Source organism: Lagenorhynchus albirostris, chromosome 3 (genome assembly GCF_949774975.1).
Source record: "Lagenorhynchus albirostris chromosome 3, mLagAlb1.1, whole genome shotgun sequence".
NCBI classification, from domain to species: Eukaryota; Metazoa; Chordata; class Mammalia; order Artiodactyla; family Delphinidae; genus Lagenorhynchus; species Lagenorhynchus albirostris.
Window position 1 is genome coordinate 166,310,160 of NC_083097.1, and position 121,896 is coordinate 166,432,055.

Sequence of the window (121,896 nt, forward strand, 5' to 3'; positions counted from 1 at the left end):
TGCTTGGGGTCTAGATGTGTGGCTGGCATATACCAGGGCCGCCCCCCCCATTCCCCGGTGGGCAGAGCTAGTGACCAAAACCTCCTCACTGGGGAGGAGAGGCCAGGCTGGGATACTAGCTTTGCCCTCCCAGCCCAGTAAGGGAGCTGGGGACTGTGGGAGGCTGGGTTCCAGCTGCCTGGCTCCACTAAACTTCAGTGGGTGACAGGATGACAGGGTCAAGACAGTGGAGGGAGGCCTGGGTGTAGGCTTTGAGGATGAGTGGGCCAGACAGAGAGCCTGGCACCTGCTGGAGACAAGCCCCTTGGTCTGTCTGAATTCAGGATGGCAGTGTCAGGTGAGGGGCCCTGGACACTGCTCACACACAACTTTGCCACCAGTATCTCCCCTCCCAGCTCAATCAGCCACAGAGCCATGGATATAGACGTGAACACATACACAAATCCCAGATACAAGCACACACATACACCAACACAACACACACATCCATGGACACAATGCATAATCACTCTCTCTCGCTCTCTCTCACACACACACACACACACACACGCACACACACACACACATTGCAGAGAGGAGCACACACACACAGACATGTACCCATGTGTACCACAGACACCTATTCACACCACATATGCATGTCATAGACATAGATACCCATCAACACACACACACACATTCACACACAGACACGCAGAGCCACAATCATACACACATACATCAGGACACACACACATACAGAAAGAGCGAGCCCTTCCACACTTATCCCCTCCTTATATTAACCCCTCACCCATCTCATTCACAGGACTCCACCAGTGAATGGGTCCCTGGGGCTCTGGCCTCCTCTGGCCTCCTGGCCATACTGTGCTCTCTGCGCATGTCCCCATGTCCAGCCTGTGGAGATGCCGGGAGGACAGACTGGCCGGAAGGCCTAAGAAGGGTAAACCTCAGTTGACCCATCCATGAGTCGGGTCATCTCCACCCCCTGCAGTCAGTCTCCCCATCGTGCTGAATGAGACCGGTTTGCTGGTACCCCACATCCAGGGCTTCTTTTGCAATGACACCACCATCCAATACCCCCGAGTGGCCCATTACAGCATCGAAGACTCGGCACTCATAAAGATGGGCTTCTTCATCTCCATCTTCACGGTAAGAGGGTGGCCACTTTCACCTCAGGCCAAGGTGACACAACATGGGAAAGTTCACCTGTTTTTCTGGCAAAGTGGAAACCCCCACCCATTATAGATCTAAGGCAGGAGGAAGTACCACCTCTTTTCCTACTGAAATGGGAAATCTCACTGCTCGATGGCATAAAACTTCTTTCCTTGAGGAAAATGTTAGCCCCCCACTTTTGACATAATATAGAGGAAACACCCACCTCTCTGCCTTAGGTATGGAACAAGAAGTTCAGCCCCTGCCCCCCAGTGGACAGGGAAGCCCCATTCCTTATATGCAGAAGGCAGGAAGCAGTCCTGCCCCTTTTCTGGGGATCTGGGAAATCTCCCCCTTTCAAACATGGAACATCCTGCCTCTTTCTCCCAGTGACAAGGGAAGTTCCATCATTTTCAGGCATTTGGGAGGAAGTCTATCCCTTTTTCCTGGTATAACAGGAAGCCCCACCCCTTTCATATATGAGATGGGAAATCCTGCCTATGTCTGACATAAACTAGGGAGATGACCCACCTCTTTTCCTGGTATAACAGGAAGTCCCGCCCCTTTCAGATATGGGACAGGAAATCCTACCTATGTCTGACATAAACTAGGGAGATGCCCCGCCTCTTTTCCTGGTATAACAGGAAGTCCCGCCCCTTTCAGTTATGGGACACCCCCCCCTCCCTTTTCTTGATGATATGGGAAGCCTTATTGGCTTAGGAAGTCCTGACCATTTCAGGCACAAGGGTGGGAGAAGTCACCCATCTGTGTGCGTGTGTGGGATGGAATGAGAAGCCCCACCCTTTTGCCTGGTTTACTGGGAAAGAACAGCCTCCCTTCCATATGAACCTGTCTGAGACAAAGGGTTGGGGTTTTCCCACTCTTGTTGCGCCCTCGGCCCTCAGCAGTGACCCCTCACCCCTCTCACACGGCCCCACAGATCAGCCTGGGAGAGTTGATTCGTGTCAAGCTCTTGCAGCTGAGCTCGTCAGCCTTCATGAGCGGCACTTACACGGCCATGATCTACAAGCAGCTGGGCACCTTCATTTTTGGCGGCCTGGCCAGCTGCTCCCCGACCAGCATTGCCAAGATGACCACAGGTCACCTGCGGCCCCACTTCCTGGCCACGTGCCTGCCCGACCCAGCCTCCTTTGACCTCGAGAGCGGCTACGTCACCAACTACACCTGCACAGGGCACCCCAAAGACGTCCTCGATGTCAGGCGAGTGGGCGGTCAAGGAGGGGAACCCAGGAGGCATCCCCACCCCACCCCAGCCCCAGCTGATGTCCACCCTGCCCCTGCCCGTCCCCCAGGAAATCCTTCTATTCTGTGGACGCCTCCATCGGGATGTACTCCATGGTGTATTTGGTGGTGAGTGTTGGCCCGAGGTGGGCTGCACACCCGGCAAGGCCAGAAAATACTCCATTGTCCCCCCGCCCGCCCCCACCCCATGCTTGGTGCCTGCAGTGCCAGACACAGCTTCCATAGAGCTTGTGTGTTCCCCCAGAGTCAGGAGGGCGAGAACGGGGAGGGCCCATCTTCTCTTAAGACTCATTCAGCATCCCTGTCCCAGAACAGCAACTTCCAGAACCCTCTGTCTCCCCCTCCCTGCAGCTGGAGAGGACCCATGCCAGGCTGGGTCCATGCCCAGGGCTGGGCTCCACCAAGGGCAGGGGGAAGGGAAATCAGACCCAGCTGAGGTGTAGCTCTAAGTTTTGGGTAATAAAGTGGCAGGAGGAGCAGGGCGGGGGGTGGGGGAACCCCTGGGAAGGAGCCGATGACCCACAGGCATAGACTCGGCTGGCAGAAGCGGATCGCACACGTCGGAGCCAGCCCAGAGCACCCGGGCACCGTGGTGGGCAGACACAACGACACAGAAGCCCTGGCCACAGTGCACGTGATGCTACACGGCTGCCGTCACACCAACAACGTTTTCTTCCTGAAAGGCAGCCCATTCGACTGCCAGCCGGCCCCCCTTTTTTTTAAAGACAAAGTAACAAAGTAACTACAGCCTCCTGTAGTGATAGCAGGGCTTTGGAGCTGGAATGTACATGCTCTATTCCCAGCCTCAACTGTGTGTGACATTGGGTGAGACACTCAATGTCCTTGGGCCTCCATTTCCTCATCTGTCAAATGGGTGTGGAAATAGCACTTGCCCCCTAGGGTTGTGGTTTCATGAGTTAACACATAAATGAGCTGACTCGCTCAAAGTATTTAGAACAGGATCTGCCCTAAAGGTCACTATTATCATTAATAGCAGGCAAAACAGACTCCCTCCGTCCCAGGGGAGCACGCCAACAATGCCAGGAGGTGCACAGACCGACCACACACAGCTAGGAGTCGGGCCTTCCCCTGATTTTATGGACCGAATGGTCAACTTTGTGAACAGAATGTTCTGGGTCTCGGGGAATTCCCCCACCTTTTTTTTTGTTGTTGTTTTCCATTTCAAAACCAAGAGCCCAAACTCTGCATTTTGAGGGCCCCCTGATGAGGCCAACCTGCTTCGATTAGAGATCTGACACTGGCAGAAAGTGGCAGTGCCGGGTCACAGTATGAGCGTATCCGGAGGGCCTCATCTGACTCTTGGGAAATCATTCACCATCTAACAATTCTCCCAATATTGATAGCATGAAGTTCTCTTACAATGATGGTTTCGGAGGCCACAGCCCCTACCCTCTTTAGAGGCTGAAATCCATTTCCATATAAAATTGACAGGCTCAGACAGGCCGGTGGGCACAAAAACGCAGCCGCCGGGTGGAGTCCCTCTGGATACCTGCTCCCAGGGTTTCAAGGCGCTGCCCACCCGCCTTCCAGCTCTAGGTACAGGCCAGTTCCTGGGGACAGAAAATCTGGCTCTTACGGCCCACCATCCAGCTCCTTTTCTTGTCCTTGGCTACATCCGGGTCTTGGACCACGGCACCAACCCTACGATGCCATCTTCGGATTCTTGCAGGGAGCTTTGATGGTTTTCTGGGTGGTGAGTGATGCCGTGGGGCACCTGGGTACCAGGGAGGCTCTGCTTGCCCGAGAGCCATTGGGTACACCTGGCACTCCTCATCTCCCAGGAAGGGAGCCCGGGAGAGGCCAGACTGAAGAGGGAGCGGCCTTGGGGTGTAGGTGACGTCAGCCCACCCCAACCCCTCCCCACTTCATCCCTGCGGGCTTTCTACATCTTGGGCGTTGTCAAGTCCCAGAAGCTCCAGGTGCTAGAAGACCACCCATCCCCTGCTCGCCACTTTCCTCCTCATTTCCCCTCTCTGTATTCCTCCCCTGAGGGCCCTCAGGGAACCCAAGGGATGCCCCGATTCAGAGAAAGATAGAGGGCGCCCATTGCTCACCAGAACCTGTGCTCTCCAGGGGGCTATCCCTACCAAGGTGGGCTAATCCAGGAAGCCCCACCTCCCTGGAGCTCAGCCCTGACCCCAAATCAGCCTTGCCCTGGTGGGGTGACACAGGAAGCCCCATTTTTCTGGGGCTGAACCCCAAATCAGCCCCTCCCAGCAGGGCCACTTCCACTTTTATGTTTTGATGATTCTTGATATATTAAATAATAAAATGCCAACACAGGGTTTATGAATTTTTGACAGATATTAACATGCGTTGATGGACTTCCTATTTCAATCCAGGAACCAGGTCTCGTGGATCAACCGTAAGAACATTTGATAACCTCAGAAGTCTCAATCAGGTTTCTCGACCTCGGCTATTGCCATTGGCATTTGGGGCCAGATTATCCTTTGCTGCAGAGGCCAGCCCTGTGCACTGTAGGACGCTGAGCAGCCTCCCTAGGCTCCACCCACTGGATGCCAATAACAGCCCCAAGTTGTAAAGATCAAAAATGACTCCAGACATTGTCAAGTTTCCCCTGTGTGTTGGTGGGGCGGGGGGTGGAGAATCACCGCCAGCTGAGAATTTCTGGCTTAGGGGATTCTGCTGACCCCCAGGAGACTGTGCTCCGTAATCATCTGACCTACTGAAGTCCCAGGATGCTGTACACGTTTAAATCACAGAGGGAGGAAGTCATTCACAGCTGCTGGGGGGAGGGGGAGGGGGATCACCCTCGTTTGTACTGTCTGATCCATCAGGAGTTTATTCTGGTGTCTAGTGTGAGCCTAAAGATCTAACTCAGTTGTTTTTTGTTTGTTTGTTTTTCTCAAATAACAGTGTTTCTCAACCTTGAGCACTATTGACATTTGGACCAGATAATTCTTTGGGGGGAGGGGGAGACTGTCCTGTGCACCCTAGAATGTTTAGCAACATCCACTCACTAGATGCCAGTAACACACACATACACCCATCCAGGCATAACAACCAAAAACATCTCCAGACATTGCCAAGTGTCCCTACGGGGCAGAATCGCTCCCTGTTGAGAACCACAAAATTGGAAGCCACTGGTGAGAGCGTGAGGTCCCAGCCCTTCAGCCGACCTGGCTAATCCCACCCCCACCCGGCAGTAGCCAGAAGCCGTGGAGGAGGAGGGAGAGGCTTCCAGGGATGGCAGAGCCGGAGGCTGCCAGCAGAAAGTGGCCCCAAGAAGTCTGGCCTTCGCTTGTGGGGCAGCACAGGAAGTCTTGCCCATGATTACAATAATAATTGTAATACTAATAGCTACAATTTATCGTTTACTCTGCGAGGGGAAACCGGGGCCATCTTGTTAACTGGGCCATCTTTGGACCCTCTCAACCACCTAGAGGGTTCCTGACAGCCCCATCTTGCAGGAAATTCAGCCAGAGGGAAGCCAAGTGGCCTGTGCAAGGTCATAATAGTAATAAATGCAAAGGCAGGACGATGGATTGGAATAAATTATAACAATGGAGCAGAGAGGTGCCGATCTGGGGGGAGTAAGGCAGCCCGCCGGAAGCCCTCTATCCCCGCAGTATGTAATCCAGCTATAAGTCTTAATCTTTGATGTTCGACCCCAGACAAGGCTGAGGGTGACCCCACCTGCGACAGACCCAAAGCCCAACCGAGGTGTCCAGGGGGAGCGAACAGTCCCCCCCAAACCTCCATCAGCTTCCAAAAGCATCCGCAGTCAAACATGGAAGGGAAATCGTGGTTTTACTTACTACCCAGCTTCAAGACAAGTCCTGCAGAAACCGACTGCCCCCTCCTCCCAAAACTGTCGGCTGCTCCGGAGCGGCCAGCTCGGCCCCACTAGCAGCCCTCTCGGTTAATGCGAGGGTCTGGCGAACGGCCCCACTAGGAGCCCTCTCGGTTAATGCGAGGGTCTGGCGAACGAGAACTAAACGGAATGGGGAGGGAGGCTTGGGACGGAGAAACTGAGGCAGGGTCGTTCGGGGCGAGAGCCGGGAGAGGCAGAATCTCCCGGCTGCTTGTTTACCGGGCGCTCTCCCTCCCCCCGCCCAATCCCTGCAAAACCCGGGTCGCCAGGCCTGGCTGGGGGCGGGAGGGGTGGGATGGAGGAAGATGGTACTGTTGGTGCCTGAGAGGCTTCACCCCCCGCCACGGCCCGGGGTGGGGGGCGCACGGAGCCCCGGCTCGCCCCAGCCCCTGCCCCCAGAGGTCTCCCGGCGGCAGGGGAGGGGTATCCGTCAATCCCCGCACCCTCCGTCCCGGGGCGGGACCGGGGGGCGGAGCGGGCCGGTGACCTGCAGTGACGCGAGCCCCGCCCGCTCATATAGAGGCGCCCCGGGAGCGCAGGGACCGTGCTTCGCCGCCGCCGCCGCGTCCACCACCCGCCTCGCTGCCGCAGTTCCCAGCATCAGCAACAGCGCCGCCGTGTCCACCATCAGCGCCGCCGCCATGCGGGAGATCGTGCACCTGCAGGCCGGCCAGTGCGGCAACCAGATCGGAGCCAAGGTACGCGAGGGACCGGGCCTGGGGAGGAGGTCGAGAGATGCGGAGCGCGGTCCACCGAGCTCCGCAGAGCTCCTTCACTATGGGCCTTTTGGGGAACGGGGCCCCCCAGGAGGCCAGCACCCCAGGGACGGTGGGGAAGGGCGCAGGGGGCAGGGCCAAGCTGGGAACAAAGAGGCCCATGGGGGTGGGGCCCAGGCTTCTGTCCGCTTGCCACAGCTGGCCTCACAGCTGGCCCACTGTCCCCTCCACACGCACAAAGAGACCCCGCCCCTCCCCACGGCAGCAGCCAGGGAGCGCTGACCCCAGCCCGCTGGGCTGCGGTGGTGAGTCTGCTCCACCCCGCCCCCACCGCTCCCTTCTTGCTGCCTCATCCTCGTCCGCCCACTCTGCCTCTAGGTTCCACACTCACCTTGCCTGGGGGACAGGTGGCAGCTAGGGAGGTGAGTGGGGGTCCTGAGCCCAGAAGATGGAGGTGGGGCAGACCTGGCCACCGGCTCCACCTTCTTGGTCCTTACCACCGCCCTCCCCCCCCAGTTTTGGGAGGTGATCAGTGATGAGCATGGCATCGATCCCACTGGCACATACCATGGGGATAGTGACCTGCAGCTGGAGAGAATCAACGTGTACTACAATGAGGCCACAGGTAAGGGGCAGGGGGCACCTGCCAGAGTGGGGGTGGCGAGGGCCTGGGAGGGGACAGGATACTGGCTCCTGGCGCTGACCAAGCTGCTCTCCATCTGCTTCTCTGCAGGAGGAAATTACGTCCCCAGAGCTGTGCTGGTGGACCTCGAGCCGGGCACCATGGACTCTGTCCGCTCAGGTCCCTTCGGCCAGATCTTTCGTCCTGACAACTTTGTGTTTGGTGAGTCACCATCATGAGACACAGGCAGGGAAGCCCCCACTCCCCAGATTCTTTCACTTCCACATGCTTGGTGAAAATTCTTCACCTAGCATCTAGACTCAGAAACCCAGAGGCCAGCGGGGAAAGCGGATACACAGGCCACTGTGGGAATCCAGGGGAGGCGCAGGGTAGGGAAGGCTTCCCGGAGAAGGTAGCATTTTAATTTAACAGTATGGACCTGAGCCAGACTGCGGTGTTCAAATCCCTGTTCTGCCACATCATGCAGTCGACAAACACTTATTAGCACCTACTGCATACCAGGCCCTACTGTACCCCCTGGGAATATAGCCAAGAATAAAACAGATAAAGCTCTCTGCCCCCACCCCCAAGCTGGTGGAGGGAGCTGGGAAGATAAGTAAATGGGAAGAGAAGAGAAATAAGTCAAACTCAGCCACTGATTGAGGCATCTTGGTGATTTTGGACAGGCCCTTCAATCTCTCTGTGCCTGTCTCCTCATCTTTCAAACAGGGATTATACAAAAACTTACTTTTCAGGATTGTGAGACTTAAAGCCACTAACACGTATAAAGAACTCAGAACAATGCCTAGCACAGAGGAAAAGATAACTAAGCATTTGATGTTCTGTTGTCATTTTTATTATCATTATTAATGTCTGCAGCCTAAAAGATGAATAGGACTAGGGTTGACCAAAAGGCAATGAAGGGAGGAAAGGTGTGTAAGACAGAGGGAACAGCATATGTGAAGACAGTGGGCACATTTGCAGCCCTCAGATTGAAGGGGCCTGCGCACTCTGAACAACCGTGTAGGAAACATTTCCTGGTACCTCTAGGTCAAGCTAACTGCACATCCCCACCTGACATCAGGCCCCAGGCTCCCCCTCCCCCAGGCCCCTCCTCCTAGTACACAGTAGTTTACTCTGGAGTCTAGGGATTGACGGGACAAGCTATGTGACCTTGGACGAGTGACTTCCCCTCTCTGGTCTGTGCAAAGATTCAGGAAGATAATGATGGTCATGTGTGGGTATGACGCACAATAGGTCCTCAGGAAGTGGCTGTGGAAAGACTAAATGAGGTTGACCAAGAGATGTGAGGGATTCTAGGATGATTATGGCTCCAGTCGGGCCAAAAAGATTCTGTGGCCTCTGGTAGGTGAGGCAGGGGAGGTGGTAGAAAAGTGTGGACTCAGGAGCCAGACCACCCAATTCAAATCCTATTCCCTCAGAGGAGGTGACATTGAACAGAGACCTGAAGAGTCAGTCAGGGGAGTACCTGGGGTTAGAGCATTCCAGGCAGAGGGCACAGCACATGCAAAGGCCCTGGGGCAGGACCAGGCCTGGTGTGTTGGAGGAACAGTGAGGAGGCCCATGTGGCTGGAGCAGGGTGAGGGAAGGGGAGAGAGGGAGGAGGGGAGGGCAGGGAGGGGATGGGGGCAGGTCGTGCAGGGCCTTGTAGGCTGTAGGGAAGATTTGGGCTTTTATCCCGGGGAGGTGGGAATCCTGGAGGGCTGTGGACAGAGAAGGAACAGGACCTGACTCAGGTGCTCACTGGTGCCCTCTGGCTGCTGCAAGGAGAACAGACTGGGGGGAGGCTGTGGGAGGACCAAGGCAGAAGCAACTCTCCTGATCCAGATGGGCAATGAGGGGGCCAGACCAGGATGGAAGCAGAGGAGGGGGCAAGAAGAAATGTTACCTGCTCACAAAAATACCAGCCAATATTCTAATCCTAATCCTTGTCCTCTGGAGCTTGCATTCCCCAGTGAAATTACAGACAATAAACATGACCAATTAAAAAAAACAGGTTTATCACTTCTGCGGAGGATAACGAAGTCCTAAAGAAGGGGAAAGAGGGAGCCATGTAGGTATCTGAGGGAACAGCATTCCAGGCAGAGGGAACAGCATATGCAAAGGCCCTGAGGCAGGACTGTGCCGGGTGTGTGGCAGGGACAGCAAGGAGGCCTGTGTGCTTGGGGCAGAGTGAGCAAGGGGGAGAGAGGGAGGAGGGGAGGGCAGGGAGGGGACGGGGCAGGTCATTCAGGGCCTTGTGGGCCGAAGGGAGGATTTAGGCTTTTACTGAAAGATGAAAGAACTGGGGTGATTTTGAGCTAAGGCAGAACATGATTTAGGTTTTATCAGAATCCTTCTGGCTGCTGGGTGAAGGGAAGCAAGGATGGAACCCGAGAGAACAAGTCATAATAATAACAGTAATAATAGTAATAATGATTTTGTTATTATTATTCAACTACTAGGATGGCTGGGAGCGGGGTGGAGGGTGGGCTTTCCCCATATCAGCCTGGGTGTCCCCTCCCCTTCCCTCTTCAGGCCAGTCTGGAGCTGGCAACAACTGGGCCAAGGGCCACTACACAGAGGGTGCCGAGCTGGTGGACGCGGTCCTGGACGTGGTCCGGAAGGAAGCCGAGAGCTGTGACTGCCTGCAGGGCTTCCAGCTGACCCACTCGCTGGGCGGGGGCACGGGGTCCGGGATGGGCACCCTCCTCATCAGCAAGATCCGCGAGGAGTTCCCGGACCGCATCATGAACACCTTCAGCGTGGTGCCCTCGCCCAAGGTGTCGGACACGGTGGTGGAGCCCTACAACGCCACCCTGTCCGTGCACCAGCTGGTGGAGAACACAGACGAGACTTACTGCATCGACAACGAGGCGCTGTACGACATCTGCTTCCGCACCCTGAAGCTGACCACGCCCACCTACGGGGACCTCAACCACCTGGTGTCGGCCACCATGAGCGGGGTCACCACGTGCCTGCGCTTCCCGGGCCAGCTCAACGCCGACCTGCGCAAGCTGGCCGTGAACATGGTGCCCTTCCCGCGCCTGCACTTCTTCATGCCCGGCTTCGCGCCGCTGACCAGCCGGGGCAGCCAGCAGTACCGGGCGCTGACGGTGCCCGAGCTCACCCAGCAGATGTTCGACGCCAAGAACATGATGGCCGCCTGCGACCCGCGCCACGGCCGCTACCTGACCGTGGCCGCTGTGTTCCGGGGCCGCATGTCCATGAAGGAGGTGGATGAGCAGATGCTGAGCGTGCAGAGCAAAAATAGCAGCTACTTCGTGGAGTGGATCCCCAACAACGTGAAGACGGCCGTGTGCGACATCCCGCCCCGCGGCCTGAAGATGGCCGCCACCTTCATCGGCAACAGCACGGCCATCCAGGAGCTGTTCAAGCGCATCTCGGAGCAGTTCACGGCCATGTTCCGGCGCAAGGCCTTCCTGCACTGGTACACGGGCGAGGGCATGGACGAGATGGAGTTCACCGAGGCCGAGAGCAACATGAACGACCTGGTGTCCGAGTACCAGCAGTACCAGGACGCCACGGCCGAGGAGGGGGAGTTTGAGGAGGAGGCCGAGGAGGAGGTGGCCTAGGGCCGCCTCCATCACTTCACATCAGCGCCCTGCTAGGATGCTGACCTTTGACCCCCCAAGAACCCCCTGCTTCACCTCCCAGCCTGACTCCCCTCTGACCCTACAACCTTGCACCTCTTCCCCGGCCAACCTTTGACCCTTGAGCCCCACTTTATCTCTGACCCCCCTTGAACTCTCCCACCTTGGACACCCCCATGAGCCCAGCTTCACTTCTGACCCTACAAGCCCCACCTTTAACTCCATGTTCCCTCCTTCACCCCTGACCTCTCCACCCTTGACCTCCCCACGAGCCCCATTGCACCCCCCAGACCTATAAGCCCTGGTTTACTTCAACTCCTCCTTCTGAGTCTCTCCCTTCATCTCTGAACTTGCCTCACCTTTGACCCCACAAGTCCCACCCGCCCTCTGAACTGACTACCTTTCTGGCTTCCATGACCCCCCATTTCCTTCCTGAATTCACTCCCGTCAGCTCCCGCCGACCTTGGTTTTCCAGGGGTGCTGCTGGGGGAGAAAGAAGCCCTGGAGCATGTGGGCAAGAGAGGCTGCTCCCCGACCCTCCCCCCGCCTCACCCTCAATAAATTAATTGTTGTCCTGCCGTGTTTCTGCCGAGTGTACTTTTCATCATCCTGTAGGAAGGTCACGTGAGGGCTCCTCCCTATGGGATGGAGGTGGGTGCTGAAGGAACTTCTAGTCTGGGGGTGGGGAGAGGGCAGAGATTTCAGAGTCAGACAGACCAGGCTACGCCACTAACTCAGCCTCTGGTGTTGAGCAAGATGCTGGCCCACTCTGAGCCTCGACTGGCTCACCTGTAAAATGGGCTCATATGTTTTCCCCCCATGCACCACCTCAAGGATGTTTGTAAGGACTCAAGGGCACAGTACCTGGCACTGGGTGGGTTCTTAGTGATGGAGATGCTGCCACTCTCTGTGGGGCATTTTGCAAGAATGGAAAGCTGGAGGGGGGAGTCTCTAGGGAAGGAAGCTGGGTAGTTGGCAGCTGGGGGTAGTGCCTGAGGGGCAGTCCTGCCAGAGTCACTGATATGTGTGAAGCACTTTGATGGCCTGGCACATGCCTTATCTCATAAACCTCACACCAACACTGTAAGATCTGAACTTTTAGAGAATTCCCTGGCGGTCCAGTGGTTAGGACTCCTCACTTTCACTGCAGAGGGCGCAGGTTCGATCCCCAGTCGGGGAACTAAGGTCCCACAATCTGCACAGCGCGGCCAAAAAACAAAGATCTGAGCTTTTAGAGAGACAAAGTATATAAGTTAGCTCTTGCTGAGTAACAAATTACCCACCCCCAAAAAAATATAGGGGCTTAAAACAACAGCAGTTATTTATTTTGCTCCCAACTCTGCAATTTGGGCAGGGCTTGGCAAGGCAGCTTATCGGTGCTCCCTGTGGCATCAGCTAGAGAATCCTGCTGGAGGCTGAGGGATCTCCTTTCAAGGTGGCTCACTCACATGACTGCCAAGTTGATGCCTCGGGGCTCAGCAGGGGCAGGTAGAAGGAGGGTGTCAGTACCCCTCCATAGTCTGCTTGGGCTTCCTCACAGCATGGTGGCTGGGTTCTCCAAGAACAAACATTCTGAGAGAGCAAGGCAGAATTCATTGCATGTTTCTGACTTAACTTTAGGGGTTGCTTGGTGTCCTGAGGACTCCTAATTGAGGTGTTCACAAAGCCCTGTTTAGGTTCAAGGGGATGGACTACAGACTGCACCTCTTGAGAGTAGAGTGGCAAGATTCTAGAAGAGCATGTGGGACGGAAGATACAGCTATGGCCAGCTATGGAAATTACAAAGTATCTTGTCCATGGTCCCAGGGCTATGAAGCAGTGACCTGGTATTCAAACGCTGGCCGTTTAAGTCTAGAACTCTGATGGCATTTTATCCGCCAGGGTTCAGTGCAGGGACCATTCTAGGCATATCAAGCAGAAAGGGATTGGATACAAGGATTTAGGAGCTTACAACATCGTTGGAGGGGCTGAGAGAGGGGGCTATAGGCCGGTGCTTAAACTTTAGTGTGCAAAAGCGTCACCAGGACGGCTTTGAAAGAACGCAGCTTCCTGAGTTCCATCGTATAGTTTCTGATTCAATGGTGGGGGGGAGGGGGGGAGACTTTGCATTTTTAACAAGCTCCCAGGTGATGCTGATTAACGCTGCCTGTGAGCCCACCTTTTGAGCAGCCCCGGAATAAGTTGGAACAGCACCCTGGGAGCTGCTTCTCTGCACAGTGGAGATCAGGAGGCTGCCACCGGAACCGTTGAGTTCAGAAACACCGCCCAACACCCACAAATCCACAGAGACAGGTCCGCTAGAGTGCTGAACAAAAATTAATTAAAGTGAATTTAAAATAATTTTAAATAATTAAACACACACACAGAGTTCTGCCTCACTTCTACCTTCCAAATCTCTCCTGAGCGTTTCTCATTGGTAGAACCTAATCTGCATCCAGAACCAGAGCTGCAAAGAAGTCTGGGAAATGTAGTTCCCCCCTCCCCCAGCTTCTGGTACAGAGAAAGGCCAACAAGAGGGATGCTGAGAGCCAATTAACTTTTTCCACCAGGCTCTTCGCTGGACCACCAGCCCCCTCCCTGGGTCCCATTTCAACCAGGAGGAAGGAGAAGCATGGGGAAGGCAACCTGCGAAATCCAGCCTGCAGCCACCGTCATCTCGGCAGGCCCAGCCCAGCACTGGGCGGTGGGGCAGAAAGACGACGAACTAGGCAGTGAGCTTGGCTGTCTTTATTATCCCAAACCTAATGTAGCCCCAGAAGAACTCCCTATTCTGCCCAACTAAATCCCCTTCGCCGAGAAACCGCACCTCCCGTGCGCTCAAATCCTGCGTCTGGAAGTCAGCCTGGACTCATTGTTTTCTGGGCCCGGCACATTCTTCTTATCTTTTGCTGAATCTGATACCGACCAGGGTTCTTGGCCTTCCCCAATCAACAGAAATTGACTGGAGCCCAGACAAGAAATTCAGGCAAGGCTTTATTGGGGCACCTGCAGCAGCAGGAGGGAGCGAGAACAAATGAGTTTCCTTTGCTTGTTCACTTGCTGAGCAGGGGTGCAGGGGGGCGAGCTGGTTCTCTATATGGGGTGAGGGTAGCAGGGTGTGTCCAGGGGGTCGGGCCGAAGCGATGGCTTAGGGGGCTTGCCCATCCCCTCTGGTGGTGTTGAGTGCACGGGGCATGCCCAGTACCTTGCTTTTGCTCCCAACACCCTGTTTTTGCTCCAGGCTTTTCAAAAGTGGCAATTGGGTTTTCTTGGTCTCTTTGCATATTTTGGGTCCAGAATTTGCCCCAACTGCACATGTACTGAGTTATTTTTAGTCCCATATAGTTTCCTTGTATTTTGTTGCTCAAAGAGAGGTGTATCCAGGGCCAAGCACTGCAGCAAAGGGTCCCAGGTCCCAGCCTGTCTCAAGTCGAGTTGTCTCTGTCTCCAAAATGTAACCTGGGGACTTCCCTGGTGGTCCGGTGGTAAAGAATCCGCCTTCCAATGCAGGGGACACGGGTTCAATCCCTCGTAAGAGAACTAAGATCCCACATACCACAGGGCAACTAAGCCCGCACGCCACAACAATTGAGCTCGCGCACCTCAACTAGAGACCCTGCGTGCCGCAAACTGCAGAGCCCACGTGCTCTGCAGCCTACGTGCCACAACTAGAGAGAAGCTCGTGTGCCACAAGGAAGAGCCTGTGCACCGCAACCAAAGATCCCGCGTGCCCGCAACTAAGACCCTATGCAGCCAAAAATAAATTAAATAAATAAATAAATAATAAAATAAATCTTAAAAAAAAAAATCTATCCTGAATTTGACCCCCTCCTCTCCAGCCGTCTATACTCTGGTCTAAGCCACCATTGTTGTTCACCCAGGCAATTCCCCCTCATCACTTCCCTGGGCTCCCTGCTGCCACCCCTGCCCTCTGCAGTGTGCAGCGTCCTCCTTCTACAGCAGCCAGAGAGGAACCTTTATATGAAAATCACAACCCTCCCTCCCGCAGTTCCCATGCTACTCAGACTGAAACCTAAACTTCTCACCTTGGTCTCCACTCGCTGATGACTGATGATGACAACCTCATCCCCCTCCCCTTCCCTCCCTAAGCTGAAACTACTGTGGCCTTTATGCGCTTGATCATATCCAGTTCAATCCAACCTCAGGGCCTTTGCACATGCCGTTCCTGCTCCTTCTTTCCCCCCCCCCCCCGAGGTGCACATGACCGGCCCCTTCTCGTCCACAGATTTCAGTTCAAAGGACACCGCCTCAGAGCAGCCTTCCCTGGCAACTCTAAATTGTATCCAGTCACTCTGCCTCTTTTATCTTGTTCCGTTTCCCTGAGAGCACCTACCAGTAACTCAAATTATCTCGTCTATTTGTAGATTTGTTTCTTTTATCTGTCCCCTGCCCTACCCACCGGAATGTAAGCTTCAAGGAAACTTAACTACCTTGCTCACCACGTGCGTAGAACAGTTTATACCACACAGATACTCAGTAATTCTTTGCTGAATGAACGAGCAAGTGAATCCACGTGTTGTGAGGTGTATTGTTTTCCTCTTTTTTTTTTTTTTTTTGCGGTATGCGGACCTCTCACTGTCGTGGCCTCTCCCGTTGCAGAGCACAGGCTCTGGATGCGCAGGCTCAGCGGCCATGGCTCACAGGCCCAGCTGCTCCGCGGCATGTGGGATCTTCCCGGACCGGGGCACGAACCCGTGTCCCCTGCATCGGCAGGTGGACTCTCAACCACTGCACCACCAGGGAAGCCCTTTTTTTTTTAATAAAGATGTATGAAGTTTATTTATTTATTTATTTATTTATTTACCGTCTGTGTGGTGAGGCTTGTGGGATCTTAGCTCCCTGACCAGGGATCGAACCCAGGCCCTTGGCAGTGAAAGCGTGGAGTCCCAACCACTGGATCGCCAGGGAAGTCCCTGTTTTCCTCCTCTTAAAGTGAGAAAATATGGGAATTCCCTGGCGGTCCAGTGATTAGGACTCCTAGTTTTCACTGCTGAGGGCCCGGGTTCAATCCTTGGTTGAGGAACTAAGATCCCACAAGCCATGCGGTGTGGCCAAAAAATTTAAAAAATAAAAAATAAAAATTTTTTAACTATAGCAAGAAAACAAAGACACAGGGAGGTGGAAGGTGGTTTCTAAGACGGCCCTCCATGATGCCCGTCTTCCCCCATTCATGTGCTTGTGTGATTCCCTCCCGTTGAGCGTGGGCTGGACCTGAAGGTTGCTTCTGACCAACAGATGTAATATGGCACCAATGTGGCGAAGGCGATGGGATGCTACTTCCAAGCCTGTGTTACAAAAACCTGTGACTTCTGTCTTGGTGAGCTCTCTATTGACTTCTCAACTTGCTTGCTAGGGGGAAGCAAGAAGCAGGTTGGTAAGGTCCACATGGCAAAAACTGAGGGTAACCTCTGACCAACAGCCAGCAAGGAGCTGAGGTCCTCTGTCCACAATAAAATGAATCCTGCCAACGGCCACATCGTGAGCTTGGAAGTAGATCCTTTTTCAGTTGAGCCGTCAGATGAGACCACAGCCCAATGGACACCTTATTACAGCTGAGAGACCCTGCAGCACAGGATCCGACTAAGCTGTGTCCAGAATCCCAGCCCCCGGGGAAACTGTCAGATAATAAATGTGTGTTCTTTTAAGCCACTAACTTTAGGGTGATAGGTCACACAGCAATAGATAACTAATACAGAGAGGTCAAATGACTTGCCTAAGGTCACACAGACATTAAAGAACTAAGTCAGGTCTTGAACCCAAGTCTCTCTGACTCCAAAATCATTCTCTAACCACTTCACTGATCCATCTCCCATAATCATACAGAGAACATATCAAAAGCTCCGTTCAGGCTTGACCACATACTAAATATTTCATGTGAATTCTCTCATTGAACCCTCACAGGATCTCTGAGGCAGGCACCATACTTACTTGTTACAGATGCAGAAACAGGGGGACTTCCCTGGTGGTCCAGTGGTTAAGACTCCACACTTGCACTGCAGAGGGCTCAGGTTCAATCCCTGGTTGGGGAACTAAGATCCCGCATGCTGCACAGTACAGCCAAAAAGAAAAAAAAAGATGCAGAAACAGGGACAGAGAGGGTCCCACTTTCACTCAGGGATGTGAACTCTTCCTTTATCCTCATCCCATGGGTTTGCCATTGGATTGAATTGGAGTAAATTTCAGAAATGAAGAAGGATTGGGGATATCTCCGCAAATGCTGTGCCTGACTTAGCCCATTCAGGCTGCTAACAGAATACCATAGACTGGGTGACTTATAAACAACAGACGTTTATTTCTCACAGCTCTGGAAGCTGGAATTTCAAGATCAAGGCACCAGAAGATTTGGTACCTGGTGAGAGCCTGCTTCCTGGTTCATAGATGGCCGTCTTCTTGCTGTGTCCTCACATGGTGGAAAGATGAGGGAATCTCTCTGACGTCTCCTTTATGAGGACACTAATCCCATTCATGGCCTTCACCCTCATGATGTAATGATGTTCCAAAGACCCCCACCTCCTAATACCATGACCTTGGGGGTTAAGATATAGCACCGGGAGTTCCCTGGTGGTCCAGTGGTTAGGACACTGCACTTGGACTGCCGTGGTCCCGGGTTCAATCACTGGTTGGGGAACTAAGATCCTGCAACCTCCTCAGTGCAGCTCAAAAAATAAAAAAATTTTAAAAAAGACTTAGCATGTAAATTCGGGGGTGGGGGAGGAACACAAACATTCATTCTATAGCAAGGCCCAAGAGTATGAGAAGGGGAGAAGGATGCCCCGGGTACTCTGCACCCCTGATCCCCAGCCCTGGCTGAGATCCAGCTCCCCTTGGAGAGAAAGGTGGCACCGAGCTGTGTTCAGCCTCGTGCACCTATGTCTTGGCTGGAGGGTTTGGAGGGGTGTGTGTGTGTGTGTGTGTGTGTGTGTGTGTGTTCACATGCTGGTGCATCTGCTCACCTCTTCCTCCTCAGCATGAAAATGCCCTCGCACCCACAGTCATGTGGACATGCACAGAATGAGAATCCCCAGTCATCCACATCTTCACTCAGCCTGATGGACTAGACACAAATTCCTAGGCACACAGACACGGCATTCACCCCCAGATACCCCAGGACTTGGCAGGCCACATGTGGACTCATGCAGATGCATGCCTATATCCACACAGATATTCTCAGTACCTTGCAGGAGCCCGAGGAGTCTTGCAGACTCCTCTGCATTTTGACTCTCTGAGTCTGTCTGTGGGATTTTACGTGTAGGTACAGGACCGTGAGTACCTGTGTTGCGTCCCGCCTTTGTGCCTGTGAGTGTGTCTACGTATCTTTGTTTTTCAACATGACATCTGTCTGCCTGGCTGTCTGTCTGTTTCTAGGTCTGCAACATTGCTTGGATTTGTCTGGCTGTGTACCTCTCTCTGTGTTGTGACTATGTCTGGCCGTGAATCTGACTTGTGGCTGGGCCCTGACTGCGTCTGTCCCTTTGTTACTGCTCTACGTCTGTGCTCTATGCGTCTCTGTCTGTTGTCTGGGTCTGCTTCTCTGTTATTCCGTTTGCATTGACAGCCGTGGTCCCTGCAAGTGTATCTGCTGTCTCTGTGCCTGTGTGTTATCTCCCCGCACCTATCATCTGGATGGACAAGGACTTCTTTATGCGTGTGCTGTCCCGCTGTACTTGTTGGTTTGTGTTTGTGACTTTGTGCTGCCTGTATAACTTGGTAGGTCTCCGTGTCTGTCCGCTCTCTGTGACTGTTCTGGCCTGTTTGTGTTGGTCACTCCCTGGCCCTGTGTGTGCTGTCTGTTTGTCTGTGCCTGTGTTCTGTCTGCTGTCTACCTTCCTCGTGCCTCCGTGTCCACTCTTCAGCCTGGCTCCCTCTGGTGGTACTGGGGGGAATGACCAGAGCAGAGGGATCAAAGGAAAAAGAGTTGAGGGAAGAGGAAGCATTTTAGGCAAACTGTGAGTCCTTGGCTGCCACGGAGAAGGGAAGGCTTGGGTGTGATGGCAGAAACCAGATGCAACCCTCCTGGCAGGATGGGGCTGGGGGCCTGGCCTCTGAGCTTGCACACCTCTTGCCCACCATCCTGTAGAAGTCTAGAAGGCGGGACGCCTGGGTCTCTCACAGTGGGTGGGGGCAGGGGCCTTCCTCTGGGGACGTCACCCGTTAAACTTCCTCTCTCAGCCACACAGGAAGCTGAGCCGGCTCAGGGCCCAGCCCTGAGAAAGCACAGGCCCCCCCCAGCGCCCCTGAGGAAAGGGCCCCGCCGGGCCAGCCCTGCAGGGACCATGGGATCCACAGCTGAGTAAGAGCTGCCCCCTCTCCCATCTTCTGGACCAAGATTCCCAGACCGGGCCTGGGCTGGGGCCAAGGAGAACGAGGCTGGGGCAGGCCCGGGAGGGACCGCGAGCCACAGGGGCAGGTGGCTGGAATTAGGGGAGGACACTCAGCTGGCCTACAGTATGGACCCTGCTCTCAGGCACACTCGGGCCACTCTGGGACCTTCCAATCTCTCTCTCTCTCTCTCTTTCTCTCTCTCTCTCCCCTGCTCTCCGCTGGCTCTGTATGACTAAGTTTGTAACTCCTGAGCCTGTGCCTTTTGATGTATCTCAGGGATGGGGAGCCTGGCTTCCGGGGTCAGCGGGGGGGAGGGGCGTGCTCTGTGTGTCCATGTGCAGGAGGGATTGATTGTGTGGGACTTGTGTCAGCGTGAGGATGAAGCTCAGTGTGAGGGGGGTCCCAATCTCAGGGACAATGTGTGTGCACTCCTCTGTCTCTCTCCCTGAGCCCAAGTCCCGACATCCTCTGCAAGATGGATAGAGGGTTGGGGGCCAGGGCAGGAAGGCAGAGATTGCAGGGTTCCCGGAAGGACCAGGGCACGCTGCCCTCTTTCCTCTGATAAAAACTCTGAGGGCTCCAGGGCCCCATGAAGTCGCGTACACAGAGACACTTGGGCAGGGCCTCGCACATATACCCAGGGACCCTCAGGGCCACCCAAGAAAATGGGGATGTCATTCAGCCTCACACTGGCTCAACCACACATATGCACAGTCCTACCTGACATGCCCTGGACAGTCTCATCCTTTCAGGCAGACACAGAATAGAATTGCAGACACACACACACACATACACACACACACAAATCACAGAATTGCAGACACACACACAGAAGCAAATCCCTGGACACACTGAACCCTTTCCTGCCCTGCAGAAGGGGTCTCCCTGCCCTGTTTGACTGGTTCTTCGAAGCGGCCTACCCTCCCTCCCTGCAAGAGGGTGAGTCAGGGGCATCATTGGGGATGGGGGTCGAGATGGAGGGTGGGCCCGGGACCCTGAACTTAGGAGCCTGCTCTCTGTGCAGATCCCCCCATCCTGCGGCAGTTCCCCCCAGACTTCCGGGACCAGGTATGCAGGCTGGCTCCTTGCTCCCCAGGGGCCAGGGCCTGTCCCCCTGGGGGAGGGGACCCTATGTCTCAGACCACTGGGAGCTTAGGGGTGAAGCCCAACCTGAGTGGCCAAGCAGTGTGTGCTTCTCTCCACCCCCAGGAGGCTATGCAGATGGTGCCCAAATTCTGCTTCCCTTTTGATGTGGAAAGGTATGGAAGGAAGCAGACACCCAAGGACCCAGGGACCCAGACCTCTCACGGACCCCCAGGATTCAAACACCCAGAGACTCAGACAACAGAGGTCATATACCCAGGGCCCCTGAGATTCAGAGACCCAGGGACTCAGAAACCGGGGGACCCTGACAAATAGCGACCTATACACAAAGGGACTCATTTACCCAGGGTCTCAGGGACCCAGGGCCTCAGAGAACCGGAGACGCTGACAACTAGGGACCTATACACCCAGGGCCCCAGACTGGTGGATGCAGTACTAGGAGCACTGTCAGGGGCATGAAGGGGAGGGGGCTTCACGGGGGCGGGATGCCCAGGTCTCTGAGAGCTTTTCCTGCCCCCAGGGAGCCCCCCAGCACCGCCGTACAGCACTTCACCTTTGCCCTCACGGACCTGACCGGCACCCGCAGATTTGGTTTCTCCCGCCTCCGGGCTGGTGCCCACAGCTGTCTCTGCATCCTCAGGTGTGGGATATGGGGGTCTGCGCCGGGGGAAGGGCCTCTGCCTACAGGCACTGCATGAAAACTGTGTCCACTCTCCGCAGCCACCTGCCTTGGTTTGAAGTGTTCTACAAACTGCTGAACACAGTGGGGGACCTCCTGGCACAGGATCAAGTGAGACCAGCTCTCCCTGTCCTTCCCCGTCCCACCCCCACCAAGGCCCCAGCCTGGCTCTGAATTCCCAGGCCTGACCGAGCCCCTTTGGCTCCAGACCACCCAGCCTGAGTCAAGACCCTCAGAGTCCCCAACCCGCATTCTGGCTCAGGCATCCCACCCCTACCCAGGTCTCAGAGGTCAACGAACTTCTTCTACATCTGCTGCAGCAGCCCCTTCCCGGGACCCAGGACTCAGTGGGGCTGGAGCTGGTGAGTACCCCCTCCCCCCTGGGCGTTGGACCTCAGGTGGCTGGAGAGGCTGCACCCCGGCCCTGAGGACCACACACCACATCTCCCCCAGGGCAGCGGAGTGATGATCTCCAGTGCGCAAGGCATCCCGTCCCCTGGCCCCGGGAAGAGCATGCCGGTGAGCAGAGCTGGAGACGCTGGAAGGTCGGGCACCCACGTGAGGCTAACCCCTTGACTGATCAGTCCCCCTATTAATCCCCCGCCAGCTTTCCTGCTTCGTGGCCCCCGACTCCGGCCGCCTGCCGTCCATTCCTGAGAACGTGAGTGGAGACCTGAGAGGGCGCTCTGGGAGGGGGGAAGAGGTCCGGAAACCCGGAGAGGGCTCTCAGATCCTGTGGCCCCTCGCGCCCAGCGTTCCTCTCTGTTCTTCAGAGGAACCTAACGGAGCTGGTGGTGGCGGTGACCGACGACAACATCGTGGGGCTATTCGCTGCGCTCCTGGCAGAGCGAAGGGTCCTGCTCACCTCCAGAAAGCTGAGCACCGTGAGGCGGGACCGCCGGGCCGGGGAGGGGCCGAGGCCTGGCTTGGCCCCTGGGGGCGGGACCATCGGGACGGATTCCTAGCTCTAACCCCACTGGGCGAGACCCGAGGGCAAAGTCCTGGCTCAGCCCCTTTGAAGGTCAGGGTTGAGTTGAAACCTGGCTCCACCTTTCTGGGGGAAATCAGAGCGGGCTGCGCTGTACCCCCTCCCCCGGCTTCAGGAGCGCGGAGTCCAGGCTCCACCCACTATGGGCCAGAACAAGACTGGCTCCGCCCCTCTGGAGGGTGAGATCAGAGAGGGCTAAATTCTAGCTCCGCCCCTAGGGGAGAAGGACGGGAGGATAGAGAAGCCTCTAGGATAGAGAAGCCTCTATCCCTAGGGGTGAGACTTGGGGTGGGGGAACTGAATTCTAGCTCCGCCTCTCTAGGGGTGGGGTCAGTGGGCTGAGTCTCGGTCCTACCCCTAAGGAGAGAGATTCTGGAGGGTTGAATATTAGCTTCCACCCCTAGAGAGAGGGACTGGCACGTGCTGAGTCCTGGCACCACCAGTTCCAAGCACTGTAATTTGTGGAATTCTTGGTCTAACAAGAAAGGGGTTTGAGTTTTCACCTCTTACCCAGTAGCGGGTGGGGAAGGGAGGTGGAGGGAGACACGAGACTGGGGACACGGGATATGAAGCCGGGAGAGCCACCGTCCAGAGAGGGTCCTTGAAGCTGGGGGTCCAGGCCCTGACTCCACGGTCCCCCACCCGTCCCCAGCTGACTTCATGCGTCCACGCGTCCTGCGCTCTCCTGTACCCCATGCGCTGGGAGCACGTGCTGATCCCCACGCTGCCGCCGCATCTGCTGGACTACTGCTGGTGAGGGGCAGGGGCTGGAGAGGGGCAGGGCTTCGGGAAGGGGCCTAGGGTCCTGGGCACCCGGGGGCGGCGCCTGCATGACCGGCGCCCTCGGTCTTCCGCAGCGCGCCCATGCCCTACCTCATCGGAGTGCACGCCAGTCTCGCCGAGGTAAGTGGGAACGGACCTGGATGGCAGGGTTGGGTGGAGTGCCCCCCTGCACCCCCAGGTATCCTCCCCTGTCGGGGATCCTCGGGCTCTGAGCGGCCATCGCCACTCCAACTCCCTAACACAGAGAGTGCGGGAGAAAGCTCTGGAGGACGTCGTGATGATGAACGTGGACTCCAATACCTTGGAGACGCCCTTCGACGACGTGCAGGCACTGCCCCCAGATGTGGTCAGTGACACCCCCTTCCACCCTCCTGCCGCATCCGGGAGACGAGGCTCCGCACCCGCCTGCTCAGCGCTGCCCTCTTGTCCTCCAGGTGTCTCTGCTGAGGCTGCGGCTAAGGAAGGTCGCGCTGGCCCCCGGGGAAGGGGTGTCCCGTCTCTTCCTCAAAGCCCAGGCCCTGCTCTTCGGGGGGTACCGCGATGCGCTAGTCTGCGGCCCGGTGAGCTTCGGGGACGCAGAGGGAGGGACCCCGTGGGTCCCTGAAGGATTCAGAATAAGAATACCTAGTGTTTACGGAGTGCTTACTCTGTGCCTCTGTTTGCTCATCTGTAAAATGGGATCCCAACAGTACCCACCCAAAACGGTCGCGTGAGTCTGTAAATGGACATAAGCAAAATGCTCGGTTACTGCCTGGCACATCACAATGGATAAATGATAGGTTTTACCGCTGCGATTATCATTTCACTTAATGCTCACAACAGTATTATGAGACGGATACTCTTATGGTCCCATTCTACATATGAGGAAACCAAGGCTTGGAAGCCCCACAGCGGATGAGTGTTGAAGCCAGGACTCTGATCTGCTGACTTTCAACCCTGACATCCCCTCCTCCCCAGTTTTTCACAACTTTCTATAAAAACATGGTCAGGGAGTTCTATTATCTGAGAATCTGATGTTGCTTTCGACTCTGCCCTGAACACAGCCGGAAGCTGTCCATTTCTCCCCCTCCTCTGTCTCCACCACGGCCTGGTCCCCATTGTTGTTTGCCTGGATCAGCGCGCTCGCCCGTCACCACGAGTCCCCTCTCGCGGGCTCCCACCCTCCGCGCTCCGCAGTCTGACCTCCGTGCAGCCGCCAGAGGTCACCTGGGAGCGTCTGAGTCAGGCCCCGCCCCCTCCTCTGCCCACCGCCTTCCCAGGGCTCCCACCTCCCTCGGGGTAAAAGCCCAAGTCCTCCCTGCAGCCCACGAGGCCCTGCACGACATCAGGCACACAGAGGCGCTCCATCAATGTTTGCTACACAGATGTAAGGTAGAATATGGGAAGCAGAATAAGGGATCCTGGAGAGCCGCGGGGAGCTTAGAATCCGAGTCCTTCTTCCAGGGCCAGCCTGTAACCTTCAGTGAAGAAGCCTTCCTGGCCCAGAAACCCGGGGCGCCGCTGCAGGCCTTCCACCGGCGGGCTGTGCACCTGCAGCTGTTCAAACAGGTGCGCCAGAATCCGGAGGGCGGGGCTGGGGCCGGAGGGGCGAGGCTAGGGGCGCAGACGCCCGGATCCCGGAGGCCGAAGCCGGGGCTGGAGGGGCGGACGCCTGGACCCAGTGGGCGGGGCGAGAGTTGGCCCGGCCGGATCCCCCACTCCAGGGTCTCCGGGGTGGGAGAGACAGGACTGAACTCTTGAGTCCATAAAAATGGGAGCCCCTGACCTGAGTTCCCAGGGATAAGATCTACCTCTAGGTCCATGAGGAGGTTGGGATGGAACGAAATTATTGAGTCCCTAAGGCGGGAACCTCCTGGGTCGAGGGTGGAGGGAGAGGAGGCTGGACTCTTGGATTCTAGGGACGTAGCGGGGGAGGTGGAACCGGACTCCTGGGTTCTTGGAAGAACGTGGGATGAACTTCAGGGGACTTCAGTGCGGGCTGGCTTCCAGGGTCCCTGGAGGTGGGGTCGACCTCCTCCAAGGTCACTGAGAGGAGGGGGGCCTGTCTGGAGTGGCAGAGTCCTACTCCTCCGACCCTGAGAGGAGCAGGGTCTGGTCCCTGAAGACAGATCTTGACTTGGGGTGGGGACGGGCTGGGAGACGGTGGACCTCTGGCTTCCTGAGGTGGGCTCCAGACTCCTGGGACCTAAGGTTGGGTTTCTGGAGGGGCCGGGGATGGCTTCTACGTCTCGAGGGCGAGCGGATCCCCAGTCCTCGCATTCAGATGTTTGGGGTAGCCTGATTCTCTGACCCTTTGCCCCACCCCCAGTTCATCGAAGGCCGACTGGAGAAGCTGAACACGGGAGAAGGCTTCTCAGACCTCTTTGAGCAGGAGATCACCTGTAGCGGGGCTTCCTCAGGTGAGCTCTGCACCTGGCACCCCCCCACACACACACCTGTGGCCCAGTCTGAGCCTGCCCACCCCGGCAATGCTCTCTCCTCTCTCCTCTCTCCAGGGACCCTTCGCTCCTACCAGCTCTGGGCAGACAACCTAAAGGTAGTAACACCGAACACTTTAGTGTTTATTGTGGGATTAAATCAAACCTACCACCGTCCCTACTATGCTCATTTATAGACAGAGGTGAAGAAATCAAGACTCAGAGAGGGAGAGGGGATTCTCCAGTGACACACAGCCCGGGTGGGCAGGTGGGGTCTGGGATAACCCCACGTGCCCAAGCCTCTCTTCCTCGGCTTTCTCTCCCCAGAAAGGTGGTGGTGCCCTCCTGCATTCCGTCAAGGCCAAGACCCAACCAGCCGTCAGAAACATGTACCGCTCGGTGAGGCTGGGCTGGAACAGGCCACTTACCAGGGTGACAAAGGCAGAGGACGGTTTAACCCCACGTTTAGAGCACACACAATTTATCAGAACTAAACCAGCAGTTAAATCATTTACCATGTTTCCTAGTTTTATTTTCCATTGACTGTGTTCATTCATTTTTGTCGCATCAGGTCTTTCCTATTTAAAAATGACAACCAAGCTTCTTTGGCAAACATCTTTTGTCCTGAGACACCACAATCCCAGCTTCTGCCCTTGTGGTTGGTTTTTCTCCCAAGCCCCAGATTTTCCTGGGACCAACTTCCGCAGCTCGCAATCGTCTGCTGGATTTTATTCTTTGCTCGGCTTTTGAACGCTGACTCACTTTTACGACGTTCTGGCTTTGCCATTCCCTGTTTCATTTGGGGGTTATCTCCTCCAGTGACATTCCTTCTGTGTTAGTCAAAGGGGCAAGTTGGTATTGGCTTCTTAGGGGGTACCGGGGGAACCTGAGTATATTTTGAGACACACATGAGCAGATGGCAAGACAAAAGTGTCTTCGCGGATGGAGGGCTGAGTTCTCAAATGTCCAGGGTCAGATAGCTCTGGATTCTCAGTCTCTTTCCGCTCCTCCGTAGGCGAAGAGTGGCTTGAAGGGTGTGCAGAGCCTTCTGACGTACAAGGTAAAGCCGGTAGCCAACGCCGCGGGGCAGCGGGGGGAGGGGCTCCTGGCTCACCCACCCTCTTCCTAGGATGGGGACTCTGGCCTGCAGAGGGGGGGCTCCCTGAGGGCCCCTTCCCTCACCAGCCGCTCAGATTGCCTGCAGCAGCGCTTGCCTATCACCCAGCACTTTGGACAGGTAAGAGCCCCGCCCCCGCGCCCACGCATGTACCTGGACTTATCACCAAGTCCTTCTCCCATCCCGTCTCCAGCCAGACATCTCGACTACCCCCAAAATGGGGCGCCCACTCCCCCTTCACAGAACCCCCTGATTCTGTAGCTCCTGAAGCCCCAGCCCCCAAATCTATCCTTTGCAGAACCGGCCCCTTCGCCCCAGCAGGAGACTCCAGCGGGAAGAGAGACCTTCTGAGTCCCTGGGGGAGGAGTAAGACTCCAAGGCAGAGGGAGGGAGCAATGTTGGAAGTGGGGGGCCGGGACTCCTGGGGAAGTGGGCCCCAAAACTCCAGGCCCTTCAGAGCAGCTGGTCTGGGGCAGATATCTGAGGCTGCCCATCCTCACCCAGGACACCCTCTCTGAGCCCTGAGGATGCCCAGGGACCGTTGGCAGAGGAAGCTCTGGATGGCAGCTTCCTTGGGTCCGGAGAAGAACTGGATTTGCTGAGCGAGATTCTGGATAGTCTGAGCGTGACGGCCACCCGGAACAGCAGCCTGCGGCCAAGCCAGAGTTTGGATTGCTGCCACAGCCTGGTGAGAGCCCCCCCAGCCCTCCCCCATTTGCTCATCCAACCTGCCGGCCCCTCCTTCATTTAAAGGCCAGCAACGCGCCCATCTCCCCATCCCCACCCAGCCCGACATACCAGGGAGATGGAGATGGCAAGCAGATGACGAGAAACCACCAGGGCCCCAGCCCCTGTCCCTTTCTGTCGGCCTGCCGCCTCTGCACACCCCCCAGCCTTCAGATGCCACGAGCGCCTCGGAGCACCCCACTTCCCAGCTGCCCTCAGAGGCCAGCCCAGAAATCATTTCTCCGTCCCAGTCTTCGACAGCTTCTGCAGACCCAAGCAGCAAAGGGGACCCCAGCTCCTCTCTCACAGAGCCCCAGCCTCTACGCCTCTCCCCTCCCCACGAGGCAACCCAGGATCCCACAGCCCAGGAGAGTCCCTGCTCCCAGCTCTCCACAGCACCCAGCCCTCGAGAAAGCCCCCCACTTCTGACCCCCACAAAGCCCAACTCGGATATTACCTGGACATCCCAAGTCCTTGATTCTTTCTCGGATCCCGGTTCCCCAGAGAACCCCAGAGCCCAGCCTTCGGAAGTCCTGCTCCCAGAGCGCACGCACCTCCAGCCCCACGAGGAGCCGGGAGCGCCCAGGTCCCCTGATCCTCCTGCTGGGAACTGGCGGGGGCTCCAGGCCAGGAGCCGGCCCAGGGTTGCTGAGCTTAAAAAGTGTTTTGAAGGTTAAGCATCAGGGGTCTGGAGGAGACTCTGGCCCCTCAATAAAGCTGCAAGAGCCCAAAGCTTGCTTTTCCTGGTGGGTTTACCTGGGAGCCCTGTTTCTGCTCAGACACCCACCCCGCTCCCCACCTTCCCTCCCAAACCAGCCTCCGGCTGGCTCTTAGGTGCAGCTAAAAGCCTTTCCCTTCCAGGAAGCCCTCCCAGCCCCTAGGACCCTAGAGACCTTACAATTCATCTCTCAACAGCCTATGTGTCTCCTCCATCTAGGCTAACTCCTGCCCCCACCAGCTCACAAAAAGGTTTTATTACACCGCTCTACCCATTGTATACATATATATAAAGTAAGCAGCCTCAGTCTCCCTTTTCTTCAAAGGCAGAGTCTTTGAAGCACCTTCTTCCCTTCTATTCTTAAGCGCTGGGTGTGTCTGATTGCCCAGAGAGGTCTCTGCCTTCCCCCAAGGTCACACAGCCAGGAAGGGTGATGGGTAGAGGAAGGGGACCTAGATGGGCAGGCAGCCCCGCACCGTCTCCTTGGAGTCCTGGGGAGCCTGGGCCTCGGCTGCATGGGAGAACTGAAAGGAAAGGAGAGGGGGGGTGTCGGGCCTGTGTGGCAGGCAGACAGATGGCTGATGGTGCGGCAAGCGGGGAGGCAGGTCCGCAGCCCCGGCACCCCAACTGCAGGCAGAGTCAAGCAGAGGCGGCATGCTTCGCAGAGCCCGCCCGGCAGGTGCCCCGCGGCCCCCCCGAGTCCTCCGGAGCCGTCAGAGGCTGGTGCGTCGATGGCAGCTGCTGTGTGCAGCTGAGCGCCGGGCAGTCCTGAGCCGTGCAGGCAGCGGCGGCCAGCCCCGGCATTCAGATGAGCCGCTCCTCAGGCGGCAGCTTGAGGTTGGGAGGCGGTGGAGCTCGGGCACCCACCTGCTCCTCGCTGCTGGGCCGGTAGGTGCCCTCCGTCTGCCGCTTCTCCCGAAGCTTCCGCACCAAAAGTACCAGGCCCACGGCCAGGAGCAGGGCGGCCAGGAGGGAGAAGACCACGATGATAGCAATGGTGGCCTCCTGCGACTGTTGGCGGGGGATGGGGGGGACACAGGTGTGACCCACCTGAACTTGGGCATCCCGTCCACCCCCGCCTGAGAATTATCTGGAAACGCTAATCCCCTCCCCCCGCACCCGCCACTTTTGGTGACTGGCTTCCTCCACTCAGGGTTCCTGACCCCCATCATATCACATCTGGGGTTCCCAGGCTCCCCCACCTGCCATGTCTGGGGTCCTTCTCCCAAGCGCCTGCCGCATCTAGGCTCCTAGATCCCTCCTCCCCCTGCCTGTGAGGCATGGGGGCTCCTGGACCCCCTTGCCAAGCATGGTATTGTGTGTGTGTGTGTGTGTGTGTGTGTGTGTGTCTGTGTGTGTGTGTGTGTGTGTGTGTGTGTCTTAGTTCCCCAACCAGGGATCCAACCTGTGCCCCCTGCATTGGAAGCGCGGAGTCTTAACCACTAGACCACCAGGGAACTCCCGCCAGGCATGGTGTTCTTGCCCATCCCCTTCCTGGGGTTCTCGGCCTCCCCATTTGCCATGTTGATATTCTGGTCTCTCCCACTTAGGGTTCTCCAATGCCTCCCCCACTGTGCAGCCTGCCGCCTCTGGGCATCTAGGCCCTCCCACCTGCTACACGGGGGCCTCCCGCATAAAATCCCTGCCGCTCTTCTCCCACATATACCCCAACTCACCAGGGCCCCATTGGAGCCAGGGCTGGGGCCAGAGGGTGTAATTGTGCTGTTCTCACTTACAGTGGGCTCCGGTGCTGCAGGGCGGTGGTAGAGAAGATAAATGAATCCCCATCTATCCCTTCCCATCTGGAAGCATGTGCATCTTCCTGGGCCATTTCCCCTCGTTAGAACTCTGCCCTTTTGAGCCTTTCATTCTGTGAGCGGCCTCCACACAGGGGCTGGCCCCGCCGATTTGGCCCCACAGGGCACCCCTTACCCAGAGGAGCCCAGCGCTGAGTAATCAGCCAACAGCGGTCTGCAGTTTGCGCAGAGTTGGGGGCTATTATAATGGATGGTGTGGGGAAGCCCAACCCTCCCCCCAACCCCAGCCTCACCTCTCAGGCCCTCCCTCTGCCCTTCAGGATCTGGGCGGATCCTGCATTTTCCCTGGAGTGTCTGACTCACACCTCCCCCCAGGCTCCCGAAACAGGGCTGAAAGGCAGCGTCCCCACGTCTGGTCAACCTGCTCCACCTGGGCTTGGAGCCCCAGGCAGGCCTCCTCCTGGCTTCCATTTCCCCCAAACTGCTCAACCCTACTGAGGCTCCGGACCGCAGGCCTCTTCTCCCGGCAGCTCACAATTCCGCCCAACTCAGGAATTCTCCTAGACCAACTCCAACCGTCCAAGGAAGGACACAGAAATTCTACGCCCCCAACCCTACCCCAGGCCTAGGCATCGCATGCCCGCTCCTGGGTTCTTGCCCTCTCAGCGTCCCAGGCACCCAGCGCTTCTAAGCCCGGACCCCCAGTGCCCCCGACCGGTACCTACTTTGCCCCCAGACCCGGCCCCAGCGGGTCAGCAGCAGCGGCAGGCCGAGTGCCAAGAGCAGCCCCAGGCCGGGGCTCGCCATGGGCCGGGTGACGGGCTGGTGGCACAGGGGACAGGGCTTTTCGCGCGCGCCGCTCCTACCGCATCTCGGGCGGTGGGGGGGGTACCTTCGACCCCGCACCTGGGGGCTGGAAAGGAGAAAGGCCGGAGCGTGGGGGAGGGGGCCGGACCCGAGCGCAGGCCCCTGGGAGGGGCGACCCGCGCCGGCCACCCAGGAGTCCTGCCCCGCCCCCCGTCGCCAGAGGTCAGAGATTAAAGATTAACTCGGGGCGGCGCGTTCCTGGGCTGGGGAAAGGGGAAGGGAAGGGAAGGGGGGAGGGGTGGCAGGCCCAGCCGCGTGACCTGCCTCCCTACCTGGCCCGGGCGTCTTCGACCCCGCTCAGGGTCCCGATCCCGGTCCCTCGCTCGAACCCTCGATCCGTCGGTCAGTGGCTCGGTCGGACTCTTCCAGCTCCGCCGGCTCACGTGACCCGGAAAGTTTAGTCACTCACCTTGGAGGTGAGCGCACTTCCGGCTTGTGCACCTGAGCCTAGATGAAAGGGCGGGGCCAAGCGGGGGCGGGTCCGCGCCGTGGACGCACCTGTAACGGGAACTCAATCTCATAATCGGGAGGAGTGAAAAGGAGCGGAAGCGCGCCAGGTGTAAAAGGGGCCTCTCACCTGCACTGCAGGTACATCTGTAGAATCGTCCAGGTGTGGAGACACACGGGGCATGGAGTCACCGATGTGTGAGGCACTCCTGTCTGGGGCAGACCGGGATGGGGAGCCTCTAATGAAAAAACACTGGTGTGGGACACACCTGCATGGGAACAAACGTGTAAAGAAATCTGCACGGATGTGTAAGAACACCCATGGGAGACATCTGCTTTGAATCACATCTCTTTGGAGTACAGCTGAATGGAAGCCTACCTGTGTGGAAAACAGCTGTATAGAACACACCTGCATGGTTACAAACACCTGGCTGAGGCACTTTGGCGCGGGGTACATCTGTTTGGGGAATGCATCTGCATGGCTCACCTATGAAATGAACAAGACTTGCAGAAGGAATTCCTGTGTGTAAAGGTATTGGAAACACCTGTACGAGACATACCTGCATTTAAGTACACTTGTAGGGGACCCAGTTATATGGAAAGAGCCCCGTACGGGTGAATGATTAAATGGAACACACGTATGGCGGGGGAGGCTCTATGACGCATTCCTGGGTGGAGGAACACCTGTTGAGAAACATACCTGTGAGGTGAAGGAAACAGCTGCATTGAATTGAGTTCACACGAGAGGAAGACCTGAGCACGCCTGCATGGGGCACACTCACATTGAAGCACATCTTTGGTGGGGGGGCTCATGTGTTTTGAGGTCCACCTGTCAAGGATGCATCTGTGAGAAAACATTTGTTTGGGGCATCTCCGTGGGAAAATATCTGTACGGCACCTGCAAGGGCGACCTGTGAATGAAAACATCTGTGAGGGGACCCTCTACAAGAGGCTCGTTTGAGCACACCTGTCTGGGCAGAAGCTGAGTGGGAACCATGTGTGCCTTCACGATCGTCCTTTGGATAAAGGACGAAGATAATAAGACGACCCCCTCCTGGGGACTCTAGAGAGAAGAGTGATGGTTAAGGGAAAATTAATCCCTTCTAGGGCATAGAGCGATGTTGGGTAAGAATCCCAGGTCTAGTTAAATGTCTGCTTTGCCCCTTCCTGGGCATGTGGACTGCGGTGAGCGGCTTAACCTCCTGTTTCGTCACCTGTGAAGTGGGAAAGCCAGTCCCACTTACCTTATAGGGTTTTAGCGAGGACGACGCGAGGGGTGAGTAAAAGGCCAAGGCTTGTGCAAAGCAATGAATCAACGTTAGCTATTATTATTATTCGCTGTCAAAAGATCTGGGCGCCCCTCCCCCTAATGGCGAATCGAGAAACTGCGCCCTAAACTAGTGGGAGGGACATTTGGCAGGTGCAGCGAGCGCGACTGGCTGGGGCCCCACTTCCAGCAACGCTGTCCTTATCCCCAGCCGCTCCTGGGACTCTGAGATTCCCCCCCTAAGCCGGTCCGGAGAAAGCAGTCTGCTCGGCGTCTGGATCCGGCAGAGGCCCCTTTAAGACTGCTAGGCGAGCCGGGGGCCGCGGGGCCCAAGGCAGTGTGGGGTCATTGGGAAGGCCCCGCCTAGATGGGTGAGCAAGGCGGGACCGCAGGGCACAGCTCCTGAGGCTCTGGCCAATAGGAAACCGACTTTGCAGCCGCGCCACGCGTTGATCTTCTGTTTCCCAGTCTGAGTGGGACCGAGAAAGGAGGCGCGCGGGCAGGAGGAAAACACGGAGGGAGAGCAAGGCGGCTTGGTTTTCTGCTTCTGTGGCCGCTTAGGCAATGTGAAATGAGCGGGCGGGCTGTTGCAGGGCTAGATGGCACAGAGTTGGTTCTGAGTACGTCTAGGGAAACCGAGAACTTTAGTTCCTCAGGAGGATTAGTAGAGGAGGGAGGTCAAGTGGAAAGGGATTATGTAACCCAATCCCTGACATCTCCCTACCTCGTCCCCTTGGGCAGAGGGTAAACTGAGGCACGCAGAAACGGAACTCTGAAACCAGACCTGAGATCATTGATCTCTCGAACCCCCCTTCCGAGAATGAACGTGGTTGCTCCCTAGATTGTGCTAATAAGAGAGCATCCCTGACACGCCCCCCCAGCTCCGCCCCCCTCCCCCTCCCCTCCAGTGCGGAGGAGACGCAAGTTCTGGCGCGGGCGGCGACGGCTAGCAGTCACCGCCTCCTACAAGTGCCAGAGCCGGGCAGACAGCGCGGAGGCTGCGGTGGCAGTGGCCACGGAGCTGGCCCTCCGGGGCCCCTGGGGGGAGGGGGAGCCGTCAAGCCCCCGCTGAGGCCGCCGCTACCGGGCCTCCCCTCCCCCCAGGGCGGGCGCCATGCGGGGGGGCCCGGGCGATGCGGAGCGGCGTGAGCGCTGGGGTCGCCTCTTCGAGGAGCTGGACACTAACAAGGATGGTCGCCTGGACGTCCACGAGTTGCGCCAGGGACTGGCCCGTATGGGCGGGGGCAGCCCGGACCGCGGAGCACAACAGGTACCCTTGCAGGGACCCCCTCCTGGCTCGTGGCGCTGGAGCCCAGCCCGCGCAGGGTAACCCGAGCCGCTGAATGGAGCGCCGGGAGCAGCCCGGGACTGCCTGTGGCTGGACACCAGGACCCGTTCCTAGCTTGGGCGTCCTTGTCCCCTTCCCCCTGACCGCCCGTGTCTGGGCCTAACGGGCTCGCTCAAGACAGGACCACCGAGGCCCCAGGCCTGCAGTTTCGGCTGCCAAACCCGTCCCCCTCCTCCGTCGGGGTGAGGGATGTCTGCCTGGGAATGGGGCCGCTTGCGCTTTCCTGCCCACTGCCCGGGACACACCCTTCTCTGAACTCTTTGCACAACCCGAGACACAAGGCCTGCACCCACCTCCAGGAGACACACCCTCCCCAGCCTCTGTGTTTACATTCCCTTCCCTGTCCTTTCCTGGGCTTGGCTCTATGCCCCAGGCTGTCCCAGCCAAGGACCCAATCCTATCCGAGGCCACCCTCAGCTGGGGATTCACCTATCAAAGCAGGAACTTGACCCCAAGCCTGTGCATGTGTCCCCCCACACCTGGAGGCCCAGATGCCACTGGACTGTCTCCATAGCACCCTGAGACCTCCAGTCAACCTCCCACTTTACAGATGGGAAAACAGAGGCCCTGCAGATGTTCAGTGTGGATGTCATTGCCCCCACATTGCCCAGTGCTGTCTCCAAGGAGAGCTCTTGAAACTGCCATGTGGACAAGTTCATATAAGAGACACCTGGAAGAACAGGCTTTCAGAGACAAGAGCCCAAGTCCACCTACTCACTTCTCAGCTCTGTAACCTTGAACAAGTGACTTGACCTTGGAGAGCCTCGTTTTGCTCACCAGGAAAACTGGACAACCACTGTCCACCTCACAGACCTACCTTGGCCTTGGGTATCTTATTGAGGAAAGAGATGATCAAGGGAAGGGGTGACTTCCCCGCCCTGGTCCTCTAGGTGCAGGGCTGGGGGAGGGGGACCTGGGTTCCTGGGGCATAAGCTTGTCTTGCCTCCTCCAGATTGGGGGAGCAGCTTCCCAGAACTCCTTCTGTCCCTTCCCCCCTGCCAGGGCATCTCCCCTGAGGGTGATGCTGACTCAGATGGCGGCCTTGACCTGGAGGAGTTTATCCTCTATCTGCAGGAGCGGGAACAGCGCCTGCTACTTCTGTTCCACAGTCTGGACCGGAATCAGGATGGTAAGGCCCAGGGATGGGGCTGTGGGGGCCCTGGAGATGCCAACGGGGTTAGAACTGGCAGTGCTAGGAGGAGGAGGGAGAGCCGCTTCTCCCTGATGACTCACAGGCTATTTTGGGAGCTCTCCTCACCCCCAGCTAGGTGATTCAGGACCCAGCCGGCCTATCCCACCTCCTTTTCCTTCTGGGGTGGGACACTATTATTTATTAGTCTTATTTTTCTGTGGGACAAAGATCCCCCCATATTGCTCCTGGATTCCCTATGAAACAGAGACACCCTCATCGCTTTTTCTGGGTGTCCAGTATTGCCTCTCAACCCCCTGTGGCATAGGGACCCCCATAATTATCCCTGGACTCAATCCTTCATTCATTCATCAAACAGAAGACCCCCTCTAATATGGCCCAGTTCTACCCCTCTGATCCCAGTGGGTCAAGGACCCCCCCCCCCAACCCTGCCACAAACCTCACCTTGGGTTCCTGGATCCGCTGGTCTTCTTCAGTATCCCCATTCCAAGCTGTCCTGGTCCTCCATCTTGGGGTCCCTACACACACACTTCCCCACCTTGGGCCCCCTCCCCAGGTCATATCGACGTCTCTGAGATCCAGCAGAGTTTCCGAGCTCTGGGCCTTTCCATCTCGCTGGAGCAGGCAGAGAAAATCCTGCACAGGTGAGTAGCAGGATGTCCGGAATCCCAGGTAACTCAGGTCCCCAAGACCCCTCAGCCACCTCGAGCCTCTGAGCCTCAGACCCAATCCCAAGGCAGTGGAGCTGAGATCTTGGCCCAGTTGCTTCCCCTCTCTGAACCTCAGTTTCCCCCTCTGTAAAATGGGGAGCTCCCAGTGCCAAGGAGCTCAGTCTACCCCCCAAATCCACAAGAACCTCACTCAACTCACCCCTGGACCCAGGCACTGATTCTGTCCCACCTGTACCCCTCCCCGCGCAGCATGGACCGTGATGACACCATGACCATTGACTGGCAGGAATGGCGTGACCACTTCCTGTTGCACTCGCTGGAGAACGTGGAAGATGTGCTGTATTTCTGGAAGCATTCCACGGTGAGGTGGGGGGCGGCTGTCCCAGCCTGGTGGTCGGGCCCTTTTCCCCAGGGCATGGGGGGAGGGGCTGGCTCAGGACTCTAGAAGGAGGAGCCACTGGGAGCAGCCGAGGGATGAGGCTCTGCTCTCCTCTTCCTCCATCTGGGGCTCCCGGGACCCATTTGGGGAGGTGTCTGCCAGCTGATGGGGACCCTTCAGACTTACTGTGGGGCCTCCGGGGGTTCAGGGAAGAAAGGGCTCACCAGATGGGGCATCTGGTCTCCCACCCTCAACCACATGGCTCTCTTTCTGCTGGTTTCTATTCCCCTCAATAAAGGATTCTGCTGCTGAAAAGACAAGTTAGGAAGCCACTGTCTTCAGAGGGTCTCACGGGATCTACTGGAACTTGGGAGGGAGGAAGCGCTCTGGATTGCCATTTCCAGGGTGGGAATCCTTGAGTGGTGCATCTGGTAGGATCTGATGGCATCTGGAGGGGTCCATCCATGCGATCTGCTGAGACCCTCTTGGGAGATCCAGAGATTCCCACCCTGGGGGACCCATGAGGGGCTTGGTTAAGAAGTCTGCAGGTGATGGATGCTAGAGGGGGGATGATCTCTGTGGGGGAGACCCCTGGGGATCTGGAGAGACCCCCAGGAGGGATCTGCTGGGCTCCATATATAGGGAGTCCCTGGTAGGACCTTGTGTGGCCCTGGAGGTATCTTCTGGAATTCTTACGTGGGAGACCCTTGGGTGCGATCCTTTGGAGGGATCTGATTGGCTCTGGAGGGATCTTTATGGGGCAGGGGCTTGTTTGTTTTGTCGTTGTTGTTTGGGTTTTTTTTGTTGTTTTGTTGGCCGTGCTGCACGGCATGCAGGATCTTAGTTCCCTGATCAGGGATCGAACCCGTGCCCCCTGCAGTGGAAGCGCAGAGCCCTCGCCACTGGACCGCCAGGGAATTCCCATAATATATATATTCTTAGATATTCTCTTTTGTTTATTTATTTTTGGCCACACCACGTGGCATGTGGGATCTTAGTTCCCCAACCAGGGATCGAACCCATGCCCCCTGCAGTGGAAGCGTGGAGTCTTAACCACTGGACCACCAGGGAAGTCCCCTGTGGGGTAGAGACTTGAATAGGATGCTTTGACGGGATTTGGTGGAGATCCCCAGGAAGGATGTTATTATCTTTTGTGGAGACTGCGGGGCTGGGGCTGGTAGGGGTCCAAGAGAGATCTCTTGGGCTCTCCAAGTGAGATTCACTGGTGGACTGGGATTCATTGCTGGGTACCCTGGGATTCATGGGGGAGACGCCCCAGTTTAGGGCAGAGTTGCATCCCCCCAGCCCCACTGGGGCATGACACCCCCAGCCTCTGCATCCCCAGGTCCTGGACATTGGCGAGTGCCTGACTGTCCCGGATGAGTTCTCGGAGCAGGAGAAGCTGACTGGCACGTGGTGGAAACAGCTGGTGGCGGGAGCGATGGCGGGTGCCGTGTCCCGGACGGGCACAGCCCCCCTGGACCGCCTCAAGGTCTTCATGCAGGTGAGGGGCCCTGGAGAGACCCACCCCCTTCCCTAGGCCTGGACCCCTGGAGGGGTTCCCAGAGCCACCTGGTCTTCCCACCCAGGTCCACGCCTCCAAGACCAACCGACTGAACATCCTGGGAGGCCTACGGAGCATGATCCAAGAGGGGGGCGTGCGCTCCCTGTGGCGCGGCAACGGGATTAACGTGCTCAAGATTGCACCTGAGTCGGCAATCAAGTTCATGGCCTATGAGCAGGTGGGGGCAGGCAGGGGGAGGCGTGGGCTACAGACAGGAGGCTTTGCAGGATTGGCCTGGGGGTGGGGGATGTCTGCAGGTCCCCAGGAGTGGGCATCTGCTCCCCTTCGGGATGCGCCCAGGAGGAGGACAGCAGAGGGAAGGTCCGAGTGCACGGAAGGCCCAACCCCTGAGGTCCCGCCACCTCTGTGTCCCTCTCAGATCAAGCGGGCCATCTGGGGGCAGCAGGAGACACTGCACGTGCAGGAGCGCTTTGTGGCTGGCTCCCTGGCTGGTGCCACAGCCCAAACCATCATTTACCCCATGGAGGTGAGAAGGAGGGGCCCTAGCAGAGGCTCCAATGCAGGGCTGGGGGCGGGCCTGCGATAACCCTTTCACTCCAAGGTGGGATAAGCGTTGGGATTATAACTTTGCTGCTTCTTGATTCAGACTGTAGCTCATCAGAGCAATGCTCTTTCATGTGTAGCTGGTCTGGGTATCACAGTAGTGTTGGTTTAGCTGTTTAAATAACAGTTGTGGGGTGCAGCCCTTTATGGATATGACTCATCTAAGGATACTGGTTTCCAGGATGCTCGTCCCCAAGGGAATCCTTTCTAGGTGAAACCGCTTTTGGAGAAGTCATTTCAAGTTTCAGATTGTGCCCGGCGTCACTTAGGATTCTGAGTGTCGGAAAACTCAAAGCACATAAACGAAGTCCGGAGGTGAGCAGTTCAGGGACGGTCTGGTGGCTTCAGAGTGTTAGAGACGCAGGTTCCTTCCCTCTCTCTTGTTCCACCACCTCAGCCTGTGGACCTCATGGACGAAAATGACTGCTTGTGCCCCAGTCACAGCATCCACGCTCCAGCTAAGAAGGAGGAACAGAGGAAGGAACACCTCCCTGCCTTTAAGGATGCTTTCCGACAGCCTTGCATACCTCTTCACCATCTGTTTCGTCAGCTAGGACTCAGTCACATGGCTACACGCCGAGGGAAACTGAGAAACGTAGTCTTTGTTTCTAGAGGCTGTATTCTTGCTGAAAAGAGCCGTTTCTGTTGATAAGGGAGAAAGTCACAAGATATTGGGAGACAACAGTGGGTGCCACGTGCAAGTCTGATAGGCGTAACCAGTTTGTAGGTATAGAGTTCGGGGGTAGAAGAAGGTTCTAGAGCAAGTGGTTTTTCTATTTATTTATATTTTTATTTATTTTTTTGGCCACACCAAGCAGCATGCAGGATCTTAATTCCCCGACCAGTGATCGAACCCATGCCCCCTGCAAGGGAAGTGCAGGGTCCCAGCTACTGGACCACCAGGGAAGTCCCACAAGTGGTTCTTTTAATTCAGTTATTCTCAGGGTATCTCCATCTAGGAGGTACAATTTCGAAGTGTCTTCATTCCTGGATGTAGTGATTCCGAAGGCAGCTTTTCCAGGGATAACCGGCTTCTCCCCAGGTACTGAAGACACGGCTGACCCTTCGCCGGACGGGCCAGTATAAGGGGCTGCTGGACTGTGCGTGGCGGATCCTGGAGCGAGAAGGGCCCCGAGCCTTCTACCGTGGCTACCTGCCCAACGTGCTGGGCATCATCCCCTACGCAGGCATCGACCTGGCCGTCTACGAGGTCTGTGGTCCTCCCTTCTCTGGGATCTGCCCTTCCTGTGGGGCTGGCTCAGTTGACCTCCATAGCTGGGGGTGGAGAAGCAAAGCACTGTGGGCCTTGGGATTCCGGGGAACTCCTTCAGGCATTGGACCTCCCCACCTGCCCCGCCACTCTTGCGCTTCCCACCGCAAGAACCTTCCACCTGTACTTTGGCCTTCCCGGGTCTCAGGACATGTGAAAGTCGGGGACCACTCTAGCTCACAGAAACGTGGGAGCAGGCGAAGATGAGCTTCAAAGATGCCCATCCCCCCCAAAACGTGGGTCAGACGCGCCTCCATCTCCAGGCCAATATCTTCTTCAAGGCCATTTCAGTCATTGCCGCCACCATAAAATCCCTACCCCACGACCAGCATCTCGGGGCCTTTATCAGGAGAAGCAGGAGCTGGGAGTTTTCGCTGTTTCTCTTCCAGGGACCTCATCCATTGCCTTTCCCTTCTCCTGGTGGGATCACCAGGTTCTCCCAGTTAGCACAGCCTCAGAAGTTCCCAGGCATCCCCCCACCCCCCCATCGTTGTATCCAGCCCAGCTTCATGGGTAGGCAACCTATAGAGTCACCAACTCAGAAGGGCTCCACACTTGGTTGCATGCTTTGCTGTCACCCTCTTGAAATTCTTAATAATCTTTGAACAAGGGACCTCACATATCTTTATTTCGCACTGGACCCCGCAAATGACGTAGCTGGTCCCGATCTAGGATCCCCGGTACCTGCCACCCGTACATGCCCTACCAGCACCCAGTGTCTACGGAGCCAAGTGAGACAAGGCTTCACTCATTCGTTCGTTCATTTATTCATGCATTCACTCATTCACCCGTTCACTTAGCAACTGGGTTCTGGGTACTGTGCTGGCTGCTGCGTTCAGGGAGCACAACATAATCCTTGTCCTCCCGGGACACCCCTCCAATGAACAAAGAAGTCAAGTCAACCAGCAAATAAGTAATTGCAGACCCTGAAGTGTTCTCAGAAGATAATAAACAAGACGTGCAATCAAAAGTAGCCATGGGCAGGAGGGGGGCGTGTCTAGGGGTGTCTCCGAGAGGTGGCACGAGTTGAATATATATCAGGAGGGAGTGTGAACAAGGGCACAGCCAATGCCAAGGTCCAGAAGCAGGAATGAATATGGCCTATGGGAGGAGTGGAAGTCTTTTCTTTTTTTTTTCATTATGGTTAATGACAAGACATTGAGTATAGTTCCTGTGCTATACAGTAGGACCTTGTTGTTTATCTATCTTATATATAGTGGTATATATCAGCTGATCCCAAACTCCCAATTTATCCCTCCCCACCCCGACCTTTCCCCTTTGGTAACCGTAAGTCTGTTCTCTATGTCTGTGAGTCTGTTTCTGTTTTGTAGATAAGTTCATTTGTACCATCTTTTAGAGTCCACAGATAAGTGCTATCTTACGGTATTTGTCTTTCTCTGACTTACTTCACTTAGTATGATAATTCTAGTTGCATCCATATTGCTGCAAGTGGCAATGTTTCATGCTTTTTTATGGCTGAGTAATATTCCACTGTATATATGTACCACATCTTCTTTATCCATTCATCTGGCAATGAACATTTAGGTTGTTTCCATGTCTTGTCTATTGTAAATAGTGCTGCTATGAACATAAGGGTGCACGTATCTTTTCGAATCATAGTTTTATCCAGATATGTGCCCAGGAATGGGATTGCTGGATCATATGGCAACTCTATTTTTAGTTTTTTAAGGAACCTCCATACTGTTTTCCATAGTGGCTGCACCAATTTACATTCCCACCAACAGTGTAGGGGGGTTCCCTTTTCTCCACACCCTCTCCAGCGTTTATTATTTGTAGACTTTTTAATGATGGCCATCCTGACCAGTGTGAGGTGATACCTCATTACAGTTTTGATTTACATTTCTCTAATAATTAGCGACACTGAGCACCTTTTTACATGCCTGTGGACCATCTTAAATGTCTTCTTTGGAGAAATGTCTGTTTAGGTCTTCTGCCCATTTTTTGATGAGGTTGTTTTGTTGTTGAGGAGTGGAAGTCTTGAGTGGCTGGAGGGAGCTGAAGAGTCAGCAAGGACTCAATTGATCATGAGTTTGGGTTTCTCCGAAATGTGATAGGGAGCCATTCAGAGTCATGAGCAGAAATAAGACCTTATTCTGCAGCCTTAGTTCATTCATTCTTCACCCCAAAAGGGATTTCAGAGGTCTAAGAAGTTTGAAAAGCCCTGTGCCCTCTTGGCCTTTCAAGATCTAAATTAGCCCCTTAAAGGCTCTGAGAAGTCCTGCAGAAAAGTGATTTACCCTTTTTTTTTTAAGCCCACTGTTAGCCATACTTTTCCAGTCATCAGAACCTCTTTTTAACAGAACTGCTCTTAAAAACACCTATTTGGCAAATGCAGCTCCAGCCCCAAAAGGCGGCTATTAAAATTGCAAAGGCAGTAATGGTAAACGATTCTCATTTTTGCCCATTCCATGCCCAGGCCAGACATCACCAATCCATCACAGCACTGAGTCCCTCTCAACACAGTTCCAGGCAGCCATTACCAATGCACGGGAATTGACTTAGGAAATGAAACCTATGAGCAATTCCAGTCCCAAGGCCAAAAAGAAGATCCTGGATTTACAGAGGCCTCACAGAAGGCTTCAGAAGGGATTGGCCAAGGGCACAGCTCTAGACTTGGGGGTGGCTCTGAATGATGATTGTCACCTTTATCTTGTGACTTTGGGCAAGTAAATTCTGTTGAGCCTCAGTTTCTCATCAATAAAATGGGGATTGTAGTGGTACTTGTCTTAGTTGGAGGTCTTCCAGAAGCAGGGATGGGACGGCAAGTGGTTTTGGGGGGAAGTAGTAAGACAGGGAAGGGAAGGCAACCAAAAAGTATCATGCTTTAGTATTAGTTTCCTAGGGCTGCCCTTACAAAGTGCCACAAGCTGGGTGACTTAAAACAACAGAAATTTATCGTCACAGTTCTGGAGGTTAGAAGTCCAAAATCAAGGTGTCAACAGGGCCATGCTTCCTCTGAAATCTGTAGGGGGTATCCTTCCTTGCCCCTTCCCAGCTTCTGGCCTTTGCCAGCAGTCCTTGGCATTCCTTGGCTTGTGGACGCATCACTCCAGTCTCTGCCTCTGTTGCCATGACTGTCTTCTCCCCTATGGGTCCTTTTTCTTCTTCTCCTCTTCTTCTACGGACCCCGATCATATTGGGTTAAGGGCCCACCCTACTCCAGTATGACCTCATCTTAATTCATTATGTCTGCAAAGACCCTATTTCCAAATAAGGTCATATTCTAAGGTTAAGACCCCAACACATCTTTTTTTTTTTTTTTTTTTTGGTGGGGGATTCATTTAAACCCATAACAGTGCATTATCAAGCAAGATACCACAGCAGACAGGTGGAGCTCAATCCTGGTGGGGACCTCCGGGAGAAAGTGTAGAACATGCCCCCATCAGAGAGGCAAGGGAGCTGGGGTATTGATACACCAAGTCAGTCATCCTTTGAAGGTTGCTTCTGGGGGTGCTAATTTCCCAGCACTGCCCACCTGTTCCTATGTGCTCAGAGCAGCCTTGCCTGGGACCAGATAAAATCCTCAGGCTGAGCCATGGGTGCTTGGCCATTGGGGTCGGCAGGTTTGAGCTGAAGTGGTAAGGGATAAGGGGCAGGGTGGCCACCTTGGAGACTGTATGAGTTTCCAATGGCTGCTGTAACAAATGAGCACAAACTGTGGTTTAAAACATCACAAACTTATTATCTCACAGTTATGAAGGTCAGAAATCCAAAATGCGTCTTACTGGGCTGAAATCAAGGTGTCAGCAGGTTGCTTTCCTTTTGCAGGCTCTATGGGAGAATCCGTTTCCTTACATTTTCCAGTTTCTAGCAGTGCCCATGTTCCTCGGCTAATGGCCCCTTCTCCATCTTCAAGGCCAACAGCATAGCATCTCCATCCCCCCTCCCCGAGATCTCTCTCTCTCTGTCTCTCTCTGATCTCTGTTTCTGTCATCACATCTCCTTCTCTGACTCTTACAAGGAGACTTGTGATGACATTGGACCCCCGTGGATATCCTGGGATAATCTACCATCTCCAGATCCTTAATCCCATCTGCAAAGTCCCTTTGGCCACGGAAGGTACCATCTTCACAGATTCCAGGGATTAAGGCAGGAACGGTAGGGGGGGCTGTTATTCCACATACCAGAGAGGGTTTAGGTGAGGTTTGAGTGAGAGCATGCAGGTAAAATGCTTGGCTAACACCAGCCATCACGGGATACCGAAGCCAGCCAGCAGGACCGCTGAAGCCAGGGTCCTGGTGTCACCCACCTCCAACCCACCCTCCTCCCTTTTCCACCCCTGCCAGACCCTGAAGAACCGGCGGCTCCAGCAGTATAGCCACGACTCGGCCGACCCGGGCATCCTCGTGCTCCTGGCCTGCGGCACCATTTCCAGCACGTGTGGCCAGATAGCCAGTTACCCCCTGGCCCTGGTCCGGACCCGCATGCAGGCCCAAGGTGAGGCCTGGGTGGGAGGAGGAGGTAGGGAAGGTCTCGCGACTTGGGTCCACCTTCCCATCCCCAGCTCCTTCCCGTGAGAAGGCAGGGTCCTGGGCTGGGATCCTCCTGGATTTCGATGGCCTTGACTAAAGTCCCTACTTTTCTCTGGGCCTCAGTTTACCCTTTTGTGACATTGGGATGGGAGCCCTTTACCCTAAGTAGGAGAACAGATACAGCCAGTGCCGGAAGAGCATCCTAGCCATCTCAGCGGGGAGGCAGCTTTCCGGGCTGGTAACTTGGGTTCTAATTTGCAAGGCTGGGATATAGTGAGGTCAAAAGGAGGAGCAGGGCCAGGCTACGATTGTTTTACTGTATTTCTCTGTATTGCTACTATCCCTGTCCCGCTACTATCCCTGAATCTTTTTTGAGAATTTCCTCGGGGATTTTAGCATTTGTGTTTTGTCGTTTTTGCCGGGGGTCATCCGTGCATAAGACAGATGTGGTCCTCCACCCTCAAAGAACTCCCAAGCTGGAGAGGAAGGAAGATGGTGAATAAATCATTCCACAATGAAGTATGGATTTAGGGTTGAATAAAGGGGAGAAGGAAAAGCTGGACTTAGACTGGGGTGCCAAGGAGGGCTCCCCTGAAGAGCTGGTTTGGAATGGAGGTTGGAAGGTTGAGTAAGAGTTAGCTGGGAAAAGGGAGAAGGAATTGAGTTCCAGGAAGAGGAAATTTCTGTGCCCTCTTCCACCTCCCCCTCCACACATAGCTGCTCTGTTTCTAGTCATCCCCAAACTTGGGGCCTCCAGATTGGGGTGAAGAGATGAGCAGCCAATTCCAAGGCCAGTAGAAGTCCCGACTCTTGAGTGGTAGGTCCCACTGTTAGTCTAACCTTCCTCCCTCCTGCTGCAGTTGCCACCTGGCCCAGCCCTGGGGGGGAGGGGGGAGGGGGAAGCGAGAGGGGGACCTTTGGCCTTACCTGGCCTCCCCACCCCCTACCAGCCTCCATCGAGGGAGCCCCCCAGCTGTCCATGCTGGGTCTGCTCCGTCACATCCTGTCCCAGGAGGGCGTGCGGGGCCTCTACCGGGGCATTGCCCCCAACTTCATGAAGGTTATCCCAGCCGTGAGCATCTCCTACGTGGTCTACGAGAACATGAAGCAGGCCCTGGGGGTCACGTCCAGGTGAGGGACCCAGAGCCCACCCCTCCCCCAGATCCCTCACCTCCATCGTGACATCCCCCACACCTCGGCCACTGGAGACCGAGGGCCCAGCCAGTGGATCCCAGGTCCCCCTCCCCACGCATTCAGACCACAGGATCCCCACACTTCATCCACCGGGTCCTGAATCCCCACATCCCAGCCCCTGGATCCCACGTTTCCCTCTCCCCCAACACGTACTGAGTCCTGGACCTCCACGTCGTAACCACTGGATCCCCCGCAACCCAGCTAACGGATCCTGATACCCCGACCACAGCAGCACATACCGTGTATCTAAACCCCCAGACCCCAGCTGCCCCAGGCACCAGATCCAGGGTCCTCAGGCAGTACTGGATCCTAGATCCACTGGCAGATCCTAGATCCCCATGCTTCAAGTCCTGGATCTCCAAGCTTGGCCACTGGATTCTGGATATCAAGAAACCTCAGTGCACCGGATCCTGACCGTGCAATGCCTAGGTCCCGGGGCCCCAACCACTGGATCTCAGACCCCCTCCATCCAGCCACTGGATTCCTGAATCCCTTTACCTCGATACTGGGTCCTGGATCCCTCTGCTTCGACTCCCGGATCCCCACGTTTCAACCATTATACCCTCCACCACCGGATCCCAGATTTCCAAGCCCTGACCCACCAGATCCTCACTCCTCAAACCACAGTCGCGAGAGCCCAATGGCAGAGGAGCGGGTGCTGGCGACTACAGCTGTTGGACCCCAAATCCCTTCACTGCAGGCACTGGGTACTACAACCTCATCCATGAGAGGCAGACCCTACCACCTCCAGGCACTGGATGCCAACCCCTTAACTCCTGGTTTCTGACCCAAGTCCTCCCAAGCACTAGATCTTGAACGCTCAGAACCCCCAGTCTAGCTCCCAATAGGCCAATCAGTGTCCTGGATCCCACGCGCCCCCGTCCCAGACACACACCAGAGCCCGGAGACCTCCCCCCATGGCACAAACCCCATAGTCTACGGAGCCTCCAGGAAACCCAGGTCCTGGCCTCCCAGCTTGAAAACCCACGGGACTTGTCCACTGTCCTGACACGTCTCATGCCGGCCGCAAGGGGAGGAGATGCCTCTCCCAGGCCCTGCACAGACACTGGACCCCCTACCTCCCCAGCAAAGCCTGGACTGCAGGGAAACTTCTCTCTCAAATACTCCCCCAGCAGGGCCATGTCTCACACCCCCTTCCCACTGTCTAGGCTGATAACAACCCCCAGAGCCTGGGTCCCTTTGGAGGATCCAGTCGCTCTTTCTTAGGGGCTGGCAAGGAGGCAATCCAAGGCTGGGGACACATTGAGGGGACCGCACACATCTCCCAGCACTGCCAGCCCCTCCCCAGACTTCAGAGTTGGAAGCCAGAAGCAGCTTCCCTAAACCCAGGATGCAAAACAAACCCCAAACTCCCCAGCCCCCCAAATTCATTCCAGGTCTATTTTTCTACCAGAGAGGAGCAGACATTCCATCCGCCCTAATTCCCAGTACCCCCACCCTGTATATTCTGCACTTTATATTTGGATTCTGAGCTTAGGCTTATTGGGGGACCCCTCTCTCCATTCCTTCCAAGTCCTTGGGGAACCCCATTAAAGGACTGTAAAAGAAGAACTTGGATTTGGGGGTGATGGGATGACCCCCCACAATGCTTCCACCTCCCCCACCTACACTCCTCCCCACCTCCCTGCCTGTGTGTGTGATTTCAAAGGAAAAGAACAAAGGAATACGTTTTCTAAGCTCTTTCATTGTGTTTTTTACTGAAAGGGGGTGGGTGGATGTGGGACCACCTCATACCGCCCACAGGGAAGGGACATGGGCCGACTTCCATCATACATTGTTGCGGGAGACCAGGAAATGACTCCGTGAGCCTCAGTTTCCACATCTGTAAAGTGGGTGTGGGGGAAGGTCCACATTCAAGAGCACTCCTAATTTGTCCTGTATTTTTTGTAATTACACAAGTGTGTCCTTTTCCTTGGGCTGCTTAAAAAGTTACCACAAACAAGGGGCCTAAAACAACAAACATTTTAAAAATATTTTTCTATTGTGGTAAAATACACGTTACATAAGATTTACCATTTTAACCAATTTTAAGTGTACAGTTTTGTGGCATTAAGTATATTCACATTGTCGTACAACCATCCCCACCATCCACCTGCAGGACTTTCTCATCTCCCCAAACTGAAACTCTGCCCCATTAAACACTGACTCCCCATCCCCTCCCCCAGCCTCTGGCCCCCACCGTCTACCTGCTGTCGCTATGGATGTGACTCCTCAAGGGACCTCTTAGAACTGGAATCATGCAGTATTTGCCCTTTTGTGTCTGGTTTATTTCACTGAGCATCATGTCCTCAAGTTTCCTCCATGTTGTAGCAGGTGTCAGGATCTCCTTCATTTTTAAGGCTGAATAATATTCTATTTTATGGAGGGACCGTATTTTGTTTATCCATTCATCCGTTGATGGACACTGGGGTTGTTTCCATCTTTTGGCTATCATAAATGAAAGACAACAGAAATTTATTCTCTAACAGTTATGGGGGGTTGAAGTCAAAAACCAAGGTGTTGGCAGGGCCATTTTCCCTCTGAAGACTCCAGGCAAGGATCTGTTCGTGCCTGTTCCTAACTTCTGGTGGCTGCCCGCACCCCTTGGTGTTCTTGGATGTTAGACCCATCACTCCAATTTCTGCCTGTCTTCACGTGATCAAACTTTTTCCTATGTGGACTGTGAGAGTCATTCTCTAAGATGTCCCCCTATGATCTTTGACTCTTGGTGTTCACATTCTTGTGTAATCTCCTCTGTCATTGTACCAAGGCAGGTCTGTATGACCAAGGGAATACAGCAGAAGTGATGGTATATTACTTCCAGAATTAGGTTATAAAAGACATTGAGGGCTTCCCTGGTGGCGCAGTGGTTGAGAGTCCGCCTGCCGATGCAGGGTACACGGGTTCGTGCCCCGGTCCAGGAAGATCCCACACACTGTGGAGCGGCTAGGCCCGTGAGCCATGGCCGCTGAGCCTCCGCATCCGGAGCCTGTGCTCCGCAACGGGAGAGGCCACAAGAGTGAGAGGCCCACGTACCGCAAAAAAAAAAAAGAAAAGAAAAGAAAAAAAAGACATTGAAGCTACCATCTTGTTCATGTTTTAAGCTGCTATGTTTGGGGAGGGGGGTGATTTGTTATGCAGCAGTAGCTAACTGATACATATACACATATATAGATATGATTTTTCACACACCCAGATAAGGGATCAAGTCTTGCTAACTATTTTGTATTTTTACTTCCTTTGAATTAATGATCAATGCCCAGAAGTGGGATTTCTGGGTCAAAGGATATGACTATCTCAGGGTCATGTCACTGGAAAAATTGTATGCAACATACACAGCCACCAACAAGGAATTAGCATTACCAGTTTTAATGCGGCCATGCCAGCACTGAGTAGTACCACTTCATTTTATTTAATTGTGCCTGTTAACATTCATTTTCTTGTCCACACTCTTTTTTTTCTTCCAGTTTTGCTGAGATATAATTGACATACAGCACTGTAAAAGTTTAAGGTGTACAACATAATGATTTGATTTACATACATAATGAAGTGATTATCACAATAAGTTTAGTGAATATCCATCATCTCATATTAAAAATTAAAGAAATAGAAAAAAATGTTTCTTGAGAACTCAGGATTTACTCTCTTTCATATATAGCATACAGCTGTGTTAACTCTATTTATCACGTGTACATTACATCCTTCATACTTATTTATCTTATAATTGGAAGTTTGTACCTTTTGACCACGATCATCCAATTCCCACTCCCTGCCTCTGGTAACGAGGAATCTGATCTCTTTTTCTATGCATTTGTTTGTTTTTGCAGTGTAATTGACCTAAACATTATGTTAGTTGCTGTTATACATTGTCCACATTCTTTTAAACCGTTACACTGTGTTTGGGATTTGGGAAGCTCTGCTGACATGCAGTGTGACATCAGACAGGCTGCTTTCCCCTTTCTAAGCCTCCGTTTCCCCACCCACACTTTAAAGATGTCCACTGACATCTTTAAAGGGAAAAGAACTTACATTTATTAAGCAAGTACTATGTACCCTCACTCTGTGCTAAGCCCCCCTTAATGTATATATGTGCTGAACACTTACTTTATGCCAGCTCCAGTTCTAGACATGGGATGCAGAAGTGAATGAAACAAACAAAGATCTCTGCTCTCATAGACCCTATATTCCAGTGGGGAGAGATGAAGAAGTAACACAAGTGAGTGAATATGTAGCAGTGTAGATAGTAAACGTGTTACAGAGAAAAACAAAGAAGGGAAGGGGGATGAGAAATACTGCAGGGCTGAGTTTAAATTTTAAGTAGGGTGGTCAGAGAAGGCGTCAGGGAGAAAGTGATGCTTGAAGAAAGATTTAAAGATGGTTTAAAAAAAAAAGATTTGGGAATTCCCTGGTGGTCCAGTGGTTAGGACTTGGTGCTTTCACTGCCATGGCCTGGGTTCCATCCCTTGTTGGGGAACTAAGATCCCACAATTCACGCAGCATGGCCAAAAATAAAAAAAGGAGTCATGGGGATGTCTAGGGAAACAGCATGCAAGACAGAGTAAACAGCCAGTGTAAAGGTCCTGGGGTAGTACCATGCCTGGGTGTGTTGGAGGAACAACAAGGAGGCCCATGAGGCCAGCGTGAGTGATGGGGAGAGAAGGAGGAGGTGAGGACAGAGAGAGGACAGGGCAGGTCCTGCAGGGCCTTCTGGGCCAAGGGGAGAACTGGGGCTTTTACCCACGGGAGGTGGAGCCTACAGGGCTGTGGGCAGAGAAGGGCGGGACCTGACTCAGGTGCTCACAGGCTCCCTCTGATGGCTGCTGAGGGGAGGACAGACTGTGAAGGGCGAGGGCAGGAGCTGGGGGAACTTGGGTGATGGCCACTGCACTGGTCCATGTGAGTGACGATGGGGCTGGACCAAGGTGGTGGCCACGTACATGGTAAGAAGCAGCCAAATTCTGGATATACTTTGAAGGTTAAGCCCACAGGATTTAGTGACAGACTGTGTGTAAGAGAGAAAGGGAGGAATCAAGGATGACCTCAAGGGTTTTGATCAAACAACTTTGAGGATGGAAATGCTCCCAACAAAGACTCTCATTGGATCCTATGACAAGGCTATTTGGTAGAGTTACTCATTACTTCCAATTTCCAGCTGGGGAAACTGAAGCTCAGAGAAGTAAAGCACGTACCCCAGGACTTCCCTGGTGGCGCAGTGGTTAAGAGTCCGCCTGCCAATGCGGGGGACACGGGTTCCAGCCCTGGTCCAGGAAGATCCCACATGCCACGGAGCAACTAAGCCCGTGTGCCACAACTACTGAGCCTGCGCTCTAGAGCCCGCGAGCCACAACTACTGAAGCCTGCGCGCCCTAGAGCCCGTGCTCTGCAACAAGAGAAGCCGCCGCAATGAGAAGCCCGCACACCGCAACGAAGAGTAGCCTCCGCTCCCCGCAACTAGAGAAAGTCCGCGCGCAGCAACAAAGACCCAACGGAGCCAAAGATAAATAAATTAAAAAAAAAAAAAGAAGATGATTCTTTACAAAAAAAAAAAAAAAAAAGCAGGTACCCCAAGGTCACACAGCAAGAAGTGTCTGAGATAGGATTCAAACTCAGGTCCATCTGACTCCAAACCTATGCCTGTCTTACTTCGGGGACTAACTGTGTCTCTCTCTCCCAGAGCTCCAGAGCCTTCCCATTCTCCCCCACTTCCACCTCCTCTTGCCATGACAACAATACATAGTTTGTTAGTTTCCTATGGCTGTTGTAACGAAGTACCACAAACTTGGTGGCTTAAAATATTATCGTGGAGGTCAGAAGCCTGACACGGATCTCACTGGGCTACAATCTAGCTGTCAGCAGGGCTGGCTCCTTCTGGAAGCTCCAGGGGAGAATCTGCTAACTGGTCTTTTCCAGCTTCTAAAGGCCACCTGCATTCCATGGCTCGTGGCCCCCTCCTCCATCCTCAAAGCCAGCAGTGGCCAGTGGAATCTTTCTCACAACCAGTCCCTCTAACACTGATGGTTCTGCCTCCCTCTTCCCTGTTGAAGGACTCGTGAGATTACCTTGAGCCCCTGTGGTTAATCCAGAACAACCTTTCCATCTCCCCATCAGCTGATTAGGAACCTGAATTCTATCTGCAAATTTAATCCACCCCCTCCCCCTTGCCATGTAACGTAACACGTTCACATGTTTAGAGGGGTTGGGATGTGGACCTTTCGTGGGCGGGGAGACACTCACTCCGTCTCATATGCAGTGAGCTCACAAGGGCCTTTGTAACCTCATCATCCCCTGGGACCCAAATTTACAAGGCGTCCCTCCCACATGGTTGCTGGATGGGCAAACTTCTCACCAGGGATTTGAACCTAAGTGTCCTGACCCTCCAGCTGCCATGGAAGCCCAACCTGAGGAAGGTCAGAAGGCTTGCTCGAGGGTCCAGACCCTGTTTAAGAGGGTCAAGTCCTTACTCACCAAAACCCACCCCCCTCCTTGAACCTGGGCTGTACCCATGTATATGGGTACGTGTTTGGGCACGTGCCTGAAAGCAAACTGGAGCATCTCCCAACACAGCAGCAGAGTTTGGGCACCATGGGCCTCCCAGAACCTCCAGCCAGGACTGCAGGGGGAGAAGGCTATGCTGCCCACACCCCTGCATGGCCCGCTCCTCTCCCAGCAGACCTGGATGGAATGCCACCTTGAAGCAGTGGGGACCTGGTAGGCCTTGGACTGGGAGGGGGTTCTGGAGATGTGTCTGGGGAAGGAGCTCCAGACTGGCTGAGTGGGGGTGGGAGCCGGGTCTGTCCTGCAGGTGCTGGACACTGGAGAGCAGCTGATGGTCCCCATGGCTATCGTGGAGGTAGATAATGAGGGAGCCTTGTGGAAGTTTCTCCTCTCGGGAGCCATGGCTGGGGCGGTGTCTCACCCGGGCACGGCCTCTCTGGACTGTGCCAAGGTGTACATGCAGGTGCATGGGGAACATGGCGCTGGAGCTGCTGGGATGGGGATGGGTGGAAGTGGAGCTGATGGAGTTCAGGATGGGGGTGAGGGTGTAACCGGAAACAGGTACCAGGGTGGGGTGGGGACAGGGGTTGGAGTTGAGAGGATGGTACCAGGGACAAGGATGGGGTGGGGATCAGAGAACTGGGGATGGGGTCTTTGAAGACAAAATAGGACTGGAGAGGAGGAGAAGATGAGGGATGAGATGGGAATGTGAGTAGGTGTTGGGTTTGGGTCTGGGTCGTTTTAGAGAATTCTACAACTAGTGAAGGAAGGCATTGAAGAAGGAATGGGGATGGGAGGGGGTAGGTTTGGAGCTGGGCAGCTGGAGACAGGAGAGGTTGAGCTCCAGGCTGGGATGGGGATGGAGATGGGGTGGAGGCTTCCTCAGAGGGCCAGGGACCTCCGTATCCCCAGGTCTACTCCTCCAAGACAAATTTCATGAATTTCCTGGGAGGTATACGGAGCATGGTCCAGGAGGCGGGGTGGGGGTGGGGATGGGGGTGTCTGCTTGCTATGGAGGGGCAATGGTATCAACGTACTCAAGATCGCCCCGGAGTATGCCATCAAGTTCTCTGTCTTTGAACAGGTGGGGGGATGGTCTGATTTTCCCAGCCCCACCCTCAAGCCCTCACCTCTCCTGTACCCACGACCCCCAAAGCCCAGATCCTTATCCGAGACATATGTTCATCCTCCGGGTCCCAGACCTCTTCCCCTGGATGAGTTTCAGGAAGGAAGGAAGGTTAGTTATTCTCTCATTTTCCTCTCTCCTGTCCCAGTGTAAGAATTACTTCTGCGGAGTGCATGAGTCCCCACCCTTTCAGGAATGACTCCTTGCCAGCTCCCTGGCTGTGGCCACTTCCCAGATGCTCATCGACCCCATGGAGGTAAGAGAATATCTGCCCCGTAGAAGATGAAACATGATGAGGTGGTAGCTGCTACTGCTTCCCCCTCCCCCTCCCCTCCCCCTCCCCTCCCCCTCCCCCTCCCCCTCTTCCTCTTCTCCTTCATGTAAGATATGTATCAAACTTGTATTCCGGATGGCTACCTGGTGACCTCAACACTCTTTACTGAATGGGTCCTCTCCTTTCCCCCAGCAATGACCCAACACGCCACCACTGTAATTTACTAAATTGGGTAAATTACCTATATTTGTATATATTTGGGTTTATTTCTGACCTTTCTCTTCTTGTCGCTCTGGGGTCTCTTCATGCACCACTATCTTTTAATTTTTTTTTAATGAATAGACTTTATTTTGTAGCACAGTTTTAGGTTTACAGAAAAATTGAGCAGAAAGTACAGAGTGTTCCCATATACCTCCCGCACGTACACAGTTTCCGCTCTCATTAACATCTTGCATTTCGGTGGTACTTTGGTTACAATTGATGAGCCAATATTGATACATTATTATTAACCAAAGCCCAGAGTTGACATCAGGGTTCACCCTTTATGTTGTACTTGCTATGGGTTTTGACAAGTAGCCACCATAATAGCATCACACGGAATAATTTCACGGCTGTAAAAAGTCTCTGTACTACACCTATTAACCCCTCCCTCCTTCCCCCAGTCCTTGGGGACCACTGATCATGTTACTGTCTATGTAGGTTTTTTTGTTTTTTTTTTTTTGCGGTACACAGGCCTCTCACTGTTGTGGCCTCTCCCGTTGCGGAGCACAGGCTCCAGACGCGCAGGCTCAGCGGCCATGGCTCACGGGCCCAGCCGCTCCGCGGCATGTGGGATCCTCCCGGACCGGGGCACGAACCCGTGTCCCCTGCATCGGCAGGCGGACTCTCAACCACTGTGCCACCAGGGAAGCCCTGTCTATGCAGTTTTGCCCCACCATTTTTTCTTTTTTTGGCTGCACCACGTGGCATGTGGGATCTTAGTTCCCCGACCAGGGATTGAACCCGCACCCACGGCACTGGAAGCGTGGAGTCTTAACCACTGGACCACAAGGGAAGTCCCAGCCCCGTGTTTAATTTTTGAGACTTGATATTATGTCTTATTATTTTCCATCCCTTCTCTTCTTTATCAGTTTTCCAAGCTATTCTCTGTTGAGTTTTTCCATTCAAACTTCAGAAGCAATGCACCTCATTCAGAACACAAAATCACCTACTGGCATTTGTGTTTTACTGGCATGATGTTCAATTCATAGTTGAGTTTAGAGATTATTGACATCCATATGATATCGGTTCTACACATCCGAGAACATTTCCATTTGTTCAAGTCTCCTTTTTTGCCCTTTAATGGTCTTCTAAAGTTTTCTCCACATAATTCTTGCCCTTGTCTGGTTGTTTCTTTCTGTGTGTTTTTTTTTTTTTTTTTTTTTTGGCTGCTTTGGGTCTTCATTGCTGAGCATGGGCTTTCTCTAGTTGCGGCGAGATGGGGGCTACTCTTTGTTGCGGTGCACGGGCTTCTCACTGTCTTCTCGTTACGGAGCATGGGCTCTAGGCATGTGGGCTTCAGTAGTTGTGGTGTGCAGGCTCAGTAGTTGTGATGCACGGGCTTAGTTGCTCCGCAGCATGTGCGATCTTCCTGGACCAGGGATCGAACCCGTGTCCCCTGCATTGGCAGGCGGATTCTTAACCACTGCGCCACCAGGGAAGTCCCCATTCTTTTTTATATATATATTCTTTTCCATTATGGTTTATCACAGGACGTTGAATATAGTGCCCTGTGCTATATACAGCAGGACCTTACTGTTTATCCATTCTGTATACAATAGTTTGCATCTGTGAAGTGTTTTTGTTTTTGATTGTTGCATAAGAAATTACTGCACTCAGTAGCTTAAAATGATACAGATTTATTATCTCATTGTTTCTGTGGGTCACGTCTGGGCACTGGCTAATCGGGTCCTCTGCTCAGGGTTTGATCAGGTGGAAATCAAGGTGTCAATTGGGCTACCAATGAACCCATCTGAGGCTTGCGGTCCTCTGCGAAACTCCCTGGTTGTTGGCGGGATTCATTTTCTTATGATTGTAGGACCGAGGTCCTCAGCTCCTGGAGGCCACCCACTGTTTCCTGCCATGTGATCCTCTCCGTAACAGTTTGCTTGTTTGAGACCAACCTGAGGGAATTCCCTGATGGTCCAGTGGTTAGAACTCTGCACTTTCACTGCCAAGGGCCAGGTTTGATCCCTGGAACTAAGATCCCGCAAGCTGTGGCACGGCATAAAAAAAAAAGACAAGACACAACCCAAGAGTGTTTCTGATGCTTCCAATCTCTCTGACGCCTTCTGTCTCTGGCAATAGACTCTCTTTTAAAGGGCTCTCCTGATTGGGTCAGGCCCACCCAGGACGATTTCTCTTGATTAACTTAACTGGTTAGGGGCTTTATTACATCTGCAAAATCCCTTCAGCTTTGTCATATCATGTAACCTGGCCGAGGGGAGTGACAGCCCATCACATTCACAGGTCTCTAGGCATGCGGGCTTCAGTAGCTCAAGGGCAGGAGGGAGGGCATTAAATAGATGATGCTATCAGGGGGATGGAAATCTTGGGGACCACCTTAGAATTTTGCCTACCACACTCGGTGTGCTGTCTTTTGCACAATTGTAGAGCTGCCAATATTTTGATATTGGGGCACTTCATAAAAATTCCAGTAACTGGCTTCTTTCAGAAAATTGGCAGATCTGGCTACCTGGGGTCCACACTTGCATGGCACTACAGTTGGCTGGCGTTAGGGCAGAGCTGCGGCAGACCCCACCCGGCTCACATCTCTTCCCTCACCCTTTTTTTTTTTTTTTTTTTTTTTAATTTTTTGGCCACACCACGCGGCCTGCGGGATCTTAGTTCCCCGACCAGGGATCGAACCCACGTCCCCTGCGGTGGAAGTGCGGAAGCTTAACCACCGGACCGCCAGGGAAGTCCCTTCCTCACCCTCTTGGGCTGAGAGCACATACAGGCCGAGGCATCTGTGTTTGAAACTCAGCTGTGTGCGTTCCTGAGCAGTTTCCTCCTGTGTAGATGGGGACAGTGGCCATGGTTGGGGGTCACTGAGAGGATTAGATCAAACAAGCCACCTCACTCCTCATCCTCCCCAGGTGCTGAAGACATGGCTGACCCTGTGCCAGACTGGCCAGTACAAGGGGCTGCTGGACTGCGCCAGGCATATCGCGGAGCAGGAGGGCACCCGCGTCCTTTACTGCGGCTACCTGATGCTTGGCATAATTCCCTACGCCTGCACCGACCTGGCTGTCTACGAGGTGTGGGTCCCGCAGAGGGGGGTGTCAGGGGCGGCGTGAACCCAGGCCTGTAAAGAGCTTCCTCCTGGCCTTTTCTTCTTCTTTTTTTTTTTTTTTTGGCCACGTAGCATGTGGGATCTTAGTTCCCCGACCAGGGATTGAACCCGTGCCCCTGCAGTGGAAGTATAGGGTCCTAACCACTGGCCCACCAGGGAAGTCCCTCTCCTGTCCTTTTCCTCTTGGAAAGGATTTCAGCCTCTGGCTGAAATCAGGCAGGGACATGGAGGACCCCAGTGGCCTGGTCAGTCTGTCGTCCGTGACACTGTCCACAACTTGTGGCCAGATGGCCAGTTACCCACTGACTTTGGTGCGCACCAGGATGCAAGCCCAAGGTCAGCCTGGCCCTAGAGGCGACCTCGCATGCCCCTCCCCACCTTGCCTCTGCTCTCTGAACTTTCTCATCCCCGCCCCAAACTGACTCCTAAACTCTCCATATCTGATCCTGGCCACCTCTGCTGACCCCTGAATCCACCAAAACTTACACTCACCCCCAAATCTGATCTCAGCCCTTCAATTAACCCTGCACATCACTAAAACGAAAATCCAGGGCTTCCCTGGTGGCGCAGTGGTTGGGAGTTCGCCTACCGATGCAGGGGACACGTGTTCATGCCCCGGTCTGGGAGGATCCCACATGCCACGGAGTGGCTGGGCCCGTGAGCCATGGCCGCTGAGCCTGCGCGTCCGGACCCTGTGCTCTGCGGCGGGAGAGGCCACAGCAGCGAGAGGCCCGCGTACCGCAAAAACAAAACAAAACAAAAAAAACCCGAACATCCAGCTCCCAAATGACTCCCACAAACCTCCTTGAATCTGACTCAGGCCCCCATACTGACCTCAAGACATGTACTCCCCAAATGACCTCCCAACTTCTCCACATCGGACCCAGCCCTCAATTGACTCCAGAAGTCAAACCGTTTCTAAATTTGCCAAATCTGACTCTGCGACATCCCCAAACTCATAACCACCTGCTGCACTATCCTGGGAACTCCCCAAATGTGACCACCCCCAAAGGGGCTCTCAAACCCCTAAACAAATCTTCAAACATCCAAACAGGTCCTTAGCCCAGCACCCTGATCTTGAAAATGTCCCCAAACTATCCCTTAGCACAATCCCCAAATCTCTAGCAGATCTTAGAAATTGGAATGTTTTCTAAGATGTTCCCTACAACAATCCTGAAAATTCCTGCCCCTCACTCTCCCCAAACTGACCAATTTCCTCTAAAAGTCTTCCAAACTTCTTTCCAACTGACACCCAGACCCCTTGCTCCTGGCTTCACTAACCCCCCCAACTTTCCAGCCCGCGCCCCCCTCCAGAATGCCCAGTCATCTCTGGCCCAGGCTCTGAGCTTGCCTCTGTCCCCGCAGACACCGTGGAGGGTTCGAACCTCACCATGTGTGGAGTCGTCCGGCAGATCCTGGCCCAGCAGGGCTGCCCGGGGCTGTACCGAGGTATGACCCCCCACGTTACTAAAGGTGTTGCCAGCAGGTGGCATCAGCTACGTGGTGTACGAAGCCATGAAGAAGACCCTGGGCGTTTAAGCAGTGAACTAGGCATACCCTGGGCAGAAATGGACAGGAGGATCCAGTGTCCCCTGGCCCCAAAGAACCCCTCCAGGCTTGGGACCCAGGGTGGTTTTTGTCAGAAGCAGGCTGGGGGCCTGGGTCAGAAGATTCCTGGAGGGACTTGCCTGGTGGCTCAGAGTTTAAGAATCCACCTGCCAGTGCAGGGGACATAGGTTCAATCCCTGGTCCAGGAAGATCCCACATGCCATGGAGCAACTAAGCCCATGTGCCACAACTACTGAGCCTGTGCTCTAGAACCCGCGAGCCACAACTACTGAGCCCGTGTGCCACCTACTGAAGCCCACGTGCCTAGAGCCCGTGCTCTGCAACAAGAGAAACCACCGCAATGAGAAGCCCATGCACCACAACGAAGAGTAGCCCCCGCTCACTGCAACTAGAGAAAGCCTGTGTGCAGCAACAAAGACCCAACGCAGCCAAAAATAATAATAAACTAAATAAATAACTTAAATTAAAAAAAAAAAAGATTCCTGGAGCCTCCTCTCCAGGGTGCAGCCTGGGACTAGTTTGGACTCCAGTCTGACTCGCTGTAACTTGTCCTTGTTCCAGGGCAAAAGGGTGAATGTGGAGACAACCAGGAATAAAGTGATTTCTGCTGGACGTGTCTGGGATACCTGGGTCCAGGAGGGCAACTGGGGATCTGTTATACCTGGGTCCAAGAGAGGAGCTGGTTATCTGGAATCTCTGGGTCTAGGACAGAACTAGGACTCCCTGGGTCCAGCAAGAAAGCTAGGGACCTGGAATCCTGGGTTCCAGGAAGTGAGCTAGGGACCTGGAATCCTGGGTCTAGGATAAGAGCTGGGGACCCGGTATACCTGGGTCCAGTGGGTAAGCTGGGAACCTGGAATACCCTGGGTCTAAGAAGGAGCTGGGTATCTGGATCCCTGGGTCCTGGAGCGGGGATAGGTACCTTGAGCCCCTCAGTCCTGAATGGGAATTGGAAGCCTGGAAGAAGCCTAGGTCTAGGAGAGAAAATGAGGGCCTAGGATCAGAGCTTGGAGCTCGGATCCAAAGACCTTATGTGAAGCGGATGCGGGGTGTGGAATTAAGAGGCTGGGATCCCTCGGTCCTGGGAGGAAATCAAAGGCCCTAGACCCTTGAGTTCGGGAGGAGAGCTGGTTCCGTGAGTGCTGGAAGAGAAGTGGGGGCTCTAGATCCCTGGGTGGAGAGAGGAGAGGGGGTACAGTGGATCCCTCGATTTCCTCTTGCTTTGGGGCCACCCCACCCCCGGAAGCACCCGTCTCCAAGGCCTCAAGCAGGCCACGTGCATGGCCTACCCAGCCAGGTTCCTGGGGCGCTAACCCAGACGTCAGGCCTGAATTCCGGCAGCCGGTCGCCAATGCCCACGTCGCCTGCCATTCACTCCGGCTACGGCTAATCCCCTCCCGCCGTCTGGTGGCCGGCTCCGCCCCAATGCAGCTGCGCTTCCACTGGCTCCCACCAAAACGAAGCACCTTTATTTCCTTCATTGCCATTTGTCCGGGGAGGTGTCAGTCACCTTGCGCCCGCCCCCGCCACTCAACCATTGGCTTAGAAGACAGGACTAGAAAAGGATTCTGGTTAAGACCGAAAGTAATTCAGTCCAAACGCAAGCGCGTCACACAGATCTCGTCAGAGACTGGATACGTTGATTGCCAATCTCTATAAAAACCTCCTTCCATGTGTACTCATTGGCTTGCGTAGACGACTATCTCGCCGGACGCCCGCCCAGCCGTTCAAAGAAGCCTTTCGCCAGATCCCTCCTTCCTGTCCACTTGACTCTTCCGAGCCATCAATCCGGTTCTGAAGCCGCCCACCGATTCTGGAACTCCCGCTTCATTGGGCCTCGGGTCTTCTCGGATCTCCTCGATTTGCCCTCCCAGCGCCAGCAGCCCGCAGCCCACTGCCTCGGAAAGCTGTCGATCTCGCGGCGCCTCCCGCCCACTGCCCCTCGCGGCACTCCGATTGGCCGCTCGCCTCCAGAGCCCGTGATTGGCGTCCCGGGAGCAGCAGCCGCCTTCCATTGGCCCGGCGGCGCCGTCCGTCAAGCCGGCGTCGGGAGGGGGCGTCCCTCTCCCCCCTCGTCGTCTTTCCAGCCGCTGGGTTCCCAGAGTGCTCCGCGGCCGTGTGGAGCGAGGCCTTGTTCCCGCGTTGAGCCGCTGCTGCCGCCGCCGCCTCCTCAGCTTCAGCCTCCGCGCCAGGCCCGGCCCCGCCGCGCCATGTCGGACTACAGCACGGGAGGACCCCCGCCCGGGCCGCCGCCACCCGCCGGCGGGGGCGGGGGCTCCGGAGGAGCCGGGGGTGCCGGGGGAGGCCCGCCGCCGGGCCCGCCGGGCGCGGGGGACCGGGGCGGCGGCGGTCCAGGCGGCGGCGGCCCGGGCGGAGGGTCAGCCGGGGGCCCCTCGCAGCCGCCCGGCGGGGGTGGCCCGGGAATCCGCAAGGACGCCTTCGCAGACGCAGTGCAGCGGGCCCGCCAGGTGAGGAGGCCGCGGGCCTGAGGGGCGCGCGCGCGGGCGGGGGAGGGGGCGGGGTCACGTGCGCGCGCGGGGTCGCGGGGGGGCGGGGCCGCCGCGGGGTCACGTGGGGCGGTGGGTGGGGGCCTGGGCCTCCCCAGACACCTGGAGTGGGGCCCCCTCCGGGGGTGACCCCCTGCAGGGGGAAGGGTCGTCCGGGGTTCACCCAAGAGCGGCCCCTGGGTGTGCAGGGTACCTGGAGCGCGGGGACTCACTTTGGGGACTTCCCTCCCCTGTTAGGACATCGTCCACTCCTGGAAGCAGGGGGCTCGCCTTCCCAGGGAGGTCTTGTGTGCCCCCACTTCCCCATCAGGGCAAAAAGCACTGTTTGCCCCCAACCCGGTCCCATTTCTGCTTGCTCCCTAGGAAGGAGGGACTTAGGGGTGGGGGGGAAGAAAAGTCCTCTTGAGCCTGGAAAGTGGAAAGGGGACCCTTTGGCTGCCAGGCAGTGGCCAAGCACTTAGTTGAAATGGGGAGGGTGGGCCTAGGGACTGGCACTTTTTGATGCTTCTGGTGACTTGAAAGCGTGGTCTGTCTGTTTTGGGGAGAGAAGGGAAGGGTCCCACCACTGTGTTTTGGGGCATGATGACTCCATGGAGGTGTCACATGCTGGTGTGTGACCTCCCCGGCTCCATTCTCGGCCTCCCCATGGCCTGAGGGGAGGAGGCCCATAGAAAGTGAGGACTTTGTTGCCCTTTCAAAAGGAAGCTGACCGGGCTCAGGCCATTGAGTGCTTTCTCACTCAGGATTGTCCCCAAACCTCCAGGACACAGTGGGAGGTCCCGTTAGGGGAATGCCCTCTTCTCCTCCCAGCGTTGTCTGTGGCTTTCACCCCTGGGGTGGGATAGGGTTCTAAGCTGCATTTGATCTGGTTGTCCCCAAACTGTCTTGATTGAGAAGCAACTATAACAAGGGGAGTTGGTGCTGTCATTTGGGGTGGGATAAGGCCTCATCTAGGCATCCCAAGAGCTTTAGCTCAAAGTGCTTTTTTTGTTTTGTTTTGTTTTGTTTTTATTAAAGTATTAGAGGTGAAAAGATAGGTCCTCAGCTCACGGCTGTGTTTCTTTGGAAAACTTGTAATAATTCTGTCAGCCGACTCTGGTCTTAAATTTGTTGGGTTGGAGTTTACTTGATGTTGCTGTTCGTGTGTCTAAAATGTAACATGTGTTCCGAGAAAGGTCTTCTGTTTTGGTCAAAATGAGGGGTTCAGATGCCTTGAAACAAAAACTTTCCTAAGATTTGTTGAACAAATGCAAAGATTATGAGGGTGAGGGAGATAAAGGAAAACTGTGCTCTTCAGCATCCCAGAGGACCAGGAGCTTGGGCAAGTGAATGTCTGAAAGTTCTCCCTGGAGGAGGGGCCCTGAGGACCTTCCCTGGCACCTGAACGTCTGTTCCTTTCACCCCTAGAACAAGTCAGTGTGGATTACACTCTGGCCACGAACAGTTTAGGCACAAATCTCATAGAGAAAAAGGAGTTTTGAAATTCCTGAATAACTCTTAAACTCTGAGGCCTTGGGTAAAAACTTTTTCTAGAAGGTCTTAACCCACAGGCTCTTACCGAAATCTGGGGGAAGCCACTCCCAGGCCAGACAGCAAGACCTGTTGGGTTTAATGAACCAGAGAAGTCGATCTGAGCACCATGGAGGGAGGTTTTGGGTGGTAATTTTTCTCTGCTTACAACTTTATTTCTAGATCGCAGCCAAAATAGGAGGTGATGCCGCTACAACAGTGAATAACAGCACTCCTGATTTTGGTTTTGGAGGCCAAAAGAGACAGTTAGAAGATGGAGGTAACTACCTGCTGGAGGGGCAGCGGGGAGAGAGTGAGGTGCCTTTGTTTGAATGTGGTTCAAAGTGGGGGGAGCCCGCTGCCATTTTGGTCTTTTAAAACCTCAGCGATCCCAGCTTTGTTGTCTCTTTTTGTTCGCGCTGCTATCCTGAGGTATCAGGTGGCTGAGTGGAGGGCAGATTGATTGTGACCAGGTCCAAGTTGTGAGTTCTCAAGACTGTTCCTCCCCTCCTGCCAAGCTAGGGAGGTGTTGGCAGTTCTCTCGAGGCCCCACATCAGTGCAGTGTGGCTGGCCCCGGGGCGTGCAGTGTGATCCAGAGCAGCCCAGAGTATCAAGTCAGTGATCAGCCTGACTTCCCCAAGGCAGGTTTGGTCCTAAGCCGGAAGGACTCGGGTGCCACCGTAATTTTCCCCCTGTTACAAAGAGCTTCTTATCCCTGAGTACCAGGGCGGGGGATTGATGAAGTCTGGCCTCCCTCAGGGGTTCATCTCCGCTACTCCCCTGTCCTGGCTCTGCCGTGGGGGCTGGGGGACAGGACGATTGTCTGCCAGGACATGCGGCGCCAGCATCAGATTTGAGGCAGCTGTGGGTGGGTGGGTGGGTGCTGCATCTGACATCCTCTTCTTTTCACAGACCAACCGGAGAGCAAGAAACTGGCTTCCCAGGGAGACTGTAAGTCCACTGGGTGACACAGGCAGAGGGCAGCTTCTGGATTTTAGGTTTCTAGCATTGGGGAGCTGGAAGTACCGAGCAGACAACACCTCTCCTTCATGGAGGCTCTTGGTGTTTCGTGGTGTTTCGTGGGGTCCACGAGCTTTAGAGAACCCAGAGCCTGGCAATTGAGGCAGAAACCTCAGAGTGTGTGTGGTTTTGAGGCGGACTCCATTGCTTTCACTCGGGAGGGCTCGGAAGCACTGTGATAAGTGCTAGTTGCCCCTCATGCAGGCAGGAATGCCTGGGGCCGGCAGTGTTTGGGGTCCCAAAGAGGAGCCAGGCCAATCTTTCCTTTGGATTTTCTCTCTGCAGCCATCAGTTCTCAGCTCGGACCCATCCATCCTCCCCCCAGGTAAGTTGTGATTTGGAGAACATGTCATTTCTTTCCTCGCTATCCCTGGCCTTTTGTACTGACTTGAGGGAGGGCTCTGTCTGAGGCCACATCATTTAGGGCTTTGTCTCCCTTGCTGGTCGACCAGGGAAAGGAATGAAAAGCAGAAGGAGCTTCATTTGTCCCTTGTACTTACTGTCTCTGGGTCTGTAGAGAGCACAGGGCTGTGGCTGTTAGCTGTAACGAGGAAGGGGGATCTCTGCATCCTCTTGCTTCCTTTGTTTGGAGTGGGGACAGTCAGAAGCACAGCTCTCCTTCCTCCTAGAAAAGGCTGGGGACTGACCTTGGCCTTCTCGTCTGTCTTCTGTAGATTTCTTGTTCCCTGAGAGCTGGAGGAGCCCCGGGGGGTTGGGGTGGGAGGAGGGTCTTTCTTACCTTTTTGCCCCAGAATGACCTCAGTGAATCTGACGTAGAATCCTTTGTGAAGGACCCTGTTGTTCTTTTTTTTTTCAATTGGTTGAAGTTTTGTGAAATGCATTAAAAACAACTTACTAGGAGAATGAAATGAAAAAGATACAAAACCAGTTTTTTTTTTTAATTAAAATCTATAGACATCAGATGACACCATCAGATTTCTCGTGAAAGTGGCCCAAGTTCTCCTCCTTGCCCTGAGTCGGTGGAGCGGCACTGGCCCAGGGGTTCACGCCACCCCAGACCAAGCCTCTTGTGGCCCAGAAGGGGAACTGAGGTCCCGAGAGGTTGGGTGATCTTCTGTGGGCCGAGGGAGCCCCCAAGCCATTGTCAGACTCTGCTCGGGCCTGTGGGGGCTTGGTCCCCATGTCATATAAGGCAGGGCCTGTGGCTTTGGGGGTCTTTCTCCAGGAGGCCCTCTGGCTCTTCCATCCCCCCTACTTCGCTCCTACTTGAGGCTGACTCTCGTCATCTCTCTTTGCAGGACTTCAATGACAGAAGAGTACAGAGTCCCAGATGGCATGGTGGGACTAAGTGAGTGTGGGTCAGCCGTGATCAGGGATGCCCGTTATCCCCGTCTCTGGGACAGTCTCCCAGGCGCCCCCGGCAGCCCGGGAACCTCTGGTCTGAAAGAGCCCATTTCATGCTCTCTCTGTCCCCATCCTCTCTGGCCGGGGGGACGGCGGAGCTCTCAAGTTGGCTGCTCCACCCCCCCACCCTCACCCCCCGAACATCAGTGGGACCGGGACCCTCTCCACACAGTCTTCTCAGCGCCAGGCTCCCCGCCTCAATCTCTGCTTTTGTTCTTTTTCTCCACCTAGTCATTGGCAGAGGAGGCGAACAGATTAACAAAATCCAGCAGGATTCGGGCTGCAAAGTGCAGATCTCTCCAGGTATGGGAAGCCAGATCTGGGCCAGGACAGGCGCTGGGCTGGGGTGAGCTGAGCTGAGCGGGGCTGGGGTGTGGGCGGGGGAGGGGGGGCGCTCTTGGGCTTTCTGTCATAATCCTCTGACTGCCGTGATTGGATAGAGGTGAAACGGGCTGGTGTTCATTGAGCACGTTTTATGTGCTAGGCTCTGGCGCCTCAAGGTGTAGCTGCAACTCTTATTCTCTTCAGTTTTCTGGTGAGTGGGGAGGGCTGGAATGCAGTGCAGGGAGCTGCACCCCAGACCCTGCTCTGACCATGTTGCCACCTGAGCTAAACACCTGGTGGAAAACAGGCGGGAATGTGTGAGGCAGGGGAGCTCATTAGGAAGAAGAGCTGAGGTCAGGCCTGGGTTCAAGTCCAGTTCTGCCTGCTCCTTGGCAAGTGCCTGCTTTGCAGGGCTTTCTGAGGGCTCGCCCTGCCTAACCCGTGCCCTTCATTGACTGGAAGCTGCTCGTCATCAGTGGTGATGGACAGGGCCCAGGTTTGGGACTTTCTGGAATCTGCCTTGCTGTCCATCTCATCTTTTTTCTAAAAGTTTTGCCTCCCTTACTGGATTGTAAGCTTCCTGACCTTGGCCTCGTGTAGAGCAGCCTCTCAAGTGTTTGGGGAGGTAAATTGATCTGTCAGGCCACCGCACGGTGGCAGAAGTAGCCACTGATTGTTCTGGAGGTCTCCTCATCTCCATGGAAAGTCCTCTTGGTGTCTGCAGACCCAAGAAGGCATCGACCCTGTCTTCTTTTCTCTCCAGACAGCGGTGGCCTACCCGAGCGCAGCGTGTCCTTGACAGGAGCCCCAGAGTCTGTGCAGTAAGTCCCTGGCTGGGCCTGCCACTGACGAGGAGAGTGGCAGAAGCCCTCTGGATCCCTTTGAAGTTGAGGGTGACTCCCACACCATGTCTCTCAAGCCTTGCCCTCTCCAGGGGGCTGTCCTGACACTATGATTCCCATGCATCCTGAGATCTGGGGAACCTGGGCCTGAATAGCCCCACCCCCGAGGACAGGACCATTTGTCATCTGTCAGACCATGTGGGTTGGAATCGCCTTCCCTGGGACCTGGGTGGAGCTTCCAGGCCAGTCCTCTCTCAGGTGATGATACCCATTCTTCCCCTTCCCAGGAAAGCAAAGATGATGCTGGATGACATCGTCTCTCGGGGTCGTGGGGGCCCCCCAGGACAGTTCCACGACAACGCCAACGGGGGCCAGAACGGCACAGTGCAGGAGATCATGATCCCTGCGGGGAAGGCCGGCCTGGTTATCGGCAAAGGTGGAGAGACGATTAAGCAGCTGCAGGTAAGGGAGTGGGCCCCTCCCCTCCCAAGAAAGTTTCCTCCCTGGGGCTGTGCGTCTGCACACCACTGCCCCCAGCCGCTTTGCCAGGGTCCTTCATCCTTTTTTATCACACCTGGCCCCCCACACGCCCCAGAAAGTCCTTGGAGAGCTCAGCACTGACTCTCAACCTTGGCTGTAAAGGAACGGGCTGGAGTGAAGATGATTTTGATCCAAGATGGATCCCAGAACACAAACGTGGACAAACCGCTCCGGATCATTGGAGACCCTTACAAAGTACAGGTGAGCGCACCCTGGGGGCTGGCGAGGGGTTCTAGGGCAGAGAGAGGGCAGGCAGGTGAGCTGGAGATTCATATGCAAGTGGAGAGGTTTTCGAGAGCGCTGGCTTTGAAGTCAGCCCAGGACTTGTTCTCTGCTGAACTCTGCCTCCTGGCCGTTTGTACGTGAGCAGGTGGCCTAAACTCCAGAAGATGGGGGTGCTCACCACATGTGCCTCTTAGGGCGGCGGATAAAGAGCTCGGCACACGTGCGCTGGTCCTTAGCTTAGGCCCGTGACCCCTGGGCACGCGGTGGGGCGGCGGTGCTTATGTGAGCGCTGTGCTTCGTGTGTTTGCAGCAAGCCTGTGAGATGGTGATGGACATCCTTCGGGAGCGTGACCAGGGTGGCTTCGGGGACCGGAACGAGTATGGATCCCGGATCGGCGGGGGCATCGATGTGAGTGCAGGCTTCCCCAGGTGGATGGAGTGCCAGGGTGGGCAGGGGGTGGGGGGTGTTGGGCAGCAGAGGGCCGCAGGCTGGGGACAGAGCCCAGCTGACTCTCCTGCGTCCCACCCACCCTTAGGTGCCAGTGCCCAGGCATTCTGTGGGGGTGGTCATCGGCCGGAGTGGAGAGATGATCAAGAAGATCCAGAATGACGCAGGTGTTCGGATACAGTTTAAACAAGGTCAGGGGCCAGCCGGGCGTCCGCTGGGCATGTGGACATGTTGACCAGGTCTGTCCGCTGAGGAGCACTCTTGGGGTCCACTGAGGGCAGCTTGGCACCAGGGTTAGCCTGTTGAGCCTCTGCGGTGCCTCATTACTCCTAGACCAGCAGGACATGCCTCATCGCCTCCCCCCCGGTGGGACAGCCACGTGAGAAAGTGGGTGACAGGCAGGCTTTCCAAGTCGAAGGGGGGAGTGTGTTTTTCTCTCCTGTCAAACTCTCTTTCCTCTCCCCCGCCCGAGGGCTCTCCTGACCAAGCCCCCGGGGCCCCTGGGCTGGGTTAGCTTGCACGGCCCCAGCTCTGGGCTCCTGCCAACCGCAGTGAGGGTGTCTGAGTGGCTGGTCTGTGGGGAGGAGGGACTCCTGTGCTTTTGAGAGATATGTTGTCAGTTCTGAGTTCTGTCAAGTGCATCCGTTAGTTCTGGGGGATACCCGATGCAGAAAGAAGCCTCATCCACCACCCTGCCTTAGTTGGTTGGTTTCCTTCTCTGGCAACGTGGGCCCGCCGGCCTTTCTCGGCCCCTGAATACGTGGAGGGCGGCGAGCAGCACTTTGAGGCTGAGATATTTCAGACACCTAGCCTGGCCCAGCTTCTGCCCTGAAGAGGCGGTGTTACGGGGGTTTGGAGTTGTGCTTCTCTCATAATTGCGTTTCTGTTCTCTGGGTGCTGCCTCAGATGATGGGACGGGTCCTGAGAAGATAGCTCACATAATGGGGCCCCCAGACCGGTGTGAGCACGCCGCGAGGATCATCAATGATCTCCTCCAGAGCCTCAGGGTGGGTGGCGTCGGCTGTGCTGAGAAGGGCTGGTGGGGACAGAGGGGCCAGGCTGGATTCCTGTGTTAATCCTCCATCTCCTCCCTCCCCTGCAGAGTGGTCCCCCGGGCCCTCCAGGGGGTCCTGGCATGCCCCCAGGGGGCCGAGGTCGAGGAAGAGGCCAAGGCAACTGGGGCCCTCCCGGTGGGGAGATGACCTTCTCCATTCCCACTCACAAGTGTGGGCTGGTCATCGGCCGAGGTGAGGAGCCCTTCCACGGGCCCCATCCCTCCCCCGCTCTCCTCCCACCCTCCCTTCATGGCCTGTGGCTCGTGCAGGTGGCGAGAACGTGAAAGCCATAAACCAGCAGACGGGCGCCTTTGTAGAGATCTCCCGGCAGCTGCCACCCAACGGCGACCCCAACTTCAAATTGTTCATCATCCGGGGCTCGCCCCAGCAGATCGACCACGCCAAGCAGCTCATCGAGGAGAAGATCGAGGTGGGCTGGGGAGGGGCTCTGGGAGCCTGGGCCTGGCTCCTTCTCCCCCTCCACTGACTTGTCCGATTCTCTTTCCTCCAGGGTCCCCTCTGCCCAGTGGGACCAGGCCCCGGGGGCCCAGGCCCTGCCGGCCCCATGGGACCCTTCAACCCCGGGCCCTTCAATCAGGGGCCACCCGGGGCTCCCCCTCAGTGAGTATCCCTGCCGGCTCCCTGGGGTTTGGGGTGGGGTAGGGCTGTGCTGGCAGGGAGACTGGAAGACCCTGTGTCCGTCCCCTCCGCTGAGATGGCCAGCCCCGCCTCGTGGAAGTGCTGAGCGTTTGGCCCCAGACATGATCCCTGCTGGCCCCCTGTTTACAGACACATTCTTAAAAGATGCCACAGGTGTTGCCCCTGGTCTCCACCCACGTGTATATCCATGCATGGTGCGCTCGGGGACTTGCACTTCCTTGAGTCAGCACAGCCTGTGGCGTTTGCCTCGGTCATCTCATGCCCTTCCCTGGGCCAGGAACCCGCAGCGCCACTCAAGGGGTGCTCTGGGTCCCCGTCCAAGCTGTGGCCATCCTCTGTGGGGACCCAGGAGCAACCTGGCTCATGTGTTCCCCATTCTCGTCCTGCAGTGCTGGAGGCCCCCCTCCTCACCAGTACCCACCCCAGGGCTGGGGCAATACCTACCCTCAGTGGCAGCCGCCTGCTCCTCACGACCCGAGTAAGTGGAAGGACCCGACCCGGGCAGGCGGAGAGGGGCCAGCTTTCTGGGCCACCGCTCAGCCCACACGTCCTCCTCCCGCAGATAAAGCCGCAGCTGCCGCCGCAGACCCCAACGCCGCCTGGGCCGCCTACTACTCACACTACTACCAGCAGCCCCCAGGCCCCGTGCCAGGCCCAGCACCGGCCCCCGCGGCCCCGCCCACCCAGGGCGAGCCCCCTCAGCCTCCACCTGCCGGCCAGTCGGACTACACTAAGGCTTGGGAGGAGTACTACAAGAAGATCGGTGAGTGCCTGGGCCACGGCGGGGGCTTGGGTCAGCCAGCGAGCGGTGGGCGGGTGGGTGGCCGTGTCCCCAGGCTGGGCTCTGACCTCGGAGCCTGTGTCCACAGGCCAGCAGCCCCAGCAGCCCGGCGCGCCCCCGCAGCAGGACTACACGAAGGCCTGGGAGGAGTACTACAAGAAGCAGGGTGAGCCGGCGGGGCCGCGGGGGGCAGGACCGGGCTCGCCCTCGTGCCGGCCACACTCACCCGCCCTCTGCCCCCCCCACAGCTCAAGTGGCCACGGGAGGGGGTCCAGGAGCACCCCCAGGCTCCCAGCCAGACTACAGTGCCGCCTGGGCCGAATATTACAGACAGCAAGCCGCTTACTACGGACAGACTCCAGGTCCTGGCGGCCCCCAGCCTCCACCCACACAGCAGGGACAGCAGCAGGCAAGTGGGAATTGCCACCCTCCTCCTCCTCCTTTCTCCTTCCAACCCCCGGCTACCGTCCATCCTGCCTTAGTGGGTAGCGCCGGAAATCCCTTCCCCTGCGGGGTGTGTCCTTGATGCCTGCAGCGGGGGCCGCGTGGCCAGAGGTCTCCGGGAGTCCCCACGCGCCGGGGGAAGTGTGTGCTGGGTCCAGAGGTTAAACGAAGAGGCCTCCCTCCGCCGGCCCGCTTGTTCCTGTGTAACGCTGTCATGATGCTGGGGGAGACCGCGCGAAACAAATAAAAGGAGGAACTGTTGAACTGGTGGGTAGTCCTGGGGGTGGGGGGCAGGCCGTCCGCTCAGATGCTGGTCGCCATCCTGGCTGCTAACTCACTCACTCAAAATCTGGCCACTTGGGAAGAAAACGGATATTTTTTCCCCGCTCTGCATTACTTTCATGGTTTTTGTTCTTTTGATTCTTTTATTTTTGAAACCACGATCTCTCCCCGCGTGTCCAAGTGACTGTGTGTACTGCAAGCGGCCCCGTGTGGCTCAGCCGTGGCCTGGCCGTGGCTCCTCCCGTGGCTCCTCCCGTGGGCTGTGGGGGAGGTGCCGAGGGGCCTGGGCCCTCCCGCTCCGCCCAGGCTCGGTCTCTCTGCTCCCGTGCCTGCCTTGTGTCCTGGTCTTGTCTGTGAAGTGGGCATGACGATCGCTGCCACCTTCCAACCTACCTCACAGGGGTGTTGTGGGGACACCGTGATCTCTGACTGTCATGTTGTGATGCGCCGGGCCGCCAGCCCTCCTTCCTGAAGACAGGGCCCCTCCCCCCTCCCCTCCCCTCCCTTGCTCCCAGCCCTGAGCGCTTCTCTCCCGCCCGCCCGCCCGCCCTCTCTCTCTCTCTCTCTCTCTCTCTCTCTCTCTCTCTCTCTCTCTCTCTCTCTCTCTTTTTCTCTCTCTCTCTCTCTCCTCCCTCCTCCCTCCCTCTCCCTCCCTCTCTCTCCCCCTCCCTCCCTCTCTCCCTGCTTCTTCTCCTTCCTTTGTGTCACTCTCTCCTCCATCAGGGAGCCAGTCTGACTTCAGCCGAGCCCCGGAGCACTGACTAGACAGCTACAGACACATCCTTCGGCCTGCGCTCGCCACAGGCTCGGGAGAGGGGCTTCCTGGCCCCCTCCTCGCCCCCGTCCCCCAGTCTCCCGCCTCCCCTCCTGTAGTGACCAATTCCTATCTCTTCCCTCTCCGCAGGCTCAATGAATCGAATGAATGTGAACTTCTTCATCTGTGAAAATCTATTATTATTTTTTTTCCATTTTGTTCTGTTTGGGGGCTTTTTGTTTGTTTTTCTTCCGTTTGTTTGTCGAGAGAGCGATGGCTGCCAAGGGGGTGTGCTTGGGGAGCCCTCGCTGTGAGTGGCTTGGAGGTTGCAGCACAGGCGGTGCCGGGCTCTCGCTCTCTCGCTCTCTCGCTCATTCTGTGTGTCTCACATGCTTTTTTTCTTTCAAAATTGGGATCTTTCATGTTGAGCCAGCCATAGAAGATAGCGAGAACTAAATCTCTGCAAAAAAAAAAAAAAAATTAAAAATTAAAAAGCAAAACAAAACCTATAAAATTATATATATATATATATTAAAAAATCTCTATCATCCCCCCCCCGCCCCACCCCAGCGTTCCTGACACTGCCTCTTTCAGGAGAAAGCAATTCATTCACTCCCTACTACCACCCTTGGCCCTCTTCATGTTTTTAAAATAAACTTTTAAAAAGGAAAAAAAAGTCACTCTTGCTATTTCTTTTTTTTAGTTAGAGTTGGAACATTCCATGGACCAGGTATTGGTATTGCAGGAACCCCGCCCCGCGTCAGGCAGCCCCGCACTCAGCCTCTCTGCTCCTCCTCTTGCTCTTCCTTCCACCCCAGCCCAGCTCCCCCGCCGCCCACCCCTCCCGCCCCCCACCCCCAGGACTGGTCTGTCGTGTTTCATCGGTTCAAGAGGACATTGAAACTGAAAACAGTTGAGAACAAAACAAACAAAAAATTGTATGGCAGTTTTTACTTTTTATCGCTCGTTTTTAACTTCACAAATAAATGATAACAAAACCTCCCCGTGTCTGCCGGGTGCCGTCTCTCTCTTTCTCTCCCCGTAGACTTTTGAAGCAGATGTTTGTTCTTTATAGATGTTGTAAAAGCCTGATGACGGTGATTGGAAATTACAAGCTTTGTGTTGTGTTGGTTTTTTTGTTGTTTTTTTTTTTTTAACCAGAATTATAAGAAAAGATAGTTTTCTGCAGGCGCATTGTGCTTTCCTAACTCTGCCCCCCACCCCTTTTTTGGTTAAATAAAGTGCTTTTTGTCTAAAACGGCGTGCTGGCCGCAGTTGTGTTTGCAGAGGAAACAAGCTGAAGAGGAGCTTGGCCCATGAGAGTGGGGTGTTGGCCCCCCAAAGACTGGCCGCCTGGTCTTGTAGGAAGGGAGAAGCAGGCAGAGCCCCAGCAGTGCAGTCCTCCCCCAGCGTTCCCGCCTCTGGGAACGTGGGGAGCAAGGCCCCCAGGAGGGTCCCCAGGGACAGGTGTTCCCATGGATACAGCCTGCCACCATAGCAAACCCATGGCCGGCCGTGCCTTGCGGGACTCGGCCTGGCCCTGATGGCATGTCTAGCTGTGGCCTGTTTGCTAGCGAGCCCTGAGGTGGAAACCTGGCCTGTTGAAAGGAAGGGCGTCCTTTCCAGTGGCTTGTGGCAGTCTAAGGACGAGGACAGGAGATGGGACGGTGGTCTGAGAGGCCACTTGAGCTGCTGGGCCCAGGGGTGAGTGTGCGGAGGCATACTGTTTGCCTGGGGTGTTCCTCTGGGATTTAGGGTTGAAATCCCAGCACTGAGAAGCTCGGCAGCCACACTCAGAATCTGGATGTCTGGGCCCGCAGGCTTCAGTAGCAGGAGCAGCAACAGCTGCCACCTCCAGGTGGGGCTGCTCATGGCCCCCATGACCTTCCAGATTAATTAGGGACCTGTCCCAGCAGGAGTGCCCCTTGGTGGCCCCCCGTCAGACCACCTGTGGGGCAGTGGGCCTAGGAAAGAGGGAGGTTGTCGATCTGGGGTCACGTGGGGGAGTCAGCTTAGATTGGAACCCCAGGCTCCCCTCACCAGGCGTCTCACCTCAGGCCAGTGCACCCTCTCTGAGCTCTGGGGCAAGGGGAAAGTCGGAGCCCCCGGCCCTCTCCTGACTCACTGTAGACTTGATGACAGAGCAGCACTTGGCAAAAATGTTTTCTGGAGCTGCTTCTGCCAAGATCTAGAGAAGGGGAGCAAAGGGGGGTCAGTTTTGAGTATCGCAGGGTCACTGCCCTCCACCCCCTGACGGGGTGACAGGTTCGCAGGCCCCTTTTAGTTGCTGGTAAAGGACTGAGAGGTGCACCCCAGGGCCGTGTGGATGAGGAGACGGAAATGGTCAGGAGGGCTGCCTTGCAAGGCTATGCATTACTAACAGCTGGGCACAAACTGTGTGGGATGCTGTCCCTGGGAGCAGGCCATAGGACCAGGGTTGTGCCAGGCTAGCTCACCCCCTTCCCATCCCATCCTTGGTGGTTGAGGCTAGTTTCTCTCTTGCTCTTACCTTTGGTTGCGGGAGGGGAACAGGAATGACACCAGAGTTCTCTGTCCTCACAGCAGTGAAAGTACAGGAGTTGCATGGGTCACTTTAGGATTAAGATATCCCTGCTTTCTACCTTGAAAACACATGGCTGGCTTTGATTTGAGCTGTGGTTGACCAGTTGTCCTAATCTTAATCTTAACGTGTGTGTGTGTGTGTGTGTGTGTGTGTGTGTGTGTGTGTGGATAGGTTCTAAAATGTATTTAATTTTGCAGTTTCGGAGCCACTCTGTTTAGACCTTCTGTGTCATACCTGGGAGGCCACAGCCTGCACCCATTCTGCCTAATGGAAGAAATGGAACTCTCCAGTGTACATGCTGGGGAAACTGAGGCCCAGAGTTCTGGGATTCAGGGCTGCAGTATAACCCCTGTGCTGTTTCAGCTGAACTTGCTCCCCTGGAGGGCCAGGGGAGTGAGCAGCAAGCAGGGAGTACTTAGTTTCGGAGCAGGTTCTTCTGCTGGTAAAAGGCCAGGGTGGGCTCACACAGGGTGTAATGCATCTCCAGGCGCTGGCAGATGGCCGACTTGCAGTCAGAGGCCCGGCACTCCACCTGGCCCCGGTGCAGCGCTCTCCAGACCATTGTCTCCATGGAGCAGTCAAACACGATGACGAAGTTGGGGACCTGGCCCACCTAGGCACCCGTGAAGGGGGCTGGGTGAGGAAGAGGCAGGGCTCACTGGCCCCCTGTGCACCCCCGCCCCAGAGATCAGGAATCTAGGGTGGTGCGGCCCAGTAAAGAATAACCAGGCCCCTGGGTCTGTTTTACTTTTGGAGTTCCAAGTTTTTGTTTTATGTGTTTATTTTTTTGGACAGGTAGGGCAAAACAACACCACTGGGAAAGGGCGAAGAGTCTCCTTGCTGTCCCCAGGCACCCAGTTTCACCCTCCCTGGAGGCAACCAAGTTCTCTATTTCTTGCGTCTCCTTCCGGAAGTATTTTACGCACTTGCCAGGCAGATCTGGTTCTGATGTTCTTTTTCCTCCTTTTTCATACAGATGGTAAAGACATTGATTTGCCCTTGATTTTATTCACTTAGTAAGCTGGAGGTGGTTGCCCATTGGCACACGAAGTTCCCGATCCTTTTTAATCACTATGTAGTATGCTGTTGTGTGGATGTGTTATGATTTACTTAACTGGTTCCTCGATGGGTATTTAGATTGAAATATCCCTTTTAAGATGGATTTAAGCAGTTTCTCCTTGCCTTCCTCTTGCCTAGACACTTTCATTGGGGAAAGTACAAGAGTTGCCAGCTCACCACTGCGCTGCCTCCCACTGCAGGGAGACCTCCCTGGGTCTCCGAGGCCGCCCACTGTGAGCCCCACCTCCTCCTACTTCCTCCAGAATTTCCTTGCAAAATAGAATCTGTCAGCACTTTAAAACAACAACAAAAACACAACCAAGTGGGATTCACTCCAGGAAAGCAAGGATGGTTCGATACAGTTGTGTTAATATCTTAAGTAAAGAAAAAGTCATATGAGAATTCTCAGAAACACAGAAAGAACAATTTAAAAGACAAAATTCACGCATTCCTGATTTGAAAAAAAAAACCACAACACTCGAAATTGGTAAATATATCCTCAGCCAGCATCTTATTTAATGGAAACTTGCTCTCCTGCTGAAGTTGGGAATAAGATAAAATTGCCCACTCTTATTTGCCTGGCGGCGCAGTGGTTAAGAATCCACCCGCCAATGCAGGGGACATGGGTTTGAGCCCTTGTCTGGGAAGATCCCACATGCTGTGGAACAAGTAAGCCCGTGCACCACAACTACTGAGCCTGTGCTCTAGAGCCTGTGAGCCACAACTACTGAAGCCCACGTAACTAGAGCCCTGCTCCGCAACAAGAGAAGCCACCGCAAAAAGAAGCCCGTGCACCACAACGAAGAGTAGCCCCCACTCGCCGCAACTAGAGAAAGCCTGCATGCAGCAATGAAGACCCAATGCAGCCAAAAATTAATTAATTTTTAAATAATTGCCCACTCTTGACGTTATGACTTAGTAAGATATGAGAGGATTAGCTAAAGCAACGAGATAAAAGAAAACAATGGGAGAAACCCGAATTGGAAAGGAGGAGATAAAATCATGTCTGTTTGCAGATGGTGTGATTCTATTTCTGGAAAACTCACGAAAATCAACAAACTAGTACAGACTTCAGAGAATTTGATAGAGTAACCGGATGTAGTATTAACATACAGAAGTCTACACGTATGTAAAAATCACCAGTTAGAAATAAGAAAGAAGGCCCCGTTTACAGTAACATTACAAGCAACAACAAAATATATATATATAAAACACTCAGGCAAAACTTTTCCCAAAACTGTGCACTGTCTTTAAAGGAAGATCTTTAAGGAAAACTTAGGTGAAATATTCCTAAGTGACTGAAAAGGAGACTGGAACAAAAGGAAGAGATACATGTTCTTGGGTAGGAAGACTCAAGGTTACAAAGCAGTCAGGATGTTTCTAAATGAGTTTATAATCTTAATGTGATCCAAATGTGATATTTTTTTAGTGGAGATGGATTGATTCTAACATTCGTCTACAAAAATAAGCAGGACTATCCAGGAAAAACAAGGCAAAGAAAAGCAATGGGCGTTGGAGGTGGGGAAGGGGGCATCCAACCTACCAGATATCAAAACATGGTAAAGCCGCCATCCTTAAACCAGTGCACAGGTGGACAGACAGACCCCTAGAACAGAATGGCAAGTCCAGAAATAGACTCGGGTGAATATGGAAAGTTGGTATGTGGCTGGGGTGCCACCTCAAGTCAACGGAGAAAGGACAGACTTTTAAATAAATGGTGTGGGGACAACTGTATTCACCATTTGGAATCCTTACCAAATTTCCCCAACTAGGATATGTTCCAATGGATCACAGACATAAATGTAAGAAATAAAACTATACAAGTACTAAAGAAACCGTGGATGAATTAATTACCTTATAACCTGGGATTGAGAAAAACAACAACCATGATGTCTCAAAATTCAGGAGAAATAACAAAATATTGATAAGTTGGATGAAAGTTTTAAAAATAATTTCTGCATGTGAAAGAGGCACAATAGGGAGTTCCCTGGCAGTCCAGAGGTTAGGACTCAGAGCTTTCACTGCCATGGCCCTGGGTTAAATCCCTGGTCAGAGAACTAAGATCTCACAAGCTGTGCCACGTGGCAAAAAAGAAAAAAAAAAAAAGGCACAATAAATCAAGGTCAAAAAATAATTGACAAACTGGACTGGGGGGAAAATTTGCAAACCATATCACAAACAGCTAATATACAAAGAGTTCCTAAAAATCAAGAAGAAAAAGACCAACAGTCCACTAGGGGGGAAAAAAGGGAGCAAAAGATGTAAAGACTGCACCAAAGAAGAAGTGAAAATGGCCCTAGAACTTTGGAAAAGATGCCCAACCTCATTCATCATAAGAGAAATGCCCATTTAAAACCACCGAAATACCATTTCACACCTAAGCAGGTTGACAAATGGCTAGTGGCAATGCGGAACAAAGAGGAGAGTGATGCCATCAATCAAAATCATCAACACATTTCTCTTTAACCCTGCAATTCCAGTCCTGAGAACCCGTCCTAAAGACGCTAGCAAAAATAAGCGCTACATGAAGGTGATTGAGTGGGTCATCGTTGGTAGTGGGAAAAGATTGTGAACGGCTTGCTGTCTGTGGGCCGTCAGGAGTAAACAGTGGCGCTGCCACACAGCGGAATTCTGGTTGTAAAATGGGGCAAGGAAGAGGAGGACTTCTTGACACTGATGTGACATCTTCAGGGTATATCTGAACATTAAAAAAAGGAAGCCTGCTATATGTGGAATGCTACTTTCTGTGTGCAGAGGGACACACACAAGCACGCACACGGTTTATATTTGCAAAAAGGACAATCCAAAAATTAAAACGGTTGCCTGCAGAGAAAGGAGAGCACAGTTTGGGGTGGGGGTGGATCTACCTTTTTATATGACTTTGACTTTGGAATCATTACATGTGGTGCAAATTCAAATTTTTAATTTAAAAAAGCAATCCCCGGGACTTCCCTGGTGGCGCAGTGTTTAAGAATTCACCTGCCAGTGCAGGGTACATGGGTTCGATCCCTGCTCCAGGAAGATCCCACATTGCCGTGGAGCAACTAAGCCTGTGCGCCACAGCTACTGAGCCTGCGTGCTGCAACTACTGAAGCCCGTGCACCTATAGCCAGTGCTCTGCAACAAGAGAAGCCACCACGATGAGAAGCATGCACACCGCAACAAAGAGTAGCCCCCTGCTCACCACTACTAGAGAAAGGCCACGTGCAGCAATGAAGACCCAACATAGCCAAAATTAATTAATTAATTAAAAAAAGCAATCCCTAAACATCGAAAGCCAAGGTGAAATGAACGAACCCATGTGTCAATGTCACGCTGCAACTACACACAGAAAATAATTATCTCAAGGGACCCAGTGTTTTTGTGGTATGTCCACAGTGGGACCTATTGTAAAGGAAAACCAGAGCTGCAAACAGATCTTCCTTTGGTAGTTTTATTCTCAGTAGTTAAAATCGGTATGTTATTTGGAAAGTATTTTGCATCTAATGGAATAATGCAAATGACAATGTCAGTGGTTTTAGGAACCAGATTTTTTAGGGAAAAGAGAAGTAAAACACTGTGACATTAAGTGTGAGCTGGAAATAACAGTAGAACTTGTGATTTTTTTTTCCTTTCAAAAGTCTGTGTTTCCTAGCTCTGTCCACTGGAAAGGCCTGGAAATGATGACCACCCGGCAGCAATGAGTATCCCTGGCACCCAGATGGGACATCACTGAAAAAGGGCCTTCATGGAGAACTGGCCGATTCCAGAGCTGGACCGGAAATGTGAAGGGGCGGGGGGCGGGTGTGAAGTCTTGTGCAGTAAGAAAGCAAGAGGGTGAGTGTGAAATGGGGCTGTGTCCAGAGGATACTATGCAATGTGAGAGGGCTACTTTTGGCCAGAGATGGGACAGCTTGAGCAACGACAAAAAAGAAGACTGGGGCTTCCCTGATGGCACAGTGGTTAAGAATCTGCCTGCCAATGCAGAGGACACGGGTTCGAGCCCTGGTCCAGGAAGATCCCACATGCCACGGAGCAACTAAGCCATGCGCCTCAACTACTGAGCCTGCGCTCTAGAGCCCGTGAGCCACAACTACTAAGCCCGCGTGCCACAACTACTGAAGCCCACGTGTCTAGAGCCTGTGCTCCACAACAAGAGAAGTCACTGAAATGAGAAGCCCGTGTACCGCAACGAAGAGTATCCCCCGCTCACCACAACTAGAGAAAGCCTGGGTGCAGCAATGAAGACCCAACGCAGCAATCAATCAATCAATCAATCAATCAGTAAATCTATTACAAAAAAAGACTGATTATTGCCATCATCAAAAAGACTACATGGGGCTTCCCTGGTGGCACAGTGGTTGAGAATATGCCTGCCAAAGCAGGGGACATGGGTTCGAGCCCTGGTCTGGGAAGATCCCACATGCCGTGGAGCAGCTGGGCCCGTGAGCCACAACTACTGAGCCTGCGCGTCTGGAGCCTGTGCTCGGCAACAAGAGAGGCCGCGATAGTGAGAGGCCTGCACACCGCGATGAAGAGTGGCCCCTGCTTGCCGCAACTAGAGAAAGCCCTCGCACAGAAACAAAGACCCAACACAGCCAAAAATAAATAAATAAATATATGTATATATTTTTTAAAGGGCTTAATACATTAAAAAAAAAAGACTACAAACAATAAATGCTAGAGAAGGTATGGAGAAAAATGAACCCTCCTACACCATTGGTGGGAATGTAAATTGGTGCAGCCGGTATGGAAAACAGTATGGACGTTCCTTAAAAAACTAAAAATAGAGCTACCATATGATCTAGCAATCCCACTCCTGGGCATATATCTGGAGAAAACTGTAATTCGAAAAGATACATGCACCCCAGTGTTCATAGCAGGACTGTTACATAGCAACAAAGACATGGAAGCAACCTAAGTGTCCATCAACAGAGGAATAGATGAAGAAAATATGGGGCTTCCCTGGTGGTGCAGTGGTTGAGAGTCTGCCTGCTGATGCAGGGGACGCGGGTTCGTGCCCCGGTCCTGGAAGATCCCACATGCCGCAGAGCGGCTAGGCCCGTGAGCCATGGCTGCTGAGCCTGCGCGTCCGCAGCCTGTGCTCCGCAACAGGAGAGGCCACAACAGTGAGAGGCCCGCGTACCGCAAAAAAAAAAAAAGAAGACAATGTGGTACCTATATATATACACAATAGAATATTACTCAGCCATAAAAAAGAACAAAATAATGCCATTTGCAGCAACATGGATGGATCTAGAGATTATCATACTAAGTGAAATAAGTCAGACAGAGAAAGACAAATATATGATACCACTCATATGTGGAATCTAATTTTTTAAAAATGACACAAATGAACTTGCTTACAAAACAGAAACAGACTTACAGATGTCGAAAACAAACTTATGGTACCAAAGGGGAAATGTGGCAGGGAGGGATAAATCAGGAGCTTGGGATGAACACACACACACTACTATATATAAGATAGATAACCAACAAGCACCTACCGAGTAGCACAGGGAACTCTACTCAATATTCTGTGATAACCTATATGAGAGAAGAATCTGAAAAAAAATGAATATATGTATGGGCATAACTGAATCACTTTGCTGTACACCTGAAACTAACACAACATTTTAAATCAACTATACTTCAATTAAAAAATTTTTTAAAAGACTAATTGAAGCACTTTAAATACACAAAGATGCTTGAGTTGGTAAGGATGAGAGAGAACAAAACGAAGGAAGACCAAATAACGAACCTCACGGTCACCATCGGAAATGAGTAGTACACCCAACCTCAGTCTGAAAATGGGCCCTGGTAGGGGAGAAGATAAGCATGTGTCCCACTTGTCTGGTAGGACCTATATTTCAGGATAACCAAACAGCCCTGGTTGAGGAAGGACATTTCTTCTTTAGGGAAGAATTCCAGCTAATTGATGTGGGGGGAAAATGACTAAAAGAGAAACGTACAACTTTCGAGTTGATTCAGAATGTGAATTAATTGATGCCAACAACGAATGAAACTGTAAGATAAGAGGCGGACAGGACATGTTACAGCAGCCCCTAGCTGACCCTGTATCAGTTTGTGAGGGCTGCCACACCAAGGACCAGAGACCAGGTGACTCCAACCACAGAAATTCCATGTCCTCACAGTCCTGGAGATTGGACATCTGAGATGGAGGTGCTGGCAGGGTGGATTCCTCCGGCCGCCTCTCCTTGGCTTGTAGATGGCCGTTTTCTCCTGTGTCCTCACACAGTCACTCCTTTGTCTGTGTCCTAATCTCCTCTTCTTATAAGGACACCAGTCATATTGGGTTAGGACTGATCTTGAGGACCTTTTAATGTAATCACCTCTTTAAAGACCCATCTCCAAATGCAGTCACATTCTGAGGTCCTGGGAGTTAGGGCCTCAACATATGGATTTGGGGGGGGGACACAGTTCAGCCCATAACAGATCACTTACTAAGAGCAGGGCAACCGGGCATGAAGGAGCCTCCTTCCTGAATGATGCAGTACAAGCAAGGTATTGAACCACAGTGCTCTACACCAAATTCACACTGAATTGGACAGAAAAGAGCTGCAAGCACAACACGAATTCTGTTTTCCCCACTTTCCCAAGTTCACTGCCTGGGCCCTGGTGAACATTCAAAGACCTGGGTCCTCTTAAATAACACATTGAAACACATGGAAAAAAAAACAACTATGGCAAAGAGACAACTAAACCTTGTGTGCTATCCGATAGGAGTTCACATCACCACCTATGAAGCGCACTTGAAAAAATGGAATCTAAGTTCCGAGCCAGACTCTAGACATGCTACCAATTCGCAGGACACATAGAGGAGAGGGGAGCATGATAAGAAAACAAAAAACAAAACACTCTGCAATCAGCAGAATCCTTGCTGTGCAAAATAAAGAGAACCGAAGACTAGGTTTCTTCAATAAATAAAAAGAGACAGGGGACTTCCCTGGTGCTCCAGCGGTTGAGATTCCACGCTCCCATTGCAGGGGACCCAGCTTCCAACCCTGGTCAGGGAACTAGATCCTGCACGCATGCCACAACTAAAGAAAAAGATCCCACGTGCTGCAGCTAAGACCTGACACAGCCAAACAAACAAACAAATAAAATTTATTTTTGAAAATAGGTTTTAAAAATAAAAGAGACAGAGATGGAAGGAGCATAAAGCACGTTTACGCTACACTGTAGTCTATTAATAAATATTTTTGAAAATAAGTTTAAAAAAATAAAAAGAGGGATGGAAGGAGTATAAAGCACGTTTACACTACGCTGTAGTCTGTTAGGTGTGCCATAGCATCATGTCTTTGAAAAATGTACATACCTTCATTTAAAAATACGTTCTTGCTTAAAAATGCTAATCATTGCGCCTTCAGCGAGTCGTAATCTTTTTGCTGGTGGAGGGTCTGGCCTCTATGGCTGCTGACTGATCAGGGTGATGGTTGCTGAAGGCTGGGGTGGCTGCCGCGATTTCTTAAAATAAGACAACAGTGAACTCTGCTGCATCAATTGACTCTTCCTTTTTTTGTGTGGTACGCGGGCCTCTCACTATTGTGGCCTCTCCCGTTGCGGAGCACAGGCTCCGGACGCGCAGGCTCAGCGGCCATGGCTCACGGGCCCAGCCGCTCCGTGGCATGTGGGATCTTCCCGGACCGGGGCACGAACCCGGGTCCCCTGCATCGGCAGGAGGACTCCCAACCACTGCACCACCAGGGAAGCCCCTGACCCTTCCTTTTATGAACCGTTTCTCTGTAGCGTGCTGTGCTATTTGATAGCATTTTACCTGCAGCAGAACTTCTTTCAAAACTGAAGTCAATCCCCTCAAACCCTGCCGCTGCTTTATCAACTAAGTTTCTGTCATATCCTAAATCCTTTTTTGTCATTGCAACAATCGTCACAGCGTCTTCACCAGGGGTAGCTTTCATCTCCGGAAACCACTCTCTTTGCTCATCCATAAGAAGCAACTCCTCACCTGTGAAAGTTTTATCCTGAGATTTCAGCAGTTGTCCCATCTTCAGACTCCACTTCTAATTCTAGTTCTCTTGCTGTTTCCACAGCATCTGCAGTGACTTCCTCCACTGAAGTTTTGAACCCCTCAAAGTCATCCATGAGGGTTGGAATCAACTTCTCCCAAATTCCTGTTAGTGTTGATATTTGACCTCTTCCCACAAATCATGAATTTTCTTTTCTTTTCTTTTTTTTTTTGGCTGTGTCTTGAGGTATGTGGAACTTCCCAACCGCGGATCGAACCCATGCCCCCTGCAGTGGAAGCACGGAGTCTTAACCACTGGACCACCAGGGAAGTCCTCATGAATGTTCTTAATGGCATCTAGAATGGTGAATCCTTTCCAGAAGGTTTCCAGCTGACTACAGAGGAATCACTATCTATGGCAGCTATAGCCTTACAAAATGTATTTCTTAAAGAATGAGACTTGAAAGTTGAAATGATTCCTTGATCCATGGGCTGCAAAATGGATGTTATGTTAGCAGGCATGGAAACAACAGGAATCTCCTTGACCATCGCCATCAGAGCTCTTGGGTGACCAGGTGTATTGTCAATGAGCAGTAATACTTTGAAAGGAACCTTTTTTTCTCAGCAGCAGGTCTCAACAGTGGGCTTAAAATACTCAGTAAACCATGTTGTCAGCAGATGTGCTGTCATCCAGGCTTTGTTGTTCTATTTACAGAGCACAGGTAGAGTAGATTGGGCATAATTCTAAAGGGCCCTAGGATTTGGGGAATGGTAAATGAGCATTGGCTTCAACTGAAAGTCACCAGCTGCATTAGCCCCTAACAAGAGAGCCAGCCTGACCTTTGAAGCTTGGAAGCCAGGCATTGACTTCTCCTGTCTAGCTATGAAAGTCCTAGATGACATCTTCTTCCAATAATAGAAGGCTGTTTTATCCACACTGAACATCTGCTTAGTGTAGCCACCTTCCCGAATGATCTTAACTAGATCTTCTGGAGAACTTGCTGCAGCTTCTACACCAGCACTTGCTGCTTCCCCTTGCACTTTGATGTCATGGAAACGGCTTCTTTCCTTAAACCTCATGAACACAGCTCGGCTGGCCTCACACTTTTCTTCTGCAGCTTCCTCACCTCTCTCAGCCTTCAAAGGACTGAAGAGAGTTAGGGCCTTGCGCTGGATGAGGCTTTGACTTAACGGAATGTTCTGGCTGGTTTGATCTTCTATCCAGACCACGAAAACTTCCTCCATATTAGCAATGAGGCTGTTTCACCTTCGTATCATTCACGTATTCACTGGAGTAGCATTCTTAACCTCCTTCAAGGACTTGTTCTTTGCATTCACAACTTGGCTAGCACGAGAGGCCCAGCTTTCAGCTTATCTCAGCCTTTGACATGCCTTCCTCACTAAGCTTCATCATTTCTAGCTTTTGATTTAAAGTAAAGGACATGCAACTCTTCCCTTCACTTGAACACTTGGAGGCCATTGTAAGGTTACTAACCGATCTGATTTCAATACTGTTGTGTCTCAGGGAATAGGGAGGCCAGAGGAGAGGGAGAGAGATGGGGGAACAGCCGGTCAGTGGAGCAGTCAGAACACACACAACGTTCATTGATTAAGTTCGCCGTCTTATATGGGTGCAGTTCACGGCACCCCAAAGCAATTACTACAATAGTAACATCAAAGATCACTGATCACAGCTCATCATAACAAATATAATCATAATGAAAAAGTTCGAAATATTGCGAGAATTACCAAAGCGTGACACAGAGATACGAACTGAGCAAAAGTTGTTGTGAAAATGGTGCCGATAGACTTGCCCAATGCAGGGTTGCCACAGACCTTCGATCTGTGAAAAAATGTAATAAAGCAAAGAGCATCAAACTGAGGTCTGCCTGTAGATGAAAAGGACAGAGACAAAGCAACCCATCACAGTGGGCCAACCTTACTTAAATCCCGATTAAAACAAGATGTGAAAAGAAAAACATTTTGAGGTGTTCACGGGAATTTGCATAATGATTGGTTATTTGATGACACGAAGGATATTAAGGTGTAATAACAGAAGCGTGATACAATTTTACAAAAGTCTTTCTTTTAGGAAATATATACTAGAATATTCATGGATTAAAAAGAAAAGCACATGGGATTGACGTATATACACTAATATGTATAAAATAGAAAACTAATAAGAACCTGCTGTATAAAAAAAAAAAGCACAAAATGGATGGAACCTGCATTTATTGTAAGAACGCCTGTCGTTAACTTCCAGTGTACAGGGCCAATGAGGAATGGAAGGAGACAAATAATGCACATGGGACAATCCCAAGGATGAGAGTTTGTACAAGACAAATGACCCAGAGTCTTCAACGAGTCAAGGGCAGGAGGGAAGCAGGGAGGGAGGACTGTCCGCCTTGGATTAGGAGACGCACGGCGAGGACCTCGTTTTACTCATAAATCTGACCAGCTGGGAATCAAAGAGACATTTTTCAGCTGTGGGGGAAATGCAGATGTGGATGGGGGCATCGGGTAGTCTCAAGGGATTCACATTAATCATTTGAGATGCTGTTGGGTGAGGAAACGCTCATAACGGGATTCGGGATGGGCTTCAGAACGCATAATTGGCAATCTTGACGTTTGGCACCGATAAAGTAAGTGTGGCCAAACCATGATCATGTGGGACTTCCCTGGAGGTCCAGTGGTTAAGACTGCGCTTTCACTGCTGAAAGCCCGGGTTCGATTCCCTGGTTGGGGAACTAAGATCCCATAAGCTGCACAGAGTGGCCAAAAAAACACAAAAAACACTCTTTTAAGCCAGAGCCCCATTTATCTTCATTTTGTCACTTCTGAGAGCCACACAGTTACCAAAGAAAAGCATGTCTCCTGTTCCTCTTAGTGTGAAGCCACCATGCAAGCAGGACCCTAAATGGGCCTCTGTGAAGGAGAGGGAGAGGGTGGGTATAGGGGGGATGGCGGGGGGCACAGAGGGCACATCCCGTCCACATGGTGAAAATCGTGGCCTCTATCCTGGCTTGGCCACCTAAATGGTGTGACCCGGGCAAGCTCCCGGATCCCTCAGTGAAAAAAGCAGGGTGCTGACTGTGCGGGCGCCTGGAACGTTCCAGAAGATCAGAGTTCATCTGTGCAGAGGGTCGAGACCAGCTCCGGGCTGGTAAAAAGCTCTGGAGGAGTTCGCACTGCTGTTGCCATGGGGATGTGCAGGCCCCTGTGTTGCCAAGTCAGATGTTTTTCAACAGAAGCTGGGAGTTTTGATGTGGCATCTCTGGATTTTTGAAGGTTGACCACTAATTTAAAACAAAAAAGTGTCAAACGCCGAAGAGTCCAAACTGAACATATCGGTGGATTCCATGGGGCCCGAGGGCCAGGAGTTTGTAGCCTCTGCCCTGATGCTTTGCAGCCACTTGGGGAGCCCATCCAGCTGGCATGAGTGACCGGGTGCCTACTTTAGGCCAGGCGCTGGCCTGGCGCTGAGCCAGTCATTAGCCTGGTCTTTGCCCGCCCGGCTCCCAGACCAGGAGAGGGAGCCCAGTATTTGCCGTTTACCTTCGTCCCAGGGAGCCCGACAGAATTGCTTTAGTGGAGGTGCGCACAGAGGGCGGGGCCCCACCGACGGCCCCTCCCAGCCCCTGTCGGCGCCCCGCTACGCCACGACCTTTGTCTGATTCCCTCCCCCATGCCTGAATGTGTTTCTGCTGGCGTCCAGCAAGTCCCAGGAAAGCCCGGAGGCCCCCAGCCTGCCGCAGTTTCTCTCTTCCTACTCAGGTGTCCGGATGGATGACTTTTCATGATGTTGGTCTTGCGCGTCTGGCTGGCTCCACCGCTCAGCTCTGCACAGGGGTCCCCCCTGGACCCCCCAAACTGAAGTAGCCCACTCGCACGTCTCCAGATGCCATTCTGTGTCCTGTTCTTCGCTGCACTTACCGCTACCAGAAATGTGTTTTGTACGGAACGTGTTGCTGGTCCCTGTCTGCTGCATCCTAACAGCAGGGACCCCATGTGTCTGGTGAAGTCCAGAGGACTTAGCTTGTCCTCAAGAACTATTTCGGGCACAGGAGGTTAAATAAATAGATGAACGGAGAGTTACATTCCATCTTTACGGCTCAGAAATGATGCTAAATCCACCTGCCACTCAGTGGGCAAATAGTTTGTTTACCGGGCGCCAGGGACTGTGCGGGGAGATGTTAAAATGACTTTGTCCACGACTTCCCCGGCGGTCCAGTGGTTAGGACTCTGCGCTTCCACTACAGGGGGCACAAGTTCGATCCCTGGTTGGGGAACTAAGATCCCGCATGCTGTGCGGTGCAGCCAAAAACACCAAACCCAAACCAAACAAAATGACTTTGTCCCCACCCTCGGAGAACTCACCAGCTCTTCACCCGGGTTCTAGATGCTTCCAACAATCTCCTCACTGTCCCCTAGATAACGCAAAACTCCATTTCCCTGTCAACAACTCCTCTCCCCCGGGGTCTTGCCCCTTCAGATCTCCATCCAAGGTGGGGAGGAGACCCGGCTTCGCACCCTCGCAGGTGTTGGGGTCACTCACAATGTGCTCAAACTCCTTGGCTTGCCTCAGCTCCCGGGGGAAGCCGTCAATGAGGAGGCCCCGGCTGTCCAGGCAGGACAGCATGTGGTCACTGATCATATCAAGGATATGACACCCTGGGGAGGGAAGGGGAGGCTGCATTCGGGGCTCAGGGCCCCTCACCTGCAAGGTCACCTTGGCAAGTTCTGGTGTATTTGGGGGAACACCCACTGCTGGGGTCTCTGGAAGCACTTTTTTAAAAAATTTTTATTTATTTTTGGCTGTGTTGGGTCTTCGTTGCTGCGCGCGGGCTTTCTCTAGTTGCGGGGAGCGGGGGCTACTCTTCGTTGTGGTGCGCGGGCTTCTCATTGCGGTGGCTTCTCTTGTTGCGGAGCACGGGCTCTAGGCGTGCGGGCTTCAGTAGTTGTGGCTCGCTGGCCCTTAAGCACAGGCTCAGTAGTTGTGGCGCACGGGCTTAGCTGCTCTGCAGCATGTGGGATCTTCCCGGACCAGGGCTTGAACCTGTGTCCCGTGCATTGGCAGGCGGATTCTTAACCACTGCGCCACCAGGGAAGCCCTGGAAGCACTTCTGAGAACGGGGCTCGGCCACGGTCCTCTGGGCGGGTGTCTGCCACACGCCAGGCTTGCTGGGCTCGTTTGCTCATCACTGTCAAGAGGAACTGGGGTGACCTCCATCTTACAGTGAGGAATCGGGGGCAGAAGGGGCCACTGACATACAGGCCCGGGGTCACAAAGGGAATAAATACTAGCTAAGTTTACTGAGCATTTCTTAAGGGCCAGGAACTCTGCCAAGCGCTTCATAGGAACGACATCACCTGACCCACACCCCAGCCTTCTGCTGGAGGTCCAGCTGCTCTCACATTTTACAGTTGAGGACACAGAGGCTCAGGGCAGCAAAGCAGCAGCCAGTGGCCCCAGACTTTGAGGCCCCTTGGCTCCCACAGGGCCTTCCCGGGAAGCTCCTCCCGATGTATGCCCTTCATCCCTCTGCCCCCGCACCCGGGACCTCTCACTGTGGGCACCAGGAGCCCCTGCAGCATGACGTCATGAATCTTCGGGCCCTGCCGGGTGCCTTGTTGGGCCTTCTGCCACAGCAGCTGGCCCAGCCCCATGTGGCAGAAGCCGTACTTGTTCGCCATGTTCTTGCACTGTGTCTCTTTGCCGCAGCCTGGGCCGCCCATCACGAAGATGATCAGGGAGGACTTGAGGATGTCTGCAGTGCCCAGGCAGGAAGGAGGGAGAGGGGTTGGTGCCTGTAGGGGCCAGCGAGCGGGCACCACGGTGACTGTGTCCACAGCTCAGTGTGTGTACTTGGTGACACCGGACACAGGTCTGCTGGCAGAACTACTTCTGCCCTAGGGTGGCATCTGGGGGTGTGGGTCCACGCCCAGTGGTATATCCAGGCATGGCGCACATTAGTGCTGCTGCGGGTTGTGTGGATGAGGATGGGAACCCAAGCAGTCCAGGCCCTTTGCACGCAGCATATCCTTGAAGCGTCACAACGGCCCCATCATCCCATTTTACAGCTGAGGAAACTGAGGCTCAGAGAGGGGCAGGGACTTGACCATCCCTCCCGTCTCACCCGTTTCCCGTCTACTTTTACTGCATTCCAGCCCAGTGGAATTGGCTGTCCCTTGAACTCATCACCCTGCTGCTGTCGTACCCACCCCCGCTCACCGCTCCCCACCCCTGGAATTCCCTACCCTAGTTCCCTTCAGGACACAGCTCACCCATCAGGTCTTCTCTAAGCTCTGCCCAAAGAGCCTCCCACTCCATCATTCCCAGTCTTTTTTAATAAATTTATTTATTTATTTTTGGCTACGCTGGGTCTTTGTTGCTGTGCGCAGGCTTTCTCTAGTTGCAGAGAGGGGTGGCTACTCTTTGTTGCGGTGCGCGGGCTTCTCATTGTGGTGGCTACTCTTTGTTGTGGAGCATGGGCTCTAGGAACGCGGGCTCAGTAGTTGTGGCTCGCGGGCTCCAGAGCGCAGCCTCAGTAGCTGTGGCGCACGGGCTTAGTTGCTCCACGGCATGTGGGATCTTCCCGGACCAGGGCACGAACCTGTGTCCCTTGCATTGGCAGGCAGATTCTTAACCACTGCGCCACCAGGGAAGTCCCTCATTCCCAGTCTTAGAATCCCATTCCCTCCAGCAATGGCCACGATCAGTAATGACTCTCCCTGTTTACTTGTTCTTGTCTCCCCAGCCAGACTCTGTACTCCATGAGGACAGGGTCTATCTGTCTTTCTCGTTCCTATATTTCTAGTAGTTGGCATGGTTTCTGACATATCGTAGTGGATGAGGAATAGATGAATGTCCGTAACTATCAGACACATCTATGGAGTGCTGTAGTCTATGATGCAGTTTTGTTGTCTTGCTTCCCTCCCCTTTTTCTTAGCCAACTCCTAGTTTAAACCTTCCCTCTTCCCTGAGCCCTCAGGGCCACCTGCTCTTTCCCTGTGGCAGCCCTGTTCCTCCTGGGTTGTAGATAGCATTTTCGGAGACTGTCTCCACCACACTGTAATCTCCAAGAGGACAGGGAGCTGGTTTGCCACATTCACCGTGGACTGCCCAGAACCCTGCACAGCAACCGCTAAACTGGATCGCTGAATGACTGACCCTGAGCATGCGCAGTTCTGTGACTACCACGGTGGGGGAGGAGGGGCGTGGGGGGGTGGACTTGGGGGGGTGGGGTACCTGTATTTTCCTGCCCTACACAGTCTCCTTCCCTTCCCCCCAGTAAGCCAGCCACCCCCGCGATATTACCCTTCTCCTGGGGCCTCAGGGGCCTGCCCATTTGGGGCAGCTTGGACTTGCACAGACCCATCCTGCCAGCAGCCCATGGGGTGATCGCGCCCCATCCCCACCTAGGCCCTGACCCCTCCTGGCTCGGTTCAACGTCCCAAGGGCCCCTGGCCCGATCATTTGGCGAGACGATAGGGTTACCCCCGGGGTTAGGGGTAAGAAATGAACCCGAAAGTGGCTCAGGTAAGTGCCGCAGCAGTTGGGTGCGAAGAAGGCCTCGGTTGCTGTGGTAACGCAGCCTCCTCTGACTCACTTCCGGAGCGGAGTAGCGCATGCGCAAACGCGTCCAAGAGCCCACGAGCTGGGCGAGTTTCTCCCTCCCCTCCCAAGATGCCCGCGGTGGTAAGTGGGACGTCACGTGGGGGGGCGTTCCCACGCGGCGTGATGGGGGTTATCGGCGCTATATATTGCGGTCAGCCAGCGCTCCAGGTGTAGAAAGAGTTGTCTTTAGCTCAGAGTCGGCTTCCGCGACTCGGCCTGCTGGAGAGCTTCGCTTCCGGTATAGGCGGCCGCGCAGGCGCAGGTGTGGCACTAGAGGCCTCCGCGGTTGACCGCTGACCCAGTGCCGCCTCCGGATTGATTTTCCCAGGATCTGCTGTACCCCGGGCTTGGGGTCTTCTATCGGAGCCAGAGGCCCGACACCTTGAGGGTGGCTTCCGCGGGACCGCGGGACGCGGACCCCGGGGAAGGCGAAAAGGACGAGGTTCGGACCGGTCCCCGACCATCGCCCATCGCCCATGGCGGCCCTCGTAAGTGTGCGGCGAGGCGGTTCGGGGGGTCCAGGTGGTGGGTTCTGTAGCCCCTCCACTCACCGTCCTGCTTTCTCTCCCCTCAGGGCCCCAGCAGCCAGAATGTCACTGAGTATGTCGTCCGAGTTCCCAAGTAAGTCCCTGACCCTCACCTCCCCCTCTTCCCTCAAAAAGGGATTAAAATTTCACGAGCCTCCAGACGTGCCTGGCACCTCCTGATTCTCCTTCCAGGGCTGGGGTTGAGCTGAGGCCTCTGGGGCATCACTTTTTTGAATGGAGTGAATGAATGAACGAGTACATTAATATACAGTAAGACGCAGCCCCCTGCCTAGCATTCCCTCTGGCAGGAATGCCAACTGTGACTCTGCTGGGTGGATTCTTGTTGATCCTGCAAAATTCACTTCCGGGATTTTCCTCCTTCAGGAGGCATTCCCTGCCTGCCCACCCCCCGGCCCAGGGCTGAGCTCCCAATTATCCCCACATCTTGGGTTCCTAGAAATCTTTGTCCCTTTTCTCTGAATGGGCTTGGGAGTATGGATCCCACTTCCCTGACAGACTGGGAACCTCTGGGTTCTTTTATGGGCCCCCAGCATGAGCACAGGCACAAAGGGCTGAGCCAGGGAGGGTTTACTGAATGAATGAATGATTGAGCACTGCCTTTTCTTGTCCATTCCAGAAATACCACCAAAAAATATAATATCATGGCTTTCAATGCAGCCGATAAGGTCAACCTCGCTACTTGGAATCAGGTAAGTCCCGTTTCTGAGGGCATGAGAGAACCTGATCCTGGCCTTGGTGGTTGTAATAGTTGCTTAGTTGTGATAGTAACTAAGGCTTAGTATCCTCAGCTGTCCCTGGGTGGAGATAAGTGATGACTAAGGCCCAGGCTGAGCTGCTGGGCATCCCTGGGGGTGAGATATGTCTGGCCCTGCAGGAGGTTTCTCCTGAAAGGAGAAATTGTGTCCACTGATGGGCATTTTTTTTTTTTTTCTGCAGTATGTGGGCCTCTCACTGTCGTGGCCTCTCCCGTCGCGGAGCACAGGCTCCGGACGCGCAGGCCCAGCGGCCACGGCTCACGGGCCTAGCTGCTCCGCGGCACGTGGGATCTTCCCGGACCAGGGCACAAGCCCGCGTCCCCTGTAGAAAGGTCTTTGGAAACTGTCTTAGTTTGTAGAGGTTGCTATAGCAGCATACCAGAGACTGGGTGGTTTATAAACAACAGACACGTATTTATCACAGTTCCAGAGGTTGGAAGTCCAAGATCTAGGTGCCAACAAGACTTGGTGTCTGGTGAGGGTGTGCTTCCTGTTTCATAGCTGGTACCTTTTCACTGTGTCCTCACCTGGCAGAAGGGGGACGGAGCTCTCTGGAATCCTTTATAAGGGCGCACATCCCACTCATAAGGCTCCACCCTCATAACCTAATCATCTCCCAAAGGCCCCACCCCAGATACCATCACACTGGAGATTAGGCTTCAACAAATGCATTTTGGGGGAATTCCCTGGTGGTCCAGTGGTTAGGACTCCACGCTTTCACTGCCGAGGGCCGGGGTTCAATCCCTGGTTGGGGAACTAAGATCCCACAAGCTGCTCAGCAAAAAAAAGCAAAGGCATTTTGGGGGGACACAAACATCCATCCATAGCAGAAGCCATTAAAGGCTTAGAAACAGAGAATCGTAAAGTGATTTTGCCACTGTGGGGTCGAGGGCAGGTGAAGGGGACGGGGCGGGGGTGAAGGCTGTGGTCCAGGTGAGCCATGATGGCGTTTGGAGCAAACAGGTTTTGAGAAGTGGCTGGGTTCTGGGGTTCCTTTCTTTTTCTTTTCTCTTTTTTTTTGAATTTTACTTATTTATTTTTTATACAGCAGGTTCTTATTAATTATCTGTTTTATACATATTAGTGTATATATGTCAGTGCCAATCTTTTTCTTTCTAACTTTCCACTGGGAAATAATTTCAAACTTTCAAAAAGCTGCAAAAATTGACATAGTACAGGGCTTGCCCAGATCCCTTCACCCACATTTCACCGAGCGCCTTTTCGCCAACCAGGTGGCTTTGAGTGCCCGCCGCGCAGCTTCGGGGGAGGAAAGGGTGTTGGTGGTGGGATCAGGCCCCCGGATGAGAGGTGTTGCTTCTTGTCCTCCCAGGCCCGGCTGGAACGCGACCTGAGCAACAAGAAGATTTACCAAGAGGAGGAGATGCCCGAGTCGGGCGCCGGCAGCGAGTTCAACCGCAGGCTCCGAGAGGAGGCGCGGAGGAAGAAGTACGGCATAGTCCTCAAGGAGTTCCGGCCCGAGGACCAGCCTTGGCTGCTCCGAGTCAATGGCAAATCGGGCCGGAAGTAAGTGCCGCTCTCGACCCCACTCCGCGGGTGCCCTCTGCTGAACTCTCGTGTGCCTGCTGTTCGGCGGGGGTAACGGCCCAGGAGTGACAGCTCATCCTCCTGCGAAGGGTTTTACTTGGGTAGATGAGCTGACGGGATGCCCGGGCAGGAGCTCTGAGGGCCGGGATGCCCGAAGCCCGGGCTCTGGTACTGTGGTACCCAGCGAGGGGCCACCTGGGGTTCGGGGGGTGGGGAGGACAGAGGTTAGGGGGATGAAGGGCACTCCGGCAGAAGAGCGAGCACGAAGGCACGAAGCGCCGAGCCCTAGGGACTGTCACAGCGCATGACAGTGACAGGGTGGGCAGATGGATAGGGCGGTGGGCGCCAGGCTGCAGCTGGACTGTGGGTGGGCTGGGGCCCAGGGGAGCCTGAAGGCTGTAGGCAGGGAGGGGGCACGCTGTAAGACTGCCTCCACTTGCGGGTGATGCCAGAGGCCAGGAGGGGGCTGGCAGTGGTTCAGCCCCCAGGAAGATTCTGGAGGCAAATCCGGAGGGGTCTGACTGTAGGGCCCTGTGCTCTTCATGGCCAGAAAGGACCATGACATGTATAATGCAAAGGAACCCTAAGCCCGCTGTGCAAGGTGGGGAGCCGTGCTTTCCAGATGTGGAAATCCAGGCTCAGACAGTCGAAGGGCCAGCCCAAGGCCTTCCAGCCTCAGATTCTGCTGGGAGGACTCAGGTGGCTCTGGAGAGGGGGTAGGCCTGGGGTTGCACGGGGGTGTATGAGGGTGGGGCTGGTGCCTTTTCCTCTGGCTGACAGTAACCTTGAACTCCATGCAGGTTCAAGGGCATAAAGAAGGGAGGTGTGACAGAGAACACATCCTACTACATCTTTACCCAGTGCCCTGATGGGGCTTTTGAGGCCTTCCCCGTGCACAACTGGTACAACTTCACGCCGCTGGCCAAGCACCGCACGCTCACGGCCGAGGAGGCCGAGGAGGAGTGGGAGAGGTGAGTGAGGGGGCACGACTGGAAATGAGGTGCATCCCCCGAACATCGTTCCCGGTTGGGAGCTGGGGACTCAGTGGTGACCAAGCCAGATCTCACCAGCCCCTCAGGGAGCTCCCAGTCCAGTGGGGGAATGGACATGGGACCATCAGGGATGCACAGGGCGGTGCAAGAGCCAGGGATGGGGGAGTGGCTGAGCTGAGCCCTGGAGCAGGAATCGGCAAGCAGGGTGGGGTCTCCCGGCCTACATGGCTTCCCCCAGGCAGGTCTCACAGCTGGATCAACTGCTGGTAGGATACACATAAAATAACATTTACCAGTTTTAAATGCACAGCTCAGTGGCATTAAGTACGCAGCCATCCGCCCCCTCCACCTCCAGAACTTTCTCATCTTCCCAAACTGAAACTCTGTCCCCATGAAACACTGACTCCCCAGCCCCTCCCCCAGCCCCCGGCCCCCACCATCTACTTCCTGTCTCTGGATCTGAGTCCTCCCTCTAGGGAGTGGAATCAGACAGTGTTTGGCCTTTTATGTCTGGTTTATATCACTGAGCATGGTGTCCTCAAGCTTTATCCACATTGTAGTGTGTATCGCTGCTTCATTTTTTAAAAATTTTAATTGTAGTAAAAAAATCTGTAAAATTTATCATCTTAACCATATTTAAGTGTACCATTCAGTAGTGGTGTTAAGTACATTTACATTCTTGTGTAATGGAGCTTCATTCCTGTTTTTTTTTTTTTTCTTCCTTCCAGTTTAATGGAGGTGTAATTGACATCCAGCACTAAGTTCTAGGTGTACAGCATAATGAGTTGACCTACATACACCATGAAATGTTTACCACAATAACTTTTAGTGAACACCCATCATCTCATATAGGTATAAAATAAAAGAGAAAGAAAAAAAATTTTTCCTTGTGATGCGATCTCTTAGGGTTTACTCTCAAAACTTTCATATATAACATACAGCAGTGGTAATTAATCATAATCATGTCATACACTATACATCGCTAGTACTTATTTATCTTATAACTGGAAGTTTGTACCTTTTAACCACCTTCATCCAATTCCCCCTCTTGCCACTTCTGGTAACCACAAATCTGATTCCTTTCTCTGTGAGTTTGTTGGTTGAAGTATCATTGACCTACATCACTATGTTCCTAGTGTACAACCTATTGATTCGATATTTCTATATATTTCAAAATGATCACCACGATGAGTCGAGTTGCATCATCACCATATAAAGATACTGTGTCATCGTTGACTCTGTTCCTATCCTGTACATTTTATCCCCGTGACATTTATTTTGCAACTGGAAGTTTGTACCTCGTAATCTCCCTCACCTATTTCACTCATCCCCTCACTCCTCTTCCCTCTGGCGACCACCTGTTTGTTCCCTGTATCTATGACTCTGTTTCTGTTTTGTTATGTTTGTTCTTTTTTTTTTAATTCCACGTATAAGTACAGTATTTATCTTCCACATCTTGGTTATTGTAAATAGTGCTGTAATGAACATAGGGGTGCATATATCTTTTTGAGTTAGTGTTTTTCTTTTCTTCGGAAAGACACCCAGAAGTGGAATTTGGGATTCTACGGTAGTTTTAATTTAATCTCCATACTGTTTTCCACAGTGGCTGCACCAATTTACATTCCCACCAACAGTGCACGAGGGTTCCCTTTTCTCCACACCCTCACCAACACTTGTTATTTGTTGTCTTTTGAAAATAACCATTCTGACTGGTGTGAGGTGATATCTTATTACAGTTTTTTTTTTTTTTTTTGCGGTACGCGGGCCTCTCACTGCTGTGGCCTCTCCCACCGCAGAGCACAGGCTCCAGACGCGCAGGCTCAGCGGCTGTGGCCCATGAGCCCAGCCGCTCCGCGGCATGCGGGACCCTCCCGGACTGGGACACGAACCCGCATCCCCTGCATCGGCAGGTGGACTCCCAACCACTGTGCCACCAGGGAAGCCCTCTTATTACAGTTTGGATTTGCATTTCTCTGATCATTTGTGATGTTGAGCATCTCTTCATGTGTTTGTTGGCATCTGTATGTCTTTTTTGGAAAAATGTCTATTCAGGTCTTCTGCCCATTTTTTTTTTTTTCTCGGTACGCGGGCCTCTCACTGTTGTGGCCTCTCCCATTGCGGAGCACAGGCTCCAGACGCGCAGGCTCAGTGGCCATGGCTCACGGGCCCAGCCGCTCTGTGGCATGTGGGATCTTCCCAGACCGGGGCACGAACCCGTGTCCCCTGCATCGGCAGGCAGACTCTCAACCGCTGCGCCACCAGGGAAGCCCTTCTGCCCATTTTTTAATCAGGTTGTTTGCTTTTTTCATGTTGAGTTGTGTGAGTTCTTTGTATTTTGTATATTAACCCCTTATCAGATATATCATTTGCAAATACCTTCTCCCATTCAGTGGGCAACCTTTTTGTTTGTTGATGGTTTCCTTCATTGTGCAAAAGCTTTTTAGTTTGGTGTTGCCTTATTTATTTTTGCTCTTGTTTCCCTTGTCTGGGGAGACATATCCAAAAAAATATTGCTAAGACCAATGTCAAAGAGTATACTGCTTATGTTTTCTTCTAGAATTTTTATGCTTTCAGGTCTTACATTTAAGTCTTTAATGCATTTTGAGTTTATTTTTGAGTGTGGTGTGAGAGAATAGTCCCATTTTCTCAATACTGTTTATTTAAGAGACTGTCTTTTCTTCATTATATATTCTTGCCTCCTTTGTCATAGATTTATTGACTATATAATGTGCGTTCATTCCTAGACTGTGTATTCTGTTCCATCGGTCTATGTGTTTTTGTGCCAGTACCATACTGTTTTGATGACTGTAGGTTTGTAGTATAGTTTGAGAGCAGGGAGCATGATACCTCCAGCTTTGTTGTTCTTTCTCAAAGTTGTTTTGGCTACTTGGGGTCTTTTGTCTTTTCATAGAAATTTCAGAATTATTTTTTTGGTTCTGTGAAAAATGCCATTGGTGTTTTGATAGGGATTGCATTGACTCTCTAGATTGCCTTGGGTAGAATGGTCGCTTTAACAATATTCATTCTCCCAATCCATGAGCATGGTGTATCTTTCCATTTGTTCGTGTCATCTTCCATTTCTTTCTTATAGTTTTCTGAGTACAAGTCTTTCACCTCATCGGTTAGATTTATACCTAGGTATTTTGTTCTTTTGGATGTGATTGTAAATGGGATTGTTTTCTTAATTTCTCTTTCTGATAGTTTGTTGTTAGTGTGTAGAAACACAACAGATTTGTATATATTAGTTTTATATCCTGCAGTATCATTTATCAGTTCTAATTGTTTTTTTGGTGGTGTGTTTAGGATTTTCTGTATATAGTATCATGTCATCTGCAGACAGTTTTACTTCTTCCATTCCAATTCGGATTCCTTGTATTTATTTTTTCTTATCTGATGGCTGTGGCTAGGACTTCCAGTACCATGTTGAATACAGTTTCATTCTTTTTTATATACTACCCATGAATTCTGCTCCTGTTGTTATATACAATCCTAAGACTCTCTTTATTTTTATTATTTTTAAAATTTTTTATAAATTTATTTATTTTTGGCTGTGTTGGGTCTTCGTTGCTGCACACAGGCTTTCTGTAGTTGTGGCAAGCGGGGGCTGCTCTTCGTTGCAGTGCACAGGCTTCTCACTTCTCACTGCAGTGGCTTCTCTTGTTGCAGAGCACGGGCTGTAGGCACACAGCTTCAGTAGTTATGGCACACGGGCTCAGTAGTTGCGGCTTGTGGGCTCTAGAGCACAGGCTTAGTAGTTGTGGCGCACGGGCTTAGTTGTTCCGTGGCATGTGGGATCTTCCCGGACCAGGGCTCAAACCCATGTCCCCAGCATTGGCAGGCAGATTCTTAACCACTGCACCACCAGGGAAGTCCCCTAAGACTGTCTTTAAATGCAATCACGTTTTTAAAAACTTTCATCACCACTCTAAATGGAAACACCAGTACCCCCTGCCATTAAAAAGAAGGCACCCATGAACTACAACAAAAGTGATGGATGTGACTGTATCATATGGCCTGATTCTGTTGCCCGAGAGAGGCCCTGAGCCCAAGCGAGGTGCTGGGGCATCAGCGTCGCGTGAGGCCTTCTCCTGAGGGACTCTGGGTAGAGCGGGAACTGAAGGAGGGCCAGCTCTCCCTGTGTGATCTCAGGCTGTTGCTGCCACACCTGTGCGTCCCCATGTGCGGGGTCAGCTTGTCCCTCTTCTCACCTACATGTGTCTGTGGTTCCCCTCTGGGGAATGCCCGGTGGAAGTGCAGGGTGGCACCCGGGACAAGGCCCAGCTCCTGGAGGCGGGCTCTGGAGCCAGGCCCCTTGTCAGCCCCTGCTGTGCCCCCCACCCACAGGAGAAACAAAGTCCTGAACCACTTCAGCATCATGCAGCAGCGGCGGCTCAAGGACCAGGACCAGGACGAGGAGGACGAGGAGAAGGAGAAGCGTGGGCGCAAGAAGGCCAGTGAGCTGCGCATCCACGACCTGGAGGATGACCTGGAGATGTCCTCTGATGACAGCGAGGCCAGTGGCGAGGAGGGTGAGGCTGGCAGAGCTTCCGTGGCTGGGGTGGTCGGCACAGCTGCCTGATGAGTGCCCGGTCATAATTTATCAAGGTGGCTGTGTGATGACTCAGAGAGGTTAATGCCCCTGAAAGGAAAACTTGGTTACTCATGGGCCCCTGGGCTCGGGAGCTTGTCCGCTTCGGGAAGCGCCAGGGTTGGTAGGAGGCAGCAGGGAGCCATAGGAAGGCCTCGGCCACAGCCTCAACTGGGGTTTCCAAGGAAACGGCTTAGGACTGGCCAGTTTGAGTCATGCCAGTGGGCTCTGGGCCAAGGCCTGGTCTCTGGCTGCCCAGGTGGTACAGGGCAGGGATGGTGGCCCTGCGTGTGAGAGAGAAGGGGGTGGTGGGGGTGTGGAGTCGGGTTGGCCTGTGGGTGAGAGGTGCGCCCCTGGGCCAGCTCTTTGCCTCTTGGAGGAATTGGGGCCGGTCCTGGTGTCTCTTCCCAGAGGGCAAAGGCCCCAGAGACATCAGGTGTCATCGGATACACAAAGCGTGAAGTGTGCCCATCTGAGCCCCTCCCCTTGTCTCCCCTTCCCCAGGCGGCCGAGCCCTCAAAGCCAAGAAGAAGGCGCCGCCCAGCAAGGGGGGCAGGAAGAAGAAGAAGAAGAAGGGGTCAGACGACGAGGCCTTTGAGGACAGTGACGATGGGGACTTTGAGGGCCAGGAGGTGGACTACATGTCCGACGGCTCCAGGTGAGGCAGGCAGGAGGCGGGTGTGAGACCCTGGGCCGGCCTGCACACACATTCCCTCACCCTCTGCCCGCTCTGTGCTTGTCTTGCAGTAGCTCCCAGGACGAGCTGGAGGGCAAGCCCAAGGTCATCCAGCAGGAGGAGGGCCCCAAGGGCGTGGACGAGCAGAGTGAGAGCAGCGAGGAGAGCGAGGAGGAGAAGCCACCCGAGGAGGACAAGGAGGACGAGGAGGAGAAGAAGGCGCCCACGCCGCAGGACAAGAAGCGGAGGAAAGGTGGGTGCGCCTCCCCTGGCCGCGGCCCAGGCCCCTGATCTGGGATGGGGCTGGGGGGGCGGGGCCTCCGCTCCTGACGCCCCTCCTCTGGCCCTGCGCAGACAGCAGCGAGGAGTCGGACAGCTCAGAGGAGAGCGACATCGACAGCGAGGCCTCCTCGGCGCTCTTCATGGCGGTAAGGCCCAGCCCGGGGCGGGGGGAAGGCGTGTCCCTCTCCAGACTCACATCCCCAACTCCGGTGTCCCAGAAGAAGAAGACGCCCCCCAAGAGGGAGCGGAAGCAGTCGGGTGGCAGCTCCCGGGGCAACAGCCGGCCCGGCACACCCAGCACGGAGACGGGCAGCACTTCCTCCACCCTGCGGGCGGCCGCCAACAAGCTGGAGCAGGGTGAGTCGCCCCATCCCGCCCTGCCCGCCTCAACCTCTTGACCCCGTACTTGCCCTCCCTTTCAGCTTCCTGTCTGCCTGCCCCTGAACCCCTTGCACATGTAATCCTGGCATCGCTGGCCCGGGGTTCCCCCAGGGGTCCAGCCTCCCCGCCCCAAGGCTCAGCCCCGCCTCTGCTCCCACAGGGAAGCGGACCAGCGAGACGCCGGCGGCCAAGCGGCTGCGGCTGGACACCGGGCCCCAGAGCCTGTCGGGGAAGTCCACCCCTCAGCCCCAGTCCGGGAAGTCCACTCCCAGCAGCGGGTAAGTTGGCGAGGATGGCAGGAGCAGGGAGGGGGCTTGGGGGGGGCCTCGGAGGGGGCCTTGGGGACGGAGGGCCGCCTGCTGACACCCACCTGCCCACCTCCAGCGACGTGCAGGTGACCGAGGATGCCGTGCGCCGCTACCTGACACGGAAGCCCATGACCACCAAGGACCTGCTGAAAAAGTTCCAGACCAAGAAGACGGGGCTGAGCAGTGAGCAGACGGTGAACGTGCTGGCCCAGATCCTCAAGCGCCTGAACCCCGAGCGCAAGATGATCAACGACAAGATGCACTTCTCCCTCAAGGAGTGAGGCTCCCCCCAATAAACAGGCTGTTTTCTAGAATCCTCGGGCTCTTGATTCCCACACTCACCACCTCCTGTCCCGCTGCCCGTCTGTCACCCCACCCTCTGAGTCTGAGGACCCCAGTGTTTTCTCCACAGTTTACTTCTCTCAGTCTCCAGTCCCCTGCTTCTGAAACCTCTAGAACTTAATCCTCTCCTTACCCCTCAGCCTCCTCCACTGGGCTTCTGCTGGGTGATCTCTTTCAGGTCTTCCTTTGACCAGTTCTCTCTTCAGCTGTGGCTTATCCACCACCTAAACCCATTCAGTACTTAGTTTCCCTGTCTGTTTTCCAATTCTCCAAGTTATCTTTGTTTCTTTCTCAGATCAGCAGGTCTGTTTTGAGTGTCTGGCCCCTTCTGTTTTTGATCCCTTCTTTCGCATTTTTAGTTTTAAGCATCCTTGACTTACAGTCTCCATCACACTCACCTAGGACCTGAAGCTCACGGGCATCCTGCTGTATCCTGACTCCTTTTCATGATCTGTTCTCGTGTTTTGGGATCTGGGATGGCGGACTCACGGCCAGCTCGGGCCTCTATCTGTGAGACTCCCACATGGTCTGCTTTGCAGGCAAGTCCTTCCAGATGGTTTTTGCCTATGCTCCCAGCAGGTGCCCCAGAAGTCCCGTCCTGAGCCCATTTTAGGTGTGGTTCTCAGCTTGTGGCTCTGTCCCTACACGGCGACAAAATCCCAAACCCCCTTCTTGCTGATCTTGGCATCTGGCCCCTATTTTTCAACTTCCCAGTGATGTTTCTGGGGCTTCCCTTAGATGCTTACAAGTTGGTTAGGCGTTTATTTTATCTAGCATTGCTAGGAGTGCTGTAGCAGGAGGGCTTTTTGAGTTCGTGGACAGTCACGTTGCTGGAAGCGGAATTTGGCAGCAGGAGTACTTCTGAACCCCCGTTGGAGTGATCCAGCTGGGGGCAGGATGCCGGCCTTCCGTCTTGCCCAAGCTGGAGACTGCGGGTGGAAAACTTTCCCATCCAGTTCCACAGGCCCTTGGCTGCCAGGCGGGAATGCCTGAGACGCCAGGTTAATTCCTAGGAATGTCCCAGGTCATTCCACCCTCCCTCCCCATCCTTCCGCCAGGCCTTTTGGGAGAGAAGCAATGGCCCCTTGCCCTGGCAATTTCACCCCTGCTCTGCCTGCCACGTGGACCGAGGTCTAAGGCCTCCCCACCAGGCCGGGCCATGTGGCCCGGTGGTTCAGAGCAGGGGTCTTGCATTCAGCTTGACTTGGGTCCAAATCCCACCAGTGTTTCTTAATTCTGGGTGACTTTGGATAAGTGACGTTCCCACCCCCCATCGGAAAGTAGTCTCAATAAACAGCGCAAGAACAACCACACCAGAATCATTGAGGCGGTCCCCTGTGGGTGGAGTTGAGGTCCTCTCCAGTCTCTTGCTGATACAAAAGGCAGCGAGTAACCCTGAGCTTGCATCTTGCCTCACCTGAGGAGGATGAGTTCCTGAGCAGGTGTCCTGGATCAGAGATGTGATTTGCACCTTCTGTAGCAAATGCTCAGCGGCTACCGATTTACAGTGCTACCAACAGGCGTGCCCGTGTCACACACACACACACACACACACCCAGCCGGGTGTAAGCAGACTTTGATGTCTGCCAATCTTGGGTGCACAGTCTCATCCGAGTTTTAAGCCAGTCTCACCTGCGTGAGATTGAGCACCTCGTCAAACCTCCACAAGCTGTTCGTATTTCCCTTGCCTCAGAAGCTCGCAACTGCACAGTGCCAGGCACCACGTTACACACTAAATGCGTCTTCTGTCTGTCGTCCCCACGTGGGAGGGACTCTGGTTTAGCCCCCTTTCACGGCTGGGGATGGAGGCTCACTTCCCTGGGGTGATGGGAAGGGCAGGGAGGTCACCGGGACCAGGGTGGGGCCTAACCGCCCCTCTGCTCTGATGCCCTCTGACCCTAGGGCAGGACTGAGGTCCCAGGGGGCTCAGGTTGGCCTTCGAGAGACAGGAGTCCCTGCGGGGTGAGCTTCCTGCCCCTGGTGTCCCAGCTCTTGGCTGTCCCCGGGCCTCTCCCCTTTCCTGTTTTGATGCTGGCCCCGCCAGGCCCGGAGACAGGGGCATGATGTCTTAATCCTCCAGGCAGGAGCCACGATGGATTCCCCGTCAGCTCACCCACCTGCCAACCCACCTCTTCCCCCTACCCACATCTGCTCTACCTGGTGCGTGACACAGGGGCTACTGAGCCCCAGCACCCTGCCCAAGTGGGGAGAGCCCCCAGTGGGGGACCCACGGGGCCCCCCACCTCTCCCTCCAGATGGCAGGTCGGGTGGGGACCCTGGTCGCCCGCCCTGGGCTCGGCCCTGGCTGCCGCCACGACACTCGTAAATCAGGGGGCGGAGGGGGTGTCGGAAATAGGTCTGTGGAATGTCTGGATGGGGTATGCGGGGGGTGTGCGCCCTTAACTCTTAGAAGGATGTGCGGTGTGGGGCAGGAGGAAAGGGACTGCCTGGGCCCCAGGTGTGGGACGCGGAGGCCTTTGTGACAGGGCAGCGGCCGGCAGTGAAGAGGTTATCTCCGCAGCTCAGGCGGGGGATAAATTGAGGACGCAGGGCATCTCCACCCTCGGGACCTGCCCGTCACCATGGCCACAGGACGAGTCCTGCTAGGCTCTCTGCTGCTCCTGACCCTGCACTTGGACCTCCGCGGGGGCCCTGGGGCCTGGGGGGCTTCGGTGGCAGAGGAGGAGCTCTTGTCTGAGCCAGTGGTGGACAGAGGGACCTGGAGGCCGCAGCTGGGTAAGGACCCCCAGAACCCCGTGCGCTCCCCGGCTCCTTCCCGCCCAGACCCTGCCCGCTGTCAGCTGCCCCGTCCCCGCAGGCACCCGCCCGCGCCGAGCCCTGGCCGGTCCGTGCCAGCTGTGGAGCCTACCCTTGCCCGTGGCCGAGCTGGGCTTGGGCTACACGTCGGAGGAGACGGTCATCTTCCGCTACTGTGCCGGCAGCTGTCCCCGCGGCGCCCGCACCCAGCACGGCCTGGCGCTGGCCCGGCTGCGGGGTCAGGGCCGAGCCCACGGTGGGCCCTGCTGCCGCCCCACCCGCTACGCCGATGTGGCCTTCCTCGACGACCGCCACCGCTGGCAGCGGCTGCCCCAGCTGTCGGCGGCAGCCTGTGGCTGCGGCGGCTGAGAATGCCCGGCCTGGGGCCCTGCAGCCGCTGGAGGAGCTCAGCTGACTTATTTATTGGAGGCTGGGATGCTGAGGCGAAGAGAAGGGGAGGTGGTTTGGGCCGCCAGCAAGGGGCGCAATAAAGGAAACTGCTCCTCCAGCCTCGTGAGTGTGTGTCCTGCCGGGGATGCTCCCGACGGGTGGGCAGGTGGGGTCCCGGGCTTCCCCTGCAGATTCCAGCCCCCCAAAACAGCCGGTGCCAGGAAGGCCAGCTTGTCCACTCTCCAACTTTATTCACAAACACGGTGTCTTGAGCAGCTGGGGGGGAGGGCCCCGGGGTCAGCAGGGTGGGGGCAGCTGCCCGGGCTCCCCAGGCCCCATCCCCTCAGGGAGGGAGCGGCAGATCACAGAGATGCGTCGGCCCCGGGGAACCCGACGCTCCCCAAAAAAGGACTCTTCATCCCGAAGGATCTCGTGAGAGAAGTCATAACGGGCCGAACCCCTGCAAGAGAAAATAGAGGCTGTGGCTGGGTGGGGTGAGGGCAGCCCCTGTTCCAGGCAGAGCGCCTGCGGTGGGGGGTAGAGTCTGCTGTCAGGGCTGAAGGAGAGAAGGTGCTCAAAGTGCTGGGTGGGCATCTCAGGAGTTACTGGTGGGGTGGGGGCTCCCTGGCTGCCAGTACCTAAGGATGTAGAGGGAGCCCGGCTCCAGCAAGAGTTCCAGCCACTCCCCTGGCTCCTGGGTGTGCACCAGCCGCATGACGCTGGGAGACAGCAGGGACAGGCCAGCAATCGTGGATCCACAGAACTGGAAGAGGGGACACACTGGCAGGTGGGCTTTGGCCTGGCCGGCTCACCCCCAGCCGGGAACTCCAAGGCACTGGCCTCTGCACACCTTGATGCTGTCCACGTGTGGCTTGATGTACCCCCGAGGTTCCAGGTCCAACACGTGCACCGAGGAGAGCAGGGTCTGGCCGGGGCCAAAGGCAGCTGCCTGCACACGCTGCAGGATCGACCGGCTTGCCTCTGACCAGCGCGACTTCTCTGTCTCTCGGAAGCCGTGGATGGCCTGCCCAGAGAGCTCAGGTCAAGCCTGGAAGCTCCCAGGGGGGAAAAGGGAAACTAAGGCACATTGTGGGGCTAGGGTGGGTTGGGGGAGAGGGTGGTGGAAGTGCAAAGCAAAGGCCTGGTTTTTCCAGCATGACCCTTGACCCCACCGTCAACTCACAACCTTGGTCCTATCTACCCCATGATGCTGGGTCTCAGACCCCAACCCTGACCCATCTGGGTCTGGCCTTAGTCGTTTTTTAAAAAATATTATTTATTTTTGGCTGTGTTGGGTCTCCGTTGCTGCGCGCAGGCTTTCTCTAGTTGCGGCGAGCGGGCTTCTCATTGCGGTGGCTTCTCTTGTTGCGGAGCACGGGCTTCAGTAGCTGTGGCGTCTGGGCTCAGGAGTTGTGGCACATGGGCTTAGTTGCTCCGTGGCGTGTGGGATCTTCCTGGACCAGGGATCGAACCCCTGGCCTCAGTCCTTTCTACCCACCATCAGGCTCCAATTCAGTCCCAGATGCCGTCCCTAATGCTGGCCCAGCTTCAATATTCACAACATGATCCCACCCAACACCAGGTCCACCCCCAACCCGTGACCCTCCCTCACTCCCTCCACACCGTTTCCGCCCCTAACTTTGGTCCTGTTCCCCAAACACCCCTCAGTTCCAGGTTCTGCCTCCTGTTACGACCCTGCCCTCATGTCCAAAGCGCTCTCCCTGCCCGCAAGGCCCCTCAGCTTCAAGACACTGCCCCCATTCCCAGGTCCCGCCCCCAGATGTAGCCTCGCCCACCCCAGGGCTCCACTCCCCGTCCCGCCCCTAACGTCCCAGGTCCCGCCCCGCTGTGGCTCCGCCCCCAGCGCCAGCAGCCTCACCGCGTCCCAGTGATCGTACTCGTATCGACGGCGGCGCAGCTGGGGTTCCAGCTCGCTGCTCAGTGTCTCCTCCTCGGCCGCGCTCAGGAAGCCGGGCCGTACCACGGCCGCGTCCCGTAGGCGGCTTAGCACGGCCGGCCCCGAGCCCCGCACCCAGCCCTGCCCTGCCACGCTCCGCAGCGCTAGCCGCCCACTCCCGGCCATAGCCCCGGAGCCGGGTCGTGGAAGCTGCCGGGGTCAGGAGCACGCCCCCGCCCCAGAGCCATTGGCTGTGGTTACGCCGAGTCCTTCCAGCGATTGGCGTTTCTCAGAGTCCCGCCTCTCGCTCAAGGCTACTGGTTGTTACTCGGCTCGCCCTCTCGAGCTATTGGCTCTCCCCATAATCCGCCTCCTCTCCCGCGGTATTGGGCGCCATCGACCGCAGTGACTCAGACTAATGGCTGTGCCTAAAGTCCGTCTTCCGGAGGGCGGGGCGGCGGTGGGCGAAGGCTTGATAGGGCCGGGGGTCAGAGGTCAGGGGTCATAGAAGGATTGGGCCAAGGCTAGAGGTTAAGGGCAGAGTACAGCTAGGCTGAGATCTAGGGGTCAAGGGAGTGACGTCAAGGCTGTGATTATGGGCTGGGGCCAGGTTTGTGGAGTTAGGGGATTCAGTCAAAGGTCAAAGCGAGGCGCCTCCCGTTCCCCCTCTCTTTACTGGGTCATTCCCACCCCCATACAAACAGGCTGGCTCCCAGCTTAAAAACAGGACATAAACAAAAGATCCTCTTCCTTTAATGGTAGAATTGTCATGTCACCATTTTGCAGGCCTTATTGGAATATTGGTGGTTCTAGACAAGGACTCTCATTCCCTCCTAACGTCATGAAAGAGGGACAACTGGATTTAATGTGCCTCCTGCTAGGAGGCACCCTCAACTGAGAGGTCATTCGCCAAAAAGCGGAACGTGAATCCGATCAGATTTGTCTAGATTCATACACCAGGTTACCGGAAATACCAAGGACAGAATCACATCATCAAAATTCAGACAGAGGGAAAGTCCACAAGACAAACAACGATGTTTCTCCAACCGGTGAATTTCAAGGAGAGAGAAGAAAAAGAGGGAGAGATTGAGAGATTAAGGGGAAACCTGCAGTAATAAGACACTTAAAGATTTATCAACCAGCGGCAATGCCTGCACCTTATTGGGATCCTGATTGGAACAAACTAAAAAAAAGAAATAGCGACAGCCAGGGAAATTTTGACATGGGTTGAATATTCGACCATGGTAAGTGTTGTTATTTTTTTAAAGTTTGAAAATGATATTGTGGTTGTCTTTTTAAAGATTCCTTATCCTTTTGTCTATTTATTTATTTTTTAAATTTTTACAGGTTTTTTTTTTTTTTTTGCGACACTGCTTGGCATGTAGGATCTTGGTTCCCTGACCAGGGGTTGAACCTGTACCCCCTGCAGTGGAAGCGTGGATTCTTAACCACGGGACCACCAGGGAAGTCCCTATTTACTTATTTATTTATTTAGTTTTAGCTGCGTTGGGTCTTCGTTTTGGGGGCCGGCTTTCTCCCGTTTTGGCGAGCGGGAGCTACCCTTCATTGCGGTGCACAGGCTTCTCATTGTGGTGGCTTCTCTTGTTGCGGAGCACGGGCTCTAGGCACTTGGGCTTCAGTACTTGTGGCATGTGGGCTCAGTAGTTGTGGCTCATGGGCTCTAGAGCACAGGCTCAGTAGTTGTGGAGCACAGGCTGAGTTGCTTCACGGCATGTGGGATCTTCCCGGACCAGGGCTCGAAAACCCGTGTCCCCGGCATTGGCAGGCAGATTCTTAACCACTGTGCCACCAGGGAAGTCCCCATATTTATTTATTTATTTATTGGCTGCGTTGGGTCTTCGTTGCTGCACGCGGGCTTTCTCTAATTTCAGCGAGCAGGGGTTACTCTTGGTTGCGGTGCGCTGGCTTCTCATTGCAGTGGCTTCTCTTGTTGCGGAGCATGGGCTCTAGGCACATGGGCTTCAGTAGTTGTGGCACACGGGCTCCGTAGTTGTGGCTCGCGGGCTCTAGAGCGCAGGCTCAGTAGTTGTGGCGCACGGGCTTAGTTGCTCCGTGGCATGTGGGATCTTCCCGGACCAGGGCTCGAACCCGTGTCCCCTGCATTGGCAGACGGATTCTTAACCACTGAGCCACCAGGGAAGCCCCCCCTATTTATTTTTATTTTTTTTATTTTTTAAATTTGTTTTTGGCTGCGTTGGGTCTTCGTTGCTGTGCGTGGGCTTTCTCTAGCTGTGGCAAACGGGCTACTCTTTGTGTGGTGCGCAGGCTTCTCACTGCGGTGGCTTCTCTTGTTGCAGAGCACAGGCTCTAGGGGCGCAGGCTTCAGTAGTTGTGGCTCACAGGCTCTAGAGTGCAGGCTCAGTAGGTGTAGCGCACGGGCTTCCTTGCTCCACGGCATGTGGGATCTTCCCGGACCAGGGCTTGAACCCGTGTCCCCTGCATTGGCAGGTGGATTCTTAACCACTGTACCACCAGGGAAGTCCCCCCGTATTTATTTTTCATTAACTTTCTTTTTTGAATGAAAGATTCTTTAAATTCCGTAGTGCTTTATAATTTTCAAAAGTTTTACACACACGATTTCATATAATCCCATAATAACCCTTTTTTAAATCCCCTACGCCTATATTGCCCCTCTCCCCTTCCCTCTTCCCACTGGTAACCACTAGTTTGTTCTCTGTATCAGGGGTCCTCAACCCCTGGGCCGCGGACTGGCCTTTTTGGAACCGGGCTGCACAGCAGGAGGTGAGTGGCAGGCAAGCAAGCGAAGCTTCATCTGCTGCTCCGCATCGCTCCCCATCGCTCGCGTTACCACCCCCAATGTCCTTGGAAAAGTTGTCTTTCACAATTGACTAGTTTGTTGTACTTCTTTAGATTCCACATATTAGTGATACCATACAGAATTTGTCTTTCTGTCTGACTTAATTCACTTAGCTTAATACCCTCCAAGTCCATCCATGGTGCTGCAAATGGCAAAACCTCGTTCTTTTTCATGGCTGAGTAGTATTCCACCGTGTATATATACACCACATCTTCTTTATCCATTCCTCTGTTGATGGACACTCTGGTTGCTTCCATATCTTGGCTATTGTAAATAACGCTATGAACATTGGGGTGCATGTACCTTTTCTAATTGGAGTTTTTGTTTTTTGGGGATATATACCCAGGAGTAGAATTGCTGGGTCATGTGGTAGTTCTATTTTTAGTTTTTTGAGACATAAAGATTCCTTATCCTTTTAGAAATACATACCGAAATATTTACAGATGAAATGAAAAGCTGGGATTTTCTTCAAAGTAATACAGTGCCATGGGGGGTGGGGGGGAGGGACGAATCACAATTGGCCGTGAATGGGTAATTCTTGAGTTGGTGTGATGGGTACGTGAGACCTCATTATCCTCATTTCTCAACTTTTGTATACATTATAAGGTGTGCACAATGAAAAGTTCAGCTAAATGTATCCGATGAATGAAGCCAAATTAAAAAGTCCTCTGGGGCTTCCCTGGTGGTGCAGTGGTTAAGAATCTGCCTGCCAATGCAGGGGACACGGGTTCGAGCCCTGGTCCAGGAAGATCCCACATGTCACAGAGCAACTAAACCCGTGAGCCACAACTACTGAGCCTGTGTGCCTAGAGCCCGTGAGCCACAACTACTGAGCCCGTGTGCCACAACTCCCGCACGCCTAGAGCCCGTGCTCCGCAACAAGAGAAGCCACCGCAGTGAGAAGCCTGCGTACCACAACGAAGAGTAGCCCATGCGTAGCAACGAAGACCCAATGCAACCAAAAATAAATAAATAAAACAAATAAATTTTTTTAAAAGCCCCCTGAATTAAAAAAAAAAAAGAAATTGACCTCAACACACCCTCCAGCGACAGCCCCAAGTTCTCTGTTCTCCTTGACAGCAAAATTCCTTAAAAGACTTGTTTAGCTCCAATATTTTCCAGCCCCTTCTCTCTGGCTCCACTCCAATCTGGATTTTGGCCCCCAAAGCACCGAAAGTGTTCTTATTTATCTAAGGCCACTCGTGATTTCCGAGGTCCAAACGCCATAGCCAGTTCTCAGCCTGACCACTAAGTCATAGACATGCTGAAGTCTCCTACATTTTTATTTCCAACCCTGACCCCAGACTTACCCATCCCCTGGGATGTCTGGGGCACTTGGACATCAAACGTCCAAAACCGGCTCCTGATCGTGGCCCCCAATCCTGCTCCTCCTGAACTTTCCCAGGAACGTCTTATCTTTCCTTCCATCTTTCTAGCTGCTTTGGGCCAATGCCTTGGAGTTTTGGGAGATGACTTTCTCTCTCAAATTTCACATTGCAGCTGACAGCCATGCCTGTAGTTTTGTTTTGTTTTGTTTTGTTTTTGGCGGTACACAGGCCTCTCACTGCTGTGGCCTCTCCCGTTGCGGAGCACAGGCTCCGGACGCGCAGGCTCAGCGGCCATGGCTCACGGGCCCAGCCGCTCCGCGGCACGTGGGATCCTCCCGGACCAGGGCATGAACCCGTGTCCCCTGCATCGGCAGGCGGACTCTCAACCACTGCGCCACCAGGGAAGCCCCTTGCCTTTAGTTTTTATTTGAAAAATTTATTATTATTGTTATTTTTGACTGTGTTGGGTCTTCGTTGCAGTGTGTGGGCTTCGCATTGTGGTGGCTTCTCTTGTTACAGAGCACAGGCTCTAGGCATGTGGGCTCAGTAGTTGTGGCGCACAGACTTAGTTGCTCCTCGGCATGTGGGATCTTCCCAGACCAGGGATGGAACCTGTGTCCCCTGCATTGGCATAAGGATTCTAAACCGCTGCGCCACAGGGGAAGTCCCAGCCCTGCCTTTAAAAGCTGGCTAGAATCTGACCTCTCTCACCACGTGTCCGGAGCCGTCAGCCTTCCTCTGGGTGATTACAAGTTTCCTCACTGGTCTCCTGGTTTCTGTGCTTGCCGCTCTCCACCCACCACTCTGTGGTTCCTTTTTGTTCTTCTTCTTGAAACCCTCTATGGGGCATCTCCCTCCTTGCTCAGACCTACCAGGCCTTTTACGACCTGTATTCCTCCCCTTCCTGCTCTCGTCTTCTCCTCTCTCCCCCTCACTCTCTCCAGCCACCCCAGCCTCCTCGTGCTTCCGCCCATGTGCCAGCCACAGTCCTGCCACAGGGCCTTTGCACTTGCCATGCCCTCTGCCTAGACTGCTGTCTCCCAAGATAGCAAGCTTGCTCCCCCCACCCTCTGCAAAGACCTCCTTCAGGTCTTTGCTCAAATGTCACCCTCTCAGCAAGGCCTTTGCAGGCCACCCCATCTAAAACTGTCACACACACACACACACACACACACACACACACACACACACACACACACACACACACACACACACACACACACACACACACACACACACACACACACACACACACACACACACACACACACACGTTGCATACCTCTTGCCCTGATTTTTTAAAAAACTGTCTACTCCCACAAGAATGTAAGTTTCTTCCAGACAGGGATTTCTGTGTTTTCTTCCCAGTAAGTTGCGGCCTCTGGAGCAGTGCCTGGAATGTAGGCTCAGTAGCTTTGCTGAAGTTAGGAAGCTGAAGGTCAGGGTGTAGGCACACGTGTGCCGTGGTGGAGGATGGAGGGAAGCCACCACAGCCGGGAGCAAAGTCTACAAAGATTTAATTTAAAATCACAGTGTCTCAGCTGGGATACCCACCCGGAGGGGCACCCCCAAATCCAGAGTTCCTCAAGGGTCCCCTCTAGGCTCAGTGTCGAGGGCTGGGCAGGCCTGGCGCCTCCACTTTCCTCCGGAGGGCGAGGGTGAGGGGCAGCTCTCAGGCTTTCGCTGGGGCAGGTTCTGCCACTGCTGCCGCCGCCGCCACCGGCTCCTTCTGCACCAGCTCAGGCTCGTCCTCACCGTCCTGGGGAGGGTGGACCAGAACCTTGTCCAAGATGCCAAACTCTTGGGCCTCCATGGGGCTCATGTAGCGGTCCCTCTCCATGGCTGACTCTGCAGGGGAAGCGGAAGTGGGATGAGGGTGGTTAAGAGTGGAGACCTGGGGCCACGTTTGGGTCCCCGATCCACCCAAGTCCTCCCTGTGTGATCTTGGCCTCCCTGTCTCTGCGCCTCAGCTTCCCCATCGGTAAAATACCTGTTTCAGTTGTGTGTGTGTGTGTGTGTGTGTGTGTGTGTGTGTGTGTGTGTGTGTGTGTGTGTGTGTGTGTTAACTAACTGATGTGTAAATGCACATCCAGGAAAAGGTGTGGATCATGGAAGTGGACAGTGTGGTGATTTTCAGACTGAACCCACCCACGTGGCTGGCACCTAGATCAGAGCCCCCCGAAACCCCGTCGGGGCCATGTCTAGTCACTAACTGTCCCCACCCACTACCCTAACAGTGGCCTAATGGCATGGATCCGTTATGCCAGTTTTTGCCCTTTAAACACATAACCACAGGGACTTCCCTTGTGGTCCAGTGGTTAAGACTCTGCGCTTCTACTGCGGGGGTGCAGGTTCAATCCCTGGTTGGGGAACTAAGATCCCCGCACGCTGCGTGGCACAGCCAAAAAAATTAATTAATTAATTTAAAAAGTAAATAAAGAAACACACAACCACTGAGCATTTACTCCTTTTTCCATTCAGCACTGTGTTTCTGAGATTCATCCAGGCTGTGGACCGGTCCTCATGGCGGTACAGCATCCCACCTCGTGACTAAACACCACCACTGACCACTCCTTCCCCTGCTGTCAGGCGTTTCGGTATTTTCCCGTTTGGGACTACAGGAATGGGGCTGCATTCCTGACTACATCTTTGGACAGAAGCACTCAATTCCCTCGGTTATACGCCGAGCAGAACCACCACGCATCTTTCTGCGTGTTCAGCCTCAGTGCCTGACAGCTTTCGGAAGTGGCTGTATGGTTTTCACCGCCGCCTGCAGTGGATAAACGTTCCAGTGGCTCCACGCTCCCCTCAGCACTTGGGGGTATCAGTATTTTCTATTTGAGCCGTTCCAGTGGATTGAAATGGTATCTCATCGTGGCCTTGATTTGCCTTTCCTGATGATGTCATTATTAAACATCATCACTAGAAGCGATGAGCCTCTTGACTTCTGTTTCTTGACCATTTGGAATATTCTTTGTGGGAGACCCTGTTCAAAACCTTTGGACCTATTTCTTTTTTTTGGCCACGCCGCATGGCTTGCGGAATCTTAGTTTCCCCGACCAGGGATTGAACCCGAGCCCTCGGCCATGAAAGCACGGAGTCCCAACCACTGGAAAGCCCGGGAATCCCCCTGGACCTAGTTCAATGAAGTTTTGGGGAGGCTCCTGTAAATGAGTCTTTTTAAAGTGCTCAGAACAGGGGTTCTCAACGGGGGTGGGTTCTGATCCCCAGGGGATGCTGGGCGATGTCTGGAGACGGTTTTGGCCGTCACAACTGGAGGTGCTGCTGGCATCTAGTGAGTGGGCAGCGCCCGGGGATGTGCCACACCTCCTACAGTGCCCAGGAAGGCCTCCATCACAGAATGATCCAGCCCTGGTGTCAGCAGCACAGAGGTCCAGAGGCCTGACCCGTACATATGTGTTGGTTACAATAAACGGGAGCAGCTGGGGGCCTGTGTGGGGCAGGAGGGTGCTCACCGATCACGTGCAGGCTCTGTTTGGTGTGCTTGGCGTAGATGCTGTAGAGCTGCTTCTTGAGTTTAATGATTTCCTCCGCCTGGATGGCGATGTCTGTGGCTTGGCCCTGGGGGGTCGTCCCGAGAGGGAGAAGGTTGGGATCAGCATGTGCCACTCACGGGGAGACTGGAGAGGGGACTCGGGAGCCTGCCCTGGGCGTCGGCTGCCAATTTTTCAAGCAGGTGGGACAGGGCTTTGTGAGTCCCTCCACAGCCTGCTTCAACCTCACCGCCTCCAGGAAGGCTTCCGGTATTAACTCTATGTTCTTATTTTCTGCAGCTGGGGCCTCCCTGACCAGGAGGAACAGCTCCTCCCAGGGCAGCTAATTCCTAAAGATTTTCAACCGCTGTCCAGAGTACACTTTTCACGTGCAAAGCAGCCAATCCAAGCCCACATCCCCAACACCTCCTCTCTTCTCACACCCTGGGTCACCATCCCCCTGCCCCATCGCCCCAGGGTACCAGACAACTAGGGACAGTCCCTACAGCCCAGAGCCCACTGCAACTACTCAGGCTAGCCAGTCTTAAGCCTCGCTCGCTCCTGCCCGCACAAACCACAATGAAGGCTCTTGCCTGCACTCTCCTCCCGACCAACCCTGGTGCCTCTCTCTCTGCGTGGCCCCCGTGGCCTGGCACACTCCCTCCTCTTGGGATCTGTGAGTAACAAACTGTCTTTTCAATGGCAGCCCTCTCCTGACCTCTTGGCCTCACTATACCTGCACATTAATAAAACCTACTTCTTTTGTTGTTGTTGGCCAAGCCACGTGGCTTGCGGCATCTTAGTTCCCCGACCAGGGATTGAACCCCGCGCCCTCGGCAGTGAAAGCGTGGAGTCCTAACCACTGGACCGCCAGGGAAGTCCCCAAAACCTACATTTTAAAACATTCACACCCCCACGTGACTTCCGTCTGTCCGGCTGGTCCTTCTGTCTAGACCCCCACCCCCATCCCCAAAGCAGCTCACGGGGCCCGGCACTCACCCGGGCGCCCCCGGAGGGCTGATGGATCATGATGCGGGAGTTGGGGAGCGAGTGGCGCATGCCCGGGGTGCCAGCGGCCAGAAGCAGGGAGCCCATGCTGGCCGCCTGGCCCACGCACCACGTGCAGATGGGGTTCAGGATGTACTGCATCGTGTCGTAGATAGCCAGGCCCGAGGTCACCACGCCACCTGTGGGTGGAGGGGGGCAAGTGAGGGGCTGTGCCCTCCTTTCCCTAGGGCAGCCTCTGGCCCTGGGGAGGGCTGGTGAAGCCCTTTAAAGCCGGGGTCCCAAACACAAGTACTACCAGGGATAGGAAGGTGACAGAAGCAGGTGACACAGGCCAGGTGGGAGCAAAAAATGAGGACTTGCTCCGGAGTGAGCTGACAGTTGCCACACGTGCATGTGGGCCCAGGGCGGGGGCCAGATCTGCCAAATTTTCAAGAGAAACTAGAAATTGGGAGCGTAGTGGCTAAGAGTGAAGGCTCTGGAGCCAGCCTGCCTGGGTTTGACCCCCCTTGCTGGGCAGTTTCTCATGTGTGACCTGGGGCAAGTTACTCAGACTTTTGGAGCTACAGTGCCTCCTTGTAGATTGCAAATAACTAAATAGTATCGATCACGTCAGGCTGTGTGAAGATAAAATGAATTAAATGCCTATAAAGTGCTTAGAAAAGTGCCTGGCACAGTAAACGATCAATCAGGATTGGCTATTCAGGGAACTCCCTGGCGGTCCGGTGGTTAGGATTCAGCACTTTCACTGCCATGGGCCTGGGTTTGATCCCTGGTCAGGGAACTAAGATCCCGCAAGTTGCAGGGCACGGCCAAACAAAACAAAACAAAAAGTTTGGCTATTCTCCCTTTTCTTGTGGGGGCAGGATGGAATCTACCAATTTAAAAATCTCGACAACCAAGTCAGGTCGGTAAAAACGTTATTTGTGGACTTCCCTGGTGGCGCAGTGGTTAAGAACCTGCCTGCCAATGCAGGGGACACGGGTTCGAGCCCTGGTCTGGGAAGATCCCACATGCCACGAAGCAACTAAGCCCATGGGCCACAACTATTGAGCCTGCGCTCTAGAGCCCGCGAGCCACAACCACTGAGCCTGAGTGCCACAACTAGTGAAGCCCACGCGCCTAGAGCCCGTGCTCCACAACAGAGAGGAGCTACCGTAATGAGAAGCCCGCGCACCGCAACGAAGAGTAGCCCCTGCTCGCCGCAGCTAGAGAACGTCCGCGCACAACAACGAAGACCGAACGCAGCCAAAAATAAATAAATAAATTTATTAAAAACAAAACAAACAAAACACGTTACCTGTGAGATCAAATAGGCAGGTTCAGGTGCCTGTTTAAAAGCAAGGGAAGAGGCAGCTTTTGGAGGTTTCAAGGCATTTTGGGGGGATTCTGAAGGAAGCTCTGCACCCTTTCTTGCTCCAGAGAGAGGACATCCCTGATTGGGGTCTCAGTCCCCCGGAGGACCCTGGCACCGGGGGAAGTTCCTGCTCACCGGGGCTGTTGATATACATGTGGATGGGCTTCTTGTTGCTCTCCGATTGCAGGAACAGCAGCTGCGCGATGACCAGACTGGCGACACTGTCGTCGATCTGCAAGTGGGGCGGGGAGGGGTGTCCCCAGATAGGGGTGAAGGCATAAGGGAGGCAGTTATGGGTCGGCTGAGGATGAGTCAGGGCACCAGAATGGGGGTCAGAGCCCAAGGAAGATGGATCAGGAAGACTTCAGAACCCAGGAGGTGATGTGGTGCGGGGTGGGGCTGGGGGATCCAGACCCAGGTGGTTTGGTTTACAGGAAGGGTGGGGTCAGTACACACTGGGCCCAGGAAGGGAAGGGGTAAGGAGGCTGGGGAGAGTGACTGGAGCCCAGGATTGGGGAGGAGGGTCATTGGTGAGGGAGCGAGTCAGAGATTAGGAAGGGAGATGCAGAGGATTTAAGGAAGGTGTAGAAAGGGTACTAAGGGCCTGGAAAGAGGATCAGAGGGTTTATGTGCCCTGGAAGGGGGGTGGGTGTGGGTGTCAGGTTGGGACAAGAGCGGAGCCTAGGGAGGAACGTCAAGGGGGGTAAGTCCGGATATCAAGGACGTGTGAGGGGGAGGGGAGCAGGGGGTCTGGGCAGGCGCAGGGGAGGATCCGCGCACGGGGCACTCACCGGGCCCATGACGCACACGATGCGCTCCCGCAGCAGCCGAGAGTAGATGTCATAGGCGCGCTCGCCGCGACCCTGGAGGAGAAAGATGGGGGTGAGGGTCAGGGACCCTCCGTGCCCCAGCCCTCTCACCCCCGGGCCGTGTCCGCGCCTGGCCACTGTACCGTCTGCTCCACCACGATGGGAACGAGCGGGAGCGCCCGGGCCGCCGTCGCGTGTAGGCTCCGCTGCAGGGCCAGGCTGTTCTCGGGTGTCCGCTGCGGGGGAAAGCGGGCGGCGAGGCGAGACCCCAGCGCGGGGCACAGACCTGCTGCAACCCGGACCCCCCCCACCAATATTTGGGGCCACATCGCAGCGCACGTTCCTCTGTAAGATGCCGGAACTACAACTCTCGGCGTGCTCTGCGCCCACGGCGCTTGCTCAGGGGGCCGCCCACTTCCGGGAAGCGTGGGGGCACGTTTAGGGGTGGGGCGAGGGCGGGGCGGAACCTGAAAGGGTGTGGCCAGAGACGGGACGCTGGAGCGGAGTCGGGAACTACTTTAAAGCCGCAGTTTGTGTCTCTTTCCCAAAGAATCGTCATAGTTTTCTGCTCTTCCTTGCTTATTTCAAAAATCAATTCCAGGGCTTCCCTGGTGGCGCAGTGGTTAAGAATCCGCCTGACAGTGCAGGGCACACGGGTTCGAGCCCTGGTCCGAGAAGATCCCGCATGCCGCGGAGCAACTAATCCAGTGCGCCACACCTACTGAGCCAGCGCTCTAGAGCCCGTGAGCCACAACTACTGAGACCGTGCACCACAATAAGAGAAGCCACTGCAGTGAGAAGCCCGTGCACCGCAACGAAGAGTAGCCCCTGCTCGCCGCAACTGGAGAAAGCCTGCCTCTGCAACAAAGACCCAATGCAAACATCAACAACAAAAATATCAACTCTGTGCTCTCACTGGGCCTGGGCCTCAGCAATGATCTTCTAGCCTGGTGGGACCGACTCCTCCTGAGACCTTCCCATCAGTCTCTGGTTACGCGTGGGACAGAGGGAGGGACCCCAGGATGCGGAAGCCCAAGGGAGGGAGTTGCGAAATTGGCCTGGAAGGTCGGTCTGGGAAGGCTTCCTAGGAGGAGCAGGCATTGGAGCTGGGCTTTGAAGGATGTATAGGAGTTTGTCAGGTAGGGAAAGGCATTCCTGGCAAGAGAGAAGACAATGGACAAAGGTGTGGGGGAGAAAGAAGGCTCCTGGTTACGGTTGGGACCTCTCTTTGCCTCCACATCTTCTCAAGGTGGATTCTTTTTCATCTTTCAGTTCAAATGTCACCTCAGAGTTGTCCCTTATTTTGTCCCCAGAGCCTAGAACCTTGCCTGGCACACAGTAGGTGCTCATAAACTACACTTTGAACCCAGAGATGAAGCAGTGATAAAGGAGGAAGGTTAAGAGCTGAGGGCTTTGAATTCAACTATACTTCAATAAAAAATAAATTAAAAAAATTAAAAGTTACTCCATTTAAGGTAACTTTTGGGGGTAAATTAAATATTTCAAAACTTAAAAAAGTTTAGGGCTTTGGAGGCAGCTGCCCCACATGGCAAGCCTGGCTCAACCACTGACTTGCTGTGTGATCTTAGGTGCATTGCTTAACCCCTCTGAGCCTGAAGTTTCTCATTTGGAAGATGGTGATGGTCAAACCAATCTCACAAGGAAGGATTTAAGGATACCTGCTGCTGAGGCAGCATATTGACATCCCCTGAGTTTAAATCTTGGCTCCACTACTTACTAGTTGTGTGTCCCTGAGCCTTAGTTTCCTCTCTATGAAGTGGACATAATGATAATAACCTACATCCTAGGGTCGTTGAGCGTAAGGTCCTCAGAATGGGACCTGGAATGTAGCAAGTGTTCGATTTGTATTAGCTACTGATGTGTATTACTGTGTTAGATCAGCAACCATGGGCATCCAAGAAGTCCTCCCAAATGAGAGTCCATTTGAGGTGGGTTTTGATGCATATGTAGGAGTTCACAGGCAGACCATTCCTGATTGCTGGACTCCAAACTTGATGCTGGGTGCCCTAGATAAGGGTAGTTTTGTGCCCTCTGTGCCCACAGGGGATCCCATCCTGATGGGGGGATAGAGCAGGACAAAGACACTCCCCGCCTTATGGAATCAGGGGCAGGATAGAGGGAAGGATATGGAAGTGGAAGAGTTTGGAGGAGGCCTTGGAGGCACCCCTGGTGTTGGGAGTGGTGTTTCCTCAGCAGTGACTGAAGAGGTGGGTGGGCAGCATGGGCCGTCCCAGTTTCTGCTGTGAGTGAGGTGGGGGCCCTGCCCAGCCAGTTCCCCTGAGGCCTGAGCTCCCGCCGTGCCTCCGGGGAGAAGGGCTGTGCCGTCAGTTGCTACAGCCCCAACAGTCACCCTGCACTGACACTGCTCCACACCCCCGCCCTCACTGCTGTGGTTTCACCTGCTCTATCTAGGCACAGTTCAACTATTACACATTTCGTATCCGCCACCACCGTCCTCGTAACTACCCTCAATAAGGCCTTCGTAAGTGTCGCAACTCCACCCCTGCCCCGGCCTTGCTGTCGTTTCATTCAGCAGCCTGAGTGATCCTCGCCACACAGCTTGCAGGAGCTCAGTTCCCTGCCCAGGGATTGAACCCAGGCCCTCAGCAGTGAAAGCGCGGAGTCCTAACCACTAGAGCACCAGAGAACTCCCCAGAAGCTAATTAAACCATATCCCTCCCTTACCTAAAACCCTCCCCTTGGTTCCCCATCACCCCTGCTGACCTCTGCCTTCCTTTCCTTCCACCCTCCCTTCCCCGCTTGGCTCCAGGGACCACGCTGGCCAGCTTTCTGCCGTCCAGCCACCTGACCTCTGCTCGTGTCCTCTGCCTGAATCTTGTTCGTTCCCAAAAGTCTCCACTCAAACGCCACCTCCTTGGAGAAGCCTTATGAAATGATACTTATCCGTACTTTGGGCAACGCCTTCTGATATATTCTATTTTATCCTCTGCTATTCCATTTCTTTTAAACTGGGGTTTCTCCGCCTCGGGACTATTGACATTCTGGGTTGCATGGTTCTTTGTTGGAGCGGGGCCGTCCTGGGCACCGTAAGATGTGGAGCAGCACCCCTGGCCTCACCCATTAGATGCCAGTAACACCGTCCCCATCATAACAACCAAAACCTGTCTCCGACATTGCCAAGTCGCTGCCCTCCCCCCCGCCCCCGGGGCAAAATTGCTTCCAGTTGAAAATCACTGATTTAAATTAAAGTGGGTGGGGACTTCCCTGGTGGCACAGTGGATAAGACTCTGCGCTCCCAATGCAGGGGGCCCGGGTTTGATCCCTGGTCAGGGAACTAGGTCCCACATGCATGCCGCAACTAAGAGTTCACATGCCACAACTAAGGAGCCCACCTGCCACAACTAAGACCCGGTACAACCAAATAATTAATTAATTAAAGTAGGTGGTGACCTGAAATGAAAAAAAAGCAACTTTGAACAGTACCTGGCATGTTGTAGGCACCCAAATATTTAATGAGTGCCTGATTTCTCCAAACTTTGTTTGCTCTGAATATTCCCAGTGAATGAATGAATGGGGTGGGGGAGAGGAAGGATCGATTCTGACTCTTGGCTGCAAATCAACCAATCCGGATTTGGTTATCACTCTGTGATCAGAGAGAAACTCCGATCACTGCTACCTTTTCTGGGGTGAACGCAAAACAGGCCTGTTGAATTGATAGGAATTGAAAATTTAAAAAAGAAACAGAAGCCCTGAGGGCTGAAGAGGCTGTGGGTAAATGGATTCTCCCATTCAAAGGCTCACCGAGACATTGCTACAGCTTCTCTGGAAACAAAGTTGACACCAAATTTCAAATTCTCATAATCTACTTCTAATGACTCATTTTTAGGAAAGGATCAAAGGTAAGATTTAGCCACAGGGCTGTTTATGGCAAAACAGATCTTCCTTGGCTAATGATGGTGTTACATCTGATAAACCCATTGTAGGTTGAAAACATGGTAAGTCGAAAGTGCATTATGGGGAACTCCCTGGCGGTCCAGTGGTTAGGACTCGGCGCTTTCACTGCCGGGGCCCGGGTTCAATCCCTGGTCGGGGAACTAAGATCCCACATGCCACACAGCCCACCCCCCTGCCAAATGCATTACAAACATCGTAGCTTAGCCCAGCTTACCTTAAATGTGCTCAGAGCACCTGTATTAGCCTGTAGTTGGGCAAAACCATCTAACACAGACTATTTCATAATAAAGTGTTGAATATCTCAAGTAATTTGTTGAATACAGATGGTCCCTGATTTACAATAGTTCAACTTACAAGCTTTTGACTTTACAGTGGTACGAAAGTGACATGCATTCAGCATTTCGAATTTTGAATTTTGTTCTTTTCCCAGGCTAGAGGTAGGTCCGATACTATCTCTCTCTCTCTCTCTCTCTCTCTCTCTCTTTTTTTTTTTGGCCGAGCCCCACACGGCTTGTGGGATCTTAGTTCCCCGACCAGGGATTGAACCTGGGCCACCACAGTGAAAGCGCCGGGAGCTAACCACTGGACCACCAGGGAGTTCTCCCGATACTGTCTCTTGATGCTGAGCAACAGTAGGGAACCACAGCTTCCAGCCAGCCGCATGATCGTGAGGCTAGACAACCACACGCTTACAACCATTCTGTACCCAGACAACCATTCAGTCTCCCTGACAGTCTGGAGGTTGGCATGCAGGGTGGGTAGGGGGGTTGTGGACCACGAAGTCTCCAGACACCTCCTCCTTCCAGCTCACACCTCAGCCATCCCTGGGCTGGGCCCCTCCTGTCTTCAAGGTCCAAAGTACAGCTTCAGCTAGCACTGAATTCCCATTCCAAGAAGCTGGATGGAGCAAGGGAGGAAAGAACAGGCAAGGATGCATGCCAGCCAATCTTGAAAGAAGGCTGCCCCTCACCCCTCCACTTTTTTTGGGTTGCATAGCATTCCATTCTATAGAAGACCCTTAATTAATTTATTTATTTTTAAAAATTAATTTTTATTGGAGTATAGTTGCTTTACAATGTTGTGTTAGTTTCTACTGCACAGTAAAATGAATCAGCTATACATATATATATATCCCCTCTTTTTTGGATTTCCTTCCCAGTTAGGTCACCACAGAGCATAAGTAGAGATCCCTGTACTATACAGTATGTTCTCATTAGTTATCTATTTTTTACATAGTATCAACAGTGTATATGTGTCAATTCCAATCTCCCAATTCCTCCCACCCTCCCCCTTCCACCCTTGCTATCCATACATTTGTTCTCTATGTCTGTGTCTCTATTTCTGCTTTGCAAATAAGGTCATCTATACCATTTTTCTAGATTCCACATATATGCGTTAATATACGGTATTTGTTTTTCTCTGTCTGCCTTCACTCTGTATGGCAGTCTCTGGGTCCATCCATGTCTCTACAAATGACCCAATTTCGTTCCTTTTTATGGCTGAGTAATATTCCATTGTATATATGTACCACAACTTCTTTATCCATTCCTTTGCTGATGGACATTTAGGTTGCTTCCATGTCCTGGCTATTGTAAATAGTGCTGCTATGAACATTGGGGGGCGTGTGTCTTTTTGAATTATGGTTTTCTCTGGATATATGCCCAGTAGTGGGATTGCTGGGTTATACGATAGTTCTATTTTTAGTTTTTTAAGGAACCTCCATACTGTTCTCCATAGAGGCTGTATCAATTTACATTCCCACCAACAGTGCATGACGGTTCCCTTTTCTCCACACCCTCTCCAGCATTTATTGTTTGTAGATTTTTTGATGATGGCCATTCTGATCAGTGTGAGATAC

General features: G+C 54.0%; 10 protein-coding genes and 1 non-coding gene across 16 annotated transcripts; 8 read left to right on the forward strand and 3 right to left on the reverse strand.

The window, feature by feature from the left end:
* The first annotated feature begins 6,824 nt into the window (after positions 1 to 6,824).
* TUBB4A (tubulin beta 4A class IVa) lies at positions 6,825 to 11,721 on the forward strand. The gene is made up of 4 exons (XM_060145414.1): positions 6,825 to 6,969; positions 7,504 to 7,612; positions 7,721 to 7,831; positions 10,148 to 11,721. Exons 1-4 carry the CDS (start codon positions 6,913 to 6,915, stop codon positions 11,203 to 11,205), a joined length of 1,335 nt encoding a protein of 444 aa, XP_060001397.1. The 5' UTR covers positions 6,825 to 6,912; the 3' UTR covers positions 11,206 to 11,721.
* A 6,057-nt stretch (positions 11,722 to 17,778) lies between these two features.
* TRNAP-UGG (transfer RNA proline (anticodon UGG)) lies at positions 17,779 to 17,851 on the forward strand. The gene has a single exon. It is a non-coding gene; the product is annotated as a tRNA-Pro (tRNA).
* Positions 17,852 to 19,417: 1,566 nt separating this feature from the next.
* Positions 19,418 to 28,270, forward strand: DENND1C (DENN domain containing 1C). The gene is made up of 23 exons (XM_060145415.1): positions 19,418 to 19,513; positions 20,420 to 20,484; positions 20,570 to 20,613; positions 20,755 to 20,804; positions 21,170 to 21,289; positions 21,370 to 21,439; positions 21,610 to 21,690; positions 21,782 to 21,847; positions 21,936 to 21,989; positions 22,102 to 22,212; positions 22,969 to 23,069; positions 23,174 to 23,219; positions 23,344 to 23,445; positions 23,534 to 23,659; positions 24,543 to 24,647; positions 25,408 to 25,498; positions 25,595 to 25,635; positions 25,844 to 25,915; positions 26,532 to 26,576; positions 26,646 to 26,753; positions 26,932 to 26,999; positions 27,138 to 27,321; positions 27,422 to 28,270. Exons 1-23 carry the CDS (start codon positions 19,497 to 19,499, stop codon positions 28,034 to 28,036), a joined length of 2,382 nt encoding a protein of 793 aa, XP_060001398.1. The 5' UTR covers positions 19,418 to 19,496; the 3' UTR covers positions 28,037 to 28,270.
* A 250-nt stretch (positions 28,271 to 28,520) lies between these two features.
* CRB3 (crumbs cell polarity complex component 3) lies at positions 28,521 to 31,102 on the reverse strand. Its single transcript, XM_060145416.1, has 5 exons — positions 30,974 to 31,102; positions 30,560 to 30,747; positions 29,754 to 29,827; positions 28,945 to 29,088; positions 28,521 to 28,601 (listed from the first exon to the last, which is right to left on the reverse strand). The coding sequence occupies exons 2-5, from the start codon at positions 30,639 to 30,641 to the stop codon at positions 28,530 to 28,532; spliced, it is 372 nt and encodes a 123-aa protein (XP_060001399.1). The 5' UTR covers positions 30,642 to 30,747; positions 30,974 to 31,102; the 3' UTR covers positions 28,521 to 28,529.
* Positions 31,103 to 33,380: 2,278 nt separating this feature from the next.
* On the forward strand, positions 33,381 to 46,749 carry SLC25A23 (solute carrier family 25 member 23). Of its 4 annotated transcripts, XM_060145420.1 has the most exons (12): positions 33,381 to 33,685; positions 34,766 to 34,892; positions 35,470 to 35,557; positions 35,834 to 35,945; positions 37,309 to 37,467; positions 37,553 to 37,705; positions 37,907 to 38,014; positions 39,134 to 39,301; positions 39,538 to 39,624; positions 43,669 to 43,819; positions 44,805 to 44,985; positions 45,307 to 46,749. In XM_060145420.1, exons 1-12 carry the CDS (start codon positions 33,530 to 33,532, stop codon positions 45,359 to 45,361), a joined length of 1,545 nt encoding a protein of 514 aa, XP_060001403.1. In that variant the 5' UTR covers positions 33,381 to 33,529; the 3' UTR covers positions 45,362 to 46,749. The 4 variants fall into 4 exon arrangements, 3 of the variants coding, with proteins under 3 accessions (XP_060001403.1, XP_060001400.1, XP_060001402.1); XM_060145417.1 differs by lacking the exon at positions 39,538 to 39,624 and having other exon boundaries at positions 33,382 to 33,685; XR_009539801.1 differs by lacking the exons at positions 39,538 to 39,624; positions 45,307 to 46,749 and adding an exon at positions 44,587 to 44,671 and having other exon boundaries at positions 33,383 to 33,685; positions 44,805 to 44,933.
* Positions 46,750 to 51,433: 4,684 nt separating this feature from the next.
* SLC25A41 (solute carrier family 25 member 41) lies at positions 51,434 to 57,816 on the forward strand. Its single transcript, XM_060146716.1, is given in 10 exon segments — positions 51,434 to 51,515; positions 51,518 to 51,619; positions 51,834 to 52,006; positions 52,456 to 52,518; positions 52,520 to 52,627; positions 52,818 to 52,925; positions 56,081 to 56,242; positions 56,439 to 56,613; positions 57,643 to 57,734; positions 57,736 to 57,816. Coding segments are annotated over 10 exon segments (1,146 nt in total).
* Positions 57,817 to 59,926: 2,110 nt separating this feature from the next.
* KHSRP (KH-type splicing regulatory protein) lies at positions 59,927 to 91,046 on the forward strand. 3 transcript variants are annotated; one of them, XM_060145421.1, is made up of 22 exons: positions 59,927 to 60,314; positions 62,046 to 62,142; positions 62,776 to 62,814; positions 63,169 to 63,208; positions 64,143 to 64,192; positions 64,480 to 64,551; positions 65,336 to 65,393; positions 65,702 to 65,876; positions 66,057 to 66,155; positions 66,490 to 66,588; positions 66,716 to 66,818; positions 67,534 to 67,634; positions 67,730 to 67,874; positions 67,952 to 68,112; positions 68,194 to 68,303; positions 68,732 to 68,820; positions 68,905 to 69,105; positions 69,212 to 69,289; positions 69,372 to 69,532; positions 90,138 to 90,297; positions 90,384 to 90,430; positions 90,974 to 91,046. In XM_060145421.1, the coding sequence occupies exons 1-21, from the start codon at positions 60,057 to 60,059 to the stop codon at positions 90,407 to 90,409; spliced, it is 2,322 nt and encodes a 773-aa protein (XP_060001404.1). In that variant the 5' UTR covers positions 59,927 to 60,056; the 3' UTR covers positions 90,410 to 90,430; positions 90,974 to 91,046. The 3 variants fall into 3 exon arrangements, with proteins under 3 accessions (XP_060001404.1, XP_060001405.1, XP_060001406.1); XM_060145422.1 differs by lacking the exons at positions 90,138 to 90,297; positions 90,384 to 90,430; positions 90,974 to 91,046 and adding an exon at positions 82,277 to 82,405; XM_060145423.1 differs by lacking the exons at positions 90,138 to 90,297; positions 90,384 to 90,430; positions 90,974 to 91,046 and adding an exon at positions 70,754 to 71,605 and having other exon boundaries at positions 59,928 to 60,314.
* Positions 90,159 to 100,174, forward strand: GTF2F1 (general transcription factor IIF subunit 1). Its single transcript, XM_060145424.1, has 12 exons — positions 90,159 to 90,297; positions 90,384 to 90,430; positions 90,974 to 91,046; positions 92,443 to 92,636; positions 93,458 to 93,628; positions 97,994 to 98,178; positions 98,742 to 98,895; positions 98,985 to 99,166; positions 99,268 to 99,341; positions 99,414 to 99,552; positions 99,737 to 99,854; positions 99,961 to 100,174. Exons 1-12 carry the CDS (start codon positions 90,286 to 90,288, stop codon positions 100,163 to 100,165), a joined length of 1,554 nt encoding a protein of 517 aa, XP_060001407.1. The 5' UTR covers positions 90,159 to 90,285; the 3' UTR covers positions 100,166 to 100,174.
* A 2,358-nt stretch (positions 100,175 to 102,532) lies between these two features.
* On the forward strand, positions 102,533 to 103,434 carry PSPN (persephin). The gene is made up of 2 exons (XM_060146717.1): positions 102,533 to 102,962; positions 103,045 to 103,434. Exons 1-2 carry the CDS (start codon positions 102,809 to 102,811, stop codon positions 103,350 to 103,352), a joined length of 462 nt encoding a protein of 153 aa, XP_060002700.1. The 5' UTR covers positions 102,533 to 102,808; the 3' UTR covers positions 103,353 to 103,434.
* A 170-nt stretch (positions 103,435 to 103,604) lies between these two features.
* On the reverse strand, positions 103,605 to 105,494 carry ALKBH7 (alkB homolog 7). The gene is made up of 4 exons (XM_060146718.1): positions 105,253 to 105,494; positions 104,224 to 104,397; positions 104,012 to 104,136; positions 103,605 to 103,833 (listed from the first exon to the last, which is right to left on the reverse strand). Exons 1-4 carry the CDS (start codon positions 105,454 to 105,456, stop codon positions 103,671 to 103,673), a joined length of 666 nt encoding a protein of 221 aa, XP_060002701.1. The 5' UTR covers positions 105,457 to 105,494; the 3' UTR covers positions 103,605 to 103,670.
* Positions 105,495 to 110,937: 5,443 nt separating this feature from the next.
* On the reverse strand, positions 110,938 to 116,492 carry CLPP (caseinolytic mitochondrial matrix peptidase proteolytic subunit). The gene is made up of 6 exons (XM_060146720.1): positions 116,246 to 116,492; positions 116,085 to 116,156; positions 115,429 to 115,525; positions 113,931 to 114,118; positions 112,914 to 113,019; positions 110,938 to 111,285 (listed from the first exon to the last, which is right to left on the reverse strand). Exons 1-6 carry the CDS (start codon positions 116,429 to 116,431, stop codon positions 111,110 to 111,112), a joined length of 825 nt encoding a protein of 274 aa, XP_060002703.1. The 5' UTR covers positions 116,432 to 116,492; the 3' UTR covers positions 110,938 to 111,109.
* Positions 116,493 to 121,896: the final 5,404 nt, after the last annotated feature.

Excerpts from the sequence above, each read along its gene's own strand:
- TUBB4A (XM_060145414.1), top strand. The coding sequence starts at position 6,913 with ATGCGGGAGATCGTGCACCTGCAGGCCGGCCAGTGCGGCAACCAGATC. Across the intron at positions 6,970-7,503 it reads GCAACCAGATCGGAGCCAAG|TTTTGGGAGGTGATCAGTGA; the intron begins GTACGCGAGGGA and ends CTCCCCCCCCAG. Across the intron at positions 7,832-10,147 it reads TCCTGACAACTTTGTGTTTG|GCCAGTCTGGAGCTGGCAAC; the intron begins GTGAGTCACCAT and ends TTCCCTCTTCAG.
- DENND1C (XM_060145415.1), top strand. Across the intron at positions 20,614-20,754 it reads CCCCAGACTTCCGGGACCAG|GAGGCTATGCAGATGGTGCC; the intron begins GTATGCAGGCTG and ends CTCCACCCCCAG. Across the intron at positions 27,322-27,421 it reads TGGATTGCTGCCACAGCCTG|CCCGACATACCAGGGAGATG; the intron begins GTGAGAGCCCCC and ends ATCCCCACCCAG.
- CRB3 (XM_060145416.1), bottom strand. The coding sequence starts at position 30,641 with ATGGCGAGCCCCGGCCTGGGGCTGCTCTTGGCACTCGGCCTGCCGCTG. Across the intron at positions 29,828-30,559 it reads GGGCCGGGTCTGGGGGCAAA|CACCGGAGCCCACTGTAAGT; the intron begins GTAGGTACCGGT and ends ACCGCCCTGCAG. Across the intron at positions 29,089-29,753 it reads CTGGCTCCAATGGGGCCCTG|TCGCAGGAGGCCACCATTGC; the intron begins GTGAGTTGGGGT and ends CCCCGCCAACAG.
- SLC25A23 (XM_060145420.1), top strand. The coding sequence starts at position 33,530 with ATGCGGGGGGGCCCGGGCGATGCGGAGCGGCGTGAGCGCTGGGGTCGC. Across the intron at positions 34,893-35,469 it reads TCTGGACCGGAATCAGGATG|GTCATATCGACGTCTCTGAG; the intron begins GTAAGGCCCAGG and ends CCCCCTCCCCAG. Across the intron at positions 37,706-37,906 it reads AGTTCATGGCCTATGAGCAG|ATCAAGCGGGCCATCTGGGG; the intron begins GTGGGGGCAGGC and ends TGTCCCTCTCAG.
- KHSRP (XM_060145421.1), top strand. The coding sequence starts at position 60,057 with ATGTCGGACTACAGCACGGGAGGACCCCCGCCCGGGCCGCCGCCACCC. Across the intron at positions 69,533-90,137 it reads CACAGCAGGGACAGCAGCAG|GATCTGCTGTACCCCGGGCT; the intron begins GCAAGTGGGAAT and ends TGATTTTCCCAG. Across the intron at positions 90,298-90,383 it reads CATCGCCCATGGCGGCCCTC|GGCCCCAGCAGCCAGAATGT; the intron begins GTAAGTGTGCGG and ends CTCTCCCCTCAG.
- GTF2F1 (XM_060145424.1), top strand. Across the intron at positions 99,167-99,267 it reads GGACAAGAAGCGGAGGAAAG|ACAGCAGCGAGGAGTCGGAC; the intron begins GTGGGTGCGCCT and ends GGCCCTGCGCAG. Across the intron at positions 99,855-99,960 it reads AAGTCCACTCCCAGCAGCGG|CGACGTGCAGGTGACCGAGG; the intron begins GTAAGTTGGCGA and ends GCCCACCTCCAG.
- PSPN (XM_060146717.1), top strand. The coding sequence starts at position 102,809 with ATGGCCACAGGACGAGTCCTGCTAGGCTCTCTGCTGCTCCTGACCCTG. Across the intron at positions 102,963-103,044 it reads GACCTGGAGGCCGCAGCTGG|GCACCCGCCCGCGCCGAGCC; the intron begins GTAAGGACCCCC and ends CCGTCCCCGCAG.
- ALKBH7 (XM_060146718.1), bottom strand. The coding sequence starts at position 105,456 with ATGGCCGGGAGTGGGCGGCTAGCGCTGCGGAGCGTGGCAGGGCAGGGC. Across the intron at positions 104,398-105,252 it reads AGTACGATCACTGGGACGCG|GCCATCCACGGCTTCCGAGA; the intron begins GTGAGGCTGCTG and ends CTCTCTGGGCAG. Across the intron at positions 104,137-104,223 it reads CACACGTGGACAGCATCAAG|TTCTGTGGATCCACGATTGC; the intron begins GTGTGCAGAGGC and ends CCCCTCTTCCAG.
- CLPP (XM_060146720.1), bottom strand. The coding sequence starts at position 116,431 with ATGTGGCCCCAAATATTGGTGGGGGGGGTCCGGGTTGCAGCAGGTCTG. Across the intron at positions 115,526-116,084 it reads TCGTGTGCGTCATGGGCCCG|ATCGACGACAGTGTCGCCAG; the intron begins GTGAGTGCCCCG and ends CCCCACTTGCAG. Across the intron at positions 113,020-113,930 it reads AGCCCTCCGGGGGCGCCCGG|GGCCAAGCCACAGACATCGC; the intron begins GTGAGTGCCGGG and ends ACGACCCCCCAG.